We start from the raw sequence: 143,411 nt of genomic DNA, 5'->3' as shown, positions 1-143,411 counted from the left end.
TGCTTTCTTTGAACGTTAGTACGCTTATGAAGACACCTAGTAACTCCCGTGGGCACCCTATTCCCTGCAAGAACACCGAGGACCGGCATGCTCGACTGGGAAGCTCAGAAACATCCAGGCCCGGAAACCTTTCCCAGTCACTCTCAATATGCTAAGTGTAGGGCAACACACTGCACGCCTCCTTGGGAGAGCTAGATTTCCTCAGCACTCCAACAGCTCAAGGCAATCTGTTGTCTCACATCGACATGTCATGCATATCTGCCTCAGTGCCCTAGGCTGAGCGGCACTGAGAAACCAATACTCTTTCACATTCCTTCTATAAAGTCATACCTTACGACCCCATACTTACAGGAGAAAGTTGGCTTGCGTTCCTGCTGTAACCAAAGCACAGTTCTTCCTCTTACACTGCAGGGTTTTAGAAGAGGCTAAGCCCCTATAGCGTACCTAGAGCATTCCTTGGGAGAGGCAGTTCGCTACATGCAGAACTCCGTGCCAAGAACACGTTATTCAGGGAAGGGACCAGTGTGTCACTAGAGTGTATATTAACTTGGTAGAAATCACAAGGAGGTAGGCTGCGTGTTCACTGGAAACGGGGACCTGATGGCACAAGGCTTGCTTTCCCATTTTGAAAGCTCCATTCATGCCGCCTTGAACCTACCTAAATACCAGTGTTTTGGACGAGTTTGTAGCCACTGTAGGCAGGGCTCTGGGAAGGGAACGAGTTTTCTCGAAATCAACAGGGTGCTTTCGTAGCCTGGGTGGGAGCTCCTCCTGAGACGCTCTAGAGCTACAAGGAAACTTGACGTGAGTCCTTTCCTCAAGGTAAAGCCTTGAAGAGCCCTGCTGAAGCGGCACGTGGAGAAGTTTCCTTGAGACATGAGTTGCAGTTCTCCTTTCTTTTAACGTTACTACGCTTTTCAAGACACCTAGGATCTCGCCTGGGCACCCTATTCCGTGCAAGAACACCGAGTACCGGCAGGCTCCACTGGGTTGCTAAGAAACATCCAGGCCCGGATACCTTTCCCAGTCACTCTGTGTATGCTAAGTGTAGGGCAACACACTGCACTCTTCCTTGGGAGAGCTACATTTCCTCAGCACTCCAACAGCTCCAGGTAATCTGTTCTCTCACGTCCTACATGTCATGCAAATTGCCTCAATGCCCTAGGCTGAGCGGCACTGAGAAATCAAAACTGCTTCGCATTCCTTCTACAAAGTCATACCTTAAGACCGCATAGTTAGAGGAGAAACTCGGCTTGCGTTCCTCCTGTAACCAAAGCACAGTTCTTCCTCTTACACTGCAGGGTTTTAGAAGAGCCTAAGCCCCGATAGCGTTACCAAAGCGTTCCTTGGGAGAGGCAGTTCGCTACATGCAGAACTCCGTGCCAAGAAAACATTCTTCAGGGAAGGGACCATTGTGTAGTTTGAGGGAATATTTACTTGGTAGACATCACAAGGGGGTAGGCTGCGTGTTCCCTGGAAACGGAGACCTGATGGCACAAGGCTTGCTTTCCCATTTTGAAAGCTCCATTCATGCTGCCTTGAAGCTACCTAAATACCAGTGTTTTGGACGGGTCTCTAGTCACTGTAGGCAGGGCTGTGGGAAGGGAACGAGTTTTCTCTAAATCAACAGGGTGCTTTCGTAGCCTGGGTGGGAGCTCCACCTAGAAGCTCTAGAGCTCAAAGGAAACTTGACGTGAGTCGTTTCCTCAAGGTAAAGCCTTGAAGAGCCCTGCTGAAGCCGAAGCGTGGAGCAGTTTCCTGGAGACATGAGTTGCAGTTCTGCTTTCTTTGAACGTTAGTACGCTTATGAAGACACCTAGTAACTCTCGTGGGCACCCTATTCCCTGCAAGAACACCGAGGACCGGCATGCTCGACTGGGAAGCTCAGAAACATCCAGGCCCGGAAACCTTTCCCAGTCACTCTCAATATGCTAAGTGTAGGGCAACACACTGCACGCCTCCTTGGGAGAGCTAGATTTCCTCAACACTCCAACAGCTGCAGGCAATCTGTTGTCTCACGTCTACATGTCATGCATATCTGCCTCAATGCCCTAGGCTGAGTGGCACTGAGTAACCAATACTCTTTCACATTCCTTCTACAAAGTCATACCTTAAGACCCCATACTTACAGGAGAAAGTTGCCTTGCGTTCCTGCTGTAACCAAAGCACAGTTCTTCCTCTTACACTGCAGGGTTTTAGAAGAGGCTAAGCCCCTATAGCGTACCTAGAGCATTCCTTGGGAGAGGCAGTTCGCTACATGCAGAACTCCGTGCCAAGAACACGTTATTCAGGGAAGGGACCAGTGTGTCGCTAGAGTGTATATTAACTTGGTAGAAATCACAAGGAGGTAGGCTGCGTGTTCACTGGAAACGGGGACCTGATGGCACAAGGCTTGCTTTCCCATTTTGAAAGCTCCATTCATGCCGCCTTGAACCTACCTAAATACCAGTGTTTTGGACGAGTTTCTAGTCACTGTAGGCAGGGCTCTGGGAAGGGAACGAGTTTTCTCGAAATCAACAGGGTGCTTTCATAGCCTGGGTGGGAGCTCCTCCTGAGACGCTCTAGAGCTACAAGGAAACTTGACGTGAGTCCTTTCCTCAAGGTAAAGCCTTGAAGAGCCCTGCTGAAGCGGCACGTGGAGAAGTTTCCTTGAGACAGGAGTTGCAGTTCTCCTTTCTTTTAACGTTACTACGCTTTTCAAGACACCTAGGATCTCGCCTGGGCACCCTATTCCGTGCAAGAACACCGAGTACCGGCAGGCTCCACTGGGTTGCTAAGAAACATCCAGGCCCGGATACCTTTCCCAGTCACTCTGTGTATGCTAAGTGTAGGGCAACACACTGCACTCTTCCTTGGGAGAGCTACATTTCCTCAGCACTCCAACAGCTCCAGGTAATCTGTTCTCTCACGTCCTACATGTCATGCAAATTGCCTCAATGCCCTAGGCTGAGCGGCACTGAGAAATCAAAACTGCTTCGCATTCCTTCTACAAAGTCATACCTTAAGACCGCATAGTTAGAGGAGAAACTCGGCTTGCGTTCCTCCTGTAACCAAAGCACAGTTCTTCCTCTTACACTGCAGGGTTTTAGAAGAGCCTAAGCCCCGATAGCGTTACCAAAGCGTTCCTTGGGAGAGGCAGTTCGCTACATGCAGAACTCCGTGCCAAGAAAACATTCTTCAGGGAAGGGACCATTGTGTAGTTTGAGGGAATATTTACTTGGTAGACATCACAAGGGGGTAGGCTGCGTGTTCCCTGGAAACGGAGACCTGATGGCACAAGGCTTGCTTTCCCATTTTGAAAGCTCCATTCATGCTGCCTTGAAGCTACCTAAATACCAGTATTTTGGACGAGTCTCTAGTCACTGTAGGCAGGGCTGTGGGAAGGGAACGAGTTTTCTCTAAATCAACAGGGTGCTTTCGTAGCCTGGTGGGAGCTCCACCTAGAAGCTCTAGAGCTCAAAGGAAACTTGACGTGAGTCGTTTCCTCAAGGTAAAGCCTTGAACAGCCCTGCTGAAGCCAAAGCGTGGAGCAGTTTCCTGGAGACACGAGTTGCAGTTCTGCTTTCTTTGAACGTTAGTACGCTTATGAAGACACCTAGTAACTCCCGTGGGCACCCTATTCCCTGCAAGAACACCGAGGACCGGCATGCTCGACTGGGAAGCTCAGAAACATCAAGGCCCGGAAACCTTTCCCAGTCACTCTGTGTATGCTAAGTGTAGGGCAACACACTGCACGCCTCCTTGGGAGAGCTAGATTTCCTCAGCACTCCAACAGCTCCAGGCAATCTGTTGTCTCACGTCTACATGTCATGCATATCTGCCTCAATGCCCTAGGCTGAGCGGCACTGAGTAACCAATACTGTTTCACAGTCCTTCTACAAAGTCATACCTTAAGACCCCATACTTACAGGAGAAAGTTGGCTTGCATTCCTCCTGTAACCAAAGCACAGTTCTTCCTCTTACACTGCAGGGATTTAGAAGAGTCTAAGCACCGAAAGCGTTACCAAAGCGTTCCTTGGGAGAGGCAGTTCGCTACATGCAGAACTCCGTGCCAAGAAAACATTCTTCAGGGAAGGGACCATTGTGTAGTTTGAGGGAATATTTACTTGGTAGACATCACAAGGGGGTAGGCTGCGTGCTCACTGGAAACGGAGACCTGATGGCACAAGGCTTGCTTTCCCATTTTGAAAGCTCCATTCATGCCGTCTTGAACCTACCTAAATACCAGAGTTTTGGACGAGTTTCTAGTCACTGTAGGCAGGGCTCTGGGAAGGGAACGAGTTTTCTCTAAATCAACAGGGTGCTTTCATAGCCTGGGTGGGAGCTCCTCCTGAGACACTCTAGAGCCTCAAGGAAACTTGACGTGAGTCCTTTCCTCAAGGTAAAGCCTTGAAGAGCCCTGCTGAAGCGGAACGTGGAGAAGTTTCCTTGAGACATGAGTTGCAGTTCTCCTTTCTTTTAACATTAGTACGCTTTTCAAGACACCTAGGATCTCGCCTGGGCACCCTATTCCGTGCAAGAACACCGAGTACCGGCAGGCTCCACTGGGTTGCTAAGAAACATCCAGGCCCGGATACCTTTCCCAGTCACTCTGTGTATGCTAAGTGTAGGGCAACACACTGCACTCTTCCTTGGGAGAGCTACATTTCCTCAGCACTCCAACAGCTCCAGGTAATCTGTTCTCTCACGTCCTACATGTCATGCAAATTGCCTCAATGCCCTAGGCTGAGCGGCACTGAGAAATCAAAACTGCTTCGCATTCCTTCTACAAAGTCATACCTTAAGACCGCATAGTTAGAGGAGAAACTCGGCTTGCGTTCCTCCTGTAACCAAAGCACAGTTCTTCCTCTTACACTGCAGGGTTTTAGAAGAGCCTAAGCCCCGATAGCGTTACCAAAGCGTTCCTTGGGAGAGGCAGTTCGCTACATGCAGAACTCCGTGCCAAGAAAACATTCTTCAGGGAAGGGACCATTGTGTAGTTTGAGGGAATATTTACTTGGTAGACATCACAAGGGGGTAGGCTGCGTGCTCACTGGAAACGGAGACCTGATGGCACAAGGCTTGCTTTCCCATTTTGAAAGCTCCATTCATGCTGCCTTGAAGCTACCTAAATACCAGTGTTTTGGACGGGTCTCTAGTCACTGTAGGCAGGGCTGTGGGAAGGGAACGAGTTTTCTCTAAATCAACAGGGTGCTTTCGTAGCCTGGGTGGGAGCTCCAACTGAGACGCTCTAGAGCTGAAAGGAAACTTGACGTGAGTCGTTTCCTCAAGGTAAAGCCTTGAAGGGCCCTGCTGAAGCCGAAGCGTGGAGCAGTTTGCTGGAGACATGAGTTGCAGTTCTGCTTTCTTTGATTGTTAGTACGCTTATGAAGACACCTAGTAACTCTCGTGGGCACCCTATTCCCTGCAAGAACACCGAGGACCGGCATGCTCGACTGGGAAGCTCAGAAACATCTAGGCCCGGAAACCTTTCCCAGTCACTCTCAATATCCTAAGTGTAAGGCAACACACTGCACGCCTCCTTGAAAGAGCTAGATTTCCTCAGCACTCCAACAGCTCCAGGCAATCTGTTGTCTCACGTCTACATGTCATGCATATCTGCCTCAATGCCCTAGGCTGAGCGGCACTGAGAAACCAATACTCTTTCACATTCCTTCTACAAAGTCATACCTTAAGACCCCATACTTACAGGAGAAAGTTGGCTTGCGTTCCTGCTGTAACCAAAGCACAGTTCTTCCTCTTACACTGCAGGGTTTTAGAAGAGCCTAAGCCCCGATAGCGTTACCAAAGCGGTCCTTGGGAGAGGCAGTTCGCTACATGCAGAACTCCGTGCCAAGAAAACATTCTTCAGGGAAGGGACCATTGTGTAGTTTGAGGGAATATTTACTTGGTAGACATCACAAGGGGGTAGGCTGCGTGCTCACTGGAAACGGAGACCTGATGGCACAAGGCTTGCTTTCCCATTTTGAAAGCTCCATTCATGCTACCTTGAAGCTACCTAAATACCAGTGTTTTGGACGGGTCTCTAGTCACTGTAGGCAGGGCTCTGGGAAGGGAACGAGTTTTCTCTAAATCAACAGGGTGCTTTCGTAGCCTGGGTGGGAGCTCCACCTGAGACGCTCTAGAGCTCAAAGGAAACTTGACGTGAGTCGTTTCCTCAAGGTAAAGCCTTGAAGAGCCCTGCTGAAGCCGAAGCGTGGAGCAGTTTCCTGGAGACATGAGTTGCAGTTCTGCTTTCTTTGAACGTTAGTACGCTTATGAAGACACCTAGTAACTCCCGTGGGCACCCTATTCCCTGCAAGAACACCGAGGACCGGCATGCTCGACTGGGAAGCTCAGAAACATCCAGGCCCGGAAACCTTTCCCAGTCACTCTCAATATGCTAAGGGTAGGGCAACACACTGCACGCCTCCTTGGGAGAGCTAGATTTCCTCAGCACTCCAACAGCTCCAGGCAATCTGTTGTCTCACGTCTACATGTCATGCATATCTGCCTCAATGCCCTAGGCTGAGAGGCACTGAGAAACCAATACTCTTTCACATTCCTTCTACAAAGTCATACCTTAAGACCCCATACTTACAGGAGAAAGTTGGCTTGCGTTCCTGCTGTAACCAAAGCACAGTTCTTCCTCTTACACTGCAGGGTTTTAGAAGAGGCTAAGCCCCTATAGCGTACCTAGAGCATTCCTTGGGAGAGGCAGTTCGCTACATGCAGAACTCCGTGCCAAGAACACGTTATTCAGGGAAGGGTCCAGTGTGTCGCTAGAATGTATATTAACTTGGTAGAAATCACAGGGAGGTAGGCTGCGTGTTCACTGGAAACGGGGACCTGATGGCACAAGGCTTGCTTTCCCATTTTGAAAGCTCCATTCATGCCGCCTTGAACCTACCTAAATACCAGTGTTTTGGACGAGTTTCTAGTCACTGTAGGCAGGGCTCTGGGAAGGGAACGAGTTTTCTCTAAATCAACAGGGTGCTTTCATAGCCTGGGTGGGAGCTCCTCCTGAGACGCTCTAGAGCTACAAGGAAACTTGACGTGAGTCCTTTCCTCAAGGTAAAGCCTTGAAGAGCCCTGCTGAAGCGGCACGTGGAGAAGTTTCCTTGAGACATGAGTTGCAGTTCTCCTTTCTTTTAAGGTTACTACGCTTTTCAAGACACCTAGGATCTCCCCTGGGCACCCTATTCCGTGCAAGAACACCGAGTACCGGCAGGCTCCACTGGGTTGCTAAGAAACATCCAGGCCCGGATACCTTTCCCAGTCACTCTGTGTATGCTAAGTGTAGGGCAACACACTGCACTCTTCCTTGGGAGAGCTACATTTCCTCAGCACTCCAACAGCTCCAGGTAATCTCTTCTCTCACGTCCTACATGTCATGCAAATTGCCTCAATGCCCTAGGCTGAGCGGCACTGAGAAATCAAAACTGCTTCGCATTCCTTCTACAAAGTCATACCTTAAGACCCCATACTTACAGGAGAAACTCGGCTTGCGTTCCTCCTGTAACCAAAGCACAGTTCTTCCTCTTACACTGCAGGGTTTTAGAAGAGCCTAAGCACCGAAAGCGTTACCAAAGCGTTCCTTGGGAGAGGCAGTTCGCTACATGCAGAACTCCGTGCCAAGAAAACATTCTTCAGGGAAGGGACCATTGTGTAGTTTGAGGGAATATTTACTTGGTAGACATCACAAGGGGGTAGGCTGCGTGCTCACTGGAAATGGAGACCTGATGGCACAAGGCTTGCTTTCCCATTTTGAAAGCTCCTTTCATGCTGCCTTGAAGCTACCTAAATACCAGTGTTCTGGACGGGTCTCTAGTCACTGTAGGCAGGGCTCTGGGAAGGGAACGAGTTTTCTCTAAATCAACAGGGTGCTTTCGTAAACTGGGTGGGAGCTCCACCTGAGACGCTCTAGAGCTGAAAGGAAACTTGACGTGAGTCGTTTCCTCAAGGTAAAGCCTTGAAGAGCCCTGTTGAAGCCAAAGCGTGGAGCAGTTTCCTGGAGACACGAGTTGCAGTTCTGCTTTCTTTGAACGTTAGTACGCTTATGAAGACACCTAGTAACTCTCGTGGGCACCCTATTCCCTGCACGAACACCGAGGACCGGCATGCTCAACTGGGAAGCTCAGAAACATCCAGGCCCGGAAACCTTTCCCAGTCACTCTCAATATGTTAAGTGTAGGGCAACACACTGCACGCCTCCTTGGGAGAGCTAGATTTCCTCAGCACTCCAGCAGCTCCAGGCAATCTGTTGTCTCACGTCTACATGTCATGCATATGTGCCTCAATGCCCTAGGCTGAGCGGCACTGAGAAACCAATACTCTTTCACATTCCTTCTACAAAGTCATACCTTAAGACCCCATACTTACAGGAGAAAGTTGCCTTGCGTTCCTGCTGTAACCAAAGCACAGTTCTTCCTCTTACACTGCAGGGTTTTAGAAGAGGCTAAGCCCCTATAGCGTACCTAGAGCATTCCTTGGGAGAGGCAGTTCGCTACATGCAGAACTCCGTGCCAAGAACACGTTATTCAGGGAAGGGACCAGTGTGTCGCTAGAGTGTATATTAACTTGGTAGAAATCACAAGGAGGTAGGCTGCGTGTTCACTGGAAACGGGGACCTGATGGCACAAGGCTTGCTTTCCCATTTTGAAAGCTCCATTCATGCCGCCTTGAACCTACCTAAATACCAGTGTTTTGGACGAGTTTCTAGTCACTGTAGGCAGGGCTCTGGGAAGGGAACGAGTTTTCTCTAAATCAACAGGGTGCTTTCATAGCCTGGGTGGGAGCTCCTCCTGAGACGCTCTAGAGCTACAAGGAAACTTGACGTGAGTCCTTTCCTCAAGGTAAAGCCTTGAAGAGCCCTGCTGAAGCGGCACGTGGAGAAGTTTCCTTGAGACATGAGTTGCAGTTCTCCTTTCTTTTAAGGTTACTACGCTTTTCAAGACACCTAGGATCTCGCCTGGGCACCCTATTCCGTGCAAGAACACCGAGTACCGGCAGGCTCCACTGGGTTGCTAAGAAACATCCAGGCCCGGATACCTTTCCCAGTCACTCTGTGTATGCTAAGTGTAGGGCAACACACTGCACTCTTCCTTGGGAGAGCTACATTTCCTCAGCACTCCAACAGCTCCAGGTAATCTGTTCTCTCACGTCCTACATGTCATGCAAATTGCCTCAATGCCCTAGGCTGAGCGGCACTGAGAAATCAAAACTGCTTCGCATTCCTTCTACAAAGTCATACCTTAAGACCCCATACTTACAGGAGAAACTCGGCTTGCGTTCCTCCTGTAACCAAAGCACAGTTCTTCCTCTTACACTGCAGGGTTTTAGAAGAGCCTAAGCACCGAAAGCGTTACCAAAGCGTTCCTTGGGAGAGGCAGTTCGCTACATGCAGAACTCCGTGCCAAGAAAACATTCTTCAGGGAAGGGACCATTGTGTAGTTTGAGGGAATATTTACTTGGTAGACATCACAAGGGGGTAGGCTGCGTGCTCACTGGAAACGGAGACCTGATGGCACAAGGCTTGCTTTCCCATTTTGAAAGCTCCATTCATGCTGCCTTGAAGCTACCTAAATACCAGTGTTCTGGACGGGTCTCTAGTCACTGTAGGCAGGGCTCTGGGAAGGGAACGAGTTTTCTCTAAATCAACAGGGTGCTTTCATAGCCTGGGTGGGAGCTCCTCCTGAGACGCTCTAGAGCTACAAGGAAACTTGACGTGAGTCCTTTCCTCAAGGTAAAGCCTTGAAGAGCCCTGCTGAAGCGGCACGTGGAGAAGTTTCCTTGAGACAGGAGTTGCAGTTCTCCTTTCTTTTAACGTTACTACGCTTTTCAAGACACCTAGGATCTCGCCTGGGCACCCTATTCCGTGCAAGAACACCGAGTACCGGCAGGCTCCACTGGGTTGCTAAGAAACATCCAGGCCCGGATACCTTTCCCAGTCACTCTGTGTATGCTAAGTGTAGGGCAACACACTGCACTCTTCCTTGGGAGAGCTACATTTCCTCAGCACTCCAACAGCTCCAGGTAATCTGTTCTCTCACGTCCTACATGTCATGCAAATTGCCTCAATGCCCTAGGCTGAGCGGCACTGAGAAATCAAAACTGCTTTGCATTCCTTCTACAAAGTCATACCTTAAGACCCCATACTTACAGGAGAAACTCGGCTTGCGTTCCTCCTGTAACCAAAGCACAGTTCTTCCTCTTACACTGCAGGGTTTTAGAAGAGCCTAAGCCCCGATAGCGTTACCAAAGCGTTCCTTGGGAGAGGCAGTTCGCTACATGCAGAACTCCGTGCCAAGAAAACATTCTTCAGGGAAGGGACCATTGTGTAGTTTGAGGGAATATTTACTTGGTAGACATCACAAGGGGGTAGGCTGCGTGTTCCCTGGAAATGGAGACCTGATGGCACAAGGCTTGCTTTCCCATTTTGAAAGCTCCATTCATGCTGCCTTGAAGCTACCTAAATACCAGTGTTTTGGACGGGTCTCTAGTCACTGTAGGCAGGGCTGTGGGAAGGGAACGAGTTTTCTCTAAATCAACAGGGTGCTTTCGTAGCCTGGGTGGGAGCTCCACCTGAGACGCTCTAGAGCTGAAAGGAAACTTGACGTGAGTCGTTTCCTCAAGGTAAAGCCTTGAAGAGCCCTGTTGAAGCCAAAGCGTGGAGCAGTTTCCTGGAGACACGAGTTGCAGTTCTGCTTTCTTTGAACATTAGTACGCTTATGAAGACACCTAGTAACTCTCGTGGGCACCCTATTCCCTGCACGAACACCGAGGACCGGCATGCTCGACTGGGAAGCTCAGAAACATCCAGGCCCGGAAACCTTTCCCAGTCACTCTCAATATGCTAAGGGTAGGGCAACACACTGCACGCCTCCTTGGGAGAGCTGGATTTCCTGAGCACTCCAACAGCTCCAGGCAATCTGTTGTCTCACGTCTACATGTCATGCATATCTGCCTCAATGCCCTAGGCTGAGCGGCAATGAGAAACCAATACTGTTTCACATTCCTTCTACAAAGTCATACCTTAAGACCCCATACTTACAGGAGAAAGTTGGCTTGCATTCCTCCTGTAACCAAAGCACAGTTCTTCCTCTTACACTGCAGGGTTTTAGAAGAGCCTAAGCACCGAAAGCGTTTCCAAAGCGTTCCTTGAGAGAGGCAGTTCGCTACATGCAGAACTCCGTGCCAAGAAAACATTCTTCAGGGAAGGGACCATTGTGTAGTTTGAGGGAATATTTACTTGGTAGACATCACAAGGGGGTATGCTGCGTGCTCACTGGAAACGGAGACCTGATGGCACAAGGCTTGCTTTCCCATTTTGAAAGCTCCATTCATGCCGCCTTGAACCTACCTAAATACCAGTGTTTTGGACGAGTTTCTAGTCACTGTAGGCAGGGCTCTGGGAATGGAATGAGTTTTCTCTAAATCAACAGGGTGCTTTCATAGCCTGGGTGGGAGCTCCTCCTGAGACGCTCTAGAGCTACAAGGAAACTTGACGTGAGTCCTTTCCTCAAGGTAAAGCCTTGAAGAGCCCTGCTGAAGCGGCACGTGGAGAAGTTTCCTTGAGACAGGAGTTGCAGTTCTCCTTTCTTTTAACGTTACTACGCTTTTCAAGACACCTAGGATCTCGCCTGGGCACCCTATTCCGTGCAAGAACACCGAGTACCGGCAGGCTCCACTGGGTTGCTAAGAAACATCCAGGCCCGGATACCTTTCCCAGTCACTCTGTGTATGCTAAGTGTAGGGCAACACACTGCACTCTTCCTTGGGAGAGCTACATTTCCTCAGCACTCCAACAGCTCCAAGTAATCTGTTCTCTCATGTCCTACATGTCATGCAAATTGCCTCAATGCCCTAGGCTGAGCGGCACTGAGAAATCAAAACTGCTTCGCATTCCTTCTAAAAAGTCATACCTTAAGACCCCATACTTACAGGAGAAACTCGGCTTGCGTTCCTCCTGTAACCAAAGCACAGTTCTTCCTCTTACACTGCAGGGTTTTAGAAGAGCCTAAGCCCCGATAGCGTTACCAAAGCGTTCCTTGGGAGAGGCAGTTCGCTACATGCAGAACTCCGTGCCAAGAAAACATTCTTCAGGGAAGGGACCATTGTGTAGTTTGAGGGAATATTTACTTGGTAGACATCACAAGGGGGTAGGCTGCGTGCTCACTGGAAACGGAGACCTGATGGCACAAGGCTTGCTTTCCCATTTTGAAAGCTCCATTCATGCTGCCTTGAAGCTACCTAATACCAGTGTTTTGGACGGGTCTCTAGTCACTGTAGGCAGGGCTCTGGGAAGGGAACGAGTTTTCTCTAAATCAACAGGGTGCTCTCGTAGCCTGGGTGGGAGCTCCACCTGAGACGCTCTAGAGCTCAAAGGAAACTTGACGTGAGTCGTTTCCTCAAGGTAAAGCCTTGAAGAGCCCTGCTGAAGCCGAAGCGTGGAGCAGTTTCCTGGAGACATGATTTGCAGTTCTGCTTTCTTTGAACGTTAGTACGCTTATTTAGACACCTAGTAACTCTCGTGGGCACCCTATTCCCTGCACGAACACCGAGGACCGGCATGCTCGACTGGGAAGCTCAGAAACATCCAGGCCCGGAAACCTTTCCCAGTCACTCTCAATATGCTAAGGGTAGGGCAACACACTGCACGCCTCCTTGGGAGAGCTAGATTTCCTCAGCACTCCAACAGCTCCAGGCAATCTGTTGTCTCACGTCTACATGTCATGCATATCTGCCTCAATGCCCTAGGCTGAGCGGCACTGAGAAACCAATACTCTTTCACATTCCTTCTACAAAGTCATACCTTAAGACCCCATACTTACAGGAGAAAGTTGGCTTGCGTTCCTGCTGTAACCAAAGCACAGTTCTTCCACTTACACTGCAGGGTTTTAGAAGAGGCTAAGCCCCTATAGCGTACCTAGAGCATTCCTTGGGAGAGGCAGTTCGCTACATGCAGAACTCCGTGCCAAGAACACGTTATTCAGGGAAGGGACCAGTGTGTCGCTAGAATGTATATTAACTTGGTAGAAATCACAGGGAGGTAGGCTGCGTGTTCACTGGAAACGGGGACCTGATGGCACAAGGCTTGCTTTCCCATTTTGAAAGCTCCATTCATGCCGCCTTGAACCTACCTAAATACCAGTGTTTTGGACGAGTTTCTAGTCACTGTAGGCAGGGCTCTGGGAAGGGAACGAGTTTTCTCTAAATCAACAGGGTGCTTTCATAGCCTGGGTGGGAGCTCCTCCTGAGACGCTCTAGAGCTACAAGGAAACTTGACGTGAGTCCTTTCCTCAAGGTTAAGCCTTGAAGAGCCCTGCTGAAGCGGCACGTGGAGAAGTTTCCTTGAGACATGAGTTGCAGTTCTCCTTTCTTTTAACGTTACTACGCTTTTCAAGACACCTAGGATCTCGCCTGGGCACCCTATTCCGTGCAAGAACACCGAGTACCGGCAGGCTCCACTGGGTTGCTAAGAAACATCCAGGCCCGGATACCTTTCCCAGTCACTCTGTGTATGCTAAGTGTAGGGCAACACACTGCACTCTTCCTTGGGAGAGCTACATTTCCTCAGCACTCAAACAGCTCCAAGTAATCTGTTCTCTCATGTCCTACATGTCATGCAAATTGCCTCAATGCCCTAGGCTGAGCGGCACTGAGAAATCAAAACTGCTTCGCATTCCTTCTACAAAGTCATACCTTAAGACCCCATACTTACAGGAGAAACTCGGCTTGCGTTCCTCCTGTAACCAAAGCACAGTTCTTCCTCTTACACTGCAGGGTTTTAGAAGAGCCTAAGCCCCGATAGCGTTACCAAAGCGTTCCTTGGGAGAGGCAGTTCGCTACATGCAGAACTCCGTGCCAAGAAAACATTCTTCAGGGAAGGGACCATTGTGTAGTTTGAGGGAATATTTACTTGGTAGACATCACAAGGGGGTAGGCTGCGTGCTCACTGGAAACGGAGACCTGATGGCACAAGGCTTGCTTTCCCATTTTGAAAGCTCCATTCATGCTGCCTTGAAGCTACCTAATACCAGTGTTTTGGACGGGTCTCTAGTCACTGTAGGCAGGGCTGTGGGAAGGGAACGAGTTTTCTCTAAATCAACAGGGTGCTCTCGTAGCCTGGGTGGGAGCTCCACCTGAGACGCTCTAGAGCTCAAAGGAAACTTGACGTGAGTCGTTTCCTCAAGGTAAAGCCTTGAAGAGCCCTGCTGAAGCCGAAGCGTGGAGCAGTTTCCTGGAGACATGAGTTGCAGTTCTGCTTTCTTTGAACGTTAGTACGCTTATTTAGACACCTAGTAACTCTCGTGGGCACCCTATTCCCTGCACGAACACCGAGGACCGGCATGCTCGACTGGGAAGCTCAGAAACATCCAGGCCCGGAAACCTTTCCCAGTCACTCTCAATATGCTAAGGGTAGGGCAACACACTGCACGCCTCCTTGGGAGAGCTAGATTTCCTCAGCACTCCAACAGCTCCAGGCAATCTGTTGTCTCACGTCTACATGTCATGCATATCTGCCTCAATGCCCTAGGCTGAGCGGCACTGAGAAACCAATACTGTTTCACATTCCTTCTACAAAGTCATACCTTAAGACCCCATACTTACAGGAGAAAGTTGCCTTGCGTTCCTGCTGTAACCAAAGCACAGTTCTTCCTCTTACACTGCAGGGTTTTAGAAGAGGCTAAGCCCCTATAGCGTACCTAGAGCATTCCTTGGGAGAGGCAGTTCGCTACATGTAGAACTCCGTGCCAAGAACACGTTATTCAGGGAAGGGACCAGTGTGTCGCTAGAGTGTATATTAACTTGGTAGAAATCACAAGGACGTAGGCTGCGTGTTCACTGGAAACGGGGACCTGATGGCACAAGGCTTGCTTTCCCATTTTGAAAGCTCCATTCATGCCGCCTTGAACCTACCTAAATACCAGTGTTTTGGACGAGTTTCTAGTCACTGTAGGCAGGGCTCTGGGAAGGGAACGAGTTTTCTCTAAATCAACAGGGTGCTTTCATAGCCTGGGTGGGAGCTCCTCCTGAGACGCTCTAGAGCTACAAGGAAACTTGACGTGAGTCCTTTCCTCAAGGTAAAGCCTTGAAGAGCCCTGCTGAAGCGGCACGTGGAGAAGTTTCCTTGAGACATGAGTTGCAGTTCTCCTTTCTTTTAACGTTACTACGCTTTTCCAGACACCTAGGATCTCGCCTGGGCACCCTATTCCGTGCAAGAACACCGAGTACCGGCAGGCTCCACTGGGTTGCTAAGAAACATCCAGGCCCGGATACCTTTCCCAGTCACTCTGTGTATGCTAAGTGTAGGGCAACACACTGCACTCTTCCTTGGGAGAGCTACATTTCCTCAGCACTCCAACAGCTCCAGGTAATCTGTTCTCTCACGTCCTACATGTCATGCAAATTGCCTCAATGCCCTAGGCTGAGCGGCACTGAGAAATCAAAACTGCTTTGCATTCCTTCTACAAAGTCATACCTTAAGACCCCATACTTACAGGAGAAACTCGGCTTGCGTTCCTCCTGTAACCAAAGCACGGTTCTTCCTCTTACACTGCAGGGTTTTAGAAGAGCCTAAGCCCCGATAGCGTTACCAAAGCGTTCCTTGGGAGAGGCAGTTCGCTACATGCAGAACTCCGTGCCAAGAAAACATTCTTCAGGGAAGGGACCATTGTGTAGTTTGAGGGAATATTTACTTGGTAGACATCACAAGGGGGTAGGCTGCGTGTTCCCTGGAAACGGAGACCTGATGGCAAAAGGCTTGCTTTCCCATTTTGAAAGCTCCATTCATACTGCCTTGAAGCTACCTAAATACCAGTGTTCTGGACGGGTCTCTAGTCACTGTAGGCAGGGCTCTGGGAAGGGAACGAGTTTTCTCTAAATCAACAGGGTGCTTTCGTAAACTGGGTGGGAGCTCCACCTGAGACGCTCTAGAGCTGAAAGGAAACTTGACGTGAGTCGTTTCCTCAAGGTAAAGCCTTGAAGAGCCCTGTTGAAACCAAAGCGTGGAGCAGTTTCCTGGAGACACGAGTTGCAGTTCTGCTTTCTTTGAACATTAGTACGCTTATGAAGACACCTAGTAACTCTCGTGGGCACCCTATTCCCTGCACGAACACCGAGGACCGGCATGCTCGACTGGGAAGCTCAGAAACATCCAGGCCCGGAAACCTTTCCCAGTCACTCTCAATATGCTAAGGGTAGGGCAACACACTGCACGCCTCCTTGGGAGAGCTGGATTTCCTGAGCACTCCAACAGCTCCAGGCAATCTGTTGTCTCACGTCTACATGTCATGCATATCTGCCTCAATGCCCTAGGCTGAGCGGCAATGAGAAACCAATACTGTTTCACATTCCTTCTACAAAGTCATACCTTAAGACCCCATACTTACAGGAGAAAGTTGGCTTGCATTCCTCCTGTAACCAAAGCACAGTTCTTCCTCTTACACTGCAGGGTTTTAGAAGAGCCTAAGCACCGAAAGCGTTTCCAAAGCGTTCCTTGAGAGAGGCAGTTCGCTACATGCAGAACTCCGTGCCAAGAAAACATTCTTCAGGGAAGGGACCATTGTGTAGTTTGAGGGAATATTTACTTGGTAGACATCACAAGGGGGTAGGCTGCGTGCTCACTGGAAACGGAGACCTGATGGCACAAGGCTTGCTTTCCCATTTTGAAAGCTCCATTCATGCCGCCTTGAACCTACCTAAATACCAGTGTTTTGGACGAGTTTCTAGTCACTGTAGGCAGGGCTCTGGGAATGGAATGAGTTTTCTCTAAATCAACAGGGTGCTTTCATAGCCTGGGTGGGAGCTCCTCCTGAGACGCTCTAGAGCTACAAGGAAACTTGACGTGAGTCCTTTCCTCAAGGTAAAGCCTTGAAGAGCCCTGCTGAAGCGGCACGTGGAGAAGTTTCCTTGAGACAGGAGTTGCAGTTCTCCTTTCTTTTAACGTTACTACGCTTTTCAAGACACCTAGGATCTCGCCTGGGCACCCTATTCCGTGCAAGAACACCGAGTACCGGCAGGCTCCACTGGGTTGCTAAGAAACATCCAGTCCCGGATACCTTTCCCAGTCACTCTGTGTATGCTAAGTGTAGGGCAACACACTGCACTCTTCCTTGGGAGAGCTACATTTCCTCAGCACTCCAACAGCTCCAGGTAATCTCTTCTCTCACGTCCTACATGTCATGCAAATTGCCTCAATGCCCTAGGCTGAGCGGCACTGAGAAATCAAAACTGCTTTGCATTCCTTCTACAAAGTCATACCTTAAGACCCCATACTTACAGGAGAAACTCGGCTTGCGTTCCTCCTGTAACCAAAGCACAGTTCTTCCTCTTACACTGCAGGGTTTTAGAAGAGCCTAAGCCCCGATAGCGTTACCAAAGCGTTCCTTGGGAGAGGCAGTTCGCTACATGCAGAACTCCGTGCCAAGAAAACATTCTTCAGGGAAGGGACCATTGTGTAGTTTGAGGGAATATTTACTTGGTAGACATCACAAGGGGGTAGGCTGCGTGTTCCCTGGAAACGGAGACCTGATGGCACAAGGCTTGCTTTCCCATTTTGAAAGCTCCATTCATGCTGCCTTGAAGCTACCTAAATACCAGTGTTTTGGACGGGTCTCTAGTCACTGTAGGCAGGGCTGTGGGAAGGGAACGAGTTTTCTCTAAATCAACAGGGTGCTTTCGTAGCCTGGGTGGGAGCTCCAACTGAGACGCTCTAGAGCTCAAAGGAAACTTGACGTGAGTCGTTTCCTCAAGGTAAAGCCTTGAAGGGCCCTGCTGAAGCCGAAGCGTGGAGCAGTTTCCTGGAGACATGAGTTGCAGTTCTGCTTTCTTTGAACGTTAGTACGCTTATTTAGACACCTAGTAACTCTCGTGGGCACCCTATTCCCTGCACGAACACCAAGGACCGGCATGCTCGACTGGGAAGCTCAGAAACATCCAGGCCCGGAAACCTTTCCCAGTCACTCTCAATATGCTAAGGGTAGGGCAACACACTGCACGCCTCCTTGGGAGAGCTAGATTTCCTCAGCACTCCAACAGCTCCAGGCAATCTGTTGTCTCACGTCTACATGTCATGCATATCTGCCCCAATGCCCTAGGCTGAGCCGCACTGAGAAACCAATACTCTTTCACATTCCTTCTACAAAGTCATACCTTAAGACCCCATACTTACAGGAGAAAGTTGCCTTGCGTTCCTGCTGTAACCAAAGCACAGTTCTTCCTCTTACACTGCAGGGTTTTAGAAGAGGCTAAGCCCCTATAGCGTACCTAGAGCATTCCTTGGGAGAGGCAGTTCGCTACATGCAGAATTCCGTGCCAAGAACACGTTATTCAGGGAAGGGTCCAGTGTGTCGCTAGAATGTATATTAACTTGGTAGAAATCACAGGGAGGTAGGCTGCGTGTTCACTGGAAACGGGGACCTGATGGCACAAGGCTTGCTTTCCCATTTTGAAAGCTCCATTCATGCCGCCTTGAACCTACCTAAATACCAGTGTTTTGGACGAGTTTCTAGTCACTGTAGGCAGGGCTCTGGGAAGGGAACGAGTTTTCTCGAAATCAACAGGGTGCTTTCATAGCCTGGCTGGGAGCTCCTCCTGAGACGCTCTAGAGCTACAAGGAAACTTGACGTGAGTCCTTTCCTCAAGGTAAAGCCTTGAAGAGCCCTGCTGAAGCGGCACGTGGAGAAGTTTCCTTGAGACAGGAGTTGCAGTTCTCCTTTCTTTTAACGTTACTACGCTTTTCAAGACACCTAGGATCTCGCCTGGGCACCCTATTCCGTGCAAGAACACCGAGTACCGGCAGGCTCCACTGGGTTGCTAAGAAACATCCAGGCCCGGATACCTTTCCCAGTCACTCTGTGTATGCTAAGTGTAGGGCAACACACTGCACTCTTCCTTGGGAGAGCTACATTTCCTCAGCACTCCAACAGCTCCAAGTAATCTGTTCTCTCATGTCCTACATGTCATGCAAATTGCCTCAATGCCCTAGGCTGAGCGGCACTGAGAAATCAAAACTGCTTCGCATTCCTTCTACAAAGTCATACCTTAAGACCCCATACTTACAGGAGAAACTCGGCTTGCGTTCCTCCTGTAACCAAAGCACAGTTCTTCCTCTTACACTGCAGGGTTTTAGAAGAGCCTAAGCCCCGATAGCGTTACCAAAGCGTTCCTTGGGAGAGGCAGTTCGCTACATGCAGAACTCCGTGCCAAGAAAACATTCTTCAGGGAAGGGACCATTGTGTAGTTTGAGGGAATATTTACTTGGTAGACATCACAAGGGGGTAGGCTGCGTGCTCACTGGAAACGGAGACCTGATGGCACAAGGCTTGCTTTCCCATTTTGAAAGCTCCATTCATGCTGCCTTGAAGCTACCTAATACCAGTGTTTTGGACGGGTCTCTAGTCACTGTAGGCAGGGCTGTGGGAAGGGAACGAGTTTTCTCTAAATCAACAGGGTGCTCTCGTAGCCTGGGTGGGAGCTCCACCTGAGACGCTCTAGAGCTGAAAGGAAACTTGACGTGAGTCGTTTCCTCAAGGTAAAGCCTTGAAGAGCCCTGCTGAAGCCGAAGCGTGGAGCAGTTTCCTGGAGACATGAGTTGCAGTTCTGCTTTCTTTGAACGTTAGTACGCTTATTTAGACACCTAGTAACTCTCGTGGGCACCCTATTCCCTGCACGAACACCGAGGACCGGCATGCTCGACTGGGAAGCTCAGAAACATCCAGGCCCGGAAACCTTTCCCAGTCACTCTCAATATGCTAAGGGTAGGGCAACACACTGCACGCCTCCTTGGGAGAGCTAGATTTCCTCAGCACTCCAACAGCTCCAGGCAATCTGTTGTCTCACGTCTACATGTCATGCATATCTGCCTCAATGCCCTAGGCTGAGCGGCACTGAGAAACCAATACTCTTTCACATTCCTTCTACAAAGTCATACCTTAAGACCCCATACTTACAGGAGAAAGTTGCCTTGCGTTCCTGCTGTAACCAAAGCACAGTTCTTCCTCTTACACTGCAGGGTTTTAGAAGAGGCTAAGCCCCTATAGCGTACCTAGAGCATTCCTTGGGAGAGGCAGTTCGCTACATGCAGAACTCCGTGCCAAGAACACGTTATTCAGGGAAGGGACCAGTGTGTCGCTAGAATGTATATTAACTTGGTAGAAATCACAGGGAGGTAGGCTGCGTGTTCACTGGAAACGGGGACCTGATGGCACAAGGCTTGCTTTCCCATTTTGAAAGCTCCATTCATGCCGCCTTGAACCTACCTAAATACCAGTGTTTTGGACGAGTTTCTAGTCACTGTAGGCAGGGCTCTGGGAAGGGAACGAGTTTTCTCGAAATCAACAGGGTGCTTTCATAGCCTGGGTGGGAGCTCCTCCTGAGACGCTCTAGAGCTACAAGGAAACTTGACGTGAGTCCTTTCCTCAAGGTAAAGCCTTGAAGAGCCCTGCTGAAGCGGCACGTGGAGAAGTTTCCTTGAGACAGGAGTTGCAGTTCTCCTTTCTTTTAACGTTACTACGCTTTTCAAGACACCTAGGATCTCGCCTGGGCACCCTATTCCGTGCAAGAACACCGAGTACCGGCAGGCTCCACTGGGTTGCTAAGAAACATCCAGGCCCGGATACCTTTCCCAGTCACTCTGTGTATGCTAAGTGTAGGGCAACACACTGCACTCTTCCTTGGGAGAGCTACATTTCCTCAGCACTCCAACAGCTCCAAGTAATCTGTTCTCTCATGTCCTACATGTCATGCAAATTGCCTCAATGCCCTAGGCTGAGCGGCACTGAGAAATCAAAACTGCTTCGCATTCCTTCTACAAAGTCATACCTTAAGACCCCATACTTACAGGAGAAACTCGGCTTGCGTTCCTCCTGTAACCAAAGCACAGTTCTTCCTCTTACACTGCAGGGTTTTAGAAGAGCCTAAGCCCCGATAGCGTTACCAAAGCGTTCCTTGGGAGAGGCAGTTCGCTACATGCAGAACTCCGTGCCAAGAAAACATTCTTCAGGGAAGGGACCATTGTGTAGTTTGAGGGAATATTTACTTGGTAGACATCACAAGGGGGTAGGCTGCGTGCTCCCTGGAAACGGAGACCTGATGGCACAAGGCTTGCTTTCCCATTTTGAAAGCTCCATTCATGCTGCCTTGAAGCTACTTAATACCAGTGTTTTGGACGGGTCTCTAGTCACTGTAGGCAGGGCTCTGGGAAGGGAACGAGTTTTCTCTAAATCAACAGGGTGCTCTCGTAGCCTGGGTGGGAGCTCCACCTGAGACGCTCTAGAGCTCAAAGGAAACTTGACGTGAGTCGTTTCCTCAAGGTAAAGCCTTGAAGAGCCCTGTTGAAGCCAAAGCGTGGAGCAGTTTCCTGGAGACACGAGTTGCAGTTCTGCTTTCTTTGAACGTTAGTACGCTTATTTAGACACCTAGTAACTCTCGTGGGCACCCTATTCCCTGCACGAACACCGAGGACCGGCATGCTCGACTGGGAAGCTCAGAAACATCCAGGACCGGAAACCTTTCCCAGTCACTCTCAATATGCTAAGGGTAGGGCAACACACTGCACGCCTCCTTGGGAGAGCTAGATTTCCTCAGCACTCCAACAGCTCCAGGCAATCTGTTGTCTCACGTCTACATGTCATGCATATCTGCCTCAATGCCCTAGGCTGAGCGGCACTGAGAAACCAATACTCTTTCACATTCCTTCTACAAAGTCATACCTTAAGACCCCATACTTACAGGAGAAAGTTGGCTTGCGTTCCTGCTGTAACCAAAGCACAGTTCTTCCTCTTACACTGCAGGGTTTTAGAAGAGGCTAAGCCCCTATAGCGTACCTAGAGCATTCCTTGGGAGAGGCAGTTCGCTACATGCAGAACTCCGTGCCAAGAACACGTTATTCAGGGAAGGGACCAGTGTGTCGCTAGAATGTATATTAACTTGGTAGAAATCACAGGGAGGTAGGCTGTGTGTTCACTGGAAACGGGGACCTGATGGCACAAGGCTTGCTTTCCCATTTTGAAAGCTCCATTCATGCCGCCTTGAACCTACCTAAATACCAGTGTTTTGGACGAGTTTCTAGTCACTGTAGGCAGGGCTCTGGGAAGGGAACGAGTTTTCTCGAAATCAACAGGGTGCTTTCATAGCCTGGGTGGGAGCTCCTCCTGAGACGCTCTAGAGCTACAAGGAAACTTGACGTGAGTCCTTTCCTCAAGGTAAAGCCTTGAAGAGCCCTGCTGAAGCGGCACGTGGAGAAGTTTCCTTGAGACATGAGTTGCAGTTCTCCTTTCTTTTAACGTTACTACGCTTTTCAAGACACCTAGGATCTCGCCTGGGCACCCTATTCCGTGCAAGAACACCGAGTACCGGCAGGCTCCACTGGGTTGCTAAGAAACATCCAGGCCCGGATACCTTTCCCAGTCACTCTGTGTATGCTAAGTGTAGGGCAACACACTGCACTCTTCCTTGGGAGAGCTACATTTCCTCAGCACTCCAACAGCTCCAAGTAATCTGTTCTCTCATGTCCTACATGTCATGCAAATTGCCTCAATGCCCTAGGCTGAGCGGCACTGAGAAATCAAAACTGCTTCGCATTCCTTCTACAAAGTCATACCTTAAGACCCCAAACTTACAGGAGAAACTCGGCTTGCGTTCCTCCTGTAACCAAAGCACAGTTCTTCCTCTTACACTGCAGGGTTTTAGAAGAGCCTAAGCCCCGATAGCGTTACTAAAGCGTTCCTTGGGAGAGGCAGTTCGCTACATGCAGAACTCCGTGCCAAGAAAACATTCTTCAGGGAAGGGACCATTGTGTAGTTTGAGGGAATATTTACTTGGTAGACATCACAAGGGGGTAGGCTGCGTGCTCACTGGAAACGGAGACCTGATGGCACAAGGCTTGCTTTCCCATTTTGAAAGCTCCATTCATGCTGCCTTGAAGCTACCTAATACCAGTGTTTTGGACGGGTCTCTAGTCACTGTAGGCAGGGCTCTGGGAAGGGAACGAGTTTTCTCTAAATCAACAGGGTGCTCTCGTAGCCTGGGTGGGAGCTCCACCTGAGACGCTCTAGAGCTCAAAGGAAACTTGACGTGAGTCGTTTCCTCAAGGTAAAGCCTTGAAGAGCCCTGCTGAAGCCGAAGCGTGGAGCAGTTTCCTGGAGACATGAGTTGCAGTTCTGCTTTCTTTGAACGTTAGTACGCTTATTTAGACACCTAGTAACTCTCGTGGGCACCCTATTCCCTGCACGAACACCGAGGACCGGCATGCTCGACTGGGAAGCTCAGAAACATCCAGGCCCGGAAACCTTTCCCAGTCACTCTCAATATGCTAAGGGTAGGGCAACACACTGCACGCCTCCTTGGGAGAGCTAGATTTCCTCAGCACTCCAACAGCTCCAGGCAATCTGTTGTCTCACGTCTACATGTCATGCATATCTGCCTCAATGCCCTAGGCTGAGCGGCACTGAGAAACCAATACTGTTTCACATTCCTTCTACAAAGTCATACCTTAAGACCCCATACTTACAGGAGAAAGTTGCCTTGCGTTCCTGCTGTAACCAAAGCACAGTTCTTCCTCTTACACTGCAGGGTTTTAGAAGAGGCTAAGCCCCTATAGCGTACCTAGAGCATTCCTTGGGAGAGGCAGTTCGCTACATGCAGAACTCCGTGCCAAGAACACGTTATTCAGGGAAGGGACCAGTGTGTCGCTAGAGTGTATATTAACTTGGTAGAAATCACAAGGAGGTAGGCTGCGTGTTCACTGGAAACGGGGACCTGATGGCACAAGGCTTGCTTTCCCATTTTGAAAGCTGCATTCATGCCGCCTTGAACCTACCTAAATACCAGTGTTTTGGACGAGTTTCTAGTCACTGTAGGCAGGGCTCTGGGAAGGGAACGAGTTTTCTCTAAATCAACAGGGTGCTTTCATAGCCTGGGTGGGAGCTCCTCCTGAGACACTCTAGAGCTACAAGGAAACTTGACGTGAGTCCTTTCCTCAAGGTAAAGCCTTGAAGAGCCCTGCTAAAGCGGCACGTGGAGAAGTTTCCTTGAGACAGGAGTTGCAGTTCTCCTTTCTTTTAACGTTACTACGCTTTTCAAGACACCTAGGATCTCGCCTGGGCACCCTATTCCGTGCAAGAACACCGAGTACCGGCAGGCTCCACTGGGTTGCTAAGAAACATCCAGGCCCGGATACCTTTCCCAGTCACTCTGTGTATGCTAAGTGTAGGGCAACACACTGCACTCTTCCTTGGGAGAGCTACATTTCCTCAGCACTCCAACAGCTCCAGGTAATCTGTTCTCTCACGTCCTACATGTCATGCAAATTGCCTCAATGCCCTAGGCTGAGCGGCACTGAGAAATCAAAACTGCTTTGCATTCCTTCTACAAAGTCATACCTTAAGACCCCATACTTACAGGAGAAACTCGGCTTGCGTTCCTCCTGTAACCAAAGCACAGTTCTTCCTCTTACACTGCAGGGTTTTAGAAGAGCCTAAGCCCCGATAGCGTTACCAAAGCGTTCCTTGGGAGAGGCAGTTCGCTACATGCAGAACTCCGTGCCAAGAAAACATTCTTCAGGGAAGGGACCATTGTGTAGTTTGAGGGAATATTTACTTGGTAGACATCACAAGGGGGTAGGCTGCGTGCTCACTGGAAACGGAGACCTGATGGCACAAGGCTTGCTTTCCCATTTTGAAAGCTCCATTCATGCTGCCTTGAAGCTACCTAATACCAGTGTTTTGGACGGGTCTCTAGTCACTGTAGGCAGGGCTCTGGGAAGGGAACGAGTTTTCTCTAAATCAACAGGGTGCTCTCGTAGCCTGGGTGGGAGCTCCACCTGAGACGCTCTAGAGCTCAAAGGAAACTTGACGTGAGTCGTTTCCTCAAGGTAAAGCCTTGAAGAGCCCTGCTGAAGCCGAAGCGTGGAGCAGTTTCCTGGAGACATGAGTTGCAGTTCTGCTTTCTTTGAACGTTAGTACGCTTATTTAGACACCTAGTAACTCTCGTGGGCACCCTATTCCCTGCACGAACACCGAGGACCGGCATGCTCGACTGGGAAGCTCAGAAACATCCAGGCCCGGAAACCTTTCCCAGTCACTCTCAATATGCTAAGGGTAGGGCAACACACTGCACGCCTCCTTGGGAGAGCTAGATTTCCTCAGCACTCCAACAGCTCCAGGCAATCTGTTGTCTCACGTCTACATGTCATGCATATCTGCCTCAATGCCCTAGGCTGAGCGGCACTGAGAAACCAATACTCTTTCACATTCCTTCTACAAAGTCATACCTTAAGACCCCATACTTACAGGAGAAAGTTGGCTTGCGTTCCTGCTGTAACCAAAGCACAGTTCTTCCTCTTACACTGCAGGGTTTTAGAAGAGGCTAAGCCCCTATAGCGTACCTAGAGCATTCCTTGGGAGAGGCAGTTCGCTACATGCAGAACTCCGTGCCAAGAACACGTTATTCAGGGAAGGGACCAGTGTGTCGCTAGAATGTATATTAACTTGGTAGAAATCACAGGGAGGTAGGCTGCGTGTTCACTGGAAACGGGGACCTGATGGCACAAGGCTTGCTTTCCCATTTTGAAAGCTCCATTCATGCCGCCTTGAACCTACCTAAATACCAGTGTTTTGGACGAGTTTCTAGTCACTGTAGGCAGGGCTCTGGGAAGGGAACGAGTTTTCTCGAAATCAACAGGGTGCTTTCATAGCCTGGGTGGGAGCTCCTCCTGAGACGCTCTAGAGCTACAAGGAAACTTGACGTGAGTCCTTTCCTCAAGGTAAAGCCTTGAAGAGCCCTGCTGAAGCGGCACGTGGAGAAGTTTCCTTGAGACATGAGTTGCAGTTCTCCTTTCTTTTAACGTTACTACGCTTTTCAAGACACCTAGGATCTCGCCTGGGCACCCTATTCCGTGCAAGAACACCGAGTACCGGCAGGCTCCACTGGGTTGCTAAGAAACATCCAGGCCCGGATACCTTTCCCAGTCACTCTGTGTATGCTAAGTGTAGGGCAACACACTGCACTCTTCCTTGGGAGAGCTACATTTCCTCAGCACTCCAACAGCTCCAAGTAATCTGTTCTCTCATGTCCTACATGTCATGCAAATTGCCTCAATGCCCTAGGCTGAGCGGCACTGAGAAATCAAAACTGCTTCGCATTCCTTCTACAAAGTCATACCTTAAGACCCCATACTTAGAGGAGAAACTCGGCTTGCGTTCCTCCTGTAACCAAAGCACAGTTCTTCCTCTTACACTGCAGGGTTTTAGAAGAGCCTAAGCCCCGATAGCGTTACCAAAGCGTTCCTTGGGAGAGGCAGTTCGCTACATGCAGAACTCCGTGCCAAGAAAACATTCTTCAGGGAAGGGACCATTGTGTAGTTTGAGGGAATATTTACTTGGTAGACAACACAAGGGGGTAGGCTGCGTGTTCCCTGGAAACGGAGACCTGATGGCACAAGGCTTGCTTTCCCATTTTGAAAGCTCCATTCATGCTGCCTTGAAGCTACCTAAATACCAGTGATTTGGACCGGTCTCTAGTCACTGTAGGCAGGGCTGTGGGAAGGGAACGAGTTTTCTCTAAATCAACAGGGTGCTTTCGTAGCCTGGGTGGGAGCTCCTCCTGAGACGCTCTAGAGCTGAAAGGAAACTTGACGTGAGTCGTTTCCTCAAGGTAAAGCCTTGAAGAGCCCTGTTGAAGCCAAAGCGTGGAGCAGTTTCCTGGAGACACGAGTTGCAGTTCTGCTTTCTTTGAACGTTAGTACGCTTATGAAGACACCTAGTAACTCTCGTGGGCACCCTATTCCCTGCACGAACACCGAGGACCGGCATGCTCGACTGGGAAGCTCAGAAACATCCAGGCCCGGAAACCTTTCCCAGTCACTCTCAATATGCTAAGGGTAGGGCAACACACTGCACGCCTCCTTGGGAGAGCTAGATTTCCTCAGCACTCCAACAGCTCCAGGCAATCTGTTGTCTCACGTCTACATGTCATGCATATCTGCCTCAATGCCCTAGGCTGAGCGGCACTGAGAAACCAATACTGTTTCACATTCCTTCTACAAAGTCATACCTTAAGACCCCATACTTACAGGAGAAAGTTGCCTTGCGTTCCCGCTGTAACCAAAGCACAGTCCTTCCTCTTACACTGCAGGGTTTTAGAAGAGGCTAAGCCCCTATAGCGTACCTAGAGCATTCCTTGGGAGAGGCAGTTCGCTACATGCAGAACTCCGTGCCAAGAACACGTTATTCAGGGAAGGGACCAGTGTGTCGCTAGAGTGTATATTAACTTGGTAGAAATCACAAGGAGGTAGGCTGCGTGTTCACTGGAAACGGGGACCTGATGGCACAAGGCTTGCTTTCCCATTTTGAAAGCTCCATTCATGCCGCCTTGAACCTACCTAAATACCAGTGTTTTGGACGAGTTTCTAGTCACTGTAGGCAGGGCTCTGGGAAGGGAACGAGTTTTCTCTAAATCAACAGGGTGCTTTCAAAGCCTGGGTGGGAGCTCCTCCTGAGACACTCTAGAGCTACAAGGAAACTTGACGTGAGTCCTTTCCTCAAGGTAAAGCCTTGAAGAGCCCTGCTGAAGCGGCACGTGGAGAAGTTTCCTTGAGACAGGAGTTGCAGTTCTCCTTTCTTTTAACGTTACTACGCTTTTCAAGACACCTAGGATCTCGCCTGGGCACCCTATTCCGTGCAAGAACACCGAGTACCGGCAGGCTCCACTGGGTTGCTAAGAAACATCCAGGCCCGGATACCTTTCCCAGTCACTCTGTGTATGCTAAGTGTAGGGCAACACACTGCACTCTTCCTTGGGAGAGCTACATTTCCTCAGCACTCCAACAGCTCCAGGTAATCTGTTCTCTCACGTCCTACATGTCATGCAAATTGCCTCAATGCCCTAGGCTGAGCGGCACTGAGAAATCAAAACTGCTTTGCATTCCTTCTACAAAGTCATACCTTAAGACCCCATACTTACAGGAGAAACTCGGCTTGCGTTCCTCCTGTAACCAAAGCACAGTTCTTCCTCTTACACTGCAGGGTTTTAGAAGAGCCTAAGCCCCGATAGCGTTACCAAAGCGTTCCTTGGGAGAGGCAGTTCGCTACATGCAGAACTCCGTGCCAAGAAAACATTCTTCAGGGAAGGGACCATTGTGTAGTTTGAGGGAATATTTACTTGGTAGACATCACAAGGGGGTAGGCTGCGTGCTCACTGGAAACGGAGACCTGATGGCACAAGGCTTGCTTTCCCATTTTGAAAGCTCCATTCATGCTGCCTTGAAGCTACCTAATACCAGTGTTTTGGATGGGTCTCTAGTCACTGTAGGCAGGGCTCTGGGAAGGGAATGAGTTTTCTCTAAATCAACAGGGTGCTCTCGTAGCCTGGGTGGGAGCTCCACCTGAGACGCTCTAGAGCTCAAAGGAAACTTGACGTGAGTCGTTTCCTCAAGGTAAAGCCTTGAAGAGCCCTGCTGAAGCCGAAGCGTGGAGCAGTTTCCTGGAGACATGAGTTGCAGTTCTGCTTTCTTTGAACGTTAGTACGCTTATTTAGACACCTAGTAACTCTCGTGGGCACCCTATTCCCTGCACGAACACCGAGGACCGGCATGCTCGACTGGGAAGCTCAGAAACATCCAGGCCCGGAAACCTTTCCCAGTCACTCTCAATATGCTAAGGGTAGGGCAACACACTGCACGCCTCCTTGGGAGAGCTAGATTTCCTCAGCACTCCAACAGCTCCAGGCAATCTGTTGTCTCACGTCTACATGTCATGCATATCTGCCTCAATGCCCTAGGCTGAGCCGCACTGAGAAACCAATACTCTTTCACATTCCTTCTACAAAGTCATACCTTAAGACCCCATACTTACAGGAGAAAGTTGCCTTGCGTTCCTGCTGTAACCAAAGCACAGTTCTTCCTCTTACACTGCAGGGTTTTAGAAGAGCCTAAGCCCCGATAGCGTTACCAAAGCATTCCTTGGGAGAGGCAGTTCGCTACATGCAGAACTCCGTGCCAAGAAAACATTCTTCAGGGAAGGGACCATTGTGTAGTTTGAGGGAATATTTACTTGGTAGACATCACAAGGGGGTAGGCTGCGTGTTCCCTGGAAACGGAGACCTGATGGCACAAGGCTTGCTTTCCCATTTTGAAAGCTCCATTCATGCTGCCTTGAAGCTACCTAAATACCAGTGTTCTGGACGGGTCTCTAGTCACTGTAGGCAGGGCTCTGGGAAGGGAACGAGTTTTCTCTAAATCAACAGGGTGCTTTCGTAAACTGGGTGGGAGCTCCACCTGAGACGCTCTAGAGCTGAAAGGAAACTTGACGTGAGTCGTTTCCTCAAGGTAAAGCCTTGAAGAGCCCTGTTGAAGCCAAAGCGTGGAGCAGTTTCCTGGAGACACGAGTTGCAGTTCTGCTTTCTTTGAACGTTAGTAGGCTTATTTAGACACCTAGTAACTCTCGTGGGCACCCTATTCCCTGCACGAACACCGAGGACCGGCATGCTCGACTGGGAAGCTCAGAAACATCCAGGCCCGGAAACCTTTCCCAGTCACTCTCAATATGCTAAGGGTAGGGCAACACACTGCACGCCTCCCTGGGAGAGCTGGATTTCCTGAGCACTCCAACAGCTCCAGGCAATCTGTTGTCTCACGTCTACATGTCATGCATATCGGCCTCAATGCCCTAGGCTGAGCGGCACTGAGTAACCAATACTGTTTCACATTCCTTCTACAAAGTCATACCTTAAGACCCCATACTTACAGGAGAAAGTTGCCTTGCGTTCCCGCTGTAACCAAAGCACAGTCCTTCCTCTTACACTGCAGGGTTTTAGAAGAGGCTAAGCCCCTATAGCGTACCTAGAGCATTCCTTGGGAGAGGCAGTTCGCTACATGCAGAACTCCGTGCCAAGAACACGTTATTCAGGGAAGGGACCAGTGTGTCGCTAGAGTGTATATTAACTTGGTAGAAATCACAAGGAGGTAGGCTGCGTGTTCACTGGAAACGGGGACCTGATGGCACAAGGTTTGCTTTCCCATTTTGAAAGCTCCATTCATGCCGCCTTGAACCTACCTAAATACCAGTGTTTTGGACGAGTTTCTAGTCACTGTAGGCAGGGCTCTGGGAAGGGAACGAGTTTTCTCTAAATCAACAGGGTGCTTTCAAAGCCTGGGTGGGAGCTCCTCCTGAGACACTCTAGAGCTACAAGGAAACTTGACGTGAGTCCTTTCCTCAAGGTAAAGCCTTGAAGAGCCCTGCTGAAGCGGCACGTGGAGAAGTTTCCTTGAGACAGGAGTTGCAGTTCTCCTTTCTTTTAACGTTACTACGCTTTTCAAGACACCTAGGATCTCGCCTGGGCACCCTATTCCGTGCAAGAACACCGAGTACCGGCAGGCTCCACTGGGTTGCTAAGAAACATCCAGGCCCGGATACCTTTCCCAGTCACTCTGTGTATGCTAAGTGTAGGGCAACACACTGCACTCTTCCTTGGGAGAGCTACATTTCCTCAGCACTCCAACAGCTCCAGGTAATCTGTTCTCTCACGTCCTACATGTCATGCAAATTGCCTCAATGCCCTAGGCTGAGCGGCACTGAGAAATCAAAACTGCTTTGCATTCCTTCTACAAAGTCATACCTTAAGACCCCATACTTACAGGAGAAACTCGGCTTGCGTTCCTCCTGTAACCAAAGCACAGTTCTTCCTCTTACACTGCAGGGTTTTAGAAGAGCCTAAGCCCCGATAGCGTTACCAAAGCGTTCCTTGGGAGAGGCAGTTCGCTACATGCAGAACTCCGTGCCAAGAAAACATTCTTCAGGGAAGGGACCATTGTGTAGTTTGAGGGAATATTTACTTGGTAGACATCACAAGGGGGTAGGCTGCGTGCTCACTGGAAACGGAGACCTGATGGCACAAGACTTGCTTTCCCATTTTGAAAGCTCCATTCATGCTGCCTTGAAGCTACCTAATACCAGTGTTTTGGATGGGTCTCTAGTCACTGTAGGCAGGGCTCTGGGAAGGGAATGAGTTTTCTCTAAATCAACAGGGTGCTCTCGTAGCCTGGGTGGGAGCTCCACCTGAGACGCTCTAGAGCTCAAAGGAAACTTGACGTGAGTCGTTTCCTCAAGGTAAAGCCTTGAAGAGCCCTGCTGAAGCCGAAGCGTGGAGCAGTTTCCTGGAGACATGAGTTGCAGTTCTGCTTTCTTTGAACGTTAGTACGCTTATTTAGACACCTAGTAACTCTCGTGGGCACCCTATTCCCTGCACGAACACCGAGGACCGGCATGCTCGACTGGGAAGCTCAGAAACATCCAGGCCCGGAAACCTTTCCCAGTCACTCTCAATATGCTAAGGGTAGGGCAACACACTGCACGCCTCCTTGGGAGAGCTAGATTTCCTCAGCACTCCAACAGCTCCAGGCAATCTGTTGTCTCACGTCTACATGTCATGCATATCTGCCTCAATGCCCTAGGCTGAGCCGCACTGAGAAACCAATACTCTTTCACATTCCTTCTACAAAGTCATACCTTAAGACCCCATACTTACAGGAGAAAGTTGCCTTGCGTTCCTGCTGTAACCAAAGCACAGTTCTTCCTCTTACACTGCAGGGTTTTAGAAGAGCCTAAGCCCCGATAGCGTTACCAAAGCATTCCTTGGGAGAGGCAGTTCGCTACATGCAGAACTCCGTGCCAAGAAAACATTCTTCAGGGAAGGGACCATTGTGTAGTTTGAGGGAATATTTACTTGGTAGACATCACAAGGGGGTAGGCTGCGTGTTCCCTGGAAACGGAGACCTGATGGCACAAGGCTTGCTTTCCCATTTTGAAAGCTCCATTCATGCTGCCTTGAAGCTACCTAAATACCAGTGTTCTGGACGGGTCTCTAGTCACTGTAGGCAGGGCTCTGGGAAGGGAACGAGTTTTCTCTAAATCAACAGGGTGCTTTCGTAAACTGGGTGGGAGCTCCACCTGAGACGCTCTAGAGCTGAAAGGAAACTTGACGTGAGTCGTTTACTCAAGGTAAAGCCTTGAAGAGCCCTGTTGAAGCCAAAGCGTGGAGCAGTTTCCTGGAGACACGAGTTGCAGTTCTGCTTTCTTTGAACGTTAGTAGGCTTATTTAGACACCTAGTAACTCTCGTGGGCACCCTATTCCCTGCACGAACACCGAGGACCGGCATGCTCGACTGGGAAGCTCAGAAACATCCAGGCCCGGAAACCTTTCCCAGTCACTCTCAATATGCTAAGGGTAGGGCAACACACTGCACGCCTCCTTGGGAGAGCTAGATTTCCTGAGCACTCCAACAGCTCCAGGCAATCTGTTGTCTCACGTCTACATGTCATGCATATCTGCCTCAATGCCCTAGGCTGAGCGGCACTGAGAAACCAATACTCTTTCACATTCCTTCTACAAAGTCATACCTTAAGACCCCATACTTACAGGAGAAAGTTGGCTTGCGTTCCTGCTGTAACCAAAGCACAGTTCTTCCTCTTACACTGCAGGGTTTTAGAAGAGGCTAAGCCCCTATAGCGTACCTAGAGCATTCCTTGGGAGAGGCAGTTCGCTACATGCAGAACTCCGTGCCAAGAACACGTTATTCAGGGAAGGGACCAGTGTGTCGCTAGAATGTATATTAACTTGGTAGAAATCACAGGGAGGTAGGCTGCGTGTTCACTGGAAACGGGGACCTGATGGCACAAGGCTTGCTTTCCCATTTTGAAAGCTCCATTCATGCCGCCTTGAACCTACCTAAATACCAGTGTTTTGGACGAGTTTCTAGTCACTGTAGGCAGGGCTCTGGGAAGGGAACGAGTTTTCTCTAAATCAACAGGGTGCTTTCATAGCCTGGGTGGGAGCTCCTCCTGAGACGCTCTAGAGCTACAAGGAAACTTGACGTGAGTCCTTTCCTCAAGGTAAAGCCTTGAAGAGCCCTGCTGAAGCGGCACGTGGAGAAGTTTCCTTGAGACATGAGTTGCAGTTCTCCTTTCTTTTAACGTTACTACGCTTTTCAAGACACCTAGGATCTCGCCTGGGCACCCTATTCCGTGCAAGAACACCGAGTACCGGCAGGCTCCACTGGGTTGCTAAGAAACATCCAGGCCCGGATACCTTTCCCAGTCACTCTGTGTATGCTAAGTGTAGGGCAACACACTGCACTCTTCCTTGGGAGAGCTACATTTCCTCAGCACTCCAACAGCTCCAAGTAATCTGTTCTCTCACGTCCTACATGTCATGCAAATTGCCTCAATGCCCTAGGCTGAGCGGCACTGAGAAATCAAAACTGCTTTGCATTCCTTCTACAAAGTCATACCTTAAGACCCCATACTTACAGGAGAAACTCGGCTTGCGTTCCTCCTGTAACCAAAGCACAGTTCTTCCTCTTACACTGCAGGGTTTTAGAAGAGCCTAAGCCCCGATAGCGTTACCAAAGCGTTCCTTGGGAGAGGCAGTTCGCTACATGCAGAACTCCGTGCCAAGAAAACATTCTTCAGGGAAGGGACCATTGTGTAGTTTGAGGGAATATTTACTTGGTAGACATCACAAGGGGGTAGGCTGCGTGCTCACTGGAAACGGAGACCTGATGGCACAAGGCTTGCTTTCCCATTTTGAAAGCTCCATTCATGCTGCCTTGAAGCTACCTAATACCAGTGTTTTGGATGGGTCTCTAGTCACTGTAGGCAGGGCTCTGGGAAGGGAATGAGTTTTCTCTAAATCAACAGGGTGCTCTCGTAGCCTGGGTGGGAGCTCCACCTGAGACGCTCTAGAGCTCAAAGGAAACTTGACGTGAGTCGTTTCCTCAAGGTAAAGCCTTGAAGAGCCCTGCTGAAGCCGAAGCGTGGAGCAGTTTCCTGGAGACATGAGTTGCAGTTCTGCTTTCTTTGAACGTTAGTACGCTTATTTAGACACCTAGTAACTCTCGTGGGCACCCTATTCCCTGCACGAACACCGAGGACCGGCATGCTCGACTGGGAAGCTCAGAAACATCCAGGCCCGGAAACCTTTCCCAGTCACTCTCAATATGCTAAGGGTAGGGCAACACACTGCACGCCTCCTTGGGAGAGCTAGATTTCCTCAGCACTCCAACAGCTCCAGGCAATCTGTTGTCTCACGTCTACATGTCATGCATATCTGCCTCAATGCCCTAGGCTGAGCCGCACTGAGAAACCAATACTCTTTCACATTCCTTCTACAAAGTCATACCTTAAGACCCCATACTTACAGGAGAAAGTTGCCTTGCGTTCCTGCTGTAACCAAAGCACAGTTCTTCCTCTTACACTGCAGGGTTTTAGAAGAGGCTAAGCCCCTATAGCGTACCTAGAGCATTCCTTGAGAGAGGCAGTTCGCTACATGCAGAACTCCGTGCCAAGAACACGTTATTCAGGGAAGGGACCAGTGTGTCTCTAGAGTGTATATTAACTTGGTAGAAATCACAAGGAGGTAGGCTGCGTGTTCACTGGAAACGGGGACCTGATGGCACAAGGCTTGCTTTCCCATTTTGAAAGCTCCATTCATGCCGCCTTGAACCTACCTAAATACCAGTGTTTTGGACGAGTTTCTAGTCACTGTAGGCAGGGCTCTGGGAAGGGAACGAGTTTTCTCGAAATCAACAGGGTGCTTTCGTAGCCTGGGTGGGAGCTCCTCCTGAGACGCTCTAGAGCTACAAGGAAACTTGACGTGAGTCCTTTCCTCAAGGTAAAGCCTTGAAGAGCCCTGCTGAAGCGGCACGTGGAGAAGTTTCCTTGAGACAGGAGTTGCAGTTTTCCTTTCTTTTAACGTTACTACGCTTTTCAAGACACCTAGGATCTCGCCTGGGCACCCTATTCCGTGCAAGAACACCGAGTACCGGCAGGCTCCACTGGGTTGCTAAGAAACATCCAGGCCCGGATAATTTTCCCAGTCACTCTGTGTATGCTAAGTGTAGGGCAACACACTGCACTCTTCCTTGGGAGAGCTACATTTCCTCAGCACTCCAACAGCTCCAGGTAATCTGTTCTCTCACGTCCTACATGTCATGCAAATTGCCTCAATGCCCTAGGCTGAGCGGCACTGAGAAATCAAAACTGCTTCGCATTCCTTCTACAAAGTCATACCTTAAGACCCCATACTTACAGGAGAAACTCGGCTTGCGTTCCTCCTGTAACCAAAGCACAGTTCTTCCTCTTACACTGCAGGGTTTTAGAAGAGCCTAAGCCCCGATAGCGTTACCAAAGCGTTCCTTGGGAGAGGCAGTTCGCTACATGCAGAACTCCGTGCCAAGAAAACATTCTTCAGGGAAGGGACCATTGTGTAGTTTGAGGGAATATTTACTTGGTAGACATCACAAGGGGGTAGGCTGCGTGTTACCTGGAAACGGAGACCTGATGGCACAAGGCTTGCTTTCCCATTTTGAAAGCGCCATTCATGCTGCCTTGAAGCTACCTAAATACCAGTATTTTGGACGGGTCTCTAGTCACTGTAGGCAGGGCTGTGGGAAGGGAACGAGTTTTCTCTAAATCAACAGGGTGCTTTCGTAGCCTGGTGGGAGCTCCACCTAGAAGCTCTAGAGCTCAAAGGAAACTTGACGTGAGTCGTTTCCTCAAGGTAAAGCCTTGAAGAGCCCTGCTGAAGCCAAAGCGTGGAGCAGTTTCCTGGAGACATGAGTTGCAGTTCTGCTTTCTTTGAACGTTAGTACGCTTATGAAGACACCTAGTAACTCCCGTGGGCACCCTATTCCCTGCAAGAACACCGAGGACCGGCATGCTCGAATGGGAAGCTCAGAAACATCAAGGCCCGGAAACCTTTCCCAGTCACTCTGTGTATGCTAAGTGTAGGGCAACACACTGCACGCCTCCTTGGGAGAGCTAGATTTCCTCAGCACTCCAACAGCTCCAGGCAATCTGTTGTCTCACGTCTACATGTCATGCATATCTGCCTCAATGCCCTAGGCTGAGCGGCACTGAGTAACCAATACTGTTTCACAGTCCTTCTACAAAGTCATACCTTAAGACCCCATACTTACAGGAGAAAGTTGGCTTGCATTCCTCCTGTAACCAAAGCACAGTTCTTCCTCTTACACTGCAGGGTTTTAGAAGAGCCTAAGCACCGAAAGCGTTACCAAAGCGTTCCTTGGGAGAGGCAGTTCGCTACATGCAGAACTCCGTGCCAAGAAAACATTCTTCAGGGAAGGGACCATTGTGTAGTTTGAGGGAATATTTACTTGGTAGACATCACAAGGGGGTAGGCTGCGTGCTCACTGGAAACGGAGACCTGATGGCACAAGTCTTGCTTTCCCATTTTGAAAGCTCCATTCATGCCGCCTTGAACCTACCTAAATACCAGAGTTTTGGACGAGTTTCTAGTCACTGTAGGCAGGGCTCTGGGAAGGGATCGAGTTTTCTCTAAATCAACAGGGTGCTTTCATAGCCTGGGTGGGAGCTCCTCCTGAGACGCTCTAGAGCCTCAAGGAAACTTGACGTGAGTCCTTTCCTCAAGGTAAAGCCTTGAAGAGCCCTGCTGAAGCGGAACGTGGAGAAGTTTCCTTGAGACATGAGTTGCAGTTCTCCTTTCTTTTAACATTAGTACGCTTTTCAAGACACCTAGGATCTCGCCTGGGCACCCTATTCCGTGCAAGAACACCGAGTACCGGCAGGCTCCACTGGGTTGCTAAGAAACATCCAGGCCCGGATACCTTTCCCAGTCACTCTGTGTATGCTAAGTGTAGGGCAACACACTGCACTCTTCCTTGGGAGAGCTACATTTCCTCAGCACTCCAACAGCTCCAGGTAATCTGTTCTCTCACGTCCTACATGTCATGCAAATTGCCTCAATGCCCTAGGCTGAGCGGCACTGAGAAATCAAAACTGCTTTGCATTCGTTCTACAAAGTCATACCTTAAGACCCCATACTTACAGGAGAAACTCGGCTTGCGTTCCTCCTGTAACCAAAGCACAGTTCTTCCTCTTACACTGCAGGGTTTTAGAAGAGCCTAAGCCCCGATAGCGTTACCAAAGCGTTCCTTGGGAGAGGCAGTTCGCTACATGCAGAACTCCGTGCCAAGAAAACATTCTTCAGGGAAGGAACCATTGTGTAGTTTGAGGGAATATTTACTTGGTACACATCACAAGGGGGTAGGCTGCGTGCTCACTGGAAACGGAGACCTGATGGCACAAGGCTTGCTTTCCCATTTTGAAAGCTCCATTCATGCTGCCTTGAAGCTACCTAAATACCAGTGTTTTGGACGGGTCTCTAGTAACTGTAGGCAGGGCTCTGGGAAGGGAACGAGTTTTCTCTAAATCAACAGGGTGCTTTCGTAGCCTGGGTGGGAGCTCCACCTGAGACGCTCTAGAGCTCAAAGGAAACTTGACGTGAGTCGTTTCCTCAAGGTAAAGCCTTGAAGAGCCCTGCTGAAGCCGAAGCGTGGAGCAGTTTCCTGGAGACACGAGTTGCAGTTCTGCTTTCTTTGAACGTTAGTACGCTTATGAAGACACCTAGTAACTCCCGTGGGCACCCTATTCCCTGCAAGAACACCGAGGACCGGCATGCTCGACTGGGAAGCTCAGAAACATCAAGGCCCGGAAACCTTTCCCAGTCACTCTCAATATGCTAAGTGTAGGGCAACACACTGCACGCCTCCTTGGGAGAGCTAGATTTCCTCAGCACTCCAACAGCTCAAGGCAATCTGTTGTCTCACATCTACATGTCATGCATATCTGCCTCAGTGCCCTAGGCTGAGCGGCACTGAGTAACCAATACTGTTTCACAGTCCTTCTACAAAGTCATACCTTAAGACCCCATACTTACAGGAGAAAGTTGGCTTGCATTCCTCCTGTAACCAAAGCACAGTTCTTCCTCTTACACTGCAGGGTTTTAGAAGAGCCTAAGCACCGAAAGCGTTACCAAAGCGTTCCTTGGGAGAGGCAGTTCGCTACATGCAGAACTCCGTGCCAAGAACACGTTATTCAGGGAAGGGACCATTGTGTAGTTTGAGGGAATATTTACTTGGTAGACATCACAAGGGGGTAGGCTGCGTGTTCCCTGGAAACGGAGACCTGATGGCACAAGGCTTGCTTTCCCATTTTGAAAGCTCCATTCATGCTGCCTTGAAGCTACCTAAATACCAGTGTTCTGGACGGGTCTCTAGTCACTGTAGGCAGGGCTCTGGGAAGGGAACGAGTTTTCTCTAAATCAACAGGGTGCTTTCGTAAACTGGGTGGGAGCTCCACCTGAGACGCTCTAGAGCTGAAAGGAAACTTGACGTGAGTCGTTTCCTCAAGGTAAAGCCTTGAAGAGCCCTGTTGAAGCCAAAGCGTGGAGCAGTTTCCTGGAGACACGAGTTGCAGTTCTGCTTTCTTTGAACGTTAGTAGGCTTATTTAGACACCTAGTAACTCTCGTGGGCACCCTATTCCCTGCACGAACACCGAGGACCGGCATGCTCGACTGGGAAGCTCAGAAACATCCAGGCCCGGAAACCTTTCCCAGTCACTCTCAATATGCTAAGGGTAGGGCAACACACTGCACGCCTCCCTGGGAGAGCTGGATTTCCTGAGCACTCCAACAGCTCCAGGCAATCTGTTGTCTCACGTCTACATGTCATGCATATCGGCCTCAATGCCCTAGGCTGAGCGGCACTGAGTAACCAATACTGTTTCACATTCCTTCTACAAAGTCATACCTTAAGACCCCATACTTACAGGAGAAAGTTGCCTTGCGTTCCCGCTGTAACCAAAGCACAGTCCTTCCTCTTACACTGCAGGGTTTTAGAAGAGGCTAAGCCCCTATAGCGTACCTAGAGCATTCCTTGGGAGAGGCAGTTCGCTACATGCAGAACTCCGTGCCAAGAACACGTTATTCAGGGAAGGGACCAGTGTGTCGCTAGAGTGTATATTAACTTGGTAGAAATCACAAGGAGGTAGGCTGCGTATTCACTGGAAACGGGGACCTGATGGCACAAGGTTTGCTTTCCCATTTTGAAAGCTCCATTCATGCCGCCTTGAACCTACCTAAATACCAGTGTTTTGGACGAGTTTCTAGTCACTGTAGGCAGGGCTCTGGGAAGGGAACGAGTTTTCTCTAAATCAACAGGGTGCTTTCAAAGCCTGGGTGGGAGCTCCTCCTGAGACACTCTAGAGCTACAAGGAAACTTGACGTGAGTCCTTTCCTCAAGGTAAAGCCTTGAAGAGCCCTGCTGAAGCGGCACGTGGAGAAGTTTCCTTGAGACAGGAGTTGCAGTTCTCCTTTCTTTTAACGTTACTACGCTTTTCAAGACACCTAGGATCTCGCCTGGGCACCCTATTCCGTGCAAGAACACCGAGTACCGGCAGGCTCCACTGGGTTGCTAAGAAACATCCAGGCCCGGATACCTTTCCCAGTCACTCTGTGTATGCTAAGTGTAGGGCAACACACTGCACTCTTCCTTGGGAGAGCTACATTTCCTCAGCACTCCAACAGCTCCAGGTAATCTGTTCTCTCACGTCCTACATGTCATGCAAATTGCCTCAATGCCCTAGGCTGAGCGGCACTGAGAAATCAAAACTGCTTTGCATTCCTTCTACAAAGTCATACCTTAAGACCCCATACTTACAGGAGAAACTCGGCTTGCGTTCCTCCTGTAACCAAAGCACAGTTCTTCCTCTTACACTGCAGGGTTTTAGAAGAGCCTAAGCCCCGATAGCGTTACCAAAGCGTTCCTTGGGAGAGGCAGTTCGCTACATGCAGAACTCCGTGCCAAGAAAACATTCTTCAGGGAAGGGACCATTGTGTAGTTTGAGGGAATATTTACTTGGTAGACATCACAAGGGGGTAGGCTGCGTGCTCACTGGAAACGGAGACCTGATGGCACAAGACTTGCTTTCCCATTTTGAAAGCTCCATTCATGCTGCCTTGAAGCTACCTAATACCAGTGTTTTGGATGGGTCTCTAGTCACTGTAGGCAGGGCTCTGGGAAGGGAATGAGTTTTCTCTAAATCAACAGGGTGCTCTCGTAGCCTGGGTGGGAGCTCCACCTGAGACGCTCTAGAGCTCAAAGGAAACTTGACGTGAGTCGTTTCCTCAAGGTAAAGCCTTGAAGAGCCCTGCTGAAGCCGAAGCGTGGAGCAGTTTCCTGGAGACATGAGTTGCAGTTCTGCTTTCTTTGAACGTTAGTACGCTTATTTAGACACCTAGTAACTCTCGTGGGCACCCTATTCCCTGCACGAACACCGAGGACCGGCATGCTCGACTGGGAAGCTCAGAAACATCCAGGCCCGGAAACCTTTCCCAGTCACTCTCAATATGCTAAGGGTAGGGCAACACACTGCACGCCTCCTTGGGAGAGCTAGATTTCCTCAGCACTCCAACAGCTCCAGGCAATCTGTTGTCTCACGTCTACATGTCATGCATATCTGCCTCAATGCCCTAGGCTGAGCCGCACTGAGAAACCAATACTCTTTCACATTCCTTCTACAAAGTCATACCTTAAGACCCCATACTTACAGGAGAAAGTTGCCTTGCGTTCCTGCTGTAACCAAAGCACAGTTCTTCCTCTTACACTGCAGGGTTTTAGAAGAGCCTAAGCCCCGATAGCGTTACCAAAGCATTCCTTGGGAGAGGCAGTTCGCTACATGCAGAACTCCGTGCCAAGAAAACATTCTTCAGGGAAGGGACCATTGTGTAGTTTGAGGGAATATTTACTTGGTAGACATCACAAGGGGGTAGGCTGCGTGTTCCCTGGAAACGGAGACCTGATGGCACAAGGCTTGCTTTCCCATTTTGAAAGCTCCATTCATGCTGCCTTGAAGCTACCTAAATACCAGTGTTCTGGACGGGTCTCTAGTCACTGTAGGCAGGGCTCTGGGAAGGGAACGAGTTTTCTCTAAATCAACAGGGTGCTTTCGTAAACTGGGTGGGAGCTCCACCTGAGACGCTCTAGAGCTGAAAGGAAACTTGACGTGAGTCGTTTACTCAAGGTAAAGCCTTGAAGAGCCCTGTTGAAGCCAAAGCGTGGAGCAGTTTCCTGGAGACACGAGTTGCAGTTCTGCTTTCTTTGAACGTTAGTAGGCTTATTTAGACACCTAGTAACTCTCGTGGGCACCCTATTCCCTGCACGAACACCGAGGACCGGCATGCTCGACTGGGAAGCTCAGAAACATCCAGGCCCGGAAACCTTTCCCAGTCACTCTCAATATGCTAAGGGTAGGGCAACACACTGCACGCCTCCTTGGGAGAGCTAGATTTCCTCAGCACTCCAACAGCTCCAGGCAATCTGTTGTCTCACGTCTACATGTCATGCATATCTGCCTCAATGCCCTAGGCTGAGCGGCACTGAGAAACCAATACTCTTTCACATTCCTTCTACAAAGTCATACCTTAAGACCCCATACTTACAGGAGAAAGTTGGCTTGCGTTCCTGCTGTAACCAAAGCACAGTTCTTCCTCTTACACTGCAGGGTTTTAGAAGAGGCTAAGCCCCTATAGCGTACCTAGAGCATTCCTTGGGAGAGGCAGTTCGCTACATGCAGAACTCCGTGCCAAGAACACGTTATTCAGGGAAGGGACCAGTGTGTCGCTAGAATGTATATTAACTTGGTAGAAATCACAGGGAGGTAGGCTGCGTGTTCACTGGAAACGGGGACCTGATGGCACAAGGCTTGCTTTCCCATTTTGAAAGCTCCATTCATGCCGCCTTGAACCTACCTAAATACCAGTGTTTTGGACGAGTTTCTAGTCACTGTAGGCAGGGCTCTGGGAAGGGAACGAGTTTTCTCTAAATCAACAGGGTGCTTTCATAGCCTGGGTGGGAGCTCCTCCTGAGACGCTCTAGAGCTACAAGGAAACTTGACGTGAGTCCTTTCCTCAAGGTAAAGCCTTGAAGAGCCCTGCTGAAGCGGCACGTGGAGAAGTTTCCTTGAGACATGAGTTGCAGTTCTCCTTTCTTTTAACGTTACTACGCTTTTCAAGACACCTAGGATCTCGCCTGGGCACCCTATTCCGTGCAAGAACACCGAGTACCGGCAGGCTCCACTGGGTTGCTAAGAAACATCCAGGCCCGGATACCTTTCCCAGTCACTCTGTGTATGCTAAGTGTAGGGCAACACACTGCACTCTTCCTTGGGAGAGCTACATTTCCTCAGCACTCCAACAGCTCCAAGTAATCTGTTCTCTCACGTCCTACATGTCATGCAAATTGCCTCAATGCCCTAGGCTGAGCGGCACTGAGAAATCAAAACTGCTTTGCATTCCTTCTACAAAGTCATACCTTAAGACCCCATACTTACAGGAGAAACTCGGCTTGCGTTCCTCCTGTAACCAAAGCACAGTTCTTCCTCTTACACTGCAGGGTTTTAGAAGAGCCTAAGCCCCGATAGCGTTACCAAAGCGTTCCTTGGGAGAGGCAGTTCGCTACATGCAGAACTCCGTGCCAAGAAAACATTCTTCAGGGAAGGGACCATTGTGTAGTTTGAGGGAATATTTACTTGGTAGACATCACAAGGGGGTAGGCTGCGTGCTCACTGGAAACGGAGACCTGATGGCACAAGGCTTGCTTTCCCATTTTGAAAGCTCCATTCATGCTGCCTTGAAGCTACCTAATACCAGTGTTTTGGATGGGTCTCTAGTCACTGTAGGCAGGGCTCTGGGAAGGGAATGAGTTTTCTCTAAATCAACAGGGTGCTCTCGTAGCCTGGGTGGGAGCTCCACCTGAGACGCTCTAGAGCTCAAAGGAAACTTGACGTGAGTCGTTTCCTCAAGGTAAAGCCTTGAAGAGCCCTGCTGAAGCCGAAGCGTGGAGCAGTTTCCTGGAGACATGAGTTGCAGTTCTGCTTTCTTTGAAAGTTAGTACGCTTATTTAGACACCTAGTAACTCTCGTGGGCACCCTATTCCCTGCACGAACACCGAGGACCGGCATGCTCGACTGGGAAGCTCAGAAACATCCAGGCCCGGAAACCTTTCCCAGTCACTCTCAATATGCTAAGGGTAGGGCAACACACTGCACGCCTCCTTGGGAGAGCTAGATTTCCTCAGCACTCCAACAGCTCCAGGCAATCTGTTGTCTCACGTCTACATGTCATGCATATCTGCCTCAATGCCCTAGGCTGAGCCGCACTGAGAAACCAATACTCTTTCACATTCCTTCTACAAAGTCATACCTTAAGACCCCATACTTACAGGAGAAAGTTGCCTTGCGTTCCTGCTGTAACCAAAGCACAGTTCTTCCTCTTACACTGCAGGGTTTTAGAAGAGGCTAAGCCCCTATAGCGTACCTAGAGCATTCCTTGAGAGAGGCAGTTCGCTACATGCAGAACTCCGTGCCAAGAACACGTTATTCAGGGAAGGGACCAGTGTGTCTCTAGAGTGTATATTAACTTGGTAGAAATCACAAGGAGGTAGGCTGCGTGTTCACTGGAAACGGGGACCTGATGGCACAAGGCTTGCTTTCCCATTTTGAAAGCTCCATTCATGCCGCCTTGAACCTACCTAAATACCAGTGTTTTGGACGAGTTTCTAGTCACTGTAGGCAGGGCTCTGGGAAGGGAACGAGTTTTCTCGAAATCAACAGGGTGCTTTCGTAGCCTGGGTGGGAGCTCCTCCTGAGACGCTCTAGAGCTACAAGGAAACTTGACGTGAGTCCTTTCCTCAAGGTAAAGCCTTGAAGAGCCCTGCTGAAGCGGCACGTGGAGAAGTTTCCTTGAGACAGGAGTTGCAGTTTTCCTTTCTTTTAACGTTACTACGCTTTTCAAGACACCTAGGATCTCGCCTGGGCACCCTATTCCGTGCAAGAACACCGAGTACCGGCAGGCTCCACTGGGTTGCTAAGAAACATCCAGGCCCGGATAATTTTCCCAGTCACTCTGTGTATGCTAAGTGTAGGGCAACACACTGCACTCTTCCTTGGGAGAGCTACATTTCCTCAGCACTCCAACAGCTCCAGGTAATCTGTTCTCTCACGTCCTACATGTCATGCAAATTGCCTCAATGCCCTAGGCTGAGCGGCACTGAGAAATCAAAACTGCTTCGCATTCCTTCTACAAAGTCATACCTTAAGACCCCATACTTACAGGAGAAACTCGGCTTGCGTTCCTCCTGTAACCAAAGCACAGTTCTTCCTCTTACACTGCAGGGTTTTAGAAGAGCCTAAGCCCCGATAGCGTTACCAAAGCGTTCCTTGGGAGAGGCAGTTCGCTACATGCAGAACTCCGTGCCAAGAAAACATTCTTCAGGGAAGGGACCATTGTGTAGTTTGAGGGAATATTTACTTGGTAGACATCACAAGGGGGTAGGCTGCGTGTTACCTGGAAACGGAGACCTGATGGCACAAGGCTTGCTTTCCCATTTTGAAAGCGCCATTCATGCTGCCTTGAAGCTACCTAAATACCAGTATTTTGGACGGGTCTCTAGTCACTGTAGGCAGGGCTGTGGGAAGGGAACGAGTTTTCTCTAAATCAACAGGGTGCTTTCGTAGCCTGGTGGGAGCTCCACCTAGAAGCTCTAGAGCTCAAAGGAAACTTGACGTGAGTCGTTTCCTCAAGGTAAAGCCTTGAAGAGCCCTGCTGAAGCCAAAGCGTGGAGCAGTTTCCTGGAGACATGAGTTGCAGTTCTGCTTTCTTTGAACGTTAGTACGCTTATGAAGACACCTAGTAACTCCCGTGGGCACCCTATTCCCTGCAAGAACACCGAGGACCGGCATGCTCGAATGGGAAGCTCAGAAACATCAAGGCCCGGAAACCTTTCCCAGTCACTCTGTGTATGCTAAGTGTAGGGCAACACACTGCACGCCTCCTTGGGAGAGCTAGATTTCCTCAGCACTCCAACAGCTCCAGGCAATCTGTTGTCTCACGTCTACATGTCATGCATATCTGCCTCAATGCCCTAGGCTGAGCGGCACTGAGTAACCAATACTGTTTCACAGTCCTTCTACAAAGTCATACCTTAAGACCCCATACTTACAGGAGAAAGTTGGCTTGCATTCCTCCTGTAACCAAAGCACAGTTCTTCCTCTTACACTGCAGGGTTTTAGAAGAGCCTAAGCACCGAAAGCGTTACCAAAGCGTTCCTTGGGAGAGGCAGTTCGCTACATGCAGAACTCCGTGCCAAGAAAACATTCTTCAGGGAAGGGACCATTGTGTAGTTTGAGGGAATATTTACTTGGTAGACATCACAAGGGGGTAGGCTGCGTGCTCACTGGAAACGGAGACCTGATGGCACAAGTCTTGCTTTCCCATTTTGAAAGCTCCATTCATGCCGCCTTGAACCTACCTAAATACCAGAGTTTTGGACGAGTTTCTAGTCACTGTAGGCAGGGCTCTGGGAAGGGATCGAGTTTTCTCTAAATCAACAGGGTGCTTTCATAGCCTGGGTGGGAGCTCCTCCTGAGACGCTCTAGAGCCTCAAGGAAACTTGACGTGAGTCCTTTCCTCAAGGTAAAGCCTTGAAGAGCCCTGCTGAAGCGGAACGTGGAGAAGTTTCCTTGAGACATGAGTTGCAGTTCTCCTTTCTTTTAACATTAGTACGCTTTTCAAGACACCTAGGATCTCGCCTGGGCACCCTATTCCGTGCAAGAACACCGAGTACCGGCAGGCTCCACTGGGTTGCTAAGAAACATCCAGGCCCGGATACCTTTCCCAGTCACTCTGTGTATGCTAAGTGTAGGGCAACACACTGCACTCTTCCTTGGGAGAGCTACATTTCCTCAGCACTCCAACAGCTCCAGGTAATCTGTTCTCTCACGTCCTACATGTCATGCAAATTGCCTCAATGCCCTAGGCTGAGCGGCACTGAGAAATCAAAACTGCTTTGCATTCCTTCTACAAAGTCATACCTTAAGACCCCATACTTACAGGAGAAACTCGGCTTGCGTTCCTCCTGTAACCAAAGCACAGTTCTTCCTCTTACACTGCAGGGTTTTAGAAGAGCCTAAGCCCCGATAGCGTTACCAAAGCGTTCCTTGGGAGAGGCAGTTCGCTACATGCAGAACTCCGTGCCAAGAAAACATTCTTCAGGGAAGGAACCATTGTGTAGTTTGAGGGAATATTTACTTGGTACACATCACAAGGGGGTAGGCTGCGTGCTCACTGGAAACGGAGACCTGATGGCACAAGGCTTGCTTTCCCATTTTGAAAGCTCCATTCATGCTGCCTTGAAGCTACCTAAATACCAGTGTTTTGGACGGGTCTCTAGTAACTGTAGGCAGGGCTCTGGGAAGGGAACGAGTTTTCTCTAAATCAACAGGGTGCTTTCGTAGCCTGGGTGGGAGCTCCACCTGAGACGCTCTAGAGCTCAAAGGAAACTTGACGTGAGTCGTTTCCTCAAGGTAAAGCCTTGAAGAGCCCTGCTGAAGCCGAAGCGTGGAGCAGTTTCCTGGAGACACGAGTTGCAGTTCTGCTTTCTTTGAACGTTAGTACGCTTATGAAGACACCTAGTAACTCCCGTGGGCACCCTATTCCCTGCAAGAACACCGAGGACCGGCATGCTCGACTGGGAAGCTCAGAAACATCAAGGCCCGGAAACCTTTCCCAGTCACTCTCAATATGCTAAGTGTAGGGCAACACACTGCACGCCTCCTTGGGAGAGCTAGATTTCCTCAGCACTCCAACAGCTCAAGGCAATCTGTTGTCTCACATCTACATGTCATGCATATCTGCCTCAGTGCCCTAGGCTGAGCGGCACTGAGTAACCAATACTGTTTCACAGTCCTTCTACAAAGTCATACCTTAAGACCCCATACTTACAGGAGAAAGTTGGCTTGCATTCCTCCTGTAACCAAAGCACAGTTCTTCCTCTTACACTGCAGGGTTTTAGAAGAGCCTAAGCACCGAAAGCGTTACCAAAGCGTTCCTTGGGAGAGGCAGTTCGCTACATGCAGAACTCCGTGCCAAGAACACGTTATTCAGGGAAGGGACCAGTGTGTCACTAGAGTGTATATTAACTTGGTAGAAATCACAAGGAGGTAGGCTGCGTGTTCACTGGAAACGGGGACCTGATGGCACAAAGCTTGCTTTCCCATTTTGAAAGCTCCATTCATGCCGCCTTGAACCTACCTAAATACCAGTGTTTTGGACGAGTTTCTAGCCACTGTAGGCAGGGCTCTGGGAAGGGAACGAGTTTTCTCGAAATCAACAGGGTGCTTTCGTAGCCTGGGTGGGAGCTCCTCCTGAGACGCTCTAGAGCTACAAGGAAACTTGACGTGAGTCCTTTCCTCAAGGTAAAGCCTTGAAGAGCCCTGCTGAAGCGGCACGTGGAGAAGTTTCCTTGAGACAGGAGTTGCAGTTCTCCTTTCTTTTAACGTTACTACGCTTTTCAAGACACCTAGGATCTCGCCTGGGCACCCTATTCCGTGCAAGAACACCGAGTACCGGCAGGCTCCACTGGGTTGCTAAGAAACATCCAGGCCCGGATACCTTTCCCAGTCACTCTGTGTATGCTAAGTGTAGGGCAACACACTGCACTCTTCCTTGGGAGAGCTACATTTCCTCAGCACTCCAACAGCTCCAGGTAATCTGTTCTCTCACGTCCTACATGTCATGCAAATTGCCTCAATGCCCTAGGCTGAGCGGCACTGAGAAATCAAAACTGCTTCGCATTCCTTCTACAAAGTCATACCTTAAGACCCCATACTTACAGGAGAAACTCGGCTTGCGTTACTCCTGTAACCAAAGCACAGCTCTTCCTCTTACACTGCAGGGTTTTAGAAGAGCCTAAGCCCCGATAGCGTTACCAAAGCGTTCCTTGGGAGAGGCAGTTCGCTACATGCAGAACTCCGTGCCAAGAAAACATTCTTCAGGGAAGGGACCATTGTGTAGTTTGAGGGAATATTTACTTGGTAGACATCACAAGGGGGTAGGCTGCGTGTTCCCTGGAAACGGAGACCTGATGGCACAAGGCTTGCTTTCCCATTTTGAAAGCTCCATTCATGCTGCCTTGAAGCTACCTAAATACCAGTGTTTTGGACGGGTCTCTAGTCACTGTAGGCAGGGCTCTGGGAAGGGAACGAGTTTTCTCTAAATCAACAGGGTGCTTTCGTAGCCTGGGTGGGAGCTCCACCTGAGACGCTCTAGAGCTCAAAGGAAACTTGACGTGAGTCGTTTCCTCAAGGTAAAGCCTTGAAGAGCCCTGCTGAAGCCGAAGCGTGGAGCAGTTTCCTGGAGACATGAGTTGCAGTTCTGCTTTCTTTGAACGTTAGTACGCTTATGAAGACACCTAGTAACTCTCGTGGGCACCCTATTCCCTGCAAGAACACCGAGGACCGGCATGCTCGACTGGGAAGCTCAGAAACATCCAGGCCCGGAAACCTTTCCCAGTCACTCTCAATATGCTAAGGGTAGGGCAACACACTGCACGCCTCCTTGGGAGAGCTAGATTTCCTCAACACTCCAACAGCTGCAGGCAATCTGTTGTCTCACGTCTACATGTCATGCATATCTGCCTCAATGCCCTAGGCTGAGTGGCACTGAGTAACCAATACTCTTTCACATTCCTTCTACAAAGTCATACCTTAAGACCCCATACTTACAGGAGAAAGTTGCCTTGCGTTCCTGCTGTAACCAAAGCACAGTTCTTCCACTTACACTGCAGGGTTTTAGAAGAGGCTAAGCCCCTATAGCGTACCTAGAGCATTCCTTGGGAGAGGCAGTTCGCTACATGCAGAACTCCGTGCCAAGAACACGTTATTCAGGGAAGGGACCAGTGTGTCGCTAGAGTGTATATTAACTTGGTAGAAATCACAAGGAGGTAGGCTGCGTGTTCCCTGGAAACGGAGACCTGATGGCACAAGGCTTGCTTTCCCATTTTGAAAGCTCCATTCATGCTGCCTTGAAGCTACCTAAATACCAGTGTTTTGGACGGGTCTCTAGTCACTGTAGGCAGGGCTCTGGGAAGGGAACGAGTTTTCTCTAAATCAACAGGGTGCTTTCGTAGCCTGGGTGGGAGCTCCACCTGAGACGCTCTAGAGCTCAAAGGAAACTTGACGTGAGTCGTTTCCTCAAGGTAAAGCCTTGAAGAGCCCTGCTGAAGCCGAAGCGTAGAGCAGTTTCCTGGAGACACGAGTTGCAGTTCTGCTTTCTTTGAACGTTAGTACGCTTATGAAGACACCTAGTAACTCCCGTGGGCACCCTATTCCCTGCAAGAACACCGAGGACCGGCATGCTCGACTGGGAAGCTCAGAAACATCAAGGCCCGGAAACCTTTCCCAGTCACTCTCAATATGCTAAGTGTAGGGCAACACACTGCACGCCTCCTTGGGAGAGCTAGATTTCCTCAGCACTCCAACAGCTCAAGGCAATCTGTTGTCTCACATCTACATGTCATGCATATCTGCCTCAGTGCCCTAGGCTGAGCGGCACTGAGAAACCAATACTCTTTCACATTCCTTCTACAAAGTCATACCTTACGACCCCATACTTACAGGAGAAAGTTGGCTTGCGTTCCTGCTGTAACCAAAGCACAGTTCTTCCTCTTACACTGCAGGGTTTTAGAAGAGGCTAAGCCCCTATAGCGTACCTAGAGCATTCCTTGGGAGAGGCAGTTCGCTACATGCAGAACTCCGTGCCAAGAACACGTTATTCAGGGAAGGGACCAGTGTGTCACTAGAGTGTATATTAACTTGGTAGAAATCACAAGGAGGTAGGCTGCGTGTTCACTGGAAACGGGGACCTGATGGCACAAGGCTTGCTTTCCCATTTTGAAAGCTCCATTCATGCCGCCTTGAACCTACCTAAATACCAGTGTTTTGGACGAGTTTCTAGTCACTGTAGGCAGGGCTCTGGGAAGGGAACGAGTTATCTCGAAATCAACAGGGTGCTTTCGTAGCCTGGGTGGGAGCTCCTCCTGAGATGCTCTAGAGCTACAAGGAAACTTGACGTGAGTCCTTTCCTCAAGGTAAAGCCTTGAAGAGCCCTGCTGAAGCGGCACGTGGAGAAGTTTCCTTGAGACAGGAGTTGCAGTTCTCCTTTCTTTTAACGTTACTACGCTTTTCAAGACACCTAGGATCTCGCCTGGGCACCCTATTCCGTGCAAGAACACCGAGTACCGGCAGGCTCCACTGGGTTGCTAAGAAACATCCAGGCCCGGATACCTTTCCCAGTCACTCTGGGTATTCTAAGTGTAGGGCAACACACTGCACTCTTCCTTGGGAGAGCTACATTTCCTCAGCACTCCAACAGCTCCAGGTAATCTGTTCTCTCACGTCCTACATGTCATGCAAATTGCCTCAATGCCCTAGGCTGAGCGGCACTGAGAAATCAAAACTGCTTCGCATTCCTTCTACAAAGTCATACCTTAAGACCCCATACTTACAGGAGAAACTCGGCTTGCGTTCCTCCTGTAACCAAAGCACAGTTCTTCCTCTTACACTGCAGGGTTTTAGAAGAGCCTAAGCCCCGATAGCGTTACCAAAGCGTTCCTTGGGAGAGGCAGTTCGCTACATGCAGAACTCCGTGCCAAGAACACGTTATTCAGGGAAGGGACCAGTGTGTCTCTAGAGTGTATATTAACTTGGTAGAAATCACAAGGAGGTAGGCTGCGTGTTCACTGGAAACGGGGACCTGATGGCACAAGGCTTGCTTTCCCATTTTGAAAGCTCCATTCATGCCGCCTTGAACCTACCTAAATACCAGTGTTTTGGACGAGTTTCTAGTCACTGTAGGCAGGCCTCTGGGAAGGGAACGAGTTTTCTCGAAATCAACAGGGTGCTTTCGTAGCCTGGGTGGGAGCTCCTCCTGAGACGCTCTAGAGCTACAAGGAAACTTGACGTGAGTCCTTTCCTCAAGGTAAAGCCTTGAAGAGCCCTGCTGAAGCGGCACGTGGAGAAGTTTCCTTGAGACATGAGTTGCAGTTCTCCTTTCTTTTAACGTTACTACGCTTTTCAAGACACCTAGGATCTCGCCTGGGCACCCTATTCCGTGCAAGAACACCGAGTACCGGCAGGCTCCACTGGGTTGCTAAGAAACATCCAGGCCCGGATACCTTTCCCAGTCACTCTGTGTATGCTAAGTGTAGGGCAACACACTGCACTCTTCCTTGGGAGAGCTACATTTCCTCAGCACTCCAACAGCTCCAGGTAATCTGTTCTCTCACGTCCTACATGTCATGCAAATTGCCTCAATGCCCTAGGCTGAGCGGCACTGAGAAATCAAAACTGCTTTGCATTCCTTCTACAAAGTCATACCTTAAGACCCCATACTTAGAGGAGAAACTCGGCTTGCGTTCCTCCTGTAACCAAAGCACAGTTCTTCCTCTTACACTGCAGGGTTGTAGAAGAGCCTAAGCCCCGATAGCGTTACCAAAGCGTTCCTTGGGAGAGGCAGTTCGCTACATGCAGAACTCCGTGCCAAGAAAACATTCTTCAGGGAAGGGACCATTGTGTAGTTTGAGGGAATATTTACTTGGAAGACATCACAAGGGGGTAGGCTGCGTGTTACCTGGAAACGGAGACCTGATGGCACAAGGCTTGCTTTCCCATTTTGAAAGCTCCATTCATGCTGCCTTGAAGCTACCTAAATACCAGTGTTTTGGACGGGTCTCTAGTTACTGTAGGCAGAGCTGTGGGAAGGGAACGAGTTTTCTCTAAATCAACAGGGTGCTTTCGTAGCCTGGTGGGAGCTCCACCTAGAAGCTCTAGAGCTCAAAGGAAACTTGACGTGAGTCGTTTCCTCAAGGTAAAGCCTTGAAGAGCCCTGCTGAAGCCAAAGCGTGGAGCAGTTTCCTGGAGACACGAGTTGCAGTTCTGCTTTCTTTGAACGTTAGTACGCTTATGAAGACACCTAGTAACTCCCGTGGGCACCCTATTCCCTGCAAGAACACCGAGGACCGGCATGCTCGACTGGGAAGCTCAGAAACATCAAGGCCCGGAAACCTTTCCCAGTCACTCTGTGTATGCTAAGTGTAGGGCAACACACTGCACGCCTCCTTGGGAGAGCTAGATTTCCTCAGCACTCCAACAGCTCCAGGCAATCTGTTGTCTCACGTCTACATGTCATGCATATCTGCCTCAATGCCCTAGGCTGAGCGGCACTGAGTAATCAATACTGTTTCACAGTCCTTCTACAAAGTCATACCTTAAGACCCCATACTTACAGGAGAAAGTTGGCTTGCATTCCTCCTGTAACCAAAGCACAGTTCTTCCTCTTACACTGCAGGGTTTTAGAAGAGCCTAAGCACCGAAAGCGTTACCAAAGCGTTCCTTGGGAGAGGCAGTTCGCTACATGCAGAACTCCGTGCCAAGAAAACATTCTTCAGGGAAGGGACCATTGTGTAGTTTGAGGGAATATTTACTTGGTAGACATCACAAGGGGGTAGGCTGCGTGCTCACTGGAAACGGAGACCTGATGGCACAAGTCTTGCTTTCCCATTTTGAAAGCTCCATTCATGCCGCCTTGAACCTACCTAAATACCAGAGTTTTGGACGAGTTTCTAGTCACTGTAGGCAGGGCTCTGGGAAGGGAACGAGTTTTCTCTAAATCAACAGGGTGCTTTCATAGCCTGGGTGGGAGCTCCTCCTGAGACGCTCTAGAGCCTCAAGGAAACTTGACGTGAGTCCTTTCCTCAAGGTAAAGCCTTGAAGAGCCCTGCTGAAGCGGAACGTGGAGAAGTTTCCTTGAGACATGAGTTGCAGTTCTCCTTTCTTTTAACATTAGTACGCTTTTCAAGACACCTAGGATCTCGCCTGGGCACCTTATTCCGTGCAAGAACACAGAGTACCGGCAGGCTCCACTGGGTTGCTAAGAAACATCCAGGCCCGGATACCTTTCCCAGTCACTCTGTGTATGCTAAGTGTAGGGCAACACACTGCACTCTTCCTTGGGAGAGCTACATTTCCTCAGCACTCCAACAGCTCCAGGTAATCTGTTCTCTCACGTCCTACATGCCATGCAAATTGCCTCAATGCCCTAGGCTGAGCGGCACTGAGAAATCAAAACTGCTTCGCATTCCTTCTACAAAGTCATACATTAAGACCGCATAGTTAGAGGAGAAACTCGGCTTGCGTTCCTCCTGTAACCAAAGCACAGTTCTTCCTCTTACACTGCAGGGTTTTAGAAGAGCCTAAGCCCCGATAGCGTTACCAAAGCGTTCCTTGGGAGAGGCAGTTCGCTACATGCAGAACTCCGTGCCAAGAAAACATTCTTCAGGGAAGGGACCATTGTGTAGTTTGAGGGAATATTTACTTGGTAGACATCACAAGGGGGTAGGCTGCGTGTTCCCTGGAAACGGAGACCTGATGGCACAAGGCTTGCTTTCCCATTTTGAAAGCTCCATTCATGCTGCCTTGAAGCTACCTAAATACCAGTGTTTTGGACGGGTCTCTAGTCACTGTAGGCAGGGCTCTGGGAAGGGAACGAGTTTTCTCTAAATCAACAGGGTGCTTTCGTAGCCTGGGTGGGAGCTCCACCTGAGACGCTCTAGAGCTCAAAGGAAACTTGACGTGAGTCGTTTCCTCAAGGTAAAGCCTTGAAGAGCCCTGCTGAAGCCGAAGCGTGGAGCAGTTTCCTGGAGACATGAGTTGCAGTTCTGCTTTCTTTGAACGTTAGTACGCTTATGAAGACACCTAGTAACTCTCCTGGGCACCCTATTCCCTGCAAGAACACCGAGGACCGGCATGCTCGACTGGGAAGCTCAGAAACATCCAGGCCCGGAAACCTTTCCCAGTGACTCTCAATATGCTAAAGGTAGGGCAACACACTGCACGCCTCCTTGGGAGAGCTAGATTTCCTCAGCACTCCAACAGCTCCAGGCAATCTGTTGTCTCACGTCTACATGTCATCCATATCTGCCTCAATGCCCTAGGCTGAGTGGCACTGAGTAACCAATACTCTTTCACATTCCTTCTACAAAGTCATACCTTAAGACCCCATACTTACAGGAGAAAGTTGCCTTGTGTTCCTGCTGTAACCAAAGCACAGTTCTTCCTCTTACACTGCAGGGTTTTAGAAGAGGCTAAGCCCCTATAGCGTACCTAGAGCATTCCTTGAGAGAGGCAGTTCGCTACATGCAGAACTCCGTGCCAAGAACACGTTATTCAGGGAAGGGACCAGTGTGTCTCTAGAGTGTATATTAACTTGGTAGAAATCACAAGGAGGTAGGCTGCGTGTTCACTGGAAACGGGGACCTGATGGCACAAGGCTTGCTTTCCCATTTTGAAAGCTCCATTCATGCCGCCTTGAACCTACCTAAATACCAGTGTTTTGGACGAGTTTCTAGTCACTGTAGGCAGGGCTCTGGGAAGGGAACGAGTTTTCTCGAAATCAACAGGGTGCTTTCGTAGCCTGGGTGGGAGCTCCTCCTGAGACGCTCTAGAGCTACAAGGAAACTTGACGTGAGTCCTTTCCTCAAGGTAAAGCCTTGAAGAGCCCTGCTGAAGCGGCACGTGGAGAAGTTTCCTTGAGACAGGAGTTGCAGTTTTCCTTTCTTTTAACGTTACTACGCTTTTCAAGACACCTAGGATCTCGCCTGGGCACCCTATTCCGTGCAAGAACACCGAGTACCGGCAGGCTCCACTGGGTTGCTAAGAAACATCCAGGCCCGGATACCTTTCCCAGTCACTCTGTGTATGCTAAGTGTAGGGCAACACACTGCACTCTTCCTTGTGAGAGCTACATTTCCTCAGCACTCCAACAGCTCCAGGTAATCTGTTCTCTCACGTCCTACATGTCATGCAAATTGCCTCAATGCCCTAGGCTGAGCGGCACTGAGAAATCAAAACTGCTTCGCATTCCTTCTACAAAGTCATACCTTAAGACCCCATACTTACAGGAGAAACTCGGCTTGCGTTCCTCCTGTAACCAAAGCACAGTTCTTCCTCTTACACTGCAGGGTTTTAGAAGAGCCTAAGCCCCGATAGCGTTACCAAAGCGTTCCTTGGGAGAGGCAGTTCGCTACATGCAGAACTCCGTGCCAAGAAAACATTCTTCAGGGAAGGGACCATTGTGTAGTTTGAGGGAATATTTACTTGGTAGACATCACAAGGGGGTAGGCTGCGTGTTACCTGGAAACGGAGACCTGATGGCACAAGGCTTGCTTTCCCATTTTGAAAGCTCCATTCATGCTGCCTTGAAGCTACCTAAATACCAGTGTTTTGGACGGGTCTCTAGTTACTGTAGGCAGAGCTGTGGGAAGGGAACGAGTTTTCTCTAAATCAACAGGGTGCTTTCGTAGCCTGGTGGGAGCTCCACCTAGAAGCTCTAGAGCTCAAAGGAAACTTGACGTGAGTCGTTTCCTCAAGGTAAAGCCTTGAAGAGCCCTGCTGAAGCCAAAGCGTGGAGCAGTTTCCTGGAGACACGAGTTGCAGTTCTGCTTTCTTTGAACGTTAGTACGCTTATGAAGACACCTAGTAACTCCCGTGGGCACCCTATTCCCTGCAAGAACACCGAGGACCGGCATGCTCGACTGGGAAGCTCAGAAACATCAAGGCCCGGAAACCTTTCCCAGTCACTCTGTGTATGCTAAGTGTAGGGCAACACACTGCACGCCTCCTTGGGAGAGCTAGATTTCCTCAGCACTCCAACAGCTCCAGGCAATCTGTTGTCTCACGTCTACATGTCATGCATATCTGCCTCAATGCCCTAGGCTGAGCGGCACTGAGTAATCAATACTGTTTCACAGTCCTTCTACAAAGTCATACCTTAAGACCCCATACTTACAGGAGAAAGTTGGCTTGCATTCCTCCTGTAACCAAAGCACAGTTCTTCCTCTTACACTGCAGGGTTTTAGAAGAGCCTAAGCACCGAAAGCGTTACCAAAGCGTTCCTTGGGAGAGGCAGTTCGCTACATGCAGAACTCCGTGCCAAGAAAACATTCTTCAGGGAAGGGACCATTGTGTAGTTTGAGGGAATATTTACTTGGTAGACATCACAAGGGGGTAGGCTGCGTGCTCACTGGAAACGGAGACCTGATGGCACAAGGCTTGCTTTCCCATTTTGAAAGCTCCATTCATGCCGCCTTGAACCTACCTAAATACCAGAGTTTTGGACGAGTTTCTAGTCACTGTAGGCAGGGCTCTGGGAAGGGAACGAGTTTTCTCTAAATCAACAGGGTGCTTTCATAGCCTGGGTGGGAGCTCCTCCTGAGACGCTCTAGAGCCTCAAGGAAACTTGACGTGAGTCCTTTCCTCAAGGTAAAGCCTTGAAGAGCCCTGCTGAAGCGGAACGTGGAGAAGTTTCCTTGAGACATGAGTTGCAGTTCTCCTTTCTTTTAACATTAGTACGCTTTTCAAGACACCTAGGATCTCGCCTGGGCACCTTATTCCGTGCAAGAACACAGAGTACCGGCAGGCTCCACTGGGTTGCTAAGAAACATCCAGGCCCGGATACCTTTCCCAGTCACTCTGTGTATGCTAAGTGTAGGGCAACACACTGCACTCTTCCTTGGGAGAGCTACATTTCCTCAGCACTCCAACAGCTCCAGGTAATCTGTTCTCTCACGTCCTACATGCCATGCAAATTGCCTCAATGCCCTAGGCTGAGCGGCACTGAGAAATCAAAACTGCTTCGCATTCCTTCTACAAAGTCATACCTTAAGACCGCATAGTTAGAGGAGAAACTCGGCTTGCGTTCCTCCTGTAACCAAAGCACAGTTCTTCCTCTTACACTGCAGGGTTTTAGAAGAGCCTAAGCCCCGATAGCGTTACCAAAGCGTTCCTTGGGAGAGGCAGTTCGCTACATGCAGAACTCCGTGCCAAGAAAACATTCTTCAGGGAAGGGACCATTGTGTAGTTTGAGGGAATATTTACTTGGTAGACATCACAAGGGGGTAGGCTGCGTGTTCCCTGGAAACGGAGACCTGATGGCACAAGGCTTGCTTTCCCATTTTGAAAGCTCCATTCATGCTGCCTTGAAGCTACCTAAATACCAGTGTTTTGGACGGGTCTCTAGTCACTGTAGGCAGGGCTCTGGGAAGGGAACGAGTTTTCTCTAAATCAACAGGGTGCTTTCGTAGCCTGGGTGGGAGCTCCACCTGAGACGCTCTAGAGCTCAAAGGAAACTTGACGTGAGTCGTTTCCTCAAGGTAAAGCCTTGAAGAGCCCTGCTGAAGCCGAAGCGTGGAGCAGTTTCCTGGAGACATGAGTTGCAGTTCTGCTTTCTTTGAACGTTAGTACGCTTATGAAGACACCTAGTAACTCTCCTGGGCACCCTATTCCCTGCAAGAACACCGAGGACCGGCATGCTCGACTGGGAAGCTCAGAAACATCCAGGCCCGGAAACCTTTCCCAGTCACTCTCAATATGCTAAGGGTAGGGCAACACACTGCACGCCTCCTTGGGAGAGCTAGATTTCCTCAGCACTCCAACAGCTCCAGGCAATCTGTTGTCTCACGTCTACATGTCATGCATATCTGCCTCAATGCCCTAGGCTGAGTGGCACTGAGTAACCAATACTCTTTCACATTCCTTCTACAAAGTCATACCTTAAGACCCCATACTTACAGGAGAAAGTTGCCTTGCGTTCCTGCTGTAACCAAAGCACAGTTCTTCCTCTTACACTGCAGGGTTTTAGAAGAGGCTAAGCCCCTATAGCGTACCTAGAGCATTCCTTGAGAGAGGCAGTTCGCTACATGCAGAACTCCGTGCCAAGAACACGTTATTCAGGGAAGGGACCAGTGTGTCTCTAGAGTGTATATTAACTTGGTAGAAATCACAAGGAGGTAGGCTGCGTGTTCACTGGAAACGGGGACCTGATGGCACAAGGCTTGCTTTCCCATTTTGAAAGCTCCATTCATGCCGCCTTGAACCTACCTAAATACCAGTGTTTTGGACGAGTTTCTAGTCACTGTAGGCAGGGCTCTGGGAAGGGAACGAGTTTTCTCGAAATCAACAGGGTGCTTTCGTAGCCTGGGTGGGAGCTCCTCCTGAGACGCTCTAGAGCTACAAGGAAACTTGACGTGAGTCCTTTCCTCAAGGTAAAGCCTTGAAGAGCCCTGCTGAAGAGGCACGTGGAGAAGTTTCCTTGAGACAGGAGTTGCAGTTTTCCTTTCTTTTAACGTTACTACGCTTTTCAAGACACCTAGGATCTCGCCTGGGCACCCTATTCCGTGCAAGAACACCGAGTACCGGCAGGCTCCACTGGGTTGCTAAGAAACATCCAGGCCCGGATACCTTTCCCAGTCACTCTGTGTATGCTAAGTGTAGGGCAACACACTGCACTCTTCCTTGGGAGAGCTACATTTCCTCAGCACTCCAACAGCTCCAGGCAATCTGTTGTCTCACGTCTACATGTCATGCATATCTGCCTCAATGCCCTAGGCTGAGCGGCACTGAGTAATCAATACTGTTTCACAGTCCTTCTACAAAGTCATACCTTAAGACCCCATACTTACAGGAGAAAGTTGGCTTGCATTCCTCCTGTAACCAAAGCACAGTTCTTCCTCTTACACTGCAGGGTTTTAGAAGAGCCTAAGCCCCGATAGCGTTACCAAAGCGTTCCTTGGGAGAGGCAGTTCGCTACATGCAGAACTCCGTGCCAAGAAAACATTCTTCAGGGAAGGGACCATTGTGTAGTTTGAGGGAATATTTACTTGGTAGACATCACAAGGGGGTAGGCTGCGTGCTCACTGGAAACGGAGACCTGATGGCACAAGGCTTGCTTTCCCATTTTGAAAGCTCCATTCATGCTGCCTTGAAGCTACCTAAATACCAGTGTTTTGGACGGGTCTCTAGTTACTGTAGGCAGAGCTGTGGGAAGGGAACGAGTTTTCTCTAAATCAACAGGGTGCTTTCGTAGCCTGGTGGGAGCTCCACCTAGAAGCTCTAGAGCTCAAAGGAAACTTGACGTGAGTCGTTTCCTCAAGGTAAAGCCTTGAAGAGCCCTGCTGAAGCCAAAGCGTGGAGCAGTTTCCTGGAGACACGAGTTGCAGTTCTGCTTTCTTTGAACGTTAGTACGCTTATGAAGACACCTAGTAACTCCCGTGGGCACCCTATTCCCTGCAAGAACACCGAGGACCGGCATGCTCGACTGGGAAGCTCAGAAACATCAAGGCCCGGAAACCTTTCCCAGTCACTCTCAATATGCTAAGTGTAGGGCAACACACTGCACGCCTCCTTGGGAGAGCTAGATTTCCTCAGCACTCCAACAGCTCCAGGCAATCTGTTGTCTCACGTCTACATGTCATGCATATCTGCCTCAATGCCCTAGGCTGAGCGGCACTGAGTAATCAATACTGTTTCACAGTCCTTCTACAAAGTCATACCTTACGACCCCATACTTACAGGAGAAAGTTGGCTTGCGTTCCTGCTGTAACCAAAGCACAGTTCTTCCTCTTACACTGCAGGGTTTTAGAAGAGCCTAAGCACCGAAAGCGTTACCAAAGCGTTCCTTGGGAGAGGCAGTTCGCTACATGCAGAACTCCGTGCCAAGAAAACATTCTTCAGGGAAGGGACCATTGTGTAGTTTGAGGGAATATTTACTTGGTAGACATCACAAGGGGGTAGGCTGCGTGCTCACTGGAAACGGAGACCTGATGGCACAAGTCTTGCTTTCCCATTTTGAAAGCTCCATTCATGCCGCCTTGAACCTACCTAAATACCAGAGTTTTGGACGAGTTTCTAGTCACTGTAGGCAGGGCTCTGGGAAGGGAACGAGTTTTCTCTAAATCAACAGGGTGCTTTCATAGCCTGGGTGGGAGCTCCTCCTGAGACGCTCTAGAGCCTCAAGGAAACTTGACGTGAGTCCTTTCCTCAAGGTAAAGCCTTGAAGAGCCCTGCTGAAGCGGAACGTGGAGAAGTTTCCTTGAGACATGAGTTGCAGTTCTCCTTTCTTTTAACATTAGTACGCTTTTCAAGACACCTAGGATCTCGCCTGGGCACCTTATTCCGTGCAAGAACACAGAGTACCGGCAGGCTCCACTGGGTTGCTAAGAAACATCCAGGCCCGGATACCTTTCCCAGTCACTCTGTGTATGCTAAGTGTAGGGCAACACACTGCACTCTTCCTTGGGAGAGCTACATTTCCTCAGCACTCCAACAGCTCCAGGTAATCTGTTCTCTCACGTCCTACATGCCATGCAAATTGCCTCAATGCCTTAGGCTGAGCGGCACTGAGAAATCAAAACTGCTTCGCATTCCTTCTACAAAGTCATACCTTAAGACCGCATAGTTAGAGGAGAAACTCGGCTTGCGTTCCTCCTGTAACCAAAGCACAGTTCTTCCTCTTACACTGCAGGGTTTTAGAAGAGCCTAAGCCCCGATAGCGTTACCAAAGCGTTCCTTGGGAGAGGCAGTTCGCTACATGCAGAACTCCGTGCCAAGAAAACATTCTTCAGGGAAGGGACCATTGTGTAGTTTGAGGGAATATTTACTTGGTAGACATCACAAGGGGGTAGGCTGCATGTTACCTGGAAACGGAGACCTGATGGCACAAGGCTTGCTTTCCCATTTTGAAAGCTCCATTCATGCTGCCTTGAAGCTACCTAAATACCAGTGTTTTGGACGGGTCTCTAGTTACTGTAGGCAGAGCTGTGGGAAGGGAACGAGTTTTCTCTAAATCAACAGGGTGCTTTCGTAGCCTGGTGGGAGCTCCACCTAGAAGCTCTAGAGCTCAAAGGAAACTTGACGTGAGTCGTTTCCTCAAGGTAAAGCCTTGAAGAGCCCTGCTGAAGCCAAAGCGTGGAGCAGTTTCCTGGAGACACGAGTTGCAGTTCTGCTTTCTTTGAACGTTAGTACGCTTATGAAGACACCTAGTAACTCCCGTGGGCACCCTATTCCCTGCAAGAACACCGAGGACCGGCATGCTCGACTGGGAAGCTCAGAAACATCAAGGCCCGGAAACCTTTCCCAGTCACTCTGTGTATGCTAAGTGTAGGGCAACACACTGCACGCCTCCTTGGGAGAGCTAGATTTCCTCAGCACTCCAACAGCTCCAGGCAATCTGTTGTCTCACGTCTACATGTCATGCATATCTGCCTCAATGCCCTAGGCTGAGCGGCACTGAGTAATCAATACTGTTTCACAGTCCTTCTACAAAGTCATACCTTAAGACCCCATACTTACAGGAGAAAGTTGGCTTGCATTCCTCCTGTAACCAAAGCACAGTTCTTCCTCTTACACTGCAGGGTTTTAGAAGAGCCTAAGCACCGAAAGCGTTACCAAAGCGTTCCTTGGGAGAGGCAGTTCGCTACATGCAGAACTCCGTGCCAAGAAAACATTCTTCAGGGAAGGGACCATTGTGTAGTTTGAGGGAATATTTACTTGGTAGACATCACAAGGGGGTAGGCTGCGTGCTCACTGGAAACGGAGACCTGATGGCACAAGTCTTGCTTTCCCATTTTGAAAGCTCCATTCATGCCGCCTTGAACCTACCTAAATACCAGAGTTTTGGACGAGTTTCTAGTCACTGTAGGCAGGGCTCTGGGAAGGGAACGAGTTTTCTCTAAATCAACAGGGTGCTTTCATAGCCTGGGTGGGAGCTCCTCCTGAGACGCTCTAGAGCCTCAAGGAAACTTGACGTGAGTCCTTTCCTCAAGGTAAAGCCTTGAAGAGCCCTGCTGAAGCGGAACGTGGAGAAGTTTCCTTGAGACATGAGTTGCAGTTCTCCTTTCTTTTAACATTAGTACGCTTTTCAAGACACCTAGGATCTCGCCTGGGCACCTTATTCCGTGCAAGAACACAGAGTACCGGCAGGCTCCACTGGGTTGCTAAGAAACATCCAGGCCCGGATACCTTTCCCAGTCACTCTGTGTATGCTAAGTGTAGGGCAACACACTGCACTCTTCCTTGGGAGAGCTACATTTCCTCAGCACTCCAACAGCTCCAGGTAATCTGTTCTCTCACGTCCTACATGCCATGCAAATTGCCTCAATGCCTTAGGCTGAGCGGCACTGAGAAATCAAAACTGCTTCGCATTCCTTCTACAAAGTCATACCTTAAGACCGCATAGTTAGAGGAGAAACTCGGCTTGCGTTCCTCCTGTAACCAAAGCACAGTTCTTCCTCTTACACTGCAGGGTTTTAGAAGAGCCTAAGCCCCGATAGCGTTACCAAAGCGTTCCTTGGGAGAGGCAGTTCGCTACATGCAGAACTCCGTGCCAAGAAAACATTCTTCAGGGAAGGGACCATTGTGTAGTTTGAGGGAATATTTACTTGGTAGACATCACAAGGGGGTAGGCTGCGTGTTCCCTGGAAACGGAGACCTGATGGCACAAGGCTTGCTTTCCCATTCTGAAAGCTCCATTCATGCTGCCTTGAAGCTACCTAAATACCAGTGTTTTGGACGGGTCTCTAGTCACTGTAGGCAGGGCTCTGGGAAGGGAACGAGTTTTCTCTAAATCAACAGGGTGCTTTCGTAGCCTGGGTGGGAGCTCCACCTGAGACGCTCTAGAGCTCAAAGGAAACTTGACGTGAGTCGTTTCCTCAAGGTAAAGCCTTGAAGAGCCCTGCTGAAGCCGAAGCGTGGAGCAGTTTCCTGGAGACATGAGTTGCAGTTCTGCTTTCTTTGAACGTTAGTACGCTTATGAAGACACCTAGTAACTCTCCTGGGCACCCTATTCCCTGCAAGAACACCGAGGACCGGCATGCTCGACTGGGAAGCTCAGAAACATCCAGGCCCGGAAACCTTTCCCAGTGACTCTCAATATGCTAAAGGTAGGGCAACACACTGCACGCCTCCTTGGGAGAGCTAGATTTCCTCAGCACTCCAACAGCTCAAGGCAATCTGTTGTCTCACATCTACATGTCATGCATATCTGCCTCAGTGCCCTAGGCTGAGCGGCACTGAGAAACCAATACTCTTTCACATTCCTTCTACAAAGTCATACCTTACGACCCCATACTTACAGGAGAAAGTTGGCTTGCGTTCCTGCTGTAACCAAAGCACAGTTCTTCCTCTTACACTGCAGGGTTTTAGAAGAGGCTAAGCCCCTATAGCGTACCTAGAGCATTCCTTGGGAGAGGCAGTTCGCTACATGCAGAACTCCGTGCCAAGAACACGTTATTCAGGGAAGGGACCAGTGTGTCACTAGAGTGTATATTAACTTGGTAGAAATCACAAGGAGGTAGGCTGCGTGTTCACTGGAAACGGGGACCTGATGGCACAAGGCTTGCTTTCCCATTTTGAAAGCTCCATTCATGGCGCCTTGAACCTACCTAAATACCAGTGTTTTGGACGAGTTTCTAGTCACTGTAGGCAGGGCTCTGGGAAGGGAACGAGTTTTCTCGAAATCAACAGGGTGCTTTCGTAGCCTGGGTGGGAGCTCCTCCTGAGATGCTCTAGAGCTAGAAGGAAACTTGACGTGAGTCCTTTCCTCAAGGTAAAGCCTTGAAGAGCCCTGCTGAAGCGGCACGTGGAGAAGTTTCCTTGAGACAGGATTTGCAGTTCTCCTTTCTTTTAACGTTACTACGCTTTTCAAGACACCTAGGATCTCGCCTAGGCACCCTATTCCGTGCAAGAACACCGAGTACCGGCAGGCTCCACTGGGTTGCTAAGAAACATCCAGGCCCGGATACCTTTCCCAGTCACTCTGGGTATTCTAAGTGTAGGGCAACACACTGCACTCTTCCTTGGGAGAGCTACATTTCCTCAGCACTCCAACAGCTCCAGGTAATCTGTTCTCTCACGTCCTACATGTCATGCAAATTGCCTCAATGCCCTAGGCTGAGCGGCACTGAGAAATCAAAACTGCTTCGCATTCCTTCTACAAAGTCATACCTTAAGACCCCATACTTACAGGAGAAACTCGGCTTGCGTTCCTCCTGTAACCAAAGCACAGTTCTTCCTCTTACACTGCAGGGTTTTAGAAGAGCCTAAGCCCCGATAGCGTTACCAAAGCGTTCCTTGGGAGAGGCAGTTCGCTACATGCAGAACTCCGTGCCAAGAACACGTTATTCAGGGAAGGGACCAGTGTGTCTCTAGAGTGTATATTAACTTGGTAGAAATCACAAGGAGGTAGGCTGCGTGTTCACTGGAAACGGGGACCTGATGGCACAAGGCTTGCTTTCCCATTTTGAAAGCTCCATTCATGCCGCCTTGAACCTACCTAAATACCAGTGTTTTGGACGAGTTTCTAGTCACTGTAGGCAGGCCTCTGGGAAGGGAACGAGTTTTCTCGAAATCAACAGGGTGCTTTCGTAGCCTGGGTGGGAGCTCCTCCTGAGACGCTCTAGAGCTACAAGGAAACTTGACGTGAGTCCTTTCCTCAAGGTAAAGCCTTGAAGAGCCCTGCTGAAGCGGCACGTGGAGAAGTTTCCTTGAGACATGAGTTGCAGTTTTCCTTTCTTTTAACGTTACTACGCTTTTCAAGACACCTAGGATCTCGCCTGGGCACCCTATTCCGTGCAAGAACACCGAGTACCGGCAGGCTCCACTGGGTTGCTAAGAAACATCCAGGCCCGGATACCTTTCCCAGTCACTCTGTGTATGCTAAGTGTAGGGCAACACACTGCACTCTTCCTTGGGAGAGCTACATTTCCTCAGCACTCCAACAGCTCCAGGTAATCTGTTCTCTCACGTCCTACATGTCATGCAAATTGCCTCAATGCCCTAGGCTGAGCGGCACTGAGAAATCAAAACTGCTTTGCATTCCTTCTACAAAGTCATACCTTAAGACCCCATACTTAGAGGAGAAACTCGGCTTGCGTTCCTCCTGTAACCAAAGCACAGTTCTTCCTCTTACACTGCAGGGTTGTAGAAGAGCCTAAGCCCCGATAGCGTTACCAAAGCGTTCCTTGGGAGAGGCAGTTCGCTACATGCAGAACTCCGTGCCAAGAAAACATTCTTCAGGGAAGGGACCATTGTGTAGTTTGAGGGAATATTTACTTGGTAGACATCACAAGGGGGTAGGCTGCGTGTTACCTGGAAACGGAGACCTGATGGCACAAGGCTTGCTTTCCCATTTTGAAAGCTCCATTCATGCTGCCTTGAAGCTACCTAAATACCAGTGTTTTGGACGGGTCTCTAGTTACTGTAGGCAGAGCTGTGGGAAGGGAACGAGTTTTCTCTAAATCAACAGGGTGCTTTCGTAGCCTGGTGGGAGCTCCACCTAGAAGCTCTAGAGCTCAAAGGAAACTTGACGTGAGTCGTTTCCTCAAGGTAAAGCCTTGAAGAGCCCTGCTGAAGCCAAAGCGTGGAGCAGTTTCCTGGAGACACGAGTTGCAGTTCTGCTTTCTTTGAACGTTAGTACGCTTATGAAGACACCTAGTAACTCCCGTGGGCACCCTATTCCCTGCAAGAACACCGAGGACCGGCATGCTCGACTGGGAAGCTCAGAAACATCAAGGCCTGGAAACCTTTCCCAGTCACTCTGTGTATGCTAAGTGTAGGGCAACACACTGCACGCCTCCTTGGGAGAGCTAGATTTCCTCAGCACTCCAACAGCTCCAGGCAATCTGTTGTCTCACGTCTACATGTCATGCATATCTGCCTCAATGCCCTAGGCTGAGCGGCACTGAGTAATCAATACTGTTTCACAGTCCTTCTACAAAGTCATACCTTAAGACCCCATACTTACAGGAGAAAGTTGGCTTGCATTCCTCCTGTAACCAAAGCACAGTTCTTCCTCTTACACTGCAGGGTTTTAGAAGAGCCTAAGCACCGAAAGCGTTACCAAAGCGTTCCTTGGGAGAGGCAGTTCGCTACATGCAGAACTCCGTGCCAAGAAAACATTCTTCAGGGAAGGGACCATTGTGTAGTTTGAGGGAATATTTACTTGGTAGACATCACAAGGGGGTAGGCTGCGTGCTCACTGGAAACGGAGACCTGATGGCACAAGTCTTGCTTTCCCATTTTGAAAGCTCCATTCATGCCGCCTTGAACCTACCTAAATACCAGAGTTTTGGACGAGTTTCTAGTCACTGTAGGCAGGGCTCTGGGAAGGGAACGAGTTTTCTCTAAATCAACAGGGTGCTTTCATAGCCTGGGTGGGAGCTCCTCCTGAGACGCTCTAGAGCCTCAAGGAAACTTGACGTGAGTCCTTTCCTCAAGGTAAAGCCTTGAAGAGCCCTGCTGAAGCGGAACGTGGAGAAGTTTCCTTGAGACATGAGTTGCAGTTCTCCTTTCTTTTAACATTAGTACGCTTTTCAAGACACCTAGGATCTCGCCTGGGCACCTTATTCCGTGCAAGAACACAGAGTACCGGCAGGCTCCACTGGGTTGCTAAGAAACATCCAGGCCCGGATACCTTTCCCAGTCACTCTGTGTATGCTAAGTGTAGGGCAACACACTGCACTCTTCCTTGGGAGAGCTACATTTCCTCAGCACTCCAACAGCTCCAGGTAATCTGTTCTCTCACGTCCTACATGCCATGCAAATTGCCTCAATGCCCTAGGCTGAGCGGCACTGAGAAATCAAAACTGCTTCGCATTCCTTCTACAAAGTCATACCTTAAGACCGCATAGTTAGAGGAGAAACTCGGCTTGCGTTCCTCCTGTAACCAAAGCACAGTTCTTCCTCTTACACTGCAGGGTTTTAGAAGAGCCTAAGCCCCGATAGCGTTACCAAAGCGTTCCTTGGGAGAGGCAGTTCGCTACATGCAGAACTCCGTGCCAAGAAAACATTCTTCAGGGAAGGGACCATTGTGTAGTTTGAGGGAATATTTACTTGGTAGACATCACAAGGGGGTAGGCTGCGTGTTCCCTGGAAACGGAGACCTGATGGCACAAGGCTTGCTTTCCCATTTTGAAAGCTCCATTCATGCTGCCTTGAAGCTACCTAAATACCAGTGTTTTGGACGGGTCTCTAGTCACTGTAGGCAGGGCTCTGGGAAGGGAACGAGTTTTCTCTAAATCAACAGGGTGCTTTCGTAGCCTGGGTGGGAGCTCCACCTGAGACGCTCTAGAGCTCAAAGGAAACTTGACGTGAGTCGTTTCCTCAAGGTAAAGCCTTGAAGAGCCCTGCTGAAGCCGAAGCGTGGAGCAGTTTCCTGGAGACATGAGTTGCAGTTCTGCTTTCTTTGAACGTTAGTACGCTTATGAAGACACCTAGTAACTCTCCTGGGCACCCTATTCCCTGCAAGAACACCGAGGACCGGCATGCTCGACTGGGAAGCTCAGAAACATCCAGGCCCGGAAACCTTTCCCAGTGACTCTCAATATGCTAAAGGTAGGGCAACACACTGCACGCCTCCTTGGGAGAGCTAGATTTCCTCAGCACTCCAACAGCTCCAGGCAATCTGTTGTCTCACGTCTACATGTCATGCATATCTGCCTCAATGCCCTAGGCTGAGTGGCACTGAGTAACCAATACTCTTTCACATTCCTTCTACAAAGTCATACCTTAAGACCCCATACTTACAGGAGAAAGTTGCCTTGCGTTCCTGCTGTAACCAAAGCACAGTTCTTCCTCTTACACTGCAGGGTTTTAGAAGAGGCTAAGCCCCTATAGCGTACCTAGAGCATTCCTTGAGAGAGGCAGTTCGCTACATGCAGAACTCCGTGCCAAGAACACGTTATTCAGGGAAGGGACCAGTGTGTCTCTAGAGTGTATATTAACTTGGTAGAAATCACAAGGAGGTAGGCTGCGTGTTCACTGGAAACGGGGACCTGATGGCACAAGGCTTGCTTTCCCATTTTGAAAGCTCCATTCATGCCGCCTTGAACCTACCTAAATACCAGTGTTTTGGACGAGTTTCTAGTCACTGTAGGCAGGGCTCTGGGAAGGGAACGAGTTTTCTCGAAATCAACAGGGTGCTTTCGTAGCCTGGGTGGGAGCTCCTCCTGAGACGCTCTAGAGCTACAAGGAAACTTGACGTGAGTCCTTTCCTCAAGGTAAAGCCTTGAAGAGCCCTGCTGAAGCGGCACGTGGAGAAGTTTCCTTGAGACAGGAGTTGCAGTTTTCCTTTCTTTTAACGTTACTACGCTTTTCAAGACACCTAGGATCTCGCCTGGGCACCCTATTCCGTGCAAGAACACCGAGTACCGGCAGGCTCCACTGGGTTGCTAAGAAACATCCAGGCCCGGATACCTTTCCCAGTCACTCTGTGTATGCTAAGTGTAGGGCAACACACTGCACTCTTCCTTGGGAGAGCTACATTTCCTCAGCACTCCAACAGCTCCAGGTAATCTGTTCTCTCACGTCCTACATGTCATGCAAATTGCCTCAATGCCCTAGGCTGAGCGGCACTGAGAAATCAAAACTGCTTCGCATTCCTTCTACAAAGTCATACCTTAAGACCCCATACTTACAGGAGAAACTCGGCTTGCGTTCCTCCTGTAACCAAAGCACAGTTCTTCCTCTTACACTGCAGGGTTTTAGAAGAGCCTAAGCCCCGATAGCGTTACCAAAGCGTTCCTTGGGAGAGGCAGTTCGCTACATGCAGAACTCCGTGCCAAGAAAACATTCTTCAGGGAAGGGACCATTGTGTAGTTTGAGGGAATATTTACTTGGTAGACATCACAAGGGGGTAGGCTGCGTGTTCCCTGGAAACGGAGACCTGATGGCACAAGGCTTGCTTTCCCATTTTGAAAGCGCCATTCATGCTGCCTTGAAGCTACCTAAATACCAGTGTTTTGGACGGGTCTCTAGTCACTGTAGGCAGGGCTCTGGGAAGGGAACGAGTTTTCTCTAAATCAACAGGGTGCTTTCGTAGCCTGGGTGGGAGCTCCACCTGAGACGCTCTAGAGCTCAAAGGAAACTTGACGTGAGTCGTTTCCTCAAGGTAAAGCCTTGAAGAGCCCTGCTGAAGCCGAAGCGTGGAGCAGTTTCCTGGAGACATGAGTTGCAGTTCTGCTTTCTTTGAACGTTAGTACGCTTATGAAGACACCTAGTAACTCTCCTGGGCACCCTATTCCCTGCAAGAACACCGAGGACCGGCATGCTCGACTGGGAAGCTCAGAAACATCCAGGCCCGGAAACCTTTCCCAGTGACTCTCAATATGCTAAAGGTAGGGCAACACACTGCACGCCTCCTTGGGAGAGCTAGATTTCCTCAGCACTCCAACAGCTCCAGGCAATCTGTTGTCTCACGTCTACATGTCATGCATATCTGCCTCAATGCCCTAGGCTGAGTGGCACTGAGTAACCAATACTCTTTCACATTCCTTCTACAAAGTCATACCTTAAGACCCCATACTTACAGGAGAAAGTTGCCTTGCGTTCCTGCTGTAACCAAAGCACAGTTCTTCCTCTTACACTGCAGGGTTTTAGAAGAGGCTAAGCCCCTATAGCGTACCTAGAGCATTCCTTGAGAGAGGCAGTTCGCTACATGCAGAACTCCGTGCCAAGAACACGTTATTCAGGGAAGGGACCAGTGTGTCTCTAGAGTGTATATTAACTTGGTAGAAATCACAAGGAGGTAGGCTGCGTGTTCACTGGAAACGGGGACCTGATGGCACAAGGCTTGCTTTCCCATTTTGAAAGCTCCATTCATGCCGCCTTGAACCTACCTAAATACCAGTGTTTTGGACGAGTTTCTAGTCACTGTAGGCAGGGCTCTGGGAAGGGAACGAGTTTTCTCGAAATCAACAGGGTGCTTTCGTAGCCTGGGTGGGAGCTCCTCCTGAGACGCTCTAGAGCTACAAGGAAACTTGACGTGAGTCCTTTCCTCAAGGTAAAGCCTTGAAGAGCCCTGCTGAAGCGGCACGTGGAGAAGTTTCCTTGAGACAGGAGTTGCAGTTTTCCTTTCTTTTAACGTTACTACGCTTTTCAAGACACCTAGGATCTCGCCTGGGCACCCTATTCCGTGCAAGAACACCGAGTACCGGCAGGCTCCACTGGGTTGCTAAGAAACATCCAGGCCCGGATACCTTTCCCAGTCACTCTGTGTATGCTAAGTGTAGGGCAACACACTGCACTCTTCCTTGGGAGAGCTACATTTCCTCAGCACTCCAACAGCTCCAGGTAATCTGTTCTCTCACGTCCTACATGTCATGCAAATTGCCTCAATGCCCTAGGCTGAGCGGCACTGAGAAATCAAAACTGCTTCGCATTCCTTCTACAAAGTCATACCTTAAGACCCCATACTTACAGGAGAAACTCGGCTTGCGTTCCTCCTGTAACCAAAGCACAGTTCTTCCTCTTACACTGCAGGGTTTTAGAAGAGCCTAAGCCCCGATAGCGTTACCAAAGCGTTCCTTGGGAGAGGCAGTTCGCTACATGCAGAACTCCGTGCCAAGAAAACATTCTTCAGGGAAGGGACCATTGTGTAGTTTGAGGGAATATTTACTTGGTAGACATCACAAGGGGGTAGGCTGCGTGCTCACTGGAAACGGAGACTTGATGGCACAAGGCTTGCTTTCCCATTTTGAAAGCGCCATTCATGCTGCCTTGAAGCTACCTAAATACCAGTATTTTGGACGGGTCTCTAGTCACTGTAGGCAGGGCTGTGGGAAGGGAACGAGTTTTCTCTAAATCAACAGGGTGCTTTCGTAGCCTGGTGGGAGCTCCACCTAGAAGCTCTAGAGCTCAAAGGAAACTTGACGTGAGTCGTTTCCTCAAGGTAAAGCCTTGAAGAGCCCTGCTGAAGCCAAAGCGTGGAGCAGTTTCCTGGAGACATGAGTTGCAGTTCTGCTTTCTTTGAACGTTAGTACGCTTATGAAGACACCTAGTAACTCCCGTGGGCACCCTATTCCCTGCAAGAACACCGAGGACCGGCATGCTCGAATGGGAAGCTCAGAAACATCAAGGCCCGGAAACCTTTCCCAGTCACTCTGTGTATGCTAAGTGTAGGGCAACACACTGCACGCCTCCTTGGGAGAGCTAGATTTCCTCAGCACTCCAACAGCTCCAGGCAATCTGTTGTCTCACGTCTACATGTCATGCATATCTGCCTCAATGCCCTAGGCTGAGCGGCACTGAGTAACCAATACTGTTTCACAGTCCTTCTACAAAGTCATACCTTAAGACCCCATACTTACAGGAGAAAGTTGGCTTGCATTCCTCCTGTAACCAAAGCACAGTTCTTCCTCTTACACTGCAGGGTTTTAGAAGAGCCTAAGCACCGAAAGCGTTACCAAAGCGTTCCTTGGGAGAGGCAGTTCGCTACATGCAGAACTCCGTGCCAAGAAAACATTCTTCAGGGAAGGGACCATTGTGTAGTTTGAGGGAATATTTACTTGGTAGACATCACAAGGGGGTAGGCTGCGTGCTCACTGGAAACGGAGACCTGATGGCACAAGTCTTGCTTTCCCATTTTGAAAGCTCCATTCATGCCGCCTTGAACCTACCTAAATACCAGAGTTTTGGACGAGTTTCTAGTCACTGTAGGCAGGGCTCTGGGAAGGGATCGAGTTTTCTCTAAATCAACAGGGTGCTTTCATAGCCTGGGTGGGAGCTCCTCCTGAGACGCTCTAGAGCCTCAAGGAAACTTGACGTGAGTCCTTTCCTCAAGGTAAAGCCTTGAAGAGCCCTGCTGAAGCGGAACGTGGAGAAGTTTCCTTGAGACATGAGTTGCAGTTCTCCTTTCTTTTAACATTAGTACGCTTTTCAAGACACCTAGGATCTCGCCTGGGCACCCTATTCCATGCAAGAACACCGAGTACCGGCAGGCTCCACTGGGTTGCTAAGAAACATCCAGGCCCGGATACCTTTCCCAGTCACTCTGTGTATGCTAAGTGTAGGGCAACACACTGCACTCTTCCTTGGGAGAGCTACATTTCCTCAGCACTCCAACAGCTCCAGGTAATCTGTTCTCTCACGTCCTACATGTCATGCAAATTGCCTCAATGCCCTAGGCTGAGCGGCACTGAGAAATCAAAACTGCTTTGCATTCCTTCTACAAAGTCATACCTTAAGACCCCATACTTACAGGAGAAACTCGGCTTGCGTTCCTCCTGTAACCAAAGCACAGTTCTTCCTCTTACACTGCAGGGTTTTAGAAGAGCCTAAGCCCCGATAGCGTTACCAAAGCGTTCCTTGGGAGAGGCAGTTCGCTACATGCAGAACTCCGTGCCAAGAAAACATTCTTCAGGGAAGGAACCATTGTGTAGTTTGAGGGAATATTTACTTGGTACACATCACAAGGGGGTAGGCTGCGTGCTCACTGGAAACGGAGACCTGATGGCACAAGGCTTGCTTTCCCATTTTGAAAGCTCCATTCATGCTGCCTTGAAGCTACCTAAATACCAGTGTTTTGGACGGGTCTCTAGTAACTGTAGGCAGGGCTCTGGGAAGGGAACGAGTTTTCTCTAAATCAACAGGGTGCTTTCGTAGCCTGGGTGGGAGCTCCACCTGAGACGCTCTAGAGCTCAAAGGAAACTTGACGTGAGTCGTTTCCTCAAGGTAAAGCCTTGAAGAGCCCTGCTGAAGCCGAAGCGTGGAGCAGTTTCCTGGAGACACGAGTTGCAGTTCTGCTTTCTTTGAAAGTTAGTACGCTTATGAAGACACCTAGTAACTCCCGTGGGCACCCTCTTCCCTGCAAGAACACCGAGGACCGGCATGCTCGACTGGGAAGCTCAGAAACATCAAGGCCCGGAAACCTTTCCCAGTCACTCTCAATATGCTAAGTGTAGGGCAACACACTGCACGCCTCCTTGGGTGAGCTAGATTTCCTCAGCACTCCAACAGCTCAAGGCAATCTGTTGTCTCACATCTACATGTCATGCATATCTGCCTCAGTGCCCTAGGCTGAGCGGCACTGAGTAACCAATACTGTTTCACAGTCCTTCTACAAAGTCATACCTTAAGACCCCATACTTACAGGAGAAAGTTGGCTTGCATTCCTCCTGTAACCAAAGCACAGTTCTTCCTCTTACACTGCAGGGTTTTAGAAGAGCCTAAGCACCGAAAGCGTTACCAAAGCGTTCCTTGGGAGAGGCAGTTCGCTACATGCAGAACTCCGGGCCAAGAAAACATTCTTCAGGGAAGGGACCATTGTGTAGTTTGAGGGAATATTTACTTGGTAGACATCACAAGGGGGTAGGCTGCGTGCTCACTGGAAACGGAGACCTGATGGCACAAGTCTTGCTTTCCCATTTTGAAAGCTCCATTCATGCCGCCTTGAACCTACCTAAATACCAGAGTTTTGGACGAGTTTCTAGTCACTGTAGGCAGGGCTCTGGGAAGGGAACGAGTTTTCTCTAAATCAACAGGGTGCTTTCATAGCCTAGGTGGGAGCTCCTCCTGAGACGCTCTAGAGCCTCAAGGAAACTTGACGTGAGTCCTTTCCTCAAGGTAAAGCCTTGAAGAGCCCTGCTGAAGCGGAACGTGGAGAAGTTTCCTTGAGACATGAGTTGCAGTTCTCCTTTCTTTTAACATTAGTACGCTTTTCAAGACACCTAGGATCTCGCCTGGGCACCCTATTCCGTGCAAGAACACTGAGTACCGGCAGGCTCCACTGGGTTGCTAAGAAACATCCAGGCCCGGATACCTTTCCCAGTCACTCTGTGTATGCTAAGTGTAGGGCAACACACTGCACTCTTCCTTGGGAGAGCTACATTTCCTCAGCACTCCAACAGCTCCAGGTAATCTGTTCTCTCACGTCCTACATGTCATGCAAATTGCCTCAATGTCCTAGGCTGAGCAGCACTGAGAAATCAAAACTGCTTCGCATTCCTTCTACAAAGTCATACCTTAAGACCCCATACTTAGAGGAGAAACTCGGCTTGCGTTCCTCCTGTAACCAAAGCACAGTTCTTCCTCTTACACTGCAGGGTTTTAGAAGAGCCTAAGCCCCGATAGCGTTACCAAAGCGTTCCTTGGGAGAGGCAGTTCGCTACATGCAGAACTCCGTGCCAAGAAAACATTCTTCAGGGAAGGGACCATTGTGTAGTTTGAGGGAATATTTACTTGGTAGACATCACAAGGGGGTAGGCTGCGTGTTCCCTGGAAACGGAGACCTGATGGCACAAGGCTTGCTTTCCCATTTTGAAAGCTCCATTCATGCTGCCTTGAAGCTACCTAAATACCAGTGTTTTGGACGGGTCTCTAGTCACTGTAGGCAGGGCTGTGGGAAGGGAACGAGTTTTCTCTAAATCAACAGGGTGCTTTCGTAGCCTGGGTGGGAACTCCACCTGAGACGCTCTAGAGCTCAAAGGAAACTTGACGTGAGTCGTTTCCTCAAGGTAAAGCCTTGAAGAGCCCTGCTGAAGCCGAAGCGTGGAGCAGTTTCCTGGAGACATGAGTTGCAGTTCTGCTTTCTTTGAACGTTAGTACGCTTATGAAGACACCTAGTAACTCCCGTGGGCACCCTATTCCCTGCAAGAACACCGAGGACCGGCATGCTCGACTGGGAAGCTCAGAAACATCCAGGCCCGGAAACCTTTCCCAGTCACTCTCAATATGCTAAGTGTAGGGCAACACACTGCACGCCTCCTTGGGAGAGCTAGATTTCCTCAGCACTCCAACAGCTCAAGGCAATCTGTTGTCTCACATCGACATGTCATGCATATCTGCCTCAGTGCCCTAGGCTGAGCGGCACTGAGAAACCAATACTCTTTCACATTCCTTCTACAAAGTCATACCTTACGACCCCATACTTACAGGAGAAAGTTGGCTTGCGTTCCTGCTGTAACCAAAGCACAGTTCTTCCTCTTACACTGCAGGGTTTTAGAAGAGGCTAAGCCCCTATAGCGTACCTAGAGCATTCCTTGGGAGAGGCAGTTCGCTACATGCAGAACTCCGTGCCAAGAACACGTTATTCAGGGAAGGGACCAGTGTGTCACTAGAGTGTATATTAACTTGGTAGAAATCACAAGGAGGTAGGCTGCGTGTTCACTGGAAACGGGGACCTGATGGCACAAGGCTTGCTTTCCCATTTTGAAAGCTCCATTCATGCCGCCTTGAACCTACCTAAATACCAGTGTTTTGGACGAGTTTCTAGCCACTGTAGGCAGGGCTCTGGGAAGGGAACGAGTTTTCTCGAAATCAACAGGGTGCTTTCGTAGCCTGGGTGGGAGCTCCTCCTGAGACGCTCTAGAGCTACAAGGAAACTTCACGTGAGTCCTTTCCTCAAGGTAAAGCCTTGAAGAGCCCTGCTGAAGCGGCACGTGGAGAAGTTTCCTTGAGACATGAGTTGCAGTTCTCCTTTCTTTTAACGTTACTACGCTTTTCAAGACACCTAGGATCTCGCCTGGGCACCCTATTCCGTGCAAGAACACCGAGTACCGGCAGGCTCCACTGGGTTGCTAAGAAACATCCAGGCCCGGATACCTTTCCCAGTCACTCTGTGTATGCTAAGTGTAGGGCAACACACTGCACTCTTCCTTGGGAGAGCTACATTTCCTCAGCACTCCAACAGCTCCAGGTAATCTGTTCTCTCACGTCCTACATGTCATGCAAATTGCCTCAATGCCCTAGGCTGAGCGGCACTGAGAAATCAAAACTGCTTCGCATTCCTTCTACAAAGTCATACCTTAAGACCCCATACTTACAGGAGAAACTCGGCTTGCGTTACTCCTGTAACCAAAGCACAGCTCTTCCTCTTACACTGCAGGGTTTTAGAAGAGCCTAAGCCCCGATAGCGTTACCAAAGCGTTCCTTGGGAGAGGCAGTTCGCTACATGCAGAACTCCGTGCCAAGAAAACATTCTTCAGGGAAGGGACCATTGTGTAGTTTGAGGGAATATTTACTTGGTAGACATCACAAGGGGGTAGGCTGCGTGTTCCCTGGAAACGGAGACCTGATGGCACAAGGCTTGCTTTCCCATTTTGAAAGCTCCATTCATGCTGCCTTGAAGCTACCTAAATACCAGTGTTTTGGACGGGTCTCTAGTCACTGTAGGCAGGGCTGTGGGAAGGGAACGAGTTTTCTCTAAATCAACAGGGTGCTTTCGTAGCCTGGGTGGGAGCTCCACCTAGAAGCTCTAGAGCTCAAAGGAAACTTGACGTGAGTCGTTTCCTCAAGGTAAAGCCTTGAAGAGCCCTGCTGAAGCCGAAGCGTGGAGCAGTTTCCTGGAGACATGAGTTGCAGTTCTGCTTTCTTTGAACGTTAGTACGCTTATGAAGACACCTAGTAACTCTCGTGGGCACCCTATTCCCTGCAAGAACACCGAGGACCGGCATGCTCGACTGGGAAGCTCAGAAACATCCAGGCCCGGAAACCTTTCCCAGTCACTCTCAATATGCTAAGTGTAGGGCAACACACTGCACGCCTCCTTGGGAGAGCTAGATTTCCTCAACACTCCAACAGCTGCAGGCAATCTGTTGTCTCACGTCTACATGTCATGCATATCTGCCTCAATGCCCTAGGCTGAGTGGCACTGAGTAACCAATACTCTTTCACATTCCTTCTACAAAGTCATACCTTAAGACCCCATACTTACAGGAGAAAGTTGCCTTGCGTTCCTGCTGTAACCAAAGCACAGTTCTTCCTCTTACACTGCAGGGTTTTAGAAGAGGCTAAGCCCCTATAGCGTACCTAGAGCATTCCTTGGGAGAGGCAGTTCGCTACATGCAGAACTCCGTGCCAAGAACACGTTATTCAGGGAAGGGACCAGTGTGTCGCTAGAGTGTATATTAACTTGGTAGAAATCACAAGGAGGTAGGCTGCGTGTTCACTGGAAACGGGGACCTGATGGCACAAGGCTTGCTTTCCCATTTTGAAAGCTCCATTCATGCCGCCTTGAACCTACCTAAATACCAGTGTTTTGGACGAGTTTCTAGTCACTGTAGGCAGGGCTCTGGGAAGGGAACGAGTTTTCTCGAAATCAACAGGGTGCTTTCATAGCCTGGGTGGGAGCTCCTCCTGAGACGCTCTAGAGCTACAGGAAACTTGACGTGAGTCCTTTCCTCAAGGTAAAGCCTTGAAGAGCCCTGCTGAAGCGGCACGTGGAGAAGTTTCCTTGAGACAGGAGTTGCAGTTCTCCTTTCTTTTAACGTTACTACGCTTTTCAAGACACCTAGGATCTCGCCTGGGCACCCTATTCCGTGCAAGAACACCGAGTACCGGCAGGCTCCACTGGGTTTCTAAGAAACATCCAGGCCCGGATACCTTTCCCAGTCACTCTGTGTATGCTAAGTGTAGGGCAACACACTGCACTCTTCCTTGGGAGAGCTACATTTCCTCAGCACTCCAACAGCTCCAGGTAATCTGTTCTCTCACGTCCTACATGTCATGCAAATTGCCTCAATGCCCTAGGCTGAGCGGCACTGAGAAATCAAAACTGCTTCGCATTCCTTCTACAAAGTCATACCTTAAGACCGCATAGTTAGAGGAGAAACTCGGCTTGCGTTCCTCCTGTAACCAAAGCACAGTTCTTCCTCTTACACTGCAGGGTTTTAGAAGAGCCTAAGCCCCGATAGCGTTACCAAAGCGTTCCTTGGGAGAGGCAGTTCGCTACATGCAGAACTCCGTGCCAAGAAAACATTCTTCAGGGAAGGGACCATTGTGTAGTTTGAGGGAATATTTACTTGGTAGACATCACAAGGGGGTAGGCTGCGTGTTCCCTGGAAACGGAGACCTGATGGCACAAGGCTTGCTTTCCCATTTTGAAAGCTCCATTCATGCTGCCTTGAAGCTACCTAAATACCAGTGTTTTGGACGGGTCTCTAGTCACTGTAGGCAGGGCTGTGGGAAGGGAACGAGTTTTCTCTAAATCAACAGGGTGCTTTCGTAGCCTGGGTGGGAGCTCCACCTAGAAGCTCTAGAGCTCAAAGGAAACTTGACGTGAGTCGTTTCCTCAAGGTAAAGCCTTGAAGAGCCCTGCTGAAGCCGAAGCGTGGAGCAGTTTCCTGGAGACATGAGTTGCAGTTCTGCTTTCTTTGAACGTTAGTACGCTTATGAAGACACCTAGTAACTCTCGTGGGCACCCTATTCCCTGCAAGAACACCGAGGACCGGCATGCTCGACTGGGAAGCTCAGAAACATCCAGGCCCAGAAACCTTTCCCAGTCACTCTCAATATGCTAAGTGTAGGGCAACACACTGCACGCCTCCTTGGGAGAGCTAGATTTCCTCAACACTCCAACAGCTGCAGGCAATCTGTTGTCTCACGTCTACATGTCATGCATATCTGCCTCAATGCCCTAGGCTGAGTGGCACTGAGTAACCAATACTCTTTCACATTCCTTCTACAAAGTCATACCTTAAGACCCCATACTTACAGGAGAAAGTTGCCTTGCGTTCCTGCTGTAACCAAAGCACAGTTCTTCCTCTTACACTGCAGGGTTTTAGAAGAGGCTAAGCCCCTATAGCGTACCTAGAGCATTCCTTGGGAGAGGCAGTTCGCTACATGCAGAACTCCGTGCCAAGAACACGTTATTCAGGGAAGGGACCAGTGTGTCGCTAGAGTGTATATTAACTTGGTAGAAATCACAAGGAGGTAGGCTGCGTGTTCACTGGAAACGGGGACCTGATGGCACAAGGCTTGCTTTCCCATTTTGAAAGCTCCATTCATGCCGCCTTGAACCTACCTAAATACCAGTGTTTTGGACGAGTTTCTAGTCACTGTAGGCAGGGCTCTGGGAAGGGAACGAGTTTTCTCGAAATCAACAGGGTGCTTTCATAGCCTGGGTGGGAGCTCCTCCTGAGACGCTCTAGAGCTACAAGGAAACTTGACGTGAGTCCTTTCCTCAAGGTAAAGCCTTGAAGAGCCCTGCTGAAGCGGCACGTGGAGAAGTTTCCTTGAGACAGGAGTTGCAGTTCTCCTTTCTTTTAACGTTACTACGCTTTTCAAGACACCTAGGATCTCGCCTGGGCACCCTATTCCGTGCAAGAACACCGAGTACCGGCAGGCTCCACTGGGTTGCTAAGAAACATCCAGGCCCGGATACCTTTCCCAGTCACTCTGTGTATGCTAAGTGTAGGGCAACACACTGCACTCTTCCTTGGGAGAGCTACATTTCCTCAGCACTCCAACAGCTCCAGGTAATCTGTTCTCTCACGTCCTACATGTCATGCAAATTGCCTCAATGCCCTAGGCTGAGCGGCACTGAGAAATCAAAACTGCTTCGCATTCCTTCTACAAAGTCATACCTTAAGACCCCATACTTACAGGAGAAACTCGGCTTGCGTTACTCCTGTAACCAAAGCACAGCTCTTCCTCTTACACTGCAGGGTTTTAGAAGAGCCTAAGCCCCGATAGCGTTACCAAAGCGTTCCTTGGGAGAGGCAGTTCGCTACATGCAGAACTCCGTGCCAAGAAAACATTCTTCAGGGAAGGGACCATTGTGTAGTTTGAGGGAATATTTACTTGGTAGACATCACAAGGGGGTAGGCTGCGTGTTCCCTGGAAACGGAGACCTGATGGCACAAGGCTTGCTTTCCCATTTTGAAAGCTCCATTCATGCTGCCTTGAAGCTACCTAAATACCAGTGTTTTGGACGGGTCTCTAGTCACTGTAGGCAGGGCTGTGGGAAGGGAACGAGTTTTCTCTAAATCAACAGGGTGCTTTCGTAGCCTGGGTGGGAGCTCCACCTAGAAGCTCTAGAGCTCAAAGGAAACTTGACGTGAGTCGTTTCCTCAAGGTAAAGCCTTGAAGAGCCCTGCTGAAGCCGAAGCGTGGAGCAGTTTCCTGGAGACATGAGTTGCAGTTCTGCTTTCTTTGAACGTTAGTACGCTTATGAAGACACCTAGTAACTCTCGTGGGCACCCTATTCCCTGCAAGAACACCGAGGACCGGCATGCTCGACTGGGAAGCTCAGAAACATCCAGGCCCGGAAACCTTTCCCAGTCACTCTCAATATGCTAAGTGTAGGGCAACACACTGCACGCCTCCTTGGGAGAGCTAGATTTCCTCAACACTCCAACAGCTGCAGGCAATCTGTTGTCTCACGTCTACATGTCATGCATATCTGCCTCAATGCCCTAGGCTGAGTGGCACTGAGTAACCAATACTCTTTCACATTCCTTCTACAAAGTCATACCTTAAGACCCCATACTTACAGGAGAAAGTTGCCTTGCGTTCCTGCTGTAACCAAAGCACAGTTCTTCCTCTTACACTGCAGGGTTTTAGAAGAGGCTAAGCCCCTATAGCGTACCTAGAGCATTCCTTGGGAGAGGCAGTTCGCTACATGCAGAACTCCGTGCCAAGAACACGTTATTCAGGGAAGGGACCAGTGTGTCGCTAGAGTGTATATTAACTTGGTAGAAATCACAAGGAGGTAGGCTGCGTGTTCACTGGAAACGGGGACCTGATGGCACAAGGCTTGCTTTCCCATTTTGAAAGCTCCATTCATGCCGCCTTGAACCTACCTAAATACCAGTGTTTTGGACGAGTTTCTAGTCACTGTAGGCAGGGCTCTGGGAAGGGAACGAGTTTTCTCGAAATCAACAGGGTGCTTTCATAGCCTGGGTGGGAGCTCCTCCTGAGACGCTCTAGAGCTACAAGGAAACTTGACGTGAGTCCTTTCCTCAAGGTAAAGCCTTGAAGAGCCCTGCTGAAGCGGCACGTGGAGAAGTTTCCTTGAGACAGGAGTTGCAGTTCTCCTTTCTTTTAACGTTACTACGCTTTTCAAGACACCTAGGATCTCGCCTGGGCACCCTATTCCGTGCAAGAACACCGAGTACCGGCAGGCTCCACTGGGTTGCTAAGAAACATCCAGGCCCGGATACCTTTCCCAGTCACTCTGTGTATGCTAAGTGTAGGGCAACACACTGCACTCTTCCTTGGGAGAGCTACATTTCCTCAGCACTCCAACAGCTCCAGGTAATCTGTTCTCTCACGTCCTACATGTCATGCAAATTGCCTCAATGCCCTAGGCTGAGCGGCACTGAGAAATCAAAACTGCTTCGCATTCCTTCTACAAAGTCATACCTTAAGACCGCATAGTTAGAGGAGAAACTCGGCTTGCGTTCCTCCTGTAACCAAAGCACAGTTCTTCCTCTTACACTGCAGGGTTTTAGAAGAGCCTAAGCCCCGATAGCGTTACCAAAGCGTTCCTTGGGAGAGGCAGTTCGCTACATGCAGAACTCCGTGCCAAGAAAACATTCTTCAGGGAAGGGACCATTGTGTAGTTTGAGGGAATATTTACTTGGTAGACATCACAAGGGGGTAGGCTGCGTGTTCCCTGGAAACGGAGACCTGATGGCACAAGGCTTGCTTTCCCATTTTGAAAGCTCCATTCATGCTGCCTTGAAGCTACCTAAATACCAGTGTTTTGGACGGGTCTCTAGTCACTGTAGGCAGGGCTGTGGGAAGGGAACGAGTTTTCTCTAAATCAACAGGGTGCTTTCGTAGCCTGGGTGGGAGCTCCACCTAGAAGCTCTAGAGCTCAAAGGAAACTTGACGTGAGTCGTTTCCTCAAGGTAAAGCCTTGAAGAGCCCTGCTGAAGCCGAAGCGTGGAGCAGTTTCCTGGAGACATGAGTTGCAGTTCTGCTTTCTTTGAACGTTAGTACGCTTATGAAGACACCTAGTAACTCTCGTGGGCACCCTATTCCCTGCAAGAACACCGAGGACCGGCATGCTCGACTGGGAAGCTCAGAAACATCCAGGCCCGGAAACCTTTCCCAGTCACTCTCAATATGCTAAGTGTAGGGCAACACACTGCACGCCTCCTTGGGAGAGCTAGATTTCCTCAACACTCCAACAGCTGCAGGCAATTTGTTGTCTCACGTCTACATGTCATGCATATCTGCCTCAATGCCCTAGGCTGAGTGGCACTGAGTAACCAATACTCTTTCACATTCCTTCTACAAAGTCATACCTTAAGACCCCATACTTACAGGAGAAAGTTGCCTTGCGTTCCTGCTGTAACCAAAGCACAGTTCTTCCTCTTACACTGCAGGGTTTTAGAAGAGGCTAAGCCCCTATAGCGTACCTAGAGCATTCCTTGGGAGAGGCAGTTCGCTACATGCAGAACTCCGTGCCAAGAACACGTTATTCAGGGAAGGGACCAGTGTGTCGCTAGAGTGTATATTAACTTGGTAGAAATCACAAGGAGGTAGGCTGCGTGTTCACTGGAAACGGGGACCTGATGGCACAAGGCTTGCTTTCCCATTTTGAAAGCTCCATTCATGCCGCCTTGAACCTACCTAAATACCAGTGTTTTGGACGAGTTTCTAGTCACTGTAGGCAGGCCTCTGGGAAGGGAACGAGTTTTCTCGAAATCAACAGGGTGCTTTCATAGCCTGGGTGGGAGCTCCTCCTGAGACGCTCTAGAGCTACAAGGAAACTTGACGTGAGTCCTTTCCTCAAGGTAAAGCCTTGAAGAGCCCTGCTGAAGCGGCACGTGGAGAAGTTTCCTTGAGACAGGAGTTGCAGTTCTCCTTTCTTTTAACGTTACTACGCTTTTCAAGACACCTAGGATCTCGCCTGGGCACCCTATTCCGTGCAAGAACACCGAGTACCGGCAGGCTCCACTGGGTTGCTAAGAAACATCCAGGCCCGGATACCTTTCCCAGTCACTCTGTGTATGCTAAGTGTAGGGCAACACACTGCACTCTTCCTTGGGAGAGCTACATTTCCTCAGCACTCCAACAGCTCCAGGTAATCTGTTCTCTCACGTCCTACATGTCATGCAAATTGCCTCAATGCCCTAGGCTGAGCGGCACTGAGAAATCAAAACTGCTTCGCATTCCTTCTACAAAGTCATACCTTAAGACCGCATAGTTAGAGGAGAAACTCGGCTTGCGTTCCTCCTGTAACCAAAGCACAGTTCTTCCTCTTACACTGCAGGGTTTTAGAAGAGCCTAAGCCCCGATAGCGTTACCAAAGCGTTCCTTGGGAGAGGCAGTTCGCTACATGCAGAACTCCGTGCCAAGAAAACATTCTTCAGGGAAGGGACCATTGTGTAGTTTGAGGGAATATTTACTTGGTAGACATCACAAGGGGGTAGGCTGCGTGTTCCCTGGAAACGGAGACCTGATGGCACAAGGCTTGCTTTCCCATTTTGAAAGCTCCATTCATGCTGCCTTGAAGCTACCTAAATACCAGTGTTTTGGACGGGTCTCTAGTCACTGTAGGCAGGGCTGTGGGAAGGGAACGAGTTTTCTCTAAATCAACAGGGTGCTTTCGTAGCCTGGGTGGGAGCTCCACCTAGAAGCTCTAGAGCTCAAAGGAAACTTGACGTGAGTCGTTTCCTCAAGGTAAAGCCTTGAAGAGCCCTGCTGAAGCCGAAGCGTGGAGCAGTTTCCTGGAGACATGAGTTGCAGTTCTGCTTTCTTTGAACGTTAGTACGCTTATGAAGACACCTAGTAACTCTCGTGGGCACCCTATTCCCTGCAAGAACACCGAGGACCGGCATGCTCGACTGGGAAGCTCAGAAACATCCAGGCCCGGAAACCTTTCCCAGTCACTCTCAATATGCTAAGTGTAGGGCAACACACTGCACGCCTCCTTGGGAGAGCTAGATTTCCTCAACACTCCAACAGCTGCAGGCAATCTGTTGTCTCACGTCTACATGTCATGCATATCTGCCTCAATGCCCTAGGCTGAGTGGCACTGAGTAACCAATACTCTTTCACATTCCTTCTACAAAGTCATACCTTAAGACCCCATACTTACAGGAGAAAGTTGCCTTGCGTTCCTGCTGTAACCAAAGCACAGTTCTTCCTCTTACACTGCAGGGTTTTAGAAGAGGCTAAGCCCCTATAGCGTACCTAGAGCATTCCTTGGGAGAGGCAGTTCGCTACATGCAGAACTCCGTGCCAAGAACACGTTATTCAGGGAAGGGACCAGTGTGTCGCTAGAGTGTATATTAACTTGGTAGAAATCACAAGGAGGTAGGCTGCGTGTTCTCTGGAAACGGGGACCTGATGGCACAAGGCTTGCTTTCCCATTTTGAAAGCTCCATTCATGCCGCCTTGAACCTACCTAAATACCAGTGTTTTGGACGAGTTTCTAGTCACTGTAGGCAGGGCTCTGGGAAGGGAACGAGTTTTCTCGAAATCAACAGGGTGCTTTCATAGCCTGGGTGGGAGCTCCTCCTGAGACGCTCTAGAGCTACAAGGAAACTTGACGTGAGTCCTTTCCTCAAGGTAAAGCCTTGAAGAGCCCTGCTGAAGCGGCACGTGGAGAAGTTTCCTTGAGACAGGAGTTGCAGTTCTCCTTTCTTTTAACGTTACTACGCTTTTCAAGACACCTAGGATCTCGCCTGGGCACCCTATTCCGTGCAAGAACACCGAGTACCGGCAGGCTCCACTGGGTTGCTAAGAAACATCCAGGCCCGGATACCTTTCCCAGTCACTCTGTGTATGCTAAGTGTAGGGCAACACACTGCACTCTTCCTTGGGAGAGCTACATTTCCTCAGCACTCCAACAGCTCCAGGTAATCTGTTCTCTCACGTCCTACATGTCATGCAAATTGCCTCAATGCCCTAGGCTGAGCGGCACTGAGAAATCAAAACTGCTTCGCATTCCTTCTACAAAGTCATACCTTAAGACCGCATAGTTAGAGGAGAAACTCGGCTTGCGTTCCTCCTGTAACCAAAGCACAGTTCTTCCTCTTACACTGCAGGGTTTTAGAAGAGCCTAAGCCCCGATAGCGTTACCAAAGCGTTCCTTGGGAGAGGCAGTTCGCTACATGCAGAACTCCGTGCCAAGAAAACATTCTTCAGGGAAGGGACCATTGTGTAGTTTGAGGGAATATTTACTTGGTAGACATCACAAGGGGGTAGGCTGCGTGTTCCCTGGAAACGGAGACCTGATGGCACAAGGCTTGCTTTCCCATTTTGAAAGCTCCATTCATGCTGCCTTGAAGCTACCTAAATACCAGTGTTTTGGACGGGTCTCTAGTCACTGTAGGCAGGGCTGTGGGAAGGGAACGAGTTTTCTCTAAATCAACAGGGTGCTTTCGTAGCCTGGGTGGGAGCTCCACCTAGAAGCTCTAGAGCTCAAAGGAAACTTGACGTGAGTCGTTTCCTCAAGGTAAAGCCTTGAAGAGCCCTGCTGAAGCCGAAGCGTGGAGCAGTTTCCTGGAGACATGAGTTGCAGTTCTGCTTTCTTTGAACGTTAGTACGCTTATGAAGACACCTAGTAACTCTCGTGGGCACCCTATTCCCTGCAAGAACACCGAGGACCGGCATGCTCGACTGGGAAGCTCAGAAACATCCAGGCCCGGAAACCTTTCCCAGTCACTCTCAATATGCTAAGTGTAGGGCAACACACTGCACGCCTCCTTGGGAGAGCTAGATTTCCTCAACACTCCAACAGCTGCAGGCAATTTGTTGTCTCACGTCTACATGTCATGCATATCTGCCTCAATGCCCTAGGCTGAGTGGCACTGAGTAACCAATACTCTTTCACATTCCTTCTACAAAGTCATACCTTAAGACCCCATACTTACAGGAGAAAGTTGCCTTGCGTTCCTGCTGTAACCAAAGCACAGTTCTTCCTCTTACACTGCAGGGTTTTAGAAGAGGCTAAGCCCCTATAGCGTACCTAGAGCATTCCTTGGGAGAGGCAGTTCGCTACATGCAGAACTCCGTGCCAAGAACACGTTATTCAGGGAAGGGACCAGTGTGTCGCTAGAGTGTATATTAACTTGGTAGAAATCACAAGGAGGTAGGCTGCGTGTTCACTGGAAACGGGGACCTGATGGCACAAGGCTTGCTTTCCCATTTTGAAAGCTCCATTCATGCCGCCTTGAACCTACCTAAATACCAGTGTTTTGGACGAGTTTCTAGTCACTGTAGGCAGGGCTCTGGGAAGGGAACGAGTTTTCTCGAAATCAACAGGGTGCTTTCATAGCCTGGGTGGGAGCTCCTCCTGAGACGCTCTAGAGCTACAAGGAAACTTGACGTGAGTCCTTTCCTCAAGGTAAAGCCTTGAAGAGCCCTGCTGAAGCGGCACGTGGAGAAGTTTCCTTGAGACAGGAGTTGCAGTTCTCCTTTCTTTTAACGTTACTACGCTTTTCAAGACACCTAGGATCTCGCCTGGGCACCCTATTCCGTGCAAGAACACCGAGTACCGGCAGGCTCCACTGGGTTGCTAAGAAACATCCAGGCCCGGATACCTTTCCCAGTCACTCTGTGTATGCTAAGTGTAGGGCAACACACTGCACTCTTCCTTGGGAGAGCTACATTTCCTCAGCACTCCAACAGCTCCAGGTAATCTGTTCTCTCACGTCCTACATGTCATGCAAATTGCCTCAATGCCCTAGGCTGAGCGGCACTGAGAAATCAAAACTGCTTCGCATTCCTTCTACAAAGTCATACCTTAAGACCGCATAGTTAGAGGAGAAACTCGGCTTGCGTTCCTCCTGTAACCAAAGCACAGTTCTTCCTCTTACACTGCAGGGTTTTAGAAGAGCCTAAGCCCCGATAGCGTTACCAAAGCGTTCCTTGGGAGAGGCAGTTCGCTACATGCAGAACTCCGTGCCAAGAAAACATTCTTCAGGGAAGGGACCATTGTGTAGTTTGAGGGAATATTTACTTGGTAGACATCACAAGGGGGTAGGCTGCGTGTTCCCTGGAAACGGAGACCTGATGGCACAAGGCTTGCTTTCCCATTTTGAAAGCTCCATTCATGCTGCCTTGAAGCTACCTAAATACCAGTATTTTGGACGAGTCTCTAGTCACTGTAGGCAGGGCTGTGGGAAGGGAACGAGTTTTCTCTAAATCAACAGGGTGCTTTCGTAGCCTGGTGGGAGCTCCACCTAGAAGCTCTAGAGCTCAAAGGAAACTTGACGTGAGTCGTTTCCTCAAGGTAAAGCCTTGAACAGCCCTGCTGAAGCCAAAGCGTGGAGCAGTTTCCTGGAGACACGAGTTGCAGTTCTGCTTTCTTTGAACGTTAGTACGCTTATGAAGACACCTAGTAACTCCCGTGGGCACCCTATTCCCTGCAAGAACACCGAGGACCGGCATGCTCGACTGGGAAGCTCAGAAACATCAAGGCCCGGAAACCTTTCCCAGTCACTCTGTGTATGCTAAGTGTAGGGCAACACACTGCACGCCTCCTTGGGAGAGCTAGATTTCCTCAGCACTCCAACAGCTCCAGGCAATCTGTTGTCTCACGTCTACATGTCATGCATATCTGCCTCAATGCCCTAGGCTGAGCGGCACTGAGTAACCAATACTGTTTCACAGTCCTTCTACAAAGTCATACCTTAAGACCACATACTTACAGGAGAAAGTTGGCTTGCATTCCTCCTGTAACCAAAGCACAGTTCTTCCTCTTACACTGCAGGGATTTAGAAGAGTCTAAGCACCGAAAGCGTTACCAAAGCGTTCCTTGGGAGAGGCAGTTCGCTACATGCAGAACTCCGTGCCAAGAAAACATTCTTCAGGGAAGGGACCATTGTGTAGTTTGAGGGAATATTTACTTGGTAGACATCACAAGGGGGTAGGCTGCGTGCTCACTGGAAACGGAGACCTGATGGCACAAGGCTTGCTTTCCCATTTTGAAAGCTCCATTCATGCCGCCTTGAACCTACCTAAATACCAGAGTTTTGGACGAGTTTCTAGTCACTGTAGGCAGGGCTCTGGGAAGGGAACGAGTTTTCTCTAAATCAACAGGGTGCTTTCATAGCCTGGGTGGGAGCTCCTCCTGAGACGCTCTAGAGCCTCAAGGAAACTTGACGTGAGTCCTTTCCTCAAGGTAAAGCCTTGAAGAGCCCTGCTGAAGCGGAACGTGGAGAAGTTTCCTTGAGACATGAGTTGCAGTTCTCCTTTCTTTTAACATTAGTACGCTTTTCAAGACACCTAGGATCTCGCCTGGGCACCCTATTCCGTGCAAGAACACCGAGTACCGGCAGGCTCCACTGGGTTGCTAAGAAACATCCAGGCCCGGATACCTTTCCCAGTCACTCTGTGTATGCTAAGTGTAGGGCAACACACTGCACTCTTCCTTGGGAGAGCTACATTTCCTCAGCACTCCAACAGCTCCAGGTAATCTGTTCTCTCACGTCCTACATGTCATGCAAATTGCCTCAATGCCCTAGGCTGAGCGGCACTGAGAAATCAAAACTGCTTCGCATTCCTTCTACAAAGTCATACCTTAAGACCCCATACTTACAGGAGAACCTCTGCTTGCGTTCCTCCTGTAACCAAAGCACAGTTCTTCCTCTTACACTGCAGGGTTTTAGAAGAGCCTAAGCCCCGATAGTGTTACCAAAGCGTTCCTTGGGAGAGGCAGTTCGCTACATGCAGAACTCCGTGCCAAGAAAACATTCTTCAGGGAAGGGACCATTGTGTAGTTTGAGGGAATATTTACTTGGTAGACATCACAAGGGGGTAGGCTGCGTGTTCCCTGGAAACGGAGACCTGATGGCACAAGGCTTGCTTTCCCATTTTGAAAGCTCCATTCATGCTGCCTTGAAGCTACCTAAATACCAGTGTTTTGGACGGGTCTCTAGTCACTGTAGGCAGGGCTGTGGGAAGGGAACGAGTTTTCTCTAAATCAACAGGGTGCTTTCGTAGCCTGGGTGGGAGCTCCAACTGAGACGCTCTAGAGCTCAAAGGAAACTTGACGTGAGTCGTTTCCTCAAGGTAAAGCCTTGAAGGGCCCTGCTGAAGCCGAAGCGTGGAGCAGTTTCCTGGAGACATGAGTTGCAGTTCTGCTTTCTTTGATTGTTAGTACGCTTATGAAGACACCTAGTAACTCTCATGGGCACCCTATTCCCTGCAAGAACACCGAGGACCGGCATGCTCGACTGGGAAGCTCAGAAACATCTAGGCCCGGAAACCTTTCCCAGTCACTCTCAATGTGCTAAGTGTAAGGCAACACACTGCATGCCTCCTTGAAAGAGCTAGATTTCCTCAGCACTCCAACAGCTCCAGGCAATCTGTTGTCTCACGTCTACATGTCATGCATATCTGGCTCAGTGCCCTAGGCTGAGCGGCACTCAGAAACCAATACTCTTTCACATTCCTTCTACAAAGTCATACCTTAAGACCCCATACTTACAGGAGAATGTTGCCTTGCGTTCCTGCTGTAACCAAAGCACAGTTCTTCCTCTTACACTGCAGGGTTTTAGAAGAGCCTAAGCCCCGATAGCGTTACCAAAGCGTTCCTTGGGAGAGGCAGTTCGCTACATGCAGAACTCCGTGCCAAGAAAACATTCTTCAGGGAAGGGACCATTGTGTAGTTTGAGGGAATATTTACTTGGTAGACATCACAAGGGGGTAGGCTGCGTGTTACCTGGAATCGGAGACCTGATGGCACAAGGCTTGCTTTCCCATTTTGAAAGCTCCATTCATGCTGCCTTGAAGCTACCTAAATACCAGTGTTTTGGACGGGTCTCTAGTCACTGTAGGCAGGGCTCTGGGAAGGGAACGAGTTTTCTCTAAATCAACAGGGTGCTTTCGTAGCCTGGGTGGGAGCTCCACCTGAGACGCTCTAGAGCTCAAAGGAAACTTGACGTGAGTCGTTTCCTCAAGGTAAAGCCTTGAAGAGCCCTGCTGAAGCCGAAGCGTGGAGCAGTTTCCTGGAGACATGAGTTGCAGTTCTGCTTTCTTTGAACGTTAGTACACTTATGAAGACACCTAGTAACTCCCGTGGGCACCCTATTCCCTGCAAGAACACCGAGGACCGGCATGCTCGACTGGGAAGCTCAGAAACATCCAGGCCCGGAAACCTTTCCCAGTCACTCTCAATATGCTAAGTGTAGGGCAACACACTGCACGCCTCCTTGGGAGAGCTAGATTTCCTCAGCACTCCAACAGCTCAAGGCAATCTGTTGTCTCACATCTACATGTCATGCATATCTGCCTCAGTGCCCTAGGCTGAGCGGCACTGAGAAACCAATACTCTTTCACATTCCTTCTACAAAGTCATACCTTACGACCCCATACTTACAGGAGAAAGTTGGCTTGCGTTCCTGCTGTAACCAAAGCACAGTTCTTCCTCTTACACTGCAGGGTTTTAGAAGAGGCTAAGCCCCTATAGCGTACCTAGCGCATTCCTTGGGAGAGGCAGTTCGCTACATGCAGAACTCCGTGCCAAGAACACGTTATTCAGGGAAGGGACCAGTGTGTCACTAGAGTGTATATTAACTTGGTAGAAATCACAAGGAGGTAGGCTGCGTGTTCACTGGAAACGGGGACCTGATGGCACAAGGCTTGCTTTCCCATTTTGAAAGCTCCATTCATGCCGCCTTGAACCTACCTAAATACCAGTGTTTTGGACGAGTTTCTAGTCACTGTAGGCAGGGCTCTGGGAAGGGAACGAGTTTTCTCTAAATCAACAGGGTGCTTTCGTAGCCTGGGTGGGAGCTCCTCCTGAGACGCTCTAGAGCTACAAGGAAACTTGACGTGAGTCCTTTCCTCAAGGTAAAGCCTTGAAGAGCCCTGCTGAAGCGGCACGTGGAGAATTTTCCTTGAGACATGAGTTGCAGTTCTCCTTTCTTTTAACGTTACTACGCTTATCAAGACACCTAGGATCTCGCCTGGGCACCCTATTCCGTGCAAGAACACCGAGTACCGGCAGGCTCCACTGGGTTGCTAAGAAACATCCAGGCCCGGATACCTTTCCCAGTCACTCTGTGTATGCTAAGTGTAGGGCAACACACTGCACTCTTCCTTGGGAGAGCTACATTTCCTCAGCACTCCAACAGCTCCAGGTAATCTGTTCTCTCACGTCCTACATGTCATGCAAATTGCCTCAATGCCCTAGGCTGAGCGGCACTGAGAAATCAAAACTGCTTTGCATTCCTTCTACAAAGTCATACCTTAAGACCGCATAGTTAGAGGAGAAACTCGGCTTGCGTTCCTCCTGTAACCAAAGCACAGTTCTTCCTCTTACACTGCAGGGTTTTAGAAGAGCCTAAGCCCCGATAGCATTACCAAAGCGTTCCTTGGGAGAGGCAGTTCGCTACATGCAGAACTCCGTGCCAAGAAAACATTCTTCAGGGAAGGGACCATTGTGTAGCTTGAGGGAATATTTACTTGGTAGACATCACAAGGGGGTAGGCTGCGTGCTCACTGGAAACGGAGACCTGATGGCACAAGGCTTGCTTTCCCATTTTGAAAGCTCCATTCATGCTGCCTTGAAGCTACCTAAATACCAGTGTTTTGGACGGGTCTCTAGTCACTGTAGGCAGGGCTGTGGGAAGGGAACGAGTTTTCTCTAAATCAACAGGGTGCTTTCGTAGCCTGGGTGGGAGCTCCAACTGAGACGCTCTAGAGCTGAAAGGAAACTTGACGTGAGTCGTTTCCTCAAGGTAAAGCCTTGAAGGGCCCTGCTGAAGCCGAAGCGTGGAGCAGTTTGCTGGAGACATGAGTTGCAGTTCTGCTTTCTTTGATTGTTAGTACGCTTATGAAGACACCTAGTAACTCTCGTGGGCACCCTATTCCCTGCAAGAACACCGAGGACCGGCATGCTCGACTGGGAAGCTCAGAAACATCTAGGCCCGGAAACCTTTCCCAGTCACTCTCAATATCCTAAGTGTAAGGCAACACACTGCACGCCTCCTTGAAAGAGCTAGATTTCCTCAGCACTCCAACAGCTCCAGGCAATCTGTTGTCTCACGTCTACATGTCATGCATATCTGCCTCAATGCCCTAGGCTGAGCGGCACTGAGAAACCAATACTCTTTCACATTCCTTCTACAAAGTCATACCTTAAGACCCCATACTTACAGGAGAAAGTTGGCTTGCGTTCCTGCTGTAACCAAAGCACAGTTCTTCCTCTTACACTGCAGGGTTTTAGAAGAGGCTAAGCCCCTATAGCGTACCTAGAGCATTCCTTGGGAGAGGCAGTTCGCTACATGCAGAACTCCGTGCCAAGAACACGTTATTCAGGGAAGGGTCCAGTGTGTCGCTAGAATGTATATTAACTTGGTAGAAATCACAGGGAGGTAGGCTGCGTGTTCACTGGAAACGGGGACCTGATGGCACAAGGCTTGCTTTCCCATTTTGAAAGCTCCATTCATGCCGCCTTGAACCTACCTAAATACCAGTGTTTTGGACGAGTTTCTAGTCACTGTAGGCAGGGCTCTGGGAAGGGAACGAGTTTTCTCTAAATCAACAGGGTGCTTTCATAGCCTGGGTGGGAGCTCCTCCTGAGACGCTCTAGAGCTACAAGGAAACTTGACGTGAGTCCTTTCCTCAAGGTAAAGCCTTGAAGAGCCCTGCTGAAGCGGCACGTGGAGAAGTTTCCTTGAGACATGAGTTGCAGTTCTCCTTTCTTTTAAGGTTACTACGCTTTTCAAGACACCTAGGATCTCGCCTGGGCACCCTATTCCGTGCAAGAACACCGAGTACCGGCAGGCTCCACTGGGTTGCTAAGAAACATCCAGGCCCGGATACCTTTCCCAGTCACTCTGTGTATGCTAAGTGTAGGGCAACACACTGCACTCTTCCTTGGGAGAGCTACATTTCCTCAGCACTCCAACAGCTCCAGGTAATCTCTTCTCTCACGTCCTACATGTCATGCAAATTGCCTCAATGCCCTAGGCTGAGCGGCACTGAGAAATCAAAACTGCTTCGCATTCCTTCTACAAAGTCATACCTTAAGACCCCATACTTACAGGAGAAACTCGGCTTGCGTTCCTCCTGTAACCAAAGCACAGTTCTTCCTCTTACACTGCAGGGTTTTAGAAGAGCCTAAGCACCGAAAGCGTTACCAAAGCGTTCCTTGGGAGAGGCAGTTCGCTACATGCAGAACTCCGTGCCAAGAAAACATTCTTCAGGGAAGGGACCATTGTGTAGTTTGAGGGAATATTTACTTGGTAGACATCACAAGGGGGTAGGCTGCGTGCTCACTGGAAATGGAGACCTGATGGCACAAGGCTTGCTTTCCCATTTTGAAAGCTCCTTTCATGCTGCCTTGAAGCTACCTAAATACCAGTGTTCTGGACGGGTCTCTAGTCACTGTAGGCAGGGCTCTGGGAAGGGAACGAGTTTTCTCTAAATCAACAGGGTGCTTTCGTAAACTGGGTGGGAGCTCCACCTGAGACTCTCTAGAGCTGAAAGGAAACTTGACGTGAGTCGTTTCCTCAAGGTAAAGCCTTGAAGAGCCCTGTTGAAGCCAAAGCGTGGAGCAGTTTCCTGGAGACACGAGTTGCAGTTCTGCTTTCTTTGAACGTTAGTACGCTTATGAAGACACCTAGTAACTCTCGTGGGCACCCTATTCCCTGCACGAACACCGAGGACCGGCATGCTCAACTGGGAAGCTCAGAAACATCCAGGCCCGGAAACCTTTCCCAGTCACTCTCAATATGTTAAGGGTAGGGCAACACACTGCACGCCTCCTTGGGAGAGCTAGATTTCCTCAGCACTCCAGCAGCTCCAGGCAATCTGTTGTCTCACGTCTACATGTCATGCATATGTGCCTCAATGCCCTAGGCTGAGCGGCACTGAGAAACCAATACTATTTCACATTCCTTCTACAAAGTCATACCTTAAGACCCCATACTTACAGGAGAAAGTTGCCTTGCGTTCCTGCTGTAACCAAAGCACAGTTCTTCCTCTTACACTGCAGGGTTTTAGAAGAGGCTAAGCCCCTATAGCGTACCTAGAGCATTCCTTGGGAGAGGCAGTTCGCTACATGCAGAACTCCGTGCCAAGAACATGTTATTCAGGGAAGGGACCAGTGTGTCGCTAGAGTGTATATTAACTTGGTAGAAATCACAAGGAGGTAGGCTGCGTGTTCACTGGAAACGGGGACCTGATGGCACAAGGCTTGCTTTCCCATTTTGAAAGCTCCATTCATGCCGCCTTGAACCTACCTAAATACCAGTGTTTTGGACGAGTTTCTAGTCACTGTAGGCAGGGCTCTGGGAAGGGAACGAGTTTTCTCGAAATCAACAGGGTGCTTTCATAGCCTGGGTGGGAGCTCCTCCTGAGACGCTCTAGAGCTACAAGGAAACTTGACGTGAGTCCTTTCCTCAAGGTAAAGCCTTGAAGAGCCCTGCTGAAGCGGCACGTGGAGAAGTTTCCTTGAGACATGAGTTGCAGTTCTCCTTTCTTTTAAGGTTACTACGCTTTTCAAGACACCTAGGATCTCGCCTGGGCACCCTATTCCGTGCAAGAACACCGAGTACCGGCAGGCTCCACTGGGTTGCTAAGAAACATCCAGGCCCGGATACCTTTCCCAGTCACTCTGTGTATGCTAAGTGTAGGGCAACACACTGCACTCTTCCTTGGGAGAGCTACATTTCCTCAGCACTCCAACAGCTCCAGGTAATCTGTTCTCTCACGTCCTACATGTCATGCAAATTGCCTCAATTCCCTAGGCTGAGCGGCACTGAGAAATCAAAACTGCTTCGCATTCCTTCTACAAAGTCATACCTTAAGACCCCATACTTACAGGAGAAACTCGGCTTGCGTTCCTCCTGTAACCAAAGCACAGTTCTTCCTCTTACACTGCAGGGTTTTAGAAGAGCCTAAGCACCGAAAGCGTTACCAAAGCGTTCCTTGGGAGAGGCAGTTCGCTACATGCAGAACTCCGTGCCAAGAAAACATTCTTCAGGGAAGGGACCATTGTGTAGTTTGAGGGAATATTTACTTGGTAGACATCACAAGGGGGTAGGCTGCGTGCTCACTGGAAACGGAGACCTGATGGCACAAGGCTTGCTTTCCCATTTTGAAAGCTCCATTCATGCTGCCTTGAAGCTACCTAAATACCAGTGTTCTGGACGGGTCTCTAGTCACTGTAGGCAGGGCTCTGGGAAGGGAACGAGTTTTCTCTAAATCAACAGGGTGCTTTCATAGCCTGGGTGGGAGCTCCTCCTGAGACGCTCTAGAGCTACAAGGAAACTTGACGTGAGTCCTTTCCTCAAGGTAAAGCCTTGAAGAGCCCTGCTGAAGCGGCACGTGGAGAAGTTTCCTTGAGACAGGAGTTGCAGTTCTCCTTTCTTTTAACGTTACTACGCTTTTCAAGACACCTAGGATCTCGCCTGGGCACCCTATTCCGTGCAAGAACACCGAGTACCGGCAGGCTCCACTGGGTTGCTAAGAAACATCCAGGCCCGGATACCTTTCCCAGTCACTCTGTGTATGCTAAGTGTAGGGCAACACACTGCACTCTTCCTTGGGAGAGCTACATTTCCTCAGCACTCCAACAGCTCCAGGTAATCTGTTCTCTCACGTCCTACATGTCATGCAAATTGCCTCAATGCCCTAGGCTGAGCGGCACTGAGAAATCAAAACTGCTTTGCATTCCTTCTACAAAGTCATACCTTAAGACCCCATACTTACAGGAGAAACTCGGCTTGCGTTCCTCCTGTAACCAAAGCACAGTTCTTCCTCTTACACTGCAGGGTTTTAGAAGAGCCTAAGCCCCGATAGCGTTACCAAAGCGTTCCTTGGGAGAGGCAGTTCGCTACATGCAGAACTCCGTGCCAAGAAAACATTCTTCAGGGAAGGGACCATTGTGTAGTTTGAGGGAATATTTACTTGGTAGACATCACAAGGGGGTAGGCTGCGTGTTCCCTGGAAATGGAGACCTGATGGCACAAGGCTTGCTTTCCCATTTTGAAAGCTCCATTCATGCTGCCTTGAAGCTACCTAAATACCAGTGTTTTGGACGGGTCTCTAGTCACTGTAGGCAGGGCTGTGGGAAGGGAACGAGTTTTCTCTAAATCAACAGGGTGCTTTCGTAGCCTGGGTGGGAGCTCCACCTGAGACGCTCTAGAGCTGAAAGGAAACTTGACGTGAGTCGTTTCCTCAAGGTAAAGCCTTGAAGAGCCCTGTTGAAGCCAAAGCGTGGAGCAGTTTCCTGGAGACACGAGTTGCAGTTCTGCTTTCTTTGAACATTAGTACGCTTATGAAGACACCTAGTAACTCTCGTGGGCACCCTATTCCCTGCACGAACACCGAGGACCGGCATGCTCGACTGGGAAGCTCAGAAACATCCAGGCCCGGAAACCTTTCCCAGTCACTCTCAATATGCTAAGGGTAGGGCAACACACTGCACGCCTCCTTGGGAGAGCTGGATTTCCTGAGCACTCCAACAGCTCCAGGCAATCTGTTGTCTCACGTCTACATGTCATGCATATCTGCCTCAATGCCCTAGGCTGAGCGGCAATGAGAAACCAATACTGTTTCACATTCCTTCTACAAAGTCATACCTTAAGACCCCATACTTACAGGAGAAAGTTGGCTTGCATTCCTCCTGTAACCAAAGCACAGTTCTTCCTCTTACACTGCAGGGTTTTAGAAGAGCCTAAGCACCGAAAGCGTTTCCAAAGCGTTCCTTGAGAGAGGCAGTTCGCTACATGCAGAACTCCGTGCCAAGAAAACATTCTTCAGGGAAGGGACCATTGTGTAGTTTGAGGGAATATTTACTTGGTAGACATCACAAGGGGGTATGCTGCGTGCTCACTGGAAACGGAGACCTGATGGCACAAGGCTTGCTTTCCCATTTTGAAAGCTCCATTCATGCCGCCTTGAACCTACCTAAATACCAGTGTTTTGGACGAGTTTCTAGTCACTGTAGGCAGGGCTCTGGGAATGGAATGAGTTTTCTCTAAATCAACAGGGTGCTTTCATAGCCTGGGTGGGAGCTCCTCCTGAGACGCTCTAGAGCTACAAGGAAACTTGACGTGAGTCCTTTCCTCAAGGTAAAGCCTTGAAGAGCCCTGCTGAAGCGGCACGTGGAGAAGTTTCCTTGAGACAGGAGTTGCAGTTCTCCTTTCTTTTAACGTTACTACGCTTTTCAAGACACCTAGGATCTCGCCTGGGCACCCTATTCCGTGCAAGAACACCGAGTACCGGCAGGCTCCACTGGGTTGCTAAGAAACATCCAGGCCCGGATACCTTTCCCAGTCACTCTGTGTATGCTAAGTGTAGGGCAACACACTGCACTCTTCCTTGGGAGAGCTACATTTCCTCAGCACTCCAACAGCTCCAAGTAATCTGTTCTCTCATGTCCTACATGTCATGCAAATTGCCTCAATGCCCTAGGCTGAGCGGCACTGAGAAATCAAAACTGCTTCGCATTCCTTCTACAAAGTCATACCTTAAGACCCCATACTTACAGGAGAAACTCGGCTTGCGTTCCTCCTGTAACCAAAGCACAGTTCTTCCTCTTACACTGCAGGGTTTTAGAAGAGCCTAAGCCCCGATAGCGTTACCAAAGCGTTCCTTGGGAGAGGCAGTTCGCTACATGCAGAACTCCGTGCCAAGAAAACATTCTTCAGGGAAGGGACCATTGTGTAGTTTGAGGGAATATTTACTTGGTAGACATCACAAGGGGGTAGGCTGCGTGCTCACTGGAAACGGAGACCTGATGGCACAAGGCTTGCTTTCCCATTTTGAAAGCTCCATTCATGCTGCCTTGAAGCTACCTAATACCAGTGTTTTGGACGGGTCTCTAGTCACTGTAGGCAGGGCTCTGGGAAGGGAACGAGTTTTCTCTAAATCAACAGGGTGCTCTCGTAGCCTGGGTGGGAGCTCCACCTGAGACGCTCTAGAGCTCAAAGGAAACTTGACGTGAGTCGTTTCCTCAAGGTAAAGCCTTGAAGAGCCCTGCTGAAGCCGAAGCGTGGAGCAGTTTCCTGGAGACATGATTTGCAGTTCTGCTTTCTTTGAACGTTAGTACGCTTATTTAGACACCTAGTAACTCTCGTGGGCACCCTATTCCCTGCACGAACACCGAGGACCGGCATGCTCGACTGGGAAGCTCAGAAACATCCAGGCCCGGAAACCTTTCCCAGTCACTCTCAATATGCTAAGGGTAGGGCAACACACTGCACGCCTCCTTGGGAGAGCTAGATTTCCTCAGCACTCCAACAGCTCCAGGCAATCTGTTGTCTCACGTCTACATGTCATGCATATCTGCCTCAATGCCCTAGGCTGAGCGGCACTGAGAAACCAATACTCTTTCACATTCCTTCTACAAAGTCATACCTTAAGACCCCATACTTACAGGAGAAAGTTGGCTTGCGTTCCTGCTGTAACCAAAGCACAGTTCTTCCTCTTACACTGCAGGGTTTTAGAAGAGGCTAAGCCCCTATAGCGTACCTAGAGCATTCCTTGGGAGAGGCAGTTCGCTACATGCAGAACTCCGTGCCAAGAACACGTTATTCAGGGAAGGGACCAGTGTGTCGCTAGAATGTATATTAACTTGGTAGAAATCACAGGGAGGTAGGCTGCGTGTTCACTGGAAACGGGGACCTGATGGCACAAGGCTTGCTTTCCCATTTTGAAAGCTCCATTCATGCCGCCTTGAACCTACCTAAATACCAGTGTTTTGGACGAGTTTCTAGTCACTGTAGGCAGGGCTCTGGGAAGGGAACGAGTTTTCTCTAAATCAACAGGGTGCTTTCATAGCCTGGGTGGGAGCTCCTCCTGAGACGCTCTAGAGCTACAAGGAAACTTGACGTGAGTCCTTTCCTCAAGGTAAAGCCTTGAAGAGCCCTGCTGAAGCGGCACGTGGAGAAGTTTCCTTGAGACATGAGTTGCAGTTCTCCTTTCTTTTAACGTTACTACGCTTTTCAAGACACCTAGGATCTCGCCTGGGCACCCTATTCCGTGCAAGAACACCGAGTACCGGCAGGCTCCACTGGGTTGCTAAGAAACATCCAGGCCCGGATACCTTTCCCAGTCACTCTGTGTATGCTAAGTGTAGGGCAACACACTGCACTCTTCCTTGGGAGAGCTACATTTCCTCAGCACTCAAACAGCTCCAAGTAATCTGTTCTCTCATGTCCTACATGTCATGCAAATTGCCTCAATGCCCTAGGCTGAGCGGCACTGAGAAATCAAAACTGCTTCGCATTCCTTCTACAAAGTCATACCTTAAGACCCCATACTTACAGGAGAAACTCGGCTTGCGTTCCTCCTGTAACCAAAGCACAGTTCTTCCTCTTACACTGCAGGGTTTTAGAAGAGCCTAAGCCCCGATAGCGTTACCAAAGCGTTCCTTGGGAGAGGCAGTTCGCTACATGCAGAACTCCGTGCCAAGAAAACATTCTTCAGGGAAGGGACCATTGTGTAGTTTGAGGGAATATTTACTTGGTAGACATCACAAGGGGGTAGGCTGCGTGCTCACTGGAAACGGAGACCTGATGGCACAAGGCTTGCTTTCCCATTTTGAAAGCTCCATTCATGCTGCCTTGAAGCTACCTAATACCAGTGTTTTGGACGGGTCTCTAGTCACTGTAGGCAGGGCTGTGGGAAGGGAACGAGTTTTCTCTAAATCAACAGGGTGCTCTCGTAGCCTGGGTGGGAGCTCCACCTGAGACGCTCTAGAGCTCAAAGGAAACTTGACGTGAGTCGTTTCCTCAAGGTAAAGCCTTGAAGAGCCCTGCTGAAGCCGAAGCGTGGAGCAGTTTCCTGGAGACATGAGTTGCAGTTCTGCTTTCTTTGAACGTTAGTACGCTTATTTAGACACCTAGTAACTCTCGTGGGCACCCTATTCCCTGCACGAACACCGAGGACCGGCATGCTCGACTGGGAAGCTCAGAAACATCCAGGCCCGGAAACCTTTCCCAGTCACTCTCAATATGCTAAGGGTAGGGCAACACACTGCACGCCTCCTTGGGAGAGCTAGATTTCCTCAGCACTCCAACAGCTCCAGGCAATCTGTTGTCTCACGTCTACATGTCATGCATATCTGCCTCAATGCCCTAGGCTGAGCGGCACTGAGAAACCAATACTGTTTCACATTCCTTCTACAAAGTCATACCTTAAGACCCCATACTTACAGGAGAAAGTTGCCTTGCGTTCCTGCTGTAACCAAAGCACAGTTCTTCCTCTTACACTGCAGGGTTTTAGAAGAGGCTAAGCCCCTATAGCGTACCTAGAGCATTCCTTGGGAGAGGCAGTTCGCTACATGTAGAACTCCGTGCCAAGAACACGTTATTCAGGGAAGGGACCAGTGTGTCGCTAGAGTGTATATTAACTTGGTAGAAATCACAAGGACGTAGGCTGCGTGTTCACTGGAAACGGGGACCTGATGGCACAAGGCTTGCTTTCCCATTTTGAAAGCTCCATTCATGCCGCCTTGAACCTACCTAAATACCAGTGTTTTGGACGAGTTTCTAGTCACTGTAGGCAGGGCTCTGGGAAGGGAACGAGTTTTCTCTAAATCAACAGGGTGCTTTCATAGCCTGGGTGGGAGCTCCTCCTGAGACGCTCTAGAGCTACAAGGAAACTTGACGTGAGTCCTTTCCTCAAGGTAAAGCCTTGAAGAGCCCTGCTGAAGCGGCACGTGGAGAAGTTTCCTTGAGACATGAGTTGCAGTTCTCCTTTCTTTTAACGTTACTACGCTTTTCCAGACACCTAGGATCTCGCCTGGGCACCCTATTCCGTGCAAGAACACCGAGTACCGGCAGGCTCCACTGGGTTGCTAAGAAACATCCAGGCCCGGATACCTTTCCCAGTCACTCTGTGTATGCTAAGTGTAGGGCAACACACTGCACTCTTCCTTGGGAGAGCTACATTTCCTCAGCACTCCAACAGCTCCAGGTAATCTGTTCTCTCACGTCCTACATGTCATGCAAATTGCCTCAATGCCCTAGGCTGAGCGGCACTGAGAAATCAAAACTGCTTTGCATTCCTTCTACAAAGTCATACCTTAAGACCCCATACTTACAGGAGAAACTCGGCTTGCGTTCCTCCTGTAACCAAAGCACGGTTCTTCCTCTTACACTGCAGGGTTTTAGAAGAGCCTAAGCCCCGATAGCGTTACCAAAGCGTTCCTTGGGAGAGGCAGTTCGCTACATGCAGAACTCCGTGCCAAGAAAACATTCTTCAGGGAAGGGACCATTGTGTAGTTTGAGGGAATATTTACTTGGTAGACATCACAAGGGGGTAGGCTGCGTGTTCCCTGGAAACGGAGACCTGATGGCAAAAGGCTTGCTTTACCATTTTGAAAGCTCCATTCATACTGCCTTGAAGCTACCTAAATACCAGTGTTCTGGACGGGTCTCTAGTCACTGTAGGCAGGGCTCTGGGAAGGGAACGAGTTTTCTCTAAATCAACAGGGTGCTTTCGTAAACTGGGTGGGAGCTCCACCTGAGACGCTCTAGAGCTGAAAGGAAACTTGACGTGAGTCGTTTCCTCAAGGTAAAGCCTTGAAGAGCCCTGTTGAAACCAAAGCGTGGAGCAGTTTCCTGGAGACACGAGTTGCAGTTCTGCTTTCTTTGAACATTAGTACGCTTATGAAGACACCTAGTAACTCTCGTGGGCACCCTATTCCCTGCACGAACACCGAGGACCGGCATGCTCGACTGGGAAGCTCAGAAACATCCAGGCCCGGAAACCTTTCCCAGTCACTCTCAATATGCTAAGGGTAGGGCAACACACTGCACGCCTCCTTGGGAGAGCTGGATTTCCTGAGCACTCCAACAGCTCCAGGCAATCTGTTGTCTCACGTCTACATGTCATGCATATCTGCCTCAATGCCCTAGGCTGAGCGGCAATGAGAAACCAATACTGTTTCACATTCCTTCTACAAAGTCATACCTTAAGACCCCATACTTACAGGAGAAAGTTGGCTTGCATTCCTCCTGTAACCAAAGCACAGTTCTTCCTCTTACACTGCAGGGTTTTAGAAGAGCCTAAGCACCGAAAGCGTTTCCAAAGCGTTCCTTGAGAGAGGCAGTTCGCTACATGCAGAACTCCGTGCCAAGAAAACATTCTTCAGGGAAGGGACCATTGTGTAGTTTGAGGGAATATTTACTTGGTAGACATCACAAGGGGGTAGGCTGCGTGCTCACTGGAAACGGAGACCTGATGGCACAAGGCTTGCTTTCCCATTTTGAAAGCTCCATTCATGCCGCCTTGAACCTACCTAAATACCAGTGTTTTGGACGAGTTTCTAGTCACTGTAGGCAGGGCTCTGGGAATGGAATGAGTTTTCTCTAAATCAACAGGGTGCTTTCATAGCCTGGGTGGGAGCTCCTCCTGAGACGCTCTAGAGCTACAAGGAAACTTGACGTGAGTCCTTTCCTCAAGGTAAAGCCTTGAAGAGCCCTGCTGAAGCGGCACGTGGAGAAGTTTCCTTGAGACAGGAGTTGCAGTTCTCCTTTCTTTTAACGTTACTACGCTTTTCAAGACACCTAGGATCTCGCCTGGGCACCCTATTCCGTGCAAGAACACTGAGTACCGGCAGGCTCCACTGGGTTGCTAAGAAACATCCAGTCCCGGATACCTTTCCCAGTCACTCTGTGTATGCTAAGTGTAGGGCAACACACTGCACTCTTCCTTGGGAGAGCTACATTTCCTCAGCACTCCAACAGCTCCAGGTAATCTCTTCTCTCACGTCCTACATGTCATGCAAATTGCCTCAATGCCCTAGGCTGAGCGGCACTGAGAAATCAAAACTGCTTTGCATTCCTTCTACAAAGTCATACCTTAAGACCCCATACTTACAGGAGAAACTCGGCTTGCGTTCCTCCTGTAACCAAAGCACAGTTCTTCCTCTTACACTGCAGGGTTTTAGAAGAGCCTAAGCCCCGATAGCGTTACCAAAGCGTTCCTTGGGAGAGGCAGTTCGCTACATGCAGAACTCCGTGCCAAGAAAACATTCTTCAGGGAAGGGACCATTGTGTAGTTTGAGGGAATATTTACTTGGTAGACATCACAAGGGGGTAGGCTGCGTGTTCCCTGGAAACGGAGACCTGATGGCACAAGGCTTGCTTTCCCATTTTGAAAGCTCCATTCATGCTGCCTTGAAGCTACCTAAATACCAGTGTTTTGGACGGGTCTCTAGTCACTGTAGGCAGGGCTGTGGGAAGGGAACGAGTTTTCTCTAAATCAACAGGGTGCTTTCGTAGCCTGGGTGGGAGCTCCAACTGAGACGCTCTAGAGCTCAAAGGAAACTTGACGTGAGTCGTTTCCTCAAGGTAAAGCCTTGAAGGGCCCTGCTGAAGCCGAAGCGTGGAGCAGTTTCCTGGAGACATGAGTTGCAGTTCTGCTTTCTTTGAACGTTAGTACGCTTATTTAGACACCTAGTAACTCTCGTGGGCACCCTATTCCCTGCACGAACACCGAGGACCGGCATGCTCGACTGGGAAGCTCAGAAACATCCAGGCCCGGAAACCTTTCCCAGTCACTCTCAATATGCTAAGGGTAGGGCAACACACTGCACGCCTCCTTGGGAGAGCTAGATTTCCTCAGCACTCCAACAGCTCCAGGCAATCTGTTGTCTCACGTCTACATGTCATGCATATCTGCCCCAATGCCCTAGGCTGAGCCGCACTGAGAAACCAATACTCTTTCACATTCCTTCTACAAAGTCATACCTTAAGACCCCATACTTACAGGAGAAAGTTGCCTTGCGTTCCTGCTGTAACCAAAGCACAGTTCTTCCTCTTACACTGCAGGGTTTTAGAAGAGGCTAAGCCCCTATAGCGTACCTAGAGCATTCCTTGGGAGAGGCAGTTCGCTACATGCAGAATTCCGTGCCAAGAACACGTTATTCAGGGAAGGGTCCAGTGTGTCGCTAGAATGTATATTAACTTGGTAGAAATCACAGGGAGGTAGGCTGCGTGTTCACTGGAAACGGGGACCTGATGGCACAAGGCTTGCTTTCCCATTTTGAAAGCTCCATTCATGCCGCCTTGAACCTACCTAAATACCAGTGTTTTGGACGAGTTTCTAGTCACTGTAGGCAGGGCTCTGGGAAGGGAACGAGTTTTCTCGAAATCAACAGGGTGCTTTCATAGCCTGGGTGGGAGCTCCTCCTGAGACGCTCTAGAGCTACAAGGAAACTTGACGTGAGTCCTTTCCTCAAGGTAAAGCCTTGAAGAGCCCTGCTGAAGCGGCACGTGGAGAAGTTTCCTTGAGACAGGAGTTGCAGTTCTCCTTTCTTTTAACGTTACTACGCTTTTCAAGACACCTAGGATCTCGCCTGGGCACCCTATTCCGTGCAAGAACACCGAGTACCGGCAGGCTCCACTGGGTTGCTAAGAAACATCCAGGCCCGGATACCTTTCCCAGTCACTCTGTGTATGCTAAGTGTAGGGCAACACACTGCACTCTTCCTTGGGAGAGCTACATTTCCTCAGCACTCCAACAGCTCCAAGTAATCTGTTCTCTCATGTCCTACATGTCATGCAAATTGCCTCAATGCCCTAGGCTGAGCGGCACTGAGAAATCAAAACTGCTTCGCATTCCTTCTACAAAGTCATACCTTAAGACCCCATACTTACAGGAGAAACTCGGCTTGCGTTCCTCCTGTAACCAAAGCACAGTTCTTCCTCTTACACTGCAGGGTTTTAGAAGAGCCTAAGCCCCGATAGCGTTACCAAAGCGTTCCTTGGGAGAGGCAGTTCGCTACATGCAGAACTCCGTGCCAAGAAAACATTCTTCAGGGAAGGGACCATTGTGTAGTTTGAGGGAATATTTACTTGGTAGACATCACAAGGGGGTAGGCTGCGTGCTCACTGGAAACGGAGACCTGATGGCACAAGGCTTGCTTTCCCATTTTGAAAGCTCCATTCATGCTGCCTTGAAGCTACCTAATACCAGTGTTTTGGACGGGTCTCTAGTCACTGTAGGCAGGGCTGTGGGAAGGGAACGAGTTTTCTCTAAATCAACAGGGTGCTCTCGTAGCCTGGGTGGGAGCTCCACCTGAGACGCTCTAGAGCTCAAAGGAAACTTGACGTGAGTCGTTTCCTCAAGGTAAAGCCTTGAAGAGCCCTGCTGAAGCCGAAGCGTGGAGCAGTTTCCTGGAGACATGAGTTGCAGTTCTGCTTTCTTTGAACGTTAGTACGCTTATTTAGACACCTAGTAACTCTCGTGGGCACCCTATTCCCTGCACGAACACCGAGGACCGGCATGCTCGACTGGGAAGCTCAGAAACATCCAGGCCCGGAAACCTTTCCCAGTCACTCTCAATATGCTAAGGGTAGGGCAACACACTGCACGCCTCCTTGGGAGAGCTAGATTTCCTCAGCACTCCAACAGCTCCAGGCAATCTGTTGTCTCACGTCTACATGTCATGCATATCTGCCTCAATGCCCTAGGCTGAGCGGCACTGAGAAACCAATACTCTTTCACATTCCTTCTACAAAGTCATACCTTAAGACCCCATACTTACAGGAGAAAGTTGGCTTGCGTTCCTGCTGTAACCAAAGCACAGTTCTTCCTCTTACACTGCAGGGTTTTAGAAGAGGCTAAGCCCCTATAGCGTACCTAGAGCATTCCTTGGGAGAGGCAGTTCGCTACATGCAGAACTCCGTGCCAAGAACACGTTATTCAGGGAAGGGACCAGTGTGTCGCTAGAATGTATATTAACTTGGTAGAAATCACAGGGAGGTAGGCTGCGTGTTCACTGGAAACGGGGACCTGATGGCACAAGGCTTGCTTTCCCATTTTGAAAGCTCCATTCATGCCGCCTTGAACCTACCTAAATACCAGTGTTTTGGACGAGTTTCTAGTCACTGTAGGCAGGGCTCTGGGAAGGGAACGAGTTTTCTCGAAATCAACAGGGTGCTTTCATAGCCTGGGTGGGAGCTCCTCCTGAGACGCTCTAGAGCTACAAGGAAACTTGACGTGAGTCCTTTCCTCAAGGTAAAGCCTTGAAGAGCCCTGCTGAAGCGGCACGTGGAGAAGTTTCCTTGAGACAGGAGTTGCAGTTCTCCTTTCTTTTAACGTTACTACGCTTTTCAAGACACCTAGGATCTCGCCTGGGCACCCTATTCCGTGCAAGAACACCGAGTACCGGCAGGCTCCACTGGGTTGCTAAGAAACATCCAGGCCCGGATACCTTTCCCAGTCACTCTGTGTATGCTAAGTGTAGGGCAACACACTGCACTCTTCCTTGGGAGAGCTACATTTCCTCAGCACTCCAACAGCTCCAAGTAATCTGTTCTCTCATGTCCTACATGTCATGCAAATTGCCTCAATGCCCTAGGCTGAGCGGCACTGAGAAATCAAAACTGCTTCGCATTCCTTCTACAAAGTCATACCTTAAGACCCCATACTTACAGGAGAAACTCGGCTTGCGTTCCTCCTGTAACCAAAGCACAGTTCTTCCTCTTACACTGCAGGGTTTTAGAAGAGCCTAAGCCCCGATAGCGTTACCAAAGCGTTCCTTGGGAGAGGCAGTTCGCTACATGCAGAACTCCGTGCCAAGAAAACATTCTTCAGGGAAGGGACCATTGTGTAGTTTGAGGGAATATTTACTTGGTAGACATCACAAGGGGGTAGGCTGCGTGCTCCCTGGAAACGGAGACCTGATGGCACAAGGCTTGCTTTCCCATTTTGAAAGCTCCATTCATGCTGCCTTGAAGCTACCTAATACCAGTGTTTTGGACGGGTCTCTAGTCACTGTAGGCAGGGCTCTGGGAAGGGAACGAGTTTTCTCTAAATCAACAGGGTGCTCTCGTAGCCTGGGTGGGAGCTCCACCTGAGACGCTCTAGAGCTCAAAGGAAACTTGACGTGAGTCGTTTCCTCAAGGTAAAGCCTTGAAGAGCCCTGTTGAAGCCAAAGCGTGGAGCAGTTTCCTGGAGACACGAGTTGCAGTTCTGCTTTCTTTGAACGTTAGTACGCTTATTTAGACACCTAGTAACTCTCGTGGGCACCCTATTCCCTGCACGAACACCGAGGACCGGCATGCTCGACTGGGAAGCTCAGAAACATCCAGGACCGGAAACCTTTCCCAGTCACTCTCAATATGCTAAGGGTAGGGCAACACACTGCACGCCTCCTTGGGTGAGCTAGATTTCCTCAGCACTCCAACAGCTCCAGGCAATCTGTTGTCTCACGTCTACATGTCATGCATATCTGCCTCAATGCCCTAGGCTGAGCGGCACTGAGAAACCAATACTCTTTCACATTCCTTCTACAAAGTCATACCTTAAGACCCCATACTTACAGGAGAAAGTTGGCTTGCGTTCCTGCTGTAACCAAAGCACAGTTCTTCCTCTTACACTGCAGGGTTTTAGAAGAGGCTAAGCCCCTATAGCGTACCTAGAGCATTCCTTGGGAGAGGCAGTTCGCTACATGCAGAACTCCGTGCCAAGAACACGTTATTCAGGGAAGGGACCAGTGTGTCGCTAGAATGTATATTAACTTGGTAGAAATCACAGGGAGGTAGGCTGTGTGTTCACTGGAAACGGGGACCTGATGGCACAAGGCTTGCTTTCCCATTTTGAAAGCTCCATTCATGCCGCCTTGAACCTACCTAAATACCAGTGTTTTGGACGAGTTTCTAGTCACTGTAGGCAGGGCTCTGGGAAGGGAACGAGTTTTCTCTAAATCAACAGGGTGCTTTCATAGCCTGGGTGGGAGCTCCTCCTGAGACGCTCTAGAGCTACAAGGAAACTTGACGTGAGTCCTTTCCTCAAGGTAAAGCCTTGAAGAGCCCTGCTGAAGCGGCACGTGGAGAAGTTTCCTTGAGACATGAGTTGCAGTTCTCCTTTCTTTTAACGTTACTACGCTTTTCAAGACACCTAGGATCTCGCCTGGGCACCCTATTCCGTGCAAGAACACCGAGTACCGGCAGGCTCCACTGGGTTGCTAAGAAACATCCAGGCCCGGATACCTTTCCCAGTCACTCTGTGTATGCTAAGTGTAGGGCAACACACTGCACTCTTCCTTGGGAGAGCTACATTTCCTCAGCACTCCAACAGCTCCAAGTAATCTGTTCTCTCATGTCCTACATGTCATGCAAATTGCCTCAATGCCCTAGGCTGAGCGGCACTGAGAAATCAAAACTGCTTCGCATTCCTTCTACAAAGTCATACCTTAAGACCCCAAACTTACAGGAGAAACTCGGCTTGCGTTCCTCCTGTAACCAAAGCACAGTTCTTCCTCTTACACTGCAGGGTTTTAGAAGAGCCTAAGCCCCGATAGCGTTACTAAAGCGTTCCTTGGGAGAGGCAGTTCGCTACATGCAGAACTCCGTGCCAAGAAAACATTCTTCAGGGAAGGGACCATTGTGTAGTTTGAGGGAATATTTACTTGGTAGACATCACAAGGGGGTAGGCTGCGTGCTCACTGGAAACGGAGACCTGATGGCACAAGGCTTGCTTTCCCATTTTGAAAGCTCCATTCATGCTGCCTTGAAGCTACCTAATACCAGTGTTTTGGACGGGTCTCTAGTCACTGTAGGCAGGGCTGTGGGAAGGGAACGAGTTTTCTCTAAATCAACAGGGTGCTCTCGTAGCCTGGGTGGGAGCTCCACCTGAGACGCTCTAGAGATACAAGGAAACTTGACGTGAGTCGTTTCCTCAAGGTAAAGCCTTGAAGAACCCTGCTGAAGCCGAAGCGTGGAGCAGCTTCCTGGAGACATGAGTTGCAGTTCTGCTTTCTTTGAACGTTAGTACGCTTATGAAGACACCTAGTAACTCTCGTGGGCACCCTATTCCCTGCACGAACACCGAGGACCGGCATGCTCGACTGGGAAGCTCAGAAACATCCAGGCCCGGAAACCTTTCCCAGTCACTCTCAATATGCTAAGGGTAGGGCAACACACTGCACGCCTCCTTGGGAGAGCTAGATTTCCTCAGCACTCCAACAGCTCCAGGCAATCTGTTGTCTCACGTCTACATGTCATGCATATCTGCCTCAATGCCCTAGGCTGAGCGGCACTGAGAAACCAATACTGTTTCACATTCCTTCTACAAAGTCATACCTTAAGACCCCATATTTACAGGAGAAAGTTGCCTTGCGTTCCTGCTGTAACCAAAGCACAGTTCTTCCTCTTACACTGCAGGGTTTTAGAAGAGGCTAAGCCCCTATAGCGTACCTAGAGCATTCCTTGGGAGAGGCAGTTCGCTACATGCAGAACTCCGTGCCAAGAACACGTTATTCAGGGAAGGGACCAGTGTGTCGCTAGAGTGTATATTAACTTGGTAGAAATCACAAGGAGGTAGGCTGCGTGTTCACTGGAAACGGGGACCTGATGGCACAAGGCTTGCTTTCCCATTTTGAAAGCTGCATTCATGCCGCCTTGAACCTACCTAAATACCAGTGTTTTGGACGAGTTTCTAGTCACTGTAGGCAGGGCTCTGGGAAGGGAACGAGTTTTCTCTAAATCAACAGGGTGCTTTCATAGCCTGGGTGGGAGCTCCTCCTGAGACACTCTAGAGCTACAAGGAAACTTGACGTGAGTCCTTTCCTCAAGGTAAAGCCTTGAAGAGCCCTGCTAAAGCGGCACGTGGAGAAGTTTCCTTGAGACAGGAGTTGCAGTTCTCCTTTCTTTTAACGTTACTACGCTTTTCAAGACACCTAGGATCTCGCCTGGGCACCCTATTCCGTGCAAGAACACCGAGTACCGGCAGGCTCCACTGGGTTGCTAAGAAACATCCAGGCCCGGATACCTTTCCCAGTCACTCTGTGTATGCTAAGTGTAGGGCAACACACTGCACTCTTCCTTGGGAGAGCTACATTTCCTCAGCACTCCAACAGCTCCAGGTAATCTGTTCTCTCACGTCCTACATGTCATGCAAATTGCCTCAATGCCCTAGGCTGAGCGGCACTGAGAAATCAAAACTGCTTTGCATTCCTTCTACAAAGTCATACCTTAAGACCCCATACTTACAGGAGAAACTCGGCTTGCGTTCCTCCTGTAACCAAAGCACAGTTCTTCCTCTTACACTGCAGGGTTTTAGAAGAGCCTAAGCCCCGATAGCGTTACCAAAGCGTTCCTTGGGAGAGGCAGTTCGCTACATGCAGAACTCCGTGCCAAGAAAACATTCTTCAGGGAAGGGACCATTGTGTAGTTTGAGGGAATATTTACTTGGTAGACATCACAAGGGGGTAGGCTGCGTGCTCACTGGAAACGGAGACCTGATGGCACAAGGCTTGCTTTCCCATTTTGAAAGCTCCATTCATGCTGCCTTGAAGCTACCTAATACCAGTGTTTTGGACGGGTCTCTAGTCACTGTAGGCAGGGCTCTGGGAAGGGAACGAGTTTTCTCTAAATCAACAGGGTGCTCTCGTAGCCTGGGTGGGAGCTCCACCTGAGACGCTCTAGAGCTCAAAGGAAACTTGACGTGAGTCGTTTCCTCAAGGTAAAGCCTTGAAGAGCCCTGCTGAAGCCGAAGCGTGGAGCAGTTTCCTGGAGACATGAGTTGCAGTTCTGCTTTCTTTGAACGTTAGTACGCTTATTTAGACACCTAGTAACTCTCGTGGGCACCCTATTCCCTGCACGAACACCGAGGACCGGCATGCTCGACTGGGAAGCTCAGAAACATCCAGGCCCGGAAACCTTTCCCAGTCACTCTCAATATGCTAAGGGTAGGGCAACACACTGCACGCCTCCTTGGGAGAGCTAGATTTCCTCAGCACTCCAACAGCTCCAGGCAATCTGTTGTCTCACGTCTACATGTCATGCATATCTGCCTCAATGCCCTAGGCTGAGCGGCACTGAGAAACCAATACTCTTTCACATTCCTTCTACAAAGTCATACCTTAAGACCCCATACTTACAGGAGAAAGTTGGCTTGCGTTCCTGCTGTAACCAAAGCACAGTTCTTCCTCTTACACTGCAGGGTTTTAGAAGAGGCTAAGCCCCTATAGCGTACCTAGAGCATTCCTTGGGAGAGGCAGTTCGCTACATGCAGAACTCCGTGCCAAGAACACGTTATTCAGGGAAGGGACCAGTGTGTCGCTAGAATGTATATTAACTTGGTAGAAATCACAGGGAGGTAGGCTGCATGTTCACTGGAAACGGGGACCTGATGGCACAAGGCTTGCTTTCCCATTTTGAAAGCTCCATTCATGCCGCCTTGAACCTACCTAAATACCAGTGTTTTGGACGAGTTTCTAGTCACTGTAGGCAGGGCTCTGGGAAGGGAACGAGTTTTCTCGAAATCAACAGGGTGCTTTCATAGCCTGGGTGGGAGCTCCTCCTGAGACGCTCTAGAGCTACAAGGAAACTTGACGTGAGTCCTTTCCTCAAGGTAAAGCCTTGAAGAGCCCTGCTGAAGCGGCACGTGGAGAAGTTTCCTTGAGACATGAGTTGCAGTTCTCCTTTCTTTTAACGTTACTACGCTTTTCAAGACACCTAGGATCTCGCCTGGGCACCCTATTCCGTGCAAGAACACCGAGTACCGGCAGGCTCCACTGGGTTGCTAAGAAACATCCAGGCCCGGATACCTTTCCCAGTCACTCTGTGTATGCTAAGTGTAGGGCAACACACTGCACTCTTCCTTGGGAGAGCTACATTTCCTCAGCACTCCAACAGCTCCAAGTAATCTGTTCTCTCATGTCCTACATGTCATGCAAATTGCCTCAATGCCCTAGGCTGAGCGGCACTGAGAAATCAAAACTGCTTCGCATTCCTTCTACAAAGTCATACCTTAAGACCCCATACTTAGAGGAGAAACTCGGCTTGCGTTCCTCCTGTAACCAAAGCACAGTTCTTCCTCTTACACTGCAGGGTTTTAGAAGAGCCTAAGCCCCGATAGCGTTACCAAAGCGTTCCTTGGGAGAGGCAGTTCGCTACATGCAGAACTCCGTGCCAAGAAAACATTCTTCAGGGAAGGGACCATTGTGTAGTTTGAGGGAATATTTACTTGGTAGACAACACAAGGGGGTAGGCTGCGTGTTCCCTGGAAACGGAGACCTGATGGCACAAGGCTTGCTTTCCCATTTTGAAAGCTCCATTCATGCTGCCTTGAAGCTACCTAAATACCAGTGATTTGGACCGGTCTCTAGTCACTGTAGGCAGGGCTGTGGGAAGGGAACGAGTTTTCTCTAAATCAACAGGGTGCTTTCGTAGCCTGGGTGGGAGCTCCTCCTGAGACGCTCTAGAGCTGAAAGGAAACTTGACGTGAGTCGTTTCCTCAAGGTAAAGCCTTGAAGAGCCCTGTTGAAGCCAAAGCGTGGAGCAGTTTCCTGGAGACACGAGTTGCAGTTCTGCTTTCTTTGAACGTTAGTACGCTTATTTAGACACCTAGTAACTCTCGTGGGCACCCTATTCCCTGCACGAACACCGAGGACCGGCATGCTCGACTGGGAAGCTCAGAAACATCCAGGCCCGGAAACCTTTCCCAGTCACTCTCAATATGCTAAGGGTAGGGCAACACACTGCACGCCTCCTTGGGAGAGCTAGATTTCCTCAGCACTCCAACAGCTCCAGGCAATCTGTTGTCTCACGTCTACATGTCATGCATATCTGCCTCAATGCCCTAGGCTGAGCGGCACTGAGAAACCAATACTGTTTCACATTCCTTCTACAAAGTCATACCTTAAGACCCCATACTTACAGGAGAAAGTTGCCTTGCGTTCCCGCTGTAACCAAAGCACAGTCCTTCCTCTTACACTGCAGGGTTTTAGAAGAGGCTAAGCCCCTATAGCGTACCTAGAGCATTCCTTGGGAGAGGCAGTTCGCTACATGCAGAACTCCGTGCCAAGAACACGTTATTCAGGGAAGGGACCAGTGTGTCGCTAGAGTGTATATTAACTTGGTAGAAATCACAAGGAGGTAGGCTGCGTGTTCACTGGAAACGGGGACCTGATGGCACAAGGCTTGCTTTCCCATTTTGAAAGCTCCATTCATGCCCCCTTGAACCTACCTAAATACCAGTGTTTTGGACGAGTTTCTAGTCACTGTAGGCAGGGCTCTGGGAAGGGAACGAGTTTTCTCTAAATCAACAGGGTGCTTTCAAAGCCTGGGTGGGAGCTCCTCCTGAGACACTCTAGAGCTACAAGGAAACTTGACGTGAGTCCTTTCCTCAAGGTAAAGCCTTGAAGAGCCCTGCTGAAGCGGCACGTGGAGAAGTTTCCTTGAGACAGGAGTTGCAGTTCTCCTTTCTTTTAACGTTACTACGCTTTTCAAGACACCTAGGATCTCGCCTGGGCACCCTATTCCGTGCAAGAACACCGAGTACCGGCAGGCTCCACTGGGTTGCTAAGAAACATCCAGGCCCGGATACCTTTCCCAGTCACTCTGTGTATGCTAAGTGTAGGGCAACACACTGCACTCTTCCTTGGGAGAGCTACATTTCCTCAGCACTCCAACAGCTCCAGGTAATCTGTTCTCTCACGTCCTACATGTCATGCAAATTGCCTCAATGCCCTAGGCTGAGCGGCACTGAGAAATCAAAACTGCTTTGCATTCCTTCTACAAAGTCATACCTTAAGACCCCATACTTACAGGAGAAACTCGGCTTGCGTTCCTCCTGTAACCAAAGCACAGTTCTTCCTCTTACACTGCAGGGTTTTAGAAGAGCCTAAGCCCCGATAGCGTTACCAAAGCGTTCCTTGGGAGAGGCAGTTCGCTACATGCAGAACTCCGTGCCAAGAAAACATTCTTCAGGGAAGGGACCATTGTGTAGTTTGAGGGAATATTTACTTGGTAGACATCACAAGGGGGTAGGCTGCGTGCTCACTGGAAACGGAGACCTGATGGCACAAGGCTTGCTTTCCCATTTTGAAAGCTCCATTCATGCTGCCTTGAAGCTACCTAATACCAGTGTTTTGGATGGGTCTCTAGTCACTGTAGGCAGGGCTCTGGGAAGGGAATGAGTTTTCTCTAAATCAACAGGGTGCTCTCGTAGCCTGGGTGGGAGCTCCACCTGAGACGCTCTAGAGCTCAAAGGAAACTTGACGTGAGTCGTTTCCTCAAGGTAAAGCCTTGAAGAGCCCTGCTGAAGCCGAAGCGTGGAGCAGTTTCCTGGAGACATGAGTTGCAGTTCTGCTTTCTTTGAACGTTAGTACGCTTATTTAGACACCTAGTAACTCTCGTGGGCACCCTATTCCCTGCACGAACACCGATGACCGGCATGCTCGACTGGGAAGCTCAGAAACATCCAGGCCCGGAAACCTTTCCCAGTCACTCTCAATATGCTAAGGGTAGGGCAACACACTGCACGCCTCCTTGGGAGAGCTAGATTTCCTCAGCACTCCAACAGCTCCAGGCAATCTGTTGTCTCACGTCTACATGTCATGCATATCTGCCTCAATGCCCTAGGCTGAGCCGCACTGAGAAACCAATACTCTTTCACATTCCTTCTACAAAGTCATACCTTAAGACCCCATACTTACAGGAGAAAGTTGCCTTGCGTTCCTGCTGTAACCAAAGCACAGTTCTTCCTCTTACACTGCAGGGTTTTAGAAGAGCCTAAGCCCCGATAGCGTTACCAAAGCATTCCTTGGGAGAGGCAGTTCGCTACATGCAGAACTCCGTGCCAAGAAAACATTCTTCAGGGAAGGGACCATTGTGTAGTTTGAGGGAATATTTACTTGGTAGACATCACAAGGGGGTAGGCTGCGTGTTCCCTGGAAACGGAGACCTGATGGCACAAGGCTTGCTTTCCCATTTTGAAAGCTCCATTCATGCTGCCTTGAAGCTACCTAAATACCAGTGTTCTGGACGGGTCTCTAGTCACTGTAGGCAGGGCTCTGGGAAGGGAACGAGTTTTCTCTAAATCAACAGGGTGCTTTCGTAAACTGGGTGGGAGCTCCTCCTGAGACGCTCTAGAGCTACAAGGAAACTTGACGTGAGTCCTTTCCTCAAGGTAAAGCCTTGAAGAGCCCTGCTGAAGCGGCACGTGGAGAAGTTTCCTTGAGACATGAGTTGCAGTTCTCCTTTCTTTTAACGTTACTACGCTTTTCAAGACACCTAGGATCTCGCCTGGGCACCCTATTCCGTGCAAGAACACCGAGTACCGGCAGGCTCCACTGGGTTGCTAAGAAACATCCAGGCCCGGATACCTTTCCCAGTCACTCTGTGTATGCTAAGTGTAGGGCAACACACTGCACTCTTCCTTGGGAGAGCTACATTTCCTCAGCACTCCAACAGCTCCAAGTAATCTGTTCTCTCATGTCCTACATGTCATGCAAATTGCCTCAATGCCCTAGGCTGAGCGGCACTGAGAAATCAAAACTGCTTCGCATTCCTTCTACAAAGTCATACCTTAAGACCCCATACTTAGAGGAGAAACTCGGCTTGCGTTCCTCCTGTAACCAAAGCACAGTTCTTCCTCTTACACTGCAGGGTTTTAGAAGAGCCTAAGCCCCGATAGCGTTACCAAAGCGTTCCTTGGGAGAGGCAGTTCGCTACATGCAGAACTCCGTGCCAAGAAAACATTCTTCAGGGAAGGGACCATTGTGTAGTTTGAGGGAATATTTACTTGGTAGACAACACAAGGGGGTAGGCTGCGTGTTCCCTGGAAACGGAGACCTGATGGCACAAGGCTTGCTTTCCCATTTTGAAAGCTCCATTCATGCTGCCTTGAAGCTACCTAAATACCAGTGATTTGGACCGGTCTCTAGTCACTGTAGGCAGGGCTGTGGGAAGGGAACGAGTTTTCTCTAAATCAACAGGGTGCTTTCGTAGCCTGGGTGGGAGCTCCTCCTGAGACGCTCTAGAGCTGAAAGGAAACTTGACGTGAGTCGTTTCCTCAAGGTAAAGCCTTGAAGAGCCCTGTTGAAGCCAAAGCGTGGAGCAGTTTCCTGGAGACACGAGTTGCAGTTCTGCTTTCTTTGAACGTTAGTACGCTTATTTAGACACCTAGTAACTCTCGTGGGCACCCTATTCCCTGCACGAACACCGAGGACCGGCATGCTCGACTGGGAAGCTCAGAAACATCCAGGCCCGGAAACCTTTCCCAGTCACTCTCAATATGCTAAGGGTAGGGCAACACACTGCACGCCTCCTTGGGAGAGCTAGATTTCCTCAGCACTCCAACAGCTCCAGGCAATCTGTTGTCTCACGTCTACATGTCATGCATATCTGCCTCAATGCCCTAGGCTGAGCGGCACTGAGAAACCAATACTGTTTCACATTCCTTCTACAAAGTCATACCTTAAGACCCCATACTTACAGGAGAAAGTTGCCTTGCGTTCCCGCTGTAACCAAAGCACAGTCCTTCCTCTTACACTGCAGGGTTTTAGAAGAGGCTAAGCCCCTATAGCGTACCTAGAGCATTCCTTGGGAGAGGCAGTTCGCTACATGCAGAACTCCGTGCCAAGAACACGTTATTCAGGGAAGGGACCAGTGTGTCGCTAGAGTGTATATTAACTTGGTAGAAATCACAAGGAGGTAGGCTGCGTGTTCACTGGAAACGGGGACCTGATGGCACAAGGCTTGCTTTCCCATTTTGAAAGCTCCATTCATGCCCCCTTGAACCTACCTAAATACCAGTGTTTTGGACGAGTTTCTAGTCACTGTAGGCAGGGCTCTGGGAAGGGAACGAGTTTTCTCTAAATCAACAGGGTGCTTTCAAAGCCTGGGTGGGAGCTCCTCCTGAGACACTCTAGAGCTACAAGGAAACTTGACGTGAGTCCTTTCCTCAAGGTAAAGCCTTGAAGAGCCCTGCTGAAGCGGCACGTGGAGAAGTTTCCTTGAGACAGGAGTTGCAGTTCTCCTTTCTTTTAACGTTACTACGCTTTTCAAGACACCTAGGATCTCGCCTGGGCACCCTATTCCGTGCAAGAACACCGAGTACCGGCAGGCTCCACTGGGTTGCTAAGAAACATCCAGGCCCGGATACCTTTCCCAGTCACTCTGTGTATGCTAAGTGTAGGGCAACACACTGCACTCTTCCTTGGGAGAGCTACATTTCCTCAGCACTCCAACAGCTCCAGGTAATCTGTTCTCTCACGTCCTACATGTCATGCAAATTGCCTCAATGCCCTAGGCTGAGCGGCACTGAGAAATCAAAACTGCTTTGCATTCCTTCTACAAAGTCATACCTTAAGACCCCATACTTACAGGAGAAACTCGGCTTGCGTTCCTCCTGTAACCAAAGCACAGTTCTTCCTCTTACACTGCAGGGTTTTAGAAGAGCCTAAGCCCCGATAGCGTTACCAAAGCGTTCCTTGGGAGAGGCAGTTCGCTACATGCAGAACTCCGTGCCAAGAAAACATTCTTCAGGGAAGGGACCATTGTGTAGTTTGAGGGAATATTTACTTGGTAGACATCACAAGGGGGTAGGCTGCGTGCTCACTGGAAACGGAGACCTGATGGCACAAGGCTTGCTTTCCCATTTTGAAAGCTCCATTCATGCTGCCTTGAAGCTACCTAATACCAGTGTTTTGGATGGGTCTCTAGTCACTGTAGGCAGGGCTCTGGGAAGGGAATGAGTTTTCTCTAAATCAACAGGGTGCTCTCGTAGCCTGGGTGGGAGCTCCACCTGAGACGCTCTAGAGCTCAAAGGAAACTTGACGTGAGTCGTTTCCTCAAGGTAAAGCCTTGAAGAGCCCTGCTGAAGCCGAAGCGTGGAGCAGTTTCCTGGAGACATGAGTTGCAGTTCTGCTTTCTTTGAACGTTAGTACGCTTATTTAGACACCTAGTAACTCTCGTGGGCACCCTATTCCCTGCACGAACACCGATGACCGGCATGCTCGACTGGGAAGCTCAGAAACATCCAGGCCCGGAAACCTTTCCCAGTCACTCTCAATATGCTAAGGGTAGGGCAACACACTGCACGCCTCCTTGGGAGAGCTAGATTTCCTCAGCACTCCAACAGCTCCAGGCAATCTGTTGTCTCACGTCTACATGTCATGCATATCTGCCTCAATGCCCTAGGCTGAGCCGCACTGAGAAACCAATACTCTTTCACATTCCTTCTACAAAGTCATACCTTAAGACCCCATACTTACAGGAGAAAGTTGCCTTGCGTTCCTGCTGTAACCAAAGCACAGTTCTTCCTCTTACACTGCAGGGTTTTAGAAGAGCCTAAGCCCCGATAGCGTTACCAAAGCATTCCTTGGGAGAGGCAGTTCGCTACATGCAGAACTCCGTGCCAAGAAAACATTCTTCAGGGAAGGGACCATTGTGTAGTTTGAGGGAATATTTACTTGGTAGACATCACAAGGGGGTAGGCTGCGTGTTCCCTGGAAACGGAGACCTGATGGCACAAGGCTTGCTTTCCCATTTTGAAAGCTCCATTCATGCTGCCTTGAAGCTACCTAAATACCAGTGTTCTGGACGGGTCTCTAGTCACTGTAGGCAGGGCTCTGGGAAGGGAACGAGTTTTCTCTAAATCAACAGGGTGCTTTCGTAAACTGGGTGGGAGCTCCACCTGAGACGCTCTAGAGCTGAAAGGAAACTTGACGTGAGTCGTTTCCTCAAGGTAAAGCCTTGAAGAGCCCTGTTGAAGCCAAAGCGTGGAGCAGTTTCCTGGAGACACGAGTTGCAGTTCTGCTTTCTTTGAACGTTAGTAGGCTTATTTAGACACCTAGTAACTCTCGTGGGCACCCTATTCCCTGCACGAACACCGAGGACCGGCATGCTCGACTGGGAAGCTCAGAAACATCCAGGCCCGGAAACCTTTCCCAGTCACTCTCAATATGCTAAGGGTAGGGCAACACACTGCACGCCTCCCTGGGAGAGCTGGATTTCCTGAGCACTCCAACAGCTCCAGGCAATCTGTTGTCTCACGTCTACATGTCATGCATATCGGCCTCAATGCCCTAGGCTGAGCGGCACTGAGTAACCAATACTGTTTCACATTCCTTCTACAAAGTCATACCTTAAGACCCCATACTTACAGGAGAAAGTTGCCTTGCGTTCCCGCTGTAACCAAAGCACAGTCCTTCCTCTTACACTGCAGGGTTTTAGAAGAGGCTAAGCCCCTATAGCGTACCTAGAGCATTCCTTGGGAGAGGCAGTTCGCTACATGCAGAACTCCGTGCCAAGAACACGTTATTCAGGGAAGGGACCAGTGTGTCGCTAGAGTGTATATTAACTTGGTAGAAATCACAAGGAGGTAGGCTGCGTGTTCACTGGAAACGGGGACCTGATGGCACAAGGTTTGCTTTCCCATTTTGAAAGCTCCATTCATGCCGCCTTGAACCTACCTAAATACCAGTGTTTTGGACGAGTTTCTAGTCACTGTAGGCAGGGCTCTGGGAAGGGAACGAGTTTTCTCTAAATCAACAGGGTGCTTTCAAAGCCTGGGTGGGAGCTCCTCCTGAGACACTCTAGAGCTACAAGGAAACTTGACGTGAGTCCTTTCCTCAAGGTAAAGCCTTGAAGAGCCCTGCTGAAGCGGCACGTGGAGAAGTTTCCTTGAGACAGGAGTTGCAGTTCTCCTTTCTTTTAACGTTACTACGCTTTTCAAGACACCTAGGATCTCGCCTGGGCACCCTATTCCGTGCAAGAACACCGAGTACCGGCAGGCTCCACTGGGTTGCTAAGAAACATCCAGGCCCGGATACCTTTCCCAGTCACTCTGTGTATGCTAAGTGTAGGGCAACACACTGCACTCTTCCTTGGGAGAGCTACATTTCCTCAGCACTCCAACAGCTCCAGGTAATCTGTTCTCTCACGTCCTACATGTCATGCAAATTGCCTCAATGCCCTAGGCTGAGCGGCACTGAGAAATCAAAACTGCTTTGCATTCCTTCTACAAAGTCATACCTTAAGACCCCATACTTACAGGAGAAACTCGGCTTGCGTTCCTCCTGTAACCAAAGCACAGTTCTTCCTCTTACACTGCAGGGTTTTAGAAGAGCCTAAGCCCCGATAGCGTTACCAAAGCGTTCCTTGGGAGAGGCAGTTCGCTACATGCAGAACTCCGTGCCAAGAAAACATTCTTCAGGGAAGGGACCATTGTGTAGTTTGAGGGAATATTTACTTGGTAGACATCACAAGGGGGTAGGCTGCGTGCTCACTGGAAACGGAGACCTGATGGCACAAGGCTTGCTTTCCCATTTTGAAAGCTCCATTCATGCTGCCTTGAAGCTACCTAATACCAGTGTTTTGGATGGGTCTCTAGTCACTGTAGGCAGGGCTCTGGGAAGGGAATGAGTTTTCTCTAAATCAACAGGGTGCTCTCGTAGCCTGGGTGGGAGCTCCACCTGAGACGCTCTAGAGCTCAAAGGAAACTTGACGTGAGTCGTTTCCTCAAGGTAAAGCCTTGAAGAGCCCTGCTGAAGCCGAAGCGTGGAGCAGTTTCCTGGAGACATGAGTTGCAGTTCTGCTTTCTTTGAACGTTAGTACGCTTATTTAGACACCTAGTAACTCTCGTGGGCACCCTATTCCCTGCACGAACACCGAGGACCGGCATGCTCGACTGGGAAGCTCAGAAACATCCAGGCCCGGAAACCTTTCCCAGTCACTCTCAATATGCTAAGGGTAGGGCAACACACTGCACGCCTCCTTGGGAGAGCTAGATTTCCTCAGCACTCCAACAGCTCCAGGCAATCTGTTGTCTCACGTCTACATGTCATGCATATCTGCCTCAATGCCCTAGGCTGAGCCGCACTGAGAAACCAATACTCTTTCACATTCCTTCTACAAAGTCATACCTTAAGACCCCATACTTACAGGAGAAAGTTGCCTTGCGTTCCTGCTGTAACCAAAGCACAGTTCTTCCTCTTACACTGCAGGGTTTTAGAAGAGCCTAAGCCCCGATAGCGTTACCAAAGCATTCCTTGGGAGAGGCAGTTCGCTACATGCAGAACTCCGTGCCAAGAAAACATTCTTCAGGGAAGGGACCATTGTGTAGTTTGAGGGAATATTTACTTGGTAGACATCACAAGGGGGTAGGCTGCGTGTTCCCTGGAAACGGAGACCTGATGGCACAAGGCTTGCTTTCCCATTTTGAAAGCTCCATTCATGCTGCCTTGAAGCTACCTAAATACCAGTGTTCTGGACGGGTCTCTAGTCACTGTAGGCAGGGCTCTGGGAAGGGAACGAGTTTTCTCTAAATCAACAGGGTGCTTTCGTAAACTGGGTGGGAGCTCCACCTGAGACGCTCTAGAGCTGAAAGGAAACTTGACGTGAGTCGTTTCCTCAAGGTAAAGCCTTGAAGAGCCCTGTTGAAGCCAAAGCGTGGAGCAGTTTCCTGGAGACACGAGTTGCAGTTCTGCTTTCTTTGAACGTTAGTAGGCTTATTTAGACACCTAGTAACTCTCGTGGGCACCCTATTCCCTGCACGAACACCGAGGACCGGCATGCTCGACTGGGAAGCTCAGAAACATCCAGGCCCGGAAACCTTTCCCAGTCACTCTCAATATGCTAAGGGTAGGGCAACACACTGCACGCCTCCTTGGGAGAGCTAGATTTCCTCAGCACTCCAACAGCTCCAGGCAATCTGTTGTCTCACGTCTACATGTCATGCATATCTGCCTCAATGCCCTAGGCTGAGCGGCACTGAGAAACCAATACTCTTTCACATTCCTTCTACAAAGTCATACCTTAAGACCCCATACTTACAGGAGAAAGTTGGCTTGCGTTCCTGCTGTAACCAAAGCACAGTTCTTCCTCTTACACTGCAGGGTTTTAGAAGAGGCTAAGCCCCTATAGCGTACCTAGAGCATTCCTTGGGAGAGGCAGTTCGCTACATGCAGAACTCCGTGCCAAGAACACGTTATTCAGGGAAGGGACCAGTGTGTCGCTAGAATGTATATTAACTTGGTAGAAATCACAGGGAGGTAGGCTGCGTGTTCACTGGAAACGGGGACCTGATGGCACAAGGCTTGCTTTCCCATTTTGAAAGCTCCATTCATGCCGCCTTGAACCTACCTAAATACCAGTGTTTTGGACGAGTTTCTAGTCACTGTAGGCAGGGCTCTGGGAAGGGAACGAGTTTTCTCTAAATCAACAGGGTGCTTTCATAGCCTGGGTGGGAGCTCCTCCTGAGACGCTCTAGAGCTACAAGGAAACTTGACGTGAGTCCTTTCCTCAAGGTAAAGCCTTGAAGAGCCCTGCTGAAGCGGCACGTGGAGAAGTTTCCTTGAGACATGAGTTGCAGTTCTCCTTTCTTTTAACGTTACTACGCTTTTCAAGACACCTAGGATCTCGCCTGGGCACCCTATTCCGTGCAAGAACACCGAGTACCGGCAGGCTCCACTGGGTTGCTAAGAAACATCCAGGCCCGGATACCTTTCCCAGTGACTCTGTGTATGCTAAGTGTAGGGCAACACACTGCACTCTTCCTTGGGAGAGCTACATTTCCTCAGCACTCCAACAGCTCCAAGTAATCTGTTCTCTCATGTCCTACATGTCATGCAAATTGCCTCAATGCCCTAGGCTGAGCGGCACTGAGAAATCAAAACTGCTTCGCATTCCTTCTACAAAGTCATACCTTAAGACCCCATACTTAGAGGAGAAACTCGGCTTGCGTTCCTCCTGTAACCAAAGCACAGTTCTTCCTCTTACACTGCAGGGTTTTAGAAGAGCCTAAGCCCCGATAGCGTTACCAAAGCGTTCCTTGGGAGAGGCAGTTCGCTACATGCAGAACTCCGTGCCAAGAAAACATTCTTCAGGGAAGGGACCATTGTGTAGTTTGAGGGAATATTTACTTGGTAGACAACACAAGGGGGTAGGCTGCGTGTTCCCTGGAAACGGAGACCTGATGGCACAAGGCTTGCTTTCCCATTTTGAAAGCTCCATTCATGCTGCCTTGAAGCTACCTAAATACCAGTGATTTGGACCGGTCTCTAGTCACTGTAGGCAGGGCTGTGGGAAGGGAACGAGTTTTCTCTAAATCAACAGGGTGCTTTCGTAGCCTGGGTGGGAGCTCCACCTGAGACGCTCTAGAGCTGAAAGGAAACTTGACGTGAGTCGTTTCCTCAAGGTAAAGCCTTGAAGAGCCCTGTTGAAGCCAAAGCGTGGAGCAGTTTCCTGGAGACACGAGTTGCAGTTCTGCTTTCTTTGAACGTTAGTACGCTTATGAAGACACCTAGTAACTCTCGTGGGCACCCTATTCCCTGCAAGAACACCGAGGACCGGCATGCTCGACTGGGAAGCTCAGAAACATCCAGGCCCGGAAACCTTTCCCAGTCACTCTCAATATGCTAAGGGTAGGGCAACACACTGCACGCCTCCTTGGGAGAGCTAGATTTCCTCAGCACTCCAACAGCTCCAGGCAATCTGTTGTCTCACGTCTACATGTCATGCATATCTGCCTCAATGCCCTAGGCTGAGCGGCACTGAGAAACCAATACTGTTTCACATTCCTTCTACAAAGTCATACCTTAAGACCCCATACTTACAGGAGAAAGTTGCCTTGCGTTCCCGCTGTAACCAAAGCAAAGTCCTTCCTCTTACACTGCAGGGTTTTAGAAGAGGCTAAGCCCCTATAGCGTACCTAGAGCATTCCTTGGGAGAGGCAGTTCGCTACATGCAGAACTCCGTGCCAAGAACACGTTATTCAGGGAAGGGACCAGTGTGTCGCTAGAGTGTATATTAACTTGGTAGAAATCACAAGGAGGTAGGCTGCGTGTTCACTGGAAACGGGGACCTGATGGCACAAGGCTTGCTTTCCCATTTTGAAAGCTCCATTCATGCCGCCTTGAACCTACCTAAATACCAGTGTTTTGGACGAGTTTCTAGTCACTGTAGGCAGGGCTCTGGGAAGGGAACGAGTTTTCTCTAAATCAACAGGGTGCTTTCAAAGCCTGGGTGGGAGCTCCTCCTGAGACACTCTAGAGCTACAAGGAAACTTGACGTGAGTCCTTTCCTCAAGGTAAAGCCTTGAAGAGCCCTGCTGAAGCGGCACGTGGAGAAGTTTCCTTGAGACAGGAGTTGCAGTTCTCCTTTCTTTTAACGTTACTACGCTTTTCAAGACACCTAGGATCTCGCCTGGGCACCCTATTCCGTGCAAGAACACCGAGTACCGGCAGGCTCCACTGGGTTGCTAAGAAACATCCAGGCCCGGATACCTTTCCCAGTCACTCTGTGTATGCTAAGTGTAGGGCAACACACTGCACTCTTCCTTGGGAGAGCTACATTTCCTCAGCACTCCAACAGCTCCAGGTAATCTGTTCTCTCACGTCCTACATGTCATGCAAATTGCCTCAATGCCCTAGGCTGAGCGGCACTGAGAAATCAAAACTGCTTTGCATTCCTTCTACAAAGTCATACCTTAAGACCCCATACTTACAGGAGAAACTCGGCTTGCGTTCCTCCTGTAACCAAAGCACAGTTCTTCCTCTTACACTGCAGGGTTTTAGAAGAGCCTAAGCCCCGATAGCGTTACCAAAGCGTTCCTTGGGAGAGGCAGTTCGCTACATGCAGAACTCCGTGCCAAGAAAACATTCTTCAGGGAAGGGACCATTGTGTAGTTTGAGGGAATATTTACTTGGTAGACATCACAAGGGGGTAGGCTGCGTGCTCACTGGAAACGGAGACCTGATGGCACAAGGCTTGCTTTCCCATTTTGAAAGCTCCATTCATGCTGCCTTGAAGCTACCTAATACCAGTGTTTTGGATGGGTCTCTAGTCACTGTAGGCAGGGCTCTGGGAAGGGAATGAGTTTTCTCTAAATCAACAGGGTGCTCTCGTAGCCTGGGTGGGAGCTCCACCTGAGACGCTCTAGAGCTCAAAGGAAACTTGACGTGAGTCGTTTCCTCAAGGTAAAGCCTTGAAGAGCCCTGCTGAAGCCGAAGCGTGGAGCAGTTTCCTGGAGACATGAGTTGCAGTTCTGCTTTCTTTGAACGTTAGTACGCTTATTTAGACACCTAGTAACTCTCGTGGGCACCCTATTCCCTGCACGAACACCGAGGACCGGCATGCTCGACTGGGAAGCTCAGAAACATCCAGGCCCGGAAACCTTTCCCAGTCACTCTCAATATGCTAAGGGTAGGGCAACACACTGCACGCCTCCTTGGGAGAGCTAGATTTCCTCAGCACTCCAACAGCTCCAGGCAATCTGTTGTCTCACGTCTACATGTCATGCATATCTGCCTCAATGCCCTAGGCTGAGCCGCACTGAGAAACCAATACTCTTTCACATTCCTTCTACAAAGTCATACCTTAAGACCCCATACTTACAGGAGAAAGTTGCCTTGCGTTCCTGCTGTAACCAAAGCACAGTTCTTCCTCTTACACTGCAGGGTTTTAGAAGAGCCTAAGCCCCGATAGCGTTACCAAAGCATTCCTTGGGAGAGGCAGTTCGCTACATGCAGAACTCCGTGCCAAGAAAACATTCTTCAGGGAAGGGACCATTGTGTAGTTTGAGGGAATATTTACTTGGTAGACATCACAAGGGGGTAGGCTGCGTGTTCCCTGGAAACGGAGACCTGATGGCACAAGGCTTGCTTTCCCATTTTGAAAGCTCCATTCATGCTGCCTTGAAGCTACCTAAATACCAGTGTTCTGGACGGGTCTCTAGTCACTGTAGGCAGGGCTCTGGGAAGGGAACGAGTTTTCTCTAAATCAACAGGGTGCTTTCGTAAACTGGGTGGGAGCTCCACCTGAGACGCTCTAGAGCTGAAAGGAAACTTGACGTGAGTCGTTTCCTCAAGGTAAAGCCTTGAAGAGCCCTGTTGAAGCCAAAGCGTGGAGCAGTTTCCTGGAGACACGAGTTGCAGTTCTGCTTTCTTTGAACGTTAGTAGGCTTATTTAGACACCTAGTAACTCTCGTGGGCACCCTATTCCCTGCACGAACACCGAGGACCGGCATGCTCGACTGGGAAGCTCAGAAACATCCAGGCCCGGAAACCTTTCCCAGTCACTCTCAATATGCTAAGGGTAGGGCAACACACTGCACGCCTCCTTGGGAGAGCTAGATTTCCTCAGCACTCCAACAGCTCCAGGCAATCTGTTGTCTCACGTCTACATGTCATGCATATCTGCCTCAATGCCCTAGGCTGAGCGGCACTGAGAAACCAATACTCTTTCACATTCCTTCTACAAAGTCATACCTTAAGACCCCATACTTACAGGAGAAAGTTGGCTTGCGTTCCTGCTGTAACCAAAGCACAGTTCTTCCTCTTACACTGCAGGGTTTTAGAAGAGGCTAAGCCCCTATAGCGTACCTAGAGCATTCCTTGGGAGAGGCAGTTCGCTACATGCAGAACTCCGTGCCAAGAACACGTTATTCAGGGAAGGGACCAGTGTGTCGCTAGAATGTATATTAACTTGGTAGAAATCACAGGGAGGTAGGCTGCGTGTTCACTGGAAACGGGGACCTGATGGCACAAGGCTTGCTTTCCCATTTTGAAAGCTCCATTCATGCCGCCTTGAACCTACCTAAATACCAGTGTTTTGGACGAGTTTCTAGTCACTGTAGGCAGGGCTCTGGGAAGGGAACGAGTTTTCTCTAAATCAACAGGGTGCTTTCATAGCCTGGGTGGGAGCTCCTCCTGAGACGCTCTAGAGCTACAAGGAAACTTGACGTGAGTCCTTTCCTCAAGGTAAAGCCTTGAAGAGCCCTGCTGAAGCGGCACGTGGAGAAGTTTCCTTGAGACAGGAGTTGCAGTTCTCCTTTCTTTTAACGTTACTACGCTTTTCAAGACACCTAGGATCTCGCCTGGGCACCCTATTCCGTGCAAGAACACCGAGTACCGGCAGGCTCCACTGGGTTGCTAAGAAACATCCAGGCCCGGATACCTTTCCCAGTGACTCTGTGTATGCTAAGTGTAGGGCAACACACTGCACTCTTCCTTGGGAGAGCTACATTTCCTCAGCACTCCAACAGCTCCAAGTAATCTGTTCTCTCATGTCCTACATGTCATGCAAATTGCCTCAATGCCCTAGGCTGAGCGGCACTGAGAAATCAAAACTGCTTCGCATTCCTTCTACAAAGTCATACCTTAAGACCCCATACTTAGAGGAGAAACTCGGCTTGCGTTCCTCCTGTAACCAAAGCACAGTTCTTCCTCTTACACTGCAGGGTTTTAGAAGAGCCTAAGCCCCGATAGCGTTACCAAAGCGTTCCTTGGGAGAGGCAGTTCGCTACATGCAGAACTCCGTGCCAAGAAAACATTCTTCAGGGAAGGGACCATTGTGTAGTTTGAGGGAATATTTACTTGGTAGACAACACAAGGGGGTAGGCTGCGTGTTCCCTGGAAACGGAGACCTGATGGCACAAGGCTTGCTTTCCCATTTTGAAAGCTCCATTCATGCTGCCTTGAAGCTACCTAAATACCAGTGATTTGGACCGGTCTCTAGTCACTGTAGGCAGGGCTGTGGGAAGGGAACGAGTTTTCTCTAAATCAACAGGGTGCTTTCGTAGCCTGGGTGGGAGCTCCACCTGAGACGCTCTAGAGCTGAAAGGAAACTTGACGTGAGTCGTTTCCTCAAGGTAAAGCCTTGAAGAGCCCTGTTGAAGCCAAAGCGTGGAGCAGTTTCCTGGAGACACGAGTTGCAGTTCTGCTTTCTTTGAACGTTAGTACGCTTATGAAGACACCTAGTAACTCTCGTGGGCACCCTATTCCCTGCAAGAACACCGAGGACCGGCATGCTCGACTGGGAAGCTCAGAAACATCCAGGCCCGGAAACCTTTCCCAGTCACTCTCAATATGCTAAGGGTAGGGCAACACACTGCACGCCTCCTTGGGAGAGCTAGATTTCCTCAGCACTCCAACAGCTCCAGGCAATCTGTTGTCTCACGTCTACATGTCATGCATATCTGCCTCAATGCCCTAGGCTGAGCGGCACTGAGAAACCAATACTGTTTCACATTCCTTCTACAAAGTCATACCTTAAGACCCCATACTTACAGGAGAAAGTTGCCTTGCGTTCCCGCTGTAACCAAAGCAAAGTCCTTCCTCTTACACTGCAGGGTTTTAGAAGAGGCTAAGCCCCTATAGCGTACCTAGAGCATTCCTTGGGAGAGGCAGTTCGCTACATGCAGAACTCCGTGCCAAGAACACGTTATTCAGGGAAGGGACCAGTGTGTCGCTAGAGTGTATATTAACTTGGTAGAAATCACAAGGAGGTAGGCTGCGTGTTCACTGGAAACGGGGACCTGATGGCACAAGGCTTGCTTTCCCATTTTGAAAGCTCCATTCATGCCGCCTTGAACCTACCTAAATACCAGTGTTTTGGACGAGTTTCTAGTCACTGTAGGCAGGGCTCTGGGAAGGGAACGAGTTTTCTCTAAATCAACAGGGTGCTTTCAAAGCCTGGGTGGGAGCTCCTCCTGAGACACTCTAGAGCTACAAGGAAACTTGACGTGAGTCCTTTCCTCAAGGTAAAGCCTTGAAGAGCCCTGCTGAAGCGGCACGTGGAGAAGTTTCCTTGAGACAGGAGTTGCAGTTCTCCTTTCTTTTAACGTTACTACGCTTTTCAAGACACCTAGGATCTCGCCTGGGCACCCTATTCCGTGCAAGAACACCGAGTACCGGCAGGCTCCACTGGGTTGCTAAGAAACATCCAGGCCCGGATACCTTTCCCAGTCACTCTGTGTATGCTAAGTGTAGGGCAACACACTGCACTCTTCCTTGGGAGAGCTACATTTCCTCAGCACTCCAACAGCTCCAGGTAATCTGTTCTCTCACGTCCTACATGTCATGCAAATTGCCTCAATGCCCTAGGCTGAGCGGCACTGAGAAATCAAAACTGCTTTGCATTCCTTCTACAAAGTCATACCTTAAGACCCCATACTTACAGGAGAAACTCGGCTTGCGTTCCTCCTGTAACCAAAGCACAGTTCTTCCTCTTACACTGCAGGGTTTTAGAAGAGCCTAAGCCCCGATAGCGTTACCAAAGCGTTCCTTGGGAGAGGCAGTTCGCTACATGCAGAACTCCGTGCCAAGAAAACATTCTTCAGGGAAGGGACCATTGTGTAGTTTGAGGGAATATTTACTTGGTAGACATCACAAGGGGGTAGGCTGCGTGCTCACTGGAAACGGAGACCTGATGGCACAAGGCTTGCTTTCCCATTTTGAAAGCTCCATTCATGCTGCCTTGAAGCTACCTAATACCAGTGTTTTGGATGGGTCTCTAGTCACTGTAGGCAGGGCTCTGGGAAGGGAATGAGTTTTCTCTAAATCAACAGGGTGCTCTCGTAGCCTGGGTGGGAGCTCCACCTGAGACGCTCTAGAGCTCAAAGGAAACTTGACGTGAGTCGTTTCCTCAAGGTAAAGCCTTGAAGAGCCCTGCTGAAGCCGAAGCGTGGAGCAGTTTCCTGGAGACATGAGTTGCAGTTCTGCTTTCTTTGAACGTTAGTACGCTTATTTAGACACCTAGTAACTCTCGTGGGCACCCTATTCCCTGCACGAACACCGAGGACCGGCATGCTCGACTGGGAAGCTCAGAAACATCCAGGCCCGGAAACCTTTCCCAGTCACTCTCAATATGCTAAGGGTAGGGCAACACACTGCACGCCTCCTTGGGAGAGCTAGATTTCCTCAGCACTCCAACAGCTCCAGGCAATCTGTTGTCTCACGTCTACATGTCATGCATATCTGCCTCAATGCCCTAGGCTGAGCCGCACTGAGAAACCAATACTCTTTCACATTCCTTCTACAAAGTCATACCTTAAGACCCCATACTTACAGGAGAAAGTTGCCTTGCGTTCCTGCTGTAACCAAAGCACAGTTCTTCCTCTTACACTGCAGGGTTTTAGAAGAGCCTAAGCCCCGATAGCGTTACCAAAGCATTCCTTGGGAGAGGCAGTTCGCTACATGCAGAACTCCGTGCCAAGAAAACATTCTTCAGGGAAGGGACCATTGTGTAGTTTGAGGGAATATTTACTTGGTAGACATCACAAGGGGGTAGGCTGCGTGTTCCCTGGAAACGGAGACCTGATGGCACAAGGCTTGCTTTCCCATTTTGAAAGCTCCATTCATGCTGCTTTGAAGCTACCTAAATACCAGTGTTCTGGACGGGTCTCTAGTCACTGTAGGCAGGGCTCTGGGAAGGGAACGAGTTTTCTCTAAATCAACAGGGTGCTTTCGTAAACTGGGTGGGAGCTCCACCTGAGACGCTCTAGAGCTGAAAGGAAACTTGACGTGAGTCGTTTCCTCAAGGTAAAGCCTTGAAGAGCCCTGTTGAAGCCAAAGCGTGGAGCAGTTTCCTGGAGACACGAGTTGCAGTTCTGCTTTCTTTGAACGTTAGTAGGCTTATTTAGACACCTAGTAACTCTCGTGGGCACCCTATTCCCTGCACGAACACCGAGGACCGGCATGCTCGACTGGGAAGCTCAGAAACATCCAGGCCCGGAAACCTTTCCCAGTCACTCTCAATATGCTAAGGGTAGGGCAACACACTGCACGCCTCCCTGGGAGAGCTGGATTTCCTGAGCACTCCAACAGCTCCAGGCAATCTGTTGTCTCACGTCTACATGTCATGCATATCGGCCTCAATGCCCTAGGCTGAGCGGCACTGAGTAACCAATACTGTTTCACATTCCTTCTACAAAGTCATACCTTAAGACCCCATACTTACAGGAGAAAGTTGCCTTGCGTTCCCGCTGTAACCAAAGCACAGTCCTTCCTCTTACACTGCAGGGTTTTAGAAGAGGCTAAGCCCCTATAGCGTACCTAGAGCATTCCTTGGGAGAGGCAGTTCGCTACATGCAGAACTCCGTGCCAAGAACACGTTATTCAGGGAAGGGACCAGTGTGTCGCTAGAGTGTATATTAACTTGGTAGAAATCACAAGGAGGTAGGCTGCGTGTTCACTGGAAACGGGGACCTGATGGCACAAGGCTTGCTTTCCCATTTTGAAAGCTCCATTCATGCCGCCTTGAACCTACCTAAATACCAGTGTTTTGGACGAGTTTCTAGTCACTGTAGGCAGGGCTCTGGGAAGGGAACGAGTTTTCTCTAAATCAACAGGGTGCTTTCAAAGCCTGGGTGGGAGCTCCTCCTGAGACACTCTAGAGCTACAAGGAAACTTGACGTGAGTCCTTTCCTCAAGGTAAAGCCTTGAAGAGCCCTGCTGAAGCGGCACGTGGAGAAGTTTCCTTGAGACAGGAGTTGCAGTTCTCCTTTCTTTTAACGTTACTACGCTTTTCAAGACACCTAGGATCTCGCCTGGGCACCCTATTCCGTGCAAGAACACCGAGTACCGGCAGGCTCCACTGGGTTGCTAAGAAACATCCAGGCCCGGATACCTTTCCCAGTCACTCTGTGTATGCTAAGTGTAGGGCAACACACTGCACTCTTCCTTGGGAGAGCTACATTTCCTCAGCACTCCAAGAGCTCCAGGTAATCTGTTCTCTCACGTCCTACATGTCATGCAAATTGCCTCAATGCCCTAGGCTGAGCGGCACTGAGAAATCAAAACTGCTTTGCATTCCTTCTACAAAGTCATACCTTAAGACCCCATACTTACAGGAGAAACTCGGCTTGCGTTCCTCCTGTAACCAAAGCACAGTTCTTCCTCTTACACTGCAGGGTTTTAGAAGAGCCTAAGCCCCGATAGCGTTACCAAAGCGTTCCTTGGGAGAGGCAGTTCGCTACATGCAGAACTCCGTGCCAAGAAAACATTCTTCAGGGAAGGGACCATTGTGTAGTTTGAGGGAATATTTACTTGGTAGACATCACAAGGGGGTAGGCTGCGTGCTCACTGGAAACGGAGACCTGATGGCACAAGGCTTGCTTTCCCATTTTGAAAGCTCCATTCATGCTGCCTTGAAGCTACCTAATACCAGTGTTTTGGATGGGTCTCTAGTCACTGTAGGCAGGGCTCTGGGAAGGGAATGAGTTTTCTCTAAATCAACAGGGTGCTCTCGTAGCCTGGGTGGGAGCTCCACCTGAGACGCTCTAGAGCTCAAAGGAAACTTGACGTGAGTCGTTTCCTCAAGGTAAAGCCTTGAAGAGCCCTGCTGAAGCCGAAGCGTGGAGCAGTTTCCTGGAGACATGAGTTGCAGTTCTGCTTTCTTTGAACGTTAGTACGCTTATTTAGACACCTAGTAACTCTCGTGGGCACCCTATTCCCTGCACGAACACCGAGGACCGGCATGCTCGACTGGGAAGCTCAGAAACATCCAGGCCCGGAAACCTTTCCCAGTCACTCTCAATATGCTAAGGGTAGGGCAACACACTGCACGCCTCCTTGGGAGAGCTAGATTTCCTCAGCACTCCAACAGCTCCAGGCAATCTGTTGTCTCACGTCTACATGTCATGCATATCTGCCTCAATGCCCTAGGCTGAGCCGCACTGAGAAACCAATACTCTTTCACATTCCTTCTACAAAGTCATACCTTAAGACCCCATACTTACAGGAGAAAGTTGCCTTGCGTTCCTGCTGTAACCAAAGCACAGTTCTTCCTCTTACACTGCAGGGTTTTAGAAGAGCCTAAGCCCCGATAGCGTTACCAAAGCATTCCTTGGGAGAGGCAGTTCGCTACATGCAGAACTCCGTGCCAAGAAAACATTCTTCAGGGAAGGGACCATTGTGTAGTTTGAGGGAATATTTACTTGGTAGACATCACAAGGGGGTAGGCTGCGTGTTCCCTGGAAACGGAGACCTGATGGCACAAGGCTTGCTTTCCCATTTTGAAAGCTCCATTCATGCTGCCTTGAAGCTACCTAAATACCAGTGTTCTGGACGGGTCTCTAGTCACTGTAGGCAGGGCTGTGGGAAGGGAACGAGTTTTCTCTAAATCAACAGGGTGCTTTCGTAAACTGGGTGGGAGCTCCACCTGAGACGCTCTAGAGCTGAAAGGAAACTTGACGTGAGTCGTTTCCTCAAGGTAAAGCCTTGAAGAGCCCTGTTGAAGCCAAAGCGTGGAGCAGTTTCCTGGAGACACGAGTTGCAGTTCTGCTTTCTTTGAACGTTAGTAGGCTTATTTAGACACCTAGTAACTCTCGTGGGCACCCTATTCCCTGCACGAACACCGAGGACCGGCATGCTCGACTGGGAAGCTCAGAAACATCCAGGCCCGGAAACCTTTCCCAGTCACTCTCAATATGCTAAGGGTAGGGCAACACACTGCACGCCTCCCTGGGAGAGCTGGATTTCCTGAGCACTCCAACAGCTCCAGGCAATCTGTTGTCTCACGTCTACATGTCATGCATATCGGCCTCAATGCCCTAGGCTGAGCGGCACTGAGTAACCAATACTGTTTCACATTCCTTCTACAAAGTCATACCTTAAGACCCCATACTTACAGGAGAAACTCGGCTTGCATTCCTCCTATAACCAAAGCACAGTTCTTCCTCTTACACTGCAGGGTTTTAGAAGAGCCTAAGCACCGAAAGCGTTACCAAAGCGTTCCTTGGGAGAGGCAGTTCGCTACATGCAGAACTCCGTGCCAAGAAAACATTCTTCAGGGAAGGGACCATTGTGTAGTTTGAGGGAATATTTACTTGGTAGACATCACAAGGGGGTAGGCTGCGTGTTCCCTGGAAATGGAGACCTGATGGCACAAGGCTTGCTTTCCCATTTTGAAAGCTCCATTCATGCCGCCTTGAACCTACCTAAATACCAGTGTTTTGGACGGGTCTCTAGTCACTGTAGGCAGGGCTCTGGGAAGGGAACGAGTTTTCTCTAAATCAACAGGGTGATTTCATAGCCTGGGTGGGAGCTCCTCCTGAGACGCTCTAGAGCTACAAGGAAACTTGACGTGAGTCCTTTCCTCAAGGTAAAGCCTTGAAGAGCCCTGCTGAAGCGGCACGTGGAGAAGTTTCCTTGAGACAGGAGTTGCAGTTCTCCTTTCTTTTAACGTTACTACGCTTTTCAAGACACCTAGGATCTCGCCTGGGCACCCTATTCCGTGCAAGAACACCGAGTACCGGCAGGCTCCACTGGGTTGCTAAGAAACATCCAGGCCCGGATACCTTTCCCAGTCACTCTGTGTATGCTAAGTGTAGGGCAACACACTGCACTCTTCCTTGGGAGAGCTACATTTCCTCAGCACTCCAACAGCTCCAAGTAATCTGTTCTCTCATGTCCTACATGTCATGCAAATTGCCTCAATGCCCTAGGATGAGCGGCACTGAGAAATCAAAACTGCTTCGCATTCCTTCTACAAAGTCATACCTTAAGACCCCATACTTACAGGAGAAACTCGGCTTGCGTTCCTCCTGTAACCAAAGCACAGTTCTTCCTCTTACACTGCAGGGTTTTAGAAGAGCCTAAGCCCCGATAGCGTTACCAAAGCGTTCCTTGGGAGAGGCAGTTCGCTACATGCAGAACTCCGTGCCAAGAACACGTTATTCAGGGAAGGGACCATTGTGTAGTTTGAGGGAATATTTACTTGGTAGACATCACAAGGGGGTAGGCTGCGTGCTCACTGGAAACGGAGACCTGATGGCACAAGGCTTGCTTTCCCGTTTTGAAAGCTCCATTCATGCTGCCTTGAAGCTACCTAATACCAGTGTTTTGGACGGGTCTCTAGTCACTGTAGGCAGGGCTGTGGGAAGGGAACGAGTTTTCTCTAAATCAACAGGGTGCTCTCGTAGCCTGGGTGGGAGCTCCACCTGAGACGCTCTAGAGCTCAAAGGAAACTTGACGTGAGTCGTTTCCTCAAGGTAAAGCCTTGAAGAGCCCTGCTGAATCCGAAGCGTGGAGCAGTTTCCTGGAGACATGAGTTGCAGTTCTGCTTTCTTTGAACGTTAGTACGCTTATGAAGACACCTAGTAACTTTCGTGGGCAAACTATTTCCTGCAAGAACACCGAGGACCGGCATGCTCGACTGGGAAGCTCAGAAACATCCAGGCCCGGAAACCTTTCCCAGTCACTCTCAATATGTTAAGTGTAGGGCAACACACTGCACGCCTCCTTGGGAGAGCTAGATTTCCTCAGCACTCCAGCAGCTCCAGGCAATCTGTTGTCTCACGTCTACATGTCATGCATATCTGCCTCAATGCCCTAGGCTGAGCCGCACTGAGAAACCAATACTGTTTCACATTCCTTCTACAAAGTCATACTTTAAGACCCCATACTTACAGGGGAAAGTTGCCTTGCGTTCCTGCTGTAACCAAAGCACAGTTCTTCCTCTTACACTGCAGGGTTTTAGAAGAGCCTAAGCCCCGATAGCGTTACCAAAGCGTTCCTTGGGACAGGCAGTTCGCTACATGCAGAACTCCGTGCCAAGAAAACATTCTTCAGGGAAGGGACCATTGTGTAGTTTGAGGGAATATTTACTTGGTAGACATCACAAGGGGGTAGGCTGCGTGTTCTCTGGAAACGGAGACCTGATGGCACAAGGCTTGCTTTCCCATTTTGAAAGCTCCATTCATGCTGCCTTGAAGCTACCTAAATACCAGTGTTCTGGACGGTCTCTAGTCACTGTAGGCAGGGCTCTGGGAAGGGAACGAGTTTTCTCTAAATCAACAGGGTGCTTTCGTAAACTGGGTGGGAGCTCCACCTGAGACGCTCTAGAGCTGAAAGGAAACTTGACGTGAGTCGTTTCCTCAAGGTAAAGCCTTGAAGAGCCCTGTTGAAGCCAAAGCGTGGAGCAGTTTCCTGGAGACACGAGTTGCAGTACTGCTTTCTTTGAACGTTAGTACGCTTATGAAGACACCTAGTAACTCTCGTGGGCACCCTATTCCCTGCACGAACACCGAGGACCGGCATGCTCGACTGGGAAGCTCAGAAACATCCAGGCCCGGAAACCTTTCCCAGTCACTCTCAATATGCTAAGGGTAGGGCAACACACTGCACGCCTCCTTGGGAGAGCTGGATTTCCTGAGCACTCCAACAGCTCCAGGCAATCTGTTGTCTCACGTCTACATGTCATGCATATCTGCCTCAATGCCCTAGGCTGAGCCGCACTGAGAAACCAATACTCTTTCACATTCCTTCTACAAAGTCATACCTTAAGACCCCATACTTACAGGAGAAAGTTGCCTTGCGTTCCTGCTGTAACCAAAGCACAGTTCTTCCTCTTACACTGCAGGGTTTTAGAAGAGCCTAAGCCCCGATAGCGTTACCAAAGCATTCCTTGGGAGAGGCAGTTCGCTACATGCAGAACTCCGTGCCAAGAAAACATTCTTCAGGGAAGGGACCATTGTGTAGTTTGAGGGAATATTTACTTGGTAGACATCACAAGGGGGTAGGCTGCGTGTTCCCTGGAAACGGAGACCTGATGGCACAAGGCTTGCTTTCCCATTTTGAAAGCTCCATTCATGCTGCCTTGAAGCTACCTAAATACCAGTGTTCTGGACGGGTCTCTAGTCACTGTAGGCAGGGCTGTGGGAAGGGAACGAGTTTTCTCTAAATCAACAGGGTGCTTTCGTAAACTGGGTGGGAGCTCCACCTGAGACGCTCTAGAGCTGAAAGGAAACTTGACGTGAGTCGTTTCCTCAAGGTAAAGCCTTGAAGAGCCCTGTTGAAGCCAAAGCGTGGAGCAGTTTCCTGGAGACACGAGTTGCAGTTCTGCTTTCTTTGAACGTTAGTACGCTTATGAAGACACCTAGTAACTCTCGTGGGCACCCTATTCCCTGCACGAACACCGAGGACCGGCATGCTCGACTGGGAAGCTCAGAAACATCCAGGCCCGGAAACCTTTCCCAGTCACTCTCAATATGCTAAGGGTAGGGCAACACACTGCACGCCTCCCTGGGAGAGCTGGATTTCCTGAGCACTCCAACAGCTCCAGGCAATCTGTTGTCTCACGTCTACATGTCATGCATATCGGCCTCAATGCCCTAGGCTGAGCGGCACTGAGTAACCAATACTGTTTCACATTCCTTCTACAAAGTCATACCTTAAGACCCCATACTTACAGGAGAAACTCGGCTTGCATTCCTCCTATAACCAAAGCACAGTTCTTCCTCTTACACTGCAGGGTTTTAGAAGAGCCTAAGCACCGAAAGCGTTACCAAAGCGTTCCTTGGGAGAGGCAGTTCGCTACATGCAGAACTCCGTGCCAAGAAAACATTCTTCAGGGAAGGGACCATTGTGTAGTTTGAGGGAATATTTACTTGGTAGACATCACAAGGGGGTAGGCTGCGTGTTCCCTGGAAATGGAGACCTGATGGCACAAGGCTTGCTTTCCCATTTTGAAAGCTCCATTCATGCCGCCTTGAACCTACCTAAATACCAGTGTTTTGGACGGGTCTCTAGTCACTGTAGGCAGGGCTCTGGGAAGGGAACGAGTTTTCTCTAAATCAACAGGGTGATTTCATAGCCTGGGTGGGAGCTCCTCCTGAGACGCTCTAGAGCTACAAGGAAACTTGACGTGAGTCCTTTCCTCAAGGTAAAGCCTTGAAGAGCCCTGCTGAAGCGGCACGTGGAGAAGTTTCCTTGAGACAGGAGTTGCAGTTCTCCTTTCTTTTAACGTTACTACGCTTTTCAAGACACCTAGGATCTCGCCTGGGCACCCTATTCCGTGCAAGAACACCGAGTACCGGCAGGCTCCACTGGGTTGCTAAGAAACATCCAGGCCCGGATACCTTTCCCAGTCACTCTGTGTATGCTAAGTGTAGGGCAACACACTGCACTCTTCCTTGGGAGAGCTACATTTCCTCAGCACTCCAACAGCTCCAAGTAATCTGTTCTCTCATGTCCTACATGTCATGCAAATTGCCTCAATGCCCTAGGATGAGCGGCACTGAGAAATCAAAACTGCTTCGCATTCCTTCTACAAAGTCATACCTTAAGACCCCATACTTACAGGAGAAACTCGGCTTGCGTTCCTCCTGTAACCAAAGCACAGTTCTTCCTCTTACACTGCAGGGTTTTAGAAGAGCCTAAGCCCCGATAGCGTTACCAAAGCGTTCCTTGGGAGAGGCAGTTCGCTACATGCAGAACTCCGTGCCAAGAACACGTTATTCAGGGAAGGGACCATTGTGTAGTTTGAGGGAATATTTACTTGGTAGACATCACAAGGGGGTAGGCTGCGTGCTCACTGGAAACGGAGACCTGATGGCACAAGGCTTGCTTTCCCGTTTTGAAAGCTCCATTCATGCTGCCTTGAAGCTACCTAATACCAGTGTTTTGGACGGGTCTCTAGTCACTGTAGGCAGGGCTCTGGGAAGGGAACGAGTTTTCTCTAAATCAACAGGGTGCTCTCGTAGCCTGGGTGGGAGCTCCACCTGAGACGCTCTACAGCTCAAAGGAAACTTGACGTGAGTCGTTTCCTCAAGGTAAAGCCTTGAAGAGCCCTGCTGAATCCGAAGCGTGGAGCAGTTTCCTGGAGACATGAGTTGCAGTTCTGCTTTCTTTGAACGTTAGTACGCTTATGAAGACACCTAGTAACTTTCGTGGGCAAACTATTTCCTGCAAGAACACCGAGGACCGGCATGCTCGACTGGGAAGCTCAGAAACATCCAGGCCCGGAAACCTTTCCCAGTCACTCTCAATATGTTAAGTGTAGGGCAACACACTGCACGCCTCCTTGGGAGAGCTAGATTTCCTCAGCACTCCAGCAGCTCCAGGCAATCTGTTGTCTCACGTCTACATGTCATGCATATCTGCCTCAATGCCCTAGGCTGAGCCGCACTGAGAAACCAATACTCTTTCACATTCCTTCTACAAAGTCATACCTTAAGACCCCATACTTACAGGAGAAAGTTGCCTTGCGTTCCTGCTGTAACCAAAGCACAGTTCTTCCTCTTACACTGCAGGGTTTTAGAAGAGCCTAAGCCCCGATAGCGTTACCAAAGCATTCCTTGGGAGAGGCAGTTCGCTACATGCAGAACTCCGTGCCAAGAAAACATTCTTCAGGGAAGGGACCATTGTGTAGTTTGAGGGAATATTTACTTGGTAGACATCACAAGGGGGTAGGCTGCGTGTTCCCTGGAAACGGAGACCTGATGGCACAAGGCTTGCTTTCCCATTTTGAAAGCTCCATTCATGCTGCCTTGAAGCTACCTAAATACCAGTGTTCTGGACGGGTCTCTAGTCACTGTAGGCAGGGCTGTGGGAAGGGAACGAGTTTTCTCTAAATCAACAGGGTGCTTTCGTAAACTGGGTGGGAGCTCCACCTGAGACGCTCTAGAGCTGAAAGGAAACTTGACGTGAGTCGTTTCCTCAAGGTAAAGCCTTGAAGAGCCCTGTTGAAGCCAAAGCGTGGAGCAGTTTCCTGGAGACACGAGTTGCAGTTCTGCTTTCTTTGAACGTTAGTAGGCTTATTTAGACACCTAGTAACTCTCGTGGGCACCCTATTCCCTGCACGAACACCGAGGACCGGCATGCTCGACTGGGAAGCTCAGAAACATCCAGGCCCGGAAACCTTTCCCAGTCACTCTCAATATGCTAAGGGTAGGGCAACACACTGCACGCCTCCCTGGGAGAGCTGGATTTCCTGAGCACTCCAACAGCTCCAGGCAATCTGTTGTCTCACGTCTACATGTCATGCATATCGGCCTCAATGCCCTAGGCTGAGCGGCACTGAGTAACCAATACTGTTTCACATTCCTTCTACAAAGTCATACCTTAAGACCCCATACTTACAGGAGAAACTCGGCTTGCATTCCTCCTATAACCAAAGCACAGTTCTTCCTCTTACACTGCAGGGTTTTAGAAGAGCCTAAGCACCGAAAGCGTTACCAAAGCGTTCCTTGGGAGAGGCAGTTCGCTACATGCAGAACTCCGTGCCAAGAAAACATTCTTCAGGGAAGGGACCATTGTGTAGTTTGAGGGAATATTTACTTGGTAGACATCACAAGGGGGTAGGCTGCGTGCTCACTGGAAACGGAGACCTGATGGCACAAGGCTTGCTTTCCCATTTTGAAAGCTCCATTCATGCTGCCTTGAAGCTACCTAAATACCAGTGTTTTGTACGGGTCTCTAGTCACTGTAGGCAGGGCTCTGGGAAGGGAACGAGTTTTCTCTAAATCAACAGGGTGCTTTCGTAGCCTGGGTGGGAGCTCCTCCTGAGACGCTCTAGAGCTACAAGGAAACTTGACCTGAGTCCTTTCCTCAAGGTAAAGCCTTGAAGAGCCCTGCTGAAGCGGCACGTGGAGAAGTTTCCTTGAGACAGGAGTTGCAGTTCTCCTTTCTTTTAACGTTACTACGCTTTTCAAGACACCTAGGATCTCGCCTGGGCACCCTATTCCGTGCAAGAACACCGAGTACCGGCAGGCTCCACTGGGTTGCTAAGAAACATCCAGGCCCGGATACCTTTCCCAGTCACTCTGTGTATGCTAAGTGTAGGGCAACACACTGCACTCTTCCTTGGGAGAGCTACATTTCCTCAGCACTCCAACAGCTCCAGGCAATCTGTTGTCTCACGTCTACATGTCATGCATATCTGCCTCAATGCCCTAGGCTGAGCGGCACTGAGAAATCAAAACTGCTTCGCATTCCTTCTACAAAGTCTTACCTTAAGACCCCATACTTACAGGAGAAACTCGGCTTGCGTTCCTCCTGTAACCAAAGCACAGTTCTTCCTCTTACACTGCAGGGTTTTAGCAGAGCCTAAACCCCGATAGCGTTACCAAAGCGTTCCTTGGGAGAGGCAGTTCGCTACATGCAGAACTCCGTGCCAAGAAAACATTCTTCAGGGAGGGGACCATTGTGTAGTTTGAGGGAATATTTACTTGGTAGACATCACAAGGGGGTAGGCTGCGTGTTCCCTGGAAACGGAGACCTGATGGCACAAGGCTTGCTTTCCCATTTTGAAAGCTCCATTCATGCTGCCTTGAAGCTACCTAAATACCAGTGTTTTGGACGGGTCTCTAGTCACTGTAGGCAGGGCTGTGGGAAGGGAACGAGTTTTCTCTAAATCAACAGGGTGCTTTCGTAGCCTGGGTGGGAGCTCCAACTGAGACGCTCTAGAGCTCAAAGGAAACTTGACGTGAGTCGTTTCCTCAAGGTAAAGCCTTGAAGGGCCCTGCTGAAGCCGAAGCGTGGAGCAGTTTCCTGGAGACATGAGTTGCAGTTCTGCTTTCTTTGAACGTTAGTACGCTTATGAAGACACCTAGTAACTCTCGTGGGCACCCTATTCCCTGCACGAACACCGAGGACTGGCATGCTCGACTGGGAAGCTCAGAAACATCCAGGCCCGGAAACCTTTCCCAGTCACTCTCAATATGCTAAGGGTAGGGCAACACACTGCACTCTTCCTTGGGAGAGCTACATTTCCTCAGCACTCCAACAGCTCCAGGTAATCTGTTCTCTCACGTCCTACATGTCATGCAAATTGCCTCAATGCCCTAGGCTGAGCGGCACTGAGAAATCAAAACTGCTTCTCATTCCTTCTACAAAGTCATACCTTAAGACCCCATACTTAGAGGAGAAACTCGGCTTGCGTTCCTCCTGTAACCAAAGCACAGTTCTTCCTCTTACACTGCAGGGTTTTAGAAGAGGCTAAGCCCCTATAGCGTACCTAGAGCATTCCTTGGGAGAGGCAGTTCGCTACATGCAGAACTCCGTGAAAAGAACACGTTATTCAGGGGAGGGACCAGTGTGTTGCTAGAATGTATATTAACTTGGTAGAAATCACAAGGAGGTAGGCTGCGTGTTCACTGGAAACGGGGACCTGATGGCACAAGGCTTGCTTTCCCATTTTGAAAGCTCCATTCATGCCGCCTTGAACCTACCTAAATACCAGTGTTTTGGATGAGTTTCTAGTTACTGTAGGCAGGGCTCTGGGAAGGGAACGAGTTTTCTCTAAATCAACAGGGTGCTTTCGTAGCCTGGGTGGGAGCTCCTCCTGAGATGCTCTAGAGCTACAAGGAAACTTGACGTGAGTCCTTTCCTCAAGGTAAAGCCTTGAAGAGCCCTGCTGAAGCGGAACGTGGAGAAGTTTCCTTGAGACATGAGTTGCAGTTCTCCTTTCTTTTAACGTTACTACGCTTTTCAAGACACCTAGGATCTCGCCTGGGCACCCTATTCCGTGCAAGAACACCGAGTACCGGCAGGCTCCACTGGGTTGCTAAGAAACATCCAGGCCCGGATACCTTTCCCAGTCACTCTGTGTATGCTAAGTGTAGGGCAACACACTGCACTCTTCCTTGGGAGAGCTACATTTCCTCAGCACTCCAACAGCTCCAAGTAATCTGTTCTCTCATGTCCTACATGTCATGCAAATTGCCTCAATGCCCTAGGCTGAGCGGCACTGAGAAATCAAAACTGCTTCGCATTCCTTCTACAAAGTCATACCTTAAGACCCCATACTTACAGGAGAAACTCGGCTTGCGTTCCTCCTGTAACCAAAGCACAGTTCTTCCTCTTACACTGCAGGGTTTTAGAAGAGCCTAAGCCCCGATAGCGTTACCAAAGCGTTCCTTGGGAGAGGCAGTTCGCTACATGCAGAACTCCGTGCCAAGAAAACATTCTTCAGGGAAGGGACCATTGTGTAGTTTGAGGGAATATTTACTTGGTAGACAACACAAGGGGGTAGGCTGCGTGCTCACTGGAAACGGAGACCTGATGGCACAAGGCTTGCTTTCCCATTTTGAAAGCTCCATTCATGCTGCCTTGAAGCTACCTAAATACCAGTGTTTTGGACGGGTCTCTAGTCACTGTAGGCAGGGCTCTAGGAAGGGAACGAGTTTTCTCTAAATCAACAGGGTGCTTTCGTAGCCTGGGTGGGAGCTCCACCTGAGACGCTCTGGAGCTCAAAGGAAACTTGACGTGAGTCGTTTCCTCAAGGTAAAGCCTTAAGAGCCCTGCTGAAGCCGAAGCGTGGAGCAGCTTCCTGGAGACATGAGTTGTAGTTCTGCTTTCTTTGAACGTTAGTACGCTTATGAAGACACCTAGTAACTCTCGTGGGCACCCTATTCCCTGCACGAACACCGAGGACTGGCATGCTCGACTGGGAAGCTCAGAAACATCCAGGCCCGGAAACCTTTCCCAGTCACTCTCAATATGCTAAGTGTAAGGCAACACACTGCACGCCTCCTTGGGAGAGCTAGATTTCCTCAGCACTCCAACAGCTCCAGGCAATCTGTTGTCTCACGTCTACATGTCATGCATATCTGCCTCAGTGCCCTAGGCTGAGCGGCACTGAGAAACCAATACTCTTTCACATTCCTTCTACAAAGTCATACCTTAAGACCCCATACTTACAGGAGAAAGTTGCCTTGCGTTCCTGCTGTAACCAAAGCACAGTTCTTCCTCTTACACTGCAGGGTTTTAGAAGAGCCTAAGCCCCGATAGCGTTACCAAAGCGTTCCTTGGGAGAGGCAGTTCGCTACATGCAGAACTCCGTGCCAAGAAAACATTCTTCAGGGAAGGGACCATTGTGTAGTTTGAGGGAATATTTACTTGGTAGACATCACAAGGGGGTAGGCTGCGTGCTCACTGGAAACGGAGACCTGATGGCACAAGGCTTGCTTTCCCATTTTGAAAGCTCCATTCATGCTGCCTTGAAGCTACCTAAATACCAGTGTTTTGGACGGGTCTCTAGTCACTGTAGGCAGGGCTCTAGGAAGGGAACGAGTTTTCTCTAAATCAACAGGGTGCTTTCGTAGCCTGGGTGGGAGCTCCACCTGAGACGCTCTAGAGCTCAAAGGAAACTTGACGTGAGTCGTTTCCTCAAGGTAAAGCCTTAAGAGCCCTGCTGAAGCCGAAGCGTGGAGCAGCTTCCTGGAGACATGAGTTGTAGTTCTGCTTTCTTTGAACGTTAGTACGCTTATGAAGACACCTAGTAACTCTCGTGGGCACCCTATTCCCTGCACGAACACCGAGGACTGGCATGCTCAACTGGGAAGCTCAGAAACATCCAGGCCCGGAAACCTTTCCCAGTCACTCTCAATATGCTAAGTGTAAGGCAACACACTGCACGCCTCCTTGGGAGAGCTAGATTTCCTCAGCACTCCAACAGCTCCAGGCAATCTGTTGTCTCACGTCTACATGTCATGCATATCTGCCTCAGTGCCCTAGGCTGAGCGGCACTGAGAAACCAATACTCTTTCACATTCCTTCTACAAAGTCATACCTTAAGACCCCATACTTACAGGAGAAAGTTGGCTTGCGTTCCTGCTGTAACCAAAGCACAGTTCTTCCTCTTACACTGCAGGGTTTTAGAAGAGCCTAAGCCCCGATAGCGTTACCAAAGCGTTCCTTGGGAGAGGCAGTTCGCTACATGCAGAACTCCGTGCCAAGCAAACATTCTTCAGGGAAGGGACCATTGTGTAGTTTGAGGGAATATTTACTTGGTAGACATCACAAGGGGGTAGGCTGCGTGCTCACTGGAAACGGAGACCTGATGGCACAAGGCTTGCTTTCCCATTTTGAAAGCTCCATTCATGCTGCCTTGAAGCTACCTAATACCAGTGTTTTGGACGGGTCTCTAGTCACTGTAGGCAGGGCTCTGGGAAGGGAACGAGTTTTCTCTAAATCAACAGGGTGCTCTCGTAGCCTGGGTGGGAGCTCCACCTGAGACGCTCTAGAGCACAAAGGAAACTTGACGTGAGTCGTTTCCTCAAGGTAAAGCCTTGAAGAGCCCTGCTGAAGCCGAAGCGTGGAGCAGTTTCCTGGAGACATGAGTTGCAGTTCTGCTTTCTTTGAACGTTAGTACGCTTATGAAGACACCTAGTAACTCTCGTGGGCAAACTATTCCCTGCAAGAACACCGAGGACCGGCATGC

Source organism: Eubalaena glacialis, chromosome 4 (genome assembly GCF_028564815.1).
Source record: "Eubalaena glacialis isolate mEubGla1 chromosome 4, mEubGla1.1.hap2.+ XY, whole genome shotgun sequence".
NCBI lineage: Eukaryota > Metazoa > Chordata > Mammalia > Artiodactyla > Balaenidae > Eubalaena > Eubalaena glacialis.
Note: the sequence above shows the minus strand (reverse complement) of the source record.